The sequence below is a fragment of the Homo sapiens genome (assembly GCF_000001405.40).
Source record: "Homo sapiens chromosome 15 unlocalized genomic scaffold, GRCh38.p14 Primary Assembly HSCHR15_RANDOM_CTG1".
NCBI classification, from domain to species: domain Eukaryota; kingdom Metazoa; phylum Chordata; class Mammalia; order Primates; family Hominidae; genus Homo; species Homo sapiens.
Genome location: NT_187382.1, coordinates 325,205 through 448,248, shown reverse-complemented (window position 1 = coordinate 448,248; position 123,044 = coordinate 325,205). Strand labels below are relative to the sequence as shown.

General features: G+C 38.1%; 2 protein-coding genes, 1 long non-coding RNA gene, 1 other non-coding gene and 3 pseudogenes across 4 annotated transcripts; 2 read left to right on the top strand and 5 right to left on the bottom strand.

Moving 5' to 3' along the window:
• Positions 1–3,731: 3,731 nt before the first annotated feature.
• On the top strand, positions 3,732–4,409 carry LOC102723573 (40S ribosomal protein S8-like). The gene has a single exon (XM_047442800.1). The coding sequence runs from the start codon at positions 3,732–3,734 to the stop codon at positions 4,281–4,283; it is 552 nt and encodes a 183-aa protein (XP_047298756.1). The 3' UTR covers positions 4,284–4,409.
• A 2,884-nt stretch (positions 4,410–7,293) lies between these two features.
• LOC107987381 (uncharacterized) lies at positions 7,294–11,037 on the bottom strand. The gene is made up of 3 exons (XR_001756137.2): positions 10,850–11,037; positions 10,479–10,764; positions 7,294–7,903 (listed from the first exon to the last, which is right to left on the bottom strand). It is a non-coding gene; the product is annotated as an uncharacterized LOC107987381 (long non-coding RNA).
• A 17,979-nt stretch (positions 11,038–29,016) lies between these two features.
• On the bottom strand, positions 29,017–96,695 carry LOC105379529 (olfactory receptor 4N2-like; annotated as a pseudogene).
• On the bottom strand, positions 60,921–61,980 carry LOC102723532 (olfactory receptor 4N4-like). The gene has a single exon (NM_001395471.1). It carries the CDS (start codon positions 61,969–61,971, stop codon positions 61,021–61,023), a length of 951 nt encoding a protein of 316 aa, NP_001382400.1. The 5' UTR covers positions 61,972–61,980; the 3' UTR covers positions 60,921–61,020.
• On the top strand, positions 95,623–95,723 carry LOC124905328 (small nucleolar RNA U13). Its single transcript, XR_007068543.1, has one exon. It is a non-coding gene; the product is annotated as a small nucleolar RNA U13 (small nucleolar RNA).
• Positions 96,696–98,870: 2,175 nt separating the features above from the next.
• On the bottom strand, positions 98,871–99,808 carry LOC102723632 (olfactory receptor 4S2-like; annotated as a pseudogene).
• Positions 99,809–110,766: 10,958 nt separating this feature from the next.
• On the bottom strand, positions 110,767–112,036 carry LOC107987379 (olfactory receptor 4Q3-like; annotated as a pseudogene).
• Positions 112,037–123,044: the final 11,008 nt, after the last annotated feature.

Here is a 123,044-nt window from a genome sequence, read left to right as displayed (position 1 = left end):
GAATTCCAACTGAGAGTTAAAGTGGTGACGCATGTGACCAAGCAGAAGGCAAACTGGATGCCGGTAGAGCTGCCAACCCATGGGGAGTCCCACAGCTGGAGCAACACCACCCGCCCTGGGGAGGGGAAGATGATCCAATCATGAAGATTGTTAAGGAGTTAGCCCAGGTAGGCATTAGGAGGCCACTGCACAGTTCCTACAACAGACCTGCATGGCCCATGCAGAGGCCAGTTGGGACATGGAGAATGACAGTAGATTACTGGGAGTTAAATAAGGTGGTCTCCCGAGTGAATGCAGCTGTTCCTAATATCTCCTCCAGTCTGACGAGAATAGGAGAGGTGTTAGCCACATAGCATTTCGTTATCAGTTTAGTCAATACCTTCTTCAGCATTTCTGCTGCCCCACATTCAAGATCAATTTGCATTAACCTAAAAAGAACAATGGACTTTTACTGTCTTGTTCCAGGGATATTTACACAGCCCAACTCTCACAGCCTAGTGACCTCCAACCTCAGTTGATGGGCTGACCCAAAGGGGATACATGTTTTCCACTACATTGGTGTTATCATGGTAACTTCTGAGTCTTTTTTCAGCTTATAAATTGCAGCCCCTGTCTTGCTGTCTCACTTGCTGAACAGAGGATGGGAGGTTAATACAGACAAAATCCAGGGTCCAGGCTTATCAGTCAAATAGTTGGTGTCATCTGGTTTGGTAAAACTAAAGTCATTCCATCTGCCATCATAGATAAGGTGCGGGCTTACCCATGTCCCACCACAACAAAGCAGCTGCAAGCTTTCAAGGCCCTCTGGAGCATCAGTGTCCTTTTATTCCTTTTATTTGACATCCCTGGAGGAGGCTGCTAGGGGAGACTGTGTCCCTCCTAAATTCATGTGCTGAAGTCCCAACCCTTGGTCCTTCAGAATGAAATCATACTTGGATTAGTGTCTTTTAAAGAGCTAAATAAGTTAAAGTGAGATTCCTGGAGTGGGGCCCTAATGCAATCTGACTGTTGTTATAAGAAGGGGAAGCAGGAGGGGGGGTGCACACGCCCCGAGGGACGGCCATGTTACCACAGAACAGCGAGAAGGCGCCATCTGCACGCCAGGGAGCGAGACCTCAGAGGAAACCCACCCAGCTGGCAGCTTGATCTTAGGCTTTCATCCTCCATAAGTGTGAGGAAATTGGTTTTGTATTGTAAGCCATCCGATCTGTGGTATTTTGTCATAAAAGCCCTATAAAATGAATACAGTAGGTAATAGGAGAGCTTCTATACATTGAAAAAGTCGGATGGCCAGACAAACCTGGACACTCCTGTTCAGACCTGAGCAGGGTGATGGACCTGCTTTGGGACAGGAGAGGGGAAGAGATGAACCCAGCACCCAGACCCAGCTGAGCCCATTCCTCAGCAGGCTGTCCCTGGGCCAGAGCTTGCACAGGCATGAAAGAGCCTGTCTTGGTCTTCAGGGGCTCGTGGAGTTGGACGGAGAATGGTGTAGACTCAAGAACATGTCATCGTTGTGCCCGTGTTTATGTGAATGGGATGTGTTTCTAGGGTGTGCTCATCCCCAGAGAAGAATTAATCAGGTCTCCTGGGCTAGAAAGAGGTTGTGGCATTTGTGTGTATTAATAACTGTAGTCGGACAGTAAATTATGTTAAAATGCTTATGGGAAGGCACAATGGAAAGAAACACTTTGTTACAGAAGGGAAAAAAAGGTAATTATTCAAATGAGATGCCTTTGAAGGTCACTATGCCAAGAGGAGCCGATCGCATGATAGTGTTAGGTTTCACGTTCAGGAGATCAGGAGGGTCCGTCTGCTGGCTTTTATGATACCCTAGACAGAGCTGAGAGTATAATGTATGAATGGAGGGGAGTGGAGAAAGGGGAGGCCAAATGTTTGATGGGAATGGAGGGTCACTATTGGAGCCATTAGGAAATACACAAGCATGATTTGTGCTGAAGCACAGAACAGTGTTCCTGGGGAATATTGTGTTGCTTTGGGAGCTGCTGAACATACAGGAGTTTCACTGTTCTTAGTTCTCGAATTCTCTAGACTCTCTTGACAGCCCAATTTTAAATATTGGGAATATAGGTAAGACACATTCATGGTTAAAAATTCTTAAGTGAAGATGTAGGAAGAAATTTAAAGTAATCAATTTAGGTTATGAAAATTTAGTTATGGTGAACTGTGATGTCTGTTTCTCACATGGAATAATGGAATATAAGTAATTACTCATCTCAGTGGTTCATTTTCCCATAGCCATCAATTACAAAACTGCTGGATAATTTCCTGAATTGTCCACCCTAGAAGTTGACCTCACATTACCTCAGTGAGAAACCGCTAGTCTGGTTGATCCAGCCTCATTCTTCCCATCAGGAATTTTGTGTCTCTGTGCACATATGGCATAGTCCTGGTCAGGGTGGCAGAGGGAAGGAACTGAAGAGGGCATTGTCAGACCATTCTTCAGAGGAGGAGTGGAGAAGAATTGTGTCCCATTTCCCAGTTGGCTGTGTATCTGCATATGGCCTCGGGATTGCTGCCAGCCTATCCATGCATGATGAAGCTTATTTAGGGGACGAAGCCAGCATGCTGAGTGTTCAGTGCCGACAGCCAAGAGAATCAACTGCCTGGTGCATGCTGCTTTTATGAAAACAAGCCCAGGGCCACTTGCATTCTTCTGTATTAGATTCTCTAGTGAAGTTGTTTCTTCATTTCTGCTGAAACTGCCACATATAATTACCTAGAGGCATTACAATAAACTGATTGAGAGTTAACTGACTTCCTGGTGAGGTTAAAATGAGTGTCAGGTGCACAGTAAGACAGACAGGAGACATGGGAGCATAGCAAGCTTGTGTTCACCATGGTTTGTACCTTAACTTCTGTTTTGTACCTTCTGTACCTTCCTTAGATGTTCAGGCACTCCATTGAGGAGCCTGACAGAACATTATTTATTGATGGACCATAGCTCAAAATATAGAAATGGATATTACCGAGGAGAATATACTGTTACTACTTTATCTTTATCTTAAAATATACTCTTCCATCTGAGGTGAAAATTAATCCAGATGGTAGAACTTATTGCAGTTACTACAGCATTTTAGGAAATCAAAAGCTGCAGAACAAACATATGGACAGATGGCAGGTATGTTTTTGGAATCGTAAACAACTTTGCGATGATTGTAAAACCAAGGGGTGTCTCACAAGGGCTGGAAACCTCTCAAAATGAAACAACACACTGAGGATCTTTGAGAAGTACTCTGACCTCCAAGCGAGCTGGCTGATATGGAGGCTGAGCTACATGTAGAAAGCCAAAGGAATTTCTGCAGGACATCATCATGCCAAGCACAGCAGTAAACTGAGTCCCAGCCCTTTTCACACGCTCAATGGTTAGATCTTGGGAAGGAATCAAAGAAGCCATTGTAAAATATCAAAATTTAAACCCTGATTTTGAATTTAAAATGTGTTAACATATGGTTGTGGCCTACACTCAGAAAATCTGTCTCCTTCAGATGGTGTCTCAGTAGCACCACATGGTTTCAAGTGGCTATTCATTAAATTTCTCCATGAAACTACCAGATACAGAATAGATAAATTGTCACTGTCTTAAATCAACCCTTGGGAAAGGAAAACTGTGTAAAGACAGCAGAGAGGAAACATTGTTCAAGGGAAAAACAATCTCCAGAAACTGTTGTTAAAGAAACAGAGGCCCTCTTTCCAGCCAGTGCCGAGCGATGGACATCTCTTGGGACAACTGGCACAAGTGCCACAAAACCAGGGACAAGAGAAAGCCCTACCACAAGAAGCGGAAGTATGAGTTGGGGCACCCAGCTGCCAACACCAAGACTGGCCCCCGCCGCATCCACACAGTCCGTGTGTGGGGAGGTAACAAGAAATACTGTGCCCTGAGGCTGGACGTGAGGAATTTCTCCTGGGGCTCAGAATGTTGTGCTCATAAAACAACGATCATCGATGTTGTCTACAATGCATCTAATAACGAGCTGGTTCGTCCCAAGACCCTGGTGAAGAATTGCATTGTGCTCATTGACAGCACACTGTACCGACAGTGGTACGAGTCCCACTATGCGCCGCCCCTGGGCTGCAAGAAGGGAGCCAAGCTGACTCCTGAGGAAGAAGAGATTTTGAACAAAAAGCGATCTAAAAAAATTCAGAAGAAATATCATGAAAGGAAAAAGAATGCCAAAATCAGCAGTCTCCTGGGGGAGCAGTTCCAGCAGGGCAAGCTTCTTGCATGCATTGCTTCAAGGCCAGGACAGTGTGGCTGAGCAGATGGGTATGTGCTAGAGGGCAAAGAGTTGGAGTTCTATCTTAGGAAAATCAAGGCCCGGAAGGGCAAATAAATCCTTGTTTTGTCTTCACCCATGTAATAAAGGTGTTTATTGTTTTGTTCCAAAAAAAAAAGAGAAACAGAGGCATCACACTTACTAGAAAAACATATTCTATTTCATATATTATGGTGGTATGACGTGATGTTTTGACATATGCAGGCATTGTGAAATTATTAAATCAAGTAAATAAACATGCCCATCACCTCACATACTTATTTTTTATGGTGTAAACGTGTAAAATCTACTCTATTATCAGTTTTCAAGTATATAGTACATTAGTACCATGGAAGTCACCCTGCTGTGCAATAGATCTTCAAACTAATTCCTTCTGTCAAACCAAAACTCTGTACCCTTTCACCAATGCCTCAGCTTTCACATGCCCCTGACACCAGCCCCTGGTTGGCACCATTCTTCTCTCTACTTCTCTGAGTTCAACATTTTTAGATTGCATGTGTAAGTGAGATTATGGAGTAATTTTTTATACCTGGCTTATTTCACTTAACATAAAGAGTCAAATGCTCAACATCACTAATCATCAGGGAAATGCAAATTAAAACCACGATGAGATATCACCTCACACATGTTACAATGGCTTAGTCTCAGTCTGTCTTTGTGTTACTATAACCGAATACCAGAGACTGGGCAATTTCTAAAGAAAAGGAATTTATACTTTATGGTGCTTGAGTCAGAGAAGTCTAATATCAAGGCACTGACATCTCACAAGGGCCTTCTCACTGTGTCGTCTCACAGCAGAGGTGGGTGAGCAAGAGATCATTTGTCCACGAGAGAAAGGAGACTATCTTTTATTAGAAATTCACTCCTGTAATAACTAACCCACTCCAATGACAGTGACATTAATCCATTCATGAGGACAGAGCCTTCATGACCTAATCACATAATAAAGGTCCCACCTCTCAACACTGTTGCATTAAAGATTTTTTCCAAATCCTAAACTTTGGGAGACACATTTAAGTCATAGCATTCCATTCCTAATATCAAAATTTATGTCCTTATCACAATGCAAACTACATTCATTCCATCCCAATTGTCTCCAAAGTCTTATCCAGCATCAGTGCAAAAGTCTGAAGTCTAAAGTCTCATCTAAATCAGATGTGAGTGTGACTCAAGGCACAATTTAGCCTGATATAAATTTTTTCCATCTGTGAGCCTATAAAGTCAAAACAAGTTATCTACTTTCAAATACAGTGAACAATGGGGCAGGTATGGGATAGAAATTCCCATTCCAAAGCTCAGAGACAGGGAAGGAGAAAGCAGTGCCTAGTTCAAAACCCAACAGAGGAAAAAAACATTAAGTCTTATAGCTGAGACTTAATGTTTTTTTCCCTTGTTGGGTTTTGAACTAGTTCAACCATTGTAGAAGTCCTTGTGGTGATTCCTCAGGGATCTAGAACTAGAAATACCATTTGACCCAGCCATCCCATTACTGGGTATATACCCAAAGGACTATAAATCATGCTGCTATAAAGACACATGCACACATATGTTTATCGCAGCACTATTCACAATAGCAAAGACTTGGAACCAATCCAAATGTCCAACAACGATAGACTGGATTAAGAAAATGTGGCACATATACACCATGGAATACTATGCAGCCATAAAAAATGATGAGTTCATGTCCTTTGTAGGGACATGGATGAAATTGGAAATCATCATTCTCAGTAAACTATCGCAAGAACAAAAAACCAAACACCGCATATTCTCACTCATAGGTGGGAACTGAACAATGAGAACACATGGACACAGGAAAGGGAACATCACACTCGGGGGACTGTTGTGGGGTGGGGTGAGGGGGGAGGGATAGCTTTAGGAGATATACCTAATGCTAAATGACGAGTTAATGGGTGCACACACCAGCATGGCACATGTATACATATGTAACTAACCTGCACATTGTGCACATGCACCCTAAAACTTAAAGTATAATAAAAAAAAGTCTTATAGCTGGAAAATCATCCTCTTTGACGGCATCTTGTGCACACTGGGGAGGGGGAAGGGCCCCCAAGGCCTCCAGCAGTCTTGCCTCTATGGATTTTCTGGGTTCAGTCCACTCAGCCCCTCTCACAGGTGGGACTCTCAGGCCTCTAGCTCTCCTAGGCTGACTGGAAACTCTTTGTGGTGCCTCCAAACCCATATTTCTGCTTGGCATTGTGCTAAGGGTCCACTGTGGTGACTCTGTCTCTGCAACAACTCACTGCCCGAGACCTTAGGCTGTCCACAGCATTCTTTGAAATCTAGGTGGAGAAAGCCATGCCCTCGTGGTATTCTGCACACCTGCAGAATTAGCAATACATGGATGCCATGGAAGTTGATGACTTGTACCATTAAAGTGATGGCTTGAGCCACACCTAGGTCCTCCTGAGCCACATCATGGGCAGCCAAGGAGTGCTGTGCCTGGACACAGGGAACAGAGTCCTAAAGTGCCTGCTAGAAGTGAGGCCATAGATTTGCTTCAAATTTCTCCCACCATATATCCTCACTCATGGCTCTGAACTTCCACTTTACAGAAAGACCTAGGGATGAGCACAATTCAGCCACATTCCTTGCCACTTTAAGGGAAGGATGGCCTTTGCTCCATTTTCCGATGAGCTATTCTTCTTTTTCTCCTGAGACCTCATCAGAACGGCCTTTATTGTCCACGGTTCTACCAACATTCTAATGATCATCACCTAAATAATCTCTAAGAAGTTTCAGAATTTCCTCACAGCTGTCTTCTTCTGAGTCCTCAAAAGAATACCCCTAGTGTTCTAGTCATGGCAATCTAGACTTTTTATAACCTGATCCTCCAAATTATTCCAGTCTCTGTGCATTACTACTTCCACTTCTACATTTTGGGATATTTGTTATCACAACAGCCCCACCTCTTGATACTGATTTTTTGTCTTAGTCCACTTTGTGGTGCAATGAGTGAATACCACACACTGGCTAATGTGTAAGGAAAAGAAATTTATTTTCTCCCAGCTCTAGAGGCTGGGAAGTCAATGTCAAGGTGCTAGCATCTGGCAAGAGCCTTCTTGCTGTGATGCCCATGTGGAAGGCAGGAGAGCATGTGCAAAGGATGGAAAGGGGGCTAAACTCATTTTTTAATGAGGAACCCAGGCCTGTAGTAACTAATCTGCTACCACAATAAGTAACCTACTCTGATGATAATGGCATTAATTGCTTCATGAGGGCAGAGCCCTCTCGGCCTAATCATTTCTTAACATTCTCACCTCTGGACACTATGGAATTTGGGATTAAGTTTCCAATACACACCCTTTCTAAACAGCAGGGGCTTTTTAATAGGTTTACCACCCAAGGCTGCAGGAGGCTCTGAAGTAGTGGGTGGCTGTCCTTTGTGAGAATGGAGAGAAGTGAACTGACTGATGGAGACACAAGTAGATGAAGTAAAGGCATTCATTGCTTCATTACATGGATGGTGAGGGCGATTGAAGGCATTAACGGATTAAAGATGGTGGCAAAACCATCTGAGGTGGAGACCACGGGGAGCCCATCAGAAATGGAGGACACGTCCCAATAAATGGTGCTTCATTTCCCTGCAAAGCAGATGAAAGCAAAGAAGAAAACACAATGCCATAGTGTACACTGAGCAGTGGATTGAGAGAAGAGTTTCCTAAGGCGTAACTGACAGAGTGGAGAAGACACACGAATCTTTGCATGGTGCTAACATTTGGACTGTGGCTTCATTATTTCTTATTAATATTTTACTGAAATATCACTAGAAGGAGACTGAAAATGAAGTGTGAAAAGTTAAATGGGATTTCTGCTCTAAGTCCTTTTCAGATGAGAGGAACTGGGGAATTCCAGGGAAGAAACAATAATAGCTGCTGAGCAAGGCTTTTGCAGGGCAGGACAAGGAATCCCCAAAGAGAAAACGGAAACCTCAGCTTCACTTTGCATCTGCTCCTGAGCCAGGTCTTGAGCGACCCCTGTAGGTCCTGAGCGCCCCCGGTAGGTTCTGAGCATTCCGTGGTTGCTGGGCGCCCTCTGGTGGTGTCTGAGCCCTTCTGGTGGTTTCTGAGCCCCCCTCTTAGAGTCTGAGCCACCCTATTAGTGTCTGAGCCACCCTATTAGTGTCTGAGGACCCTGGTGGTGTCTGAGCACAGGTGAGCTCCTCTGAAGGAAGGGTCTACATGGGGACAGGCGTGCTTGTCTCAGGGAAGGGTCCACATGGGGACAGGTGAGCTCATCTGAGGGAAGGGTCCATGTGGGGACAGGTGTGCTTGTCTGAAGGAAGATTCCACATGGAGACAGCTGTGCTTGTCTCAGGGAAGGGTCCACATGGGGACAGGTGAGCTCGTCTGAGGGAAGGGTCCATGTGGGGACAGGAGTGCTTGTCTCAAGGAAGGGTCCTCACGTGGACAGGTGTGCTCTTTTGAGGGAAGGATTGACCTGGGGACAGGCATGCTTGTCTGAGGTAAGGGTCCACCTGGGGACAGGTGTGATTCCCTCAGGGAAGGGTCCACGTGGGGACAGAGGTGCTTGTCTAAGGCAAGAATCCACGTAGCGACAGGTGAGTTCGTCTCAGGGAGGGGTCCAGGTGGGGCGAGTTGTGCTTATCTGAGAGAAGCATCGAAGTGGGGACAGGTGTGCTTGTCTCAAGGAAGGGTCCACGTGGGGACAGGTGTGGTAGTCTCAGGGAAGGGCCCACATGGGGACAGGTGTGCTCATCCGAGAGAAGGGTCCATGTAGGGACAGGTGTGCTTGTCTCAGGGAAGGGTTCATGGGGACAGGTGAGCTTGTCTGAAGGATGGGTCCACATGGGGACTGGTGTGCTCCTCTGAGGGAAGGGTCCACGTGGTGACAGGTGAGTTTATCTGAAGGAAGGGTCCACATGGGGACAGTTATGCTCCTCTGAGGGAAGGGTCCATGTGGGGACAGGTGTGCTTGTCTCAGGGAAAGGTCCACGTGGGGACAGGTGTGCTCGCCTTGGGGAAGAGGACAGATGAGCTCATCTCAGGGAAGGGGCCACGTGGGGACAGGTGTGTTTGTCTCAGGGAAGGGTCCACATGGGTACACCTGTGCTCCTCTGAGCAAAGAGTCCACATGGAGACAGGTGTGCTTGTCTGAAGGAAGGGTCCACGTGGGGACAGGTGTGCTCCTCCAAGGGAAGGGTCCATGTGGGGACAGGTGTTCTTGTCTCAGGGAAGGGTCCACGTGGGGACAGGTGTGCCCCTCTGAGGGAAATGTCCACGTGGGGACAGGTGTGCTTGTCTCAGGGAAGGGTCCACGTGGGGACAGGTGTGCTCGTGTGGAGGAAGGTTCCACCTGGGGACAAGTGTGCTTGACTCAGGGAAGGGTCCACTTGGGGACATGTGTGCTTCTCTCAGAGAAGGGTCTACGTGGGGACAGGTGTACTCATTTGAGGGAAGGGTCCACGTGGGGACAGGGGGGCTCATCTGAAGGAAGGATCCACGTGGGGACAGGTGTCCTTGTCTCAGGGAAGGGTGCACGTGGGGACAGATGTGCTCATCTGAAGGAAGGATCCACGTGGGGACAGGTGTGCTCCTCTCAGAGAAGGGTCCACGTGGGGACAGGTGTGCTTGTTTGAGGGAAGGGTCCACCTGGGGACAGGTGTGCTCGTCTGAGGGAAGGGTCCACCTGGGGACAGGTGGGGTCATCTCATGGAAGGGTCCACGTGGGGACAGATGTGGGAGAGGGTGTGCCTGGTCTGAACTGGAGTTTGAGGGAAGAATTTCTCGAGCAAGTGTGAATCCTGAACATGACCTGTTTTTCAGGAAGGAAAGCAGACCACATGGAAGCAGATGAAGGAAAAAGCAGACCACGTGGGAGCCGGATGAAGGGAAGGTTTCTATGAAATTGAAACAGCCTATCTGCCAGTGGAGAAAGTTATTTCATCCTTTTTTGCCTGCAGTGAGAAAGGGGGAAATCAGAGCCACAGAGAAGAGAATGAAATGTCCCTGAGGACATCTGAGAATTAGAGAAAAGAAAGCCTCAGATTCTAAGGAGAAGTCCTCGCCACTTCCCATCTGAGCCTGCTCTTCAGTGGACCCAAGTGTCGAGTGCATCCTGCACATCTCAGGCCCCCAGGAGGGAGGGTCCTGTCTGGGTTCACACGGCATCCCCTCACTGTGTCTCCCACAGGAATACCTGGCTGTCCTGTGGGTTCCTGGAGCTCCGCCGCAGGGAGCGCTGCTTGTTGGATGAGTCTCTGGATGGAGATGAGGCTCTTGAGAGGCGGCGGTTGTTCGTGTTTCTCTTATAATCGATGCTCCTCAGCCAGTGCAACCCCTTGTCTAGGGGCCGGTGGACCGGGCCTCCGCAGTAACCACTGGCTGTGATGGAGAATCCGGAGTCGTGCCAGGTGAGGAAGGGGGCAGCCACGGCTTCTCCAGTCTTGAGCCTCACTCCTGCTGCTGCACCTGGGACAGGACAGCTGGGAACAAGAACAGTCAGTCCCTGTCAGTCATGGGACATCACAGTTATTGCCACAGCCCGTGTCTGGCCTCTGAGATGCTCACCTTCGGGAGGTGTCAGCAGGCACAGGAGAAGGCCCAGCAATCTCATCTTCTTCTGAACCCACCTTTGTCTTCCCCAGAGACACCGTCCCAGTCTGAGAAGTGACTGGATGCTTCCACAGCCCAGGGGTGGATTTTACCCCAGAGCTAAAACAAAAAATTACACGGGGTGGATGACTATTTATTTATTTATTTATTTAGAGACAGAGTCTCGCTCTGTCGCCCAGGCTGGAGTGCGGTGGTGCAATCTCGGCTCACTACAACCTCTTTCTCCCGGGTTGAAGCGATTCTCCTGCCTCAGCCTCCCTAGTAGCTGGGATTACAGGTGCCCAGCAGCATGCCTGACTAATTTTTGTAATTTTAGTAGAGACAGGGTTTTGTCACTTAGCCAGGCTGGTCTCAAACTCCTGACCTCATGTGATCTGTCTGCCTCGGCCTCCCAAAGTGCTGGGATTATAGGCATGAGCCACCGTGCCCAGCCTAGCTGACTCTTTTTATAAGTAGAAAAGTTAAGATATGGCCCCTACCTCCTGGTAGTTGAGCGTTGTGTAGAGTGCCTTTCCTCCTAAACTCATGTGGCACGCATGTCACTTGACATTTGGTGGTTGGAGGACACTTGGTCTGCGAGACAAATGGGAATAGGCAAAGGACAGCCCTGCCATTCTGATCCCAGGGCTACTTTCCTTCCAACCCCTCTTCCCTCCTGCCCTTCCTTGTTTCTAGCGCAGCTCCCCCTATCCACAGGCCCAGGTCTTGCTTCCTCAGTGCTGAGCCCAGCACAGCTCCTGGGCTCTTTCCTTGGGTCCCACCTGTGGTGTGGCTCTCCTCACCCATGGAGCTTTGGACAACATCACATTACTGTCTCAGGAGCTCTACGCCAGCCCTGCACTCTAACCCATTCTGTGATGCCAGAGACAAGGACCTCAGGACCTACCGGGGCTGGATAAAATAATGTTCTTTGATTTACTCAGGAACTAATTCTCAATAGTTGGGGGAAGAGACAGACACATCCCTTTTTAAGTACTCCATTATCCAGACATTTAAAATGCATCTAAAGTGTGAGGATTTCTACTCTAAATGCATCTCTTCCTCTTGTTCTCTTGAGGCTATTCCTGTATATGAATTACTCATTACCTCAACTCATTACTGATAACACTTTTTTTGGAAATTCATTCATAATAAATAATATGAAAGCAGTACCAATGTCCTCATATACAACTTTTAAAGTTTGTATTGTGATAAGAATACCTACCATGAGATACACTCTCTCAGCAAATTTTTAAGTGTACTGTGCAGTCAAGTTATCTAGACTCAGGATTCTGTGCATCCAGTCTCCAGAACTTATTCATCTTGCAGAACACCAATTTTATACACACAAATTAGCAACTTACAGCTGTTTTGTTTTGGTTTTGTTTTGATTTTGGGGGGCAATTTTTAGGATTTTCTACATACAAGACATGTCATCTGTAAACAGTGACACCTTTACTCCTCTCTTTCTGATTTAGTAACTTTTTCTTGCCTAAGTTCTCTGACTAGGACTTACAATACTATGTAGAACAGAATTGGTGAGATAGGGCATCCTTGTCTTCTCCATCATCTAAGTGGAAGCTTGTTCAGTGTTTCAGCATTGGCTATGATGCTAACTGTGGGCTTTTAAATATGGCTTTCAATATGTCCAGATAATTTCCCTTTATTTGTAGTTTGTTAAGAGGTTTTATCATGGAAAGATGTTGAAATTTGTCAAATGATTTTTATGCATCTGATGAGATAATATTTTAGTCTTTCATTATGTTAATGTGGTCCATCAGATTCAGTGATGTTTAGATGTTGCACCATCCCAATATTCCAGAGAGACATTCCACTGGATCATGGCAAATGATCCTTGTAATGTGCTGTTCAGTTTGATTTGCCAATATTTTGTTGAGTACTTTTTGCATCTTTGTGTTTCAGTAAGAGTGGTCTGTAATTTATGTTAATTTGGTGTTTGCCTGGTTTTGATTTCAGGGCAATGCTGACTTTATAAAATAAGTTTAGAAGTATTTCTTCATCTTAAAACTTTTGGGAGGTCGAGATGGGTGGATCACAAGGTCTGGAGATCGAGACCATCCTGGCTAACAAGGTGAAACCCCATCTCTACTAAAAATACAAAAAATTAGCCGGGCATGGTGGTGGGCACCTGTCATCCCAGCTACTCAGGAGGCTGAGGCAGGAGAATGGCGTGAACCTGAGAGGTGGAGCTTGCAGTGAGCAGAGATCATGCCATGCACTCCAGCCTGGGCAACAGAGCGAGACTCCATCTCAAAAAACAAACAAACAAACAAACAAAAAAACTTTTGGAAGTGGTTCCAAGCTCGCTTTCGATTACTGATTCAGTCTTTTACTAGTAATAGTTCTGTTTCTACTTTTTCAAGATTCAATCTTGGAAGATTGTACATATCTAGGAATTTATCCATTTCTTCTATGTTATCCATTGCTGAGTATACAATTTATTTTTAGTAAGCTCATGAGATAAATGGCCAAACATTAAAAAACGGAGTGAGGGAGTCAGGGACAGACAGGAGACAGTTGAAAGAAAGAAAAATACATTTCAGTCTCCTAGAGTTAGAAGGAATTCTAGAAGGTTTTGTTTAAGATAACAAAAGTGTAGGAATTCCTTATGCTGTGGCTGGGGGCATCCTGGAGAGATGCTGCTGCCTGGAGGCCCAGGCCCCTTCCTGTCCTGGCTCATCATCAGGCTCAGAGGAACTCGAGACCTTAGGGAAAGAGGAGCAATAGAGGGGAAATATTAGCATAGGTTCCAAAAATGAAAAGGAACTAAATAATCATGAAACTACATATAGATATTTTATATAAATGTAATTATTATAAAATTATAATAGTATATTTCTAATATAATTATGACAGTATTATAATTATTTATATAATTATAACAGTATTATAATTATTTATATAATTATATATCACTTTGGTATATATAATGTATATATATAACTAAATTTAAATAAATGTCCATCATTTGACCAATTAGAAATCCAAAGTTTATATACAAAATTCTGTACTGAAATAACTTCTAAGACAAAAATTGAAAATGAAGCTGGTTGGCTTCGTGCCCCTCTACACTACAGGTTCTAGAGAGGGGAATCTAGATCCTGCAGCAGGCAGAAGAATGCCCCCCAAAGATGCCCATGCCATAGTCCTGGGGCTCTACAAAGACATCACCTGCAGGGCCAAAGGGACTGGGCTGACGTGATAGAGGCCCTTGGATGTTACAGTCACCCTGGCCTGTGCATGCCATATGCCCTGGGGTCCTGATGAGGAGAAAGAGGAGCAGCAGAGTCCAAGACTGGGGAGGTGTGGGATGGAAGCGGAGGTCAGTCACACAGCCACCAGCCGGGGAACGCAGGCGCCCCTAGGAGCTGGCAAAGGCAAGAGATAGATTCTCCCAGATAACTCTAGAAGGAAGCAGCATGGCTGGTGCTCAAGTCTTTAGTTCTGTGAAACGCCTTCCAGACTCTGACCTTGGAACTGTATACTGGTCCATTGTAATTTCACTTTAGCATTTTTGGGATTGCACCAATTGGCAAACTTTGTGATCAATACCAGGGCTCCAATAATAGCTATACCTAGGAAATTCATTAGATTTCAAGATTTAAACATGTATCCCATGTGAACTTAAGATAATTAAATAGAAATCAATATATTTGGAAGAAGAAATAGACACACCGCACTTTAGCGGTTGCCTTGCCTAGATTTCACATGATCATAATGTCCTTTGTCCTAAAATATCTCATATTGGGCATACACTCTGACACAATGAATTAAATTAAAATGGAATGAGGTGTTTGGCACTTGTGCATTGGCTTGATAAAATGGAACTCAAAGAGTTCCAGTTTATGTAGTTAATATATTCCAACAGAAGTGAAAATGGACCTTCGAAGATTAAAAACTATTATACAAATCTAATCAATAAAGAGGTGATTTTTCCCATTGCTTCTCTATTTCACAGCCAAATCTTGCCTGTTCTTAAACCGGTGAAGAAGAAAAGACAATAGCATGAAGGTTGCCCTATGTTGGATTGTCACAACTTTCATGCCGTGGCCCCACCCATTAGGGCCCCATACTCCCAATGTTCTCAAAACGACTGGCTTTAACCAACAGCCAGTGCAGACTTTGCTCTTCCAGATGTGTCTAATTGGTTGTACTCAGCGCCCATCTCAGCAGCCCCTTAGCTGCAGATTGTCTTTGCCTGGGAAGGACACCCTTCTCAGGATACGCGGGCACCTCAGCGGCGTGGCCACCACATGAGAGCTTCGCAGGCTGGCTCCTCACTGCATCTGCCTTCCTCCGCAGCACTGCTGACACCTCCTCTGAGGAGATGCTCCCCATACTTTCATTAAGGACATACAAATGCCACATCCTGCTGTTCCTTGTGGGTTCTGGTGCAACATATTCCTCACCCATAAATTTCAACTAGCCTCGCTGTTGTTGCTACTTATAAATCACCTCCCCTAAATGAAATTTCCTTCAACAAAAGGCTCAACAGTGTGCCTAATTTAAAATCAACAGGCTCTTCTGTTAGTATCCTCAGAAACTCCTTCACTAAAGAAACTTGGCAAACCCTTCTCATGCCTCCTGGTGTCTCTGGGCGATCAATGTGGCCTTAAGATGCTCGACAGTTTCCAAGGCAAGTAACTGCTCCCTTTGGCCTTGGACTATAAATCATTCAACTGAACATTGCTGTCTACAACCTGGACTATTTGGACACATCCAGCTAACTATTGTGTTTGGGGTCACGGGAACAGCACCCCACACACTTAGCATGGCTCCAGAGGCCTTCTTAAGACAGGATAAAGCAACACCCAGGCCCTCTGTCATTTCTGCTTGCAGCAGGACTGGCTTCCTATATCCACAGTCACCTGGCAGGTGCCCAAGTGCTGGAGGAGGCCACCTCTCGGCCACATGGGAAGAACGCTGGGACTCACTGAGTGGACAGTGACTGGCATTTGCGGGCTGCAAGGATGACAAGTGATGGGGCTTGGGGCATGCTTCTGCTCTCCCTCTCTTGGCCATATGTCCCAACAAAGGATGGGGCTGGGGATCCCCAAAATTAGGCAGACATCAGGCAGTCACACCAGCATTGGGTGCCCTATCGAACCAATGGCTCCATTTCCACATTTATTATAAACAGCTCAGACGTTGTTTAAGAGCTGTCTTCAGGGTAAGGAAATCTGAAAGTCTCTTGCCTCCCAGACACTGAAAATATAAATCAAGTGGCTCATATCTCTGCACATAATAAGTTCACAATACGAGGCTTTGGTGGGACACTAATGTCCTTCAAAATTGCATACTTTGCTGACAGTAACCAAGTCACACATTTTACTTTTCAAAACACACAATGCTGGATACAGAAAAAGCCACTTGATAGAACTTCATGCCTCTTAGGCCCCATTCAATAGAACTTAATTATGGGCTGGTTTAACTCAGAGACATACTGATCTCCTCAAACAATTCCTTCAAATTCCACTCCAGTAAATGGACACCCAATGGATCTCCAACTTCTGTAGAACTAACTCTCCCTAAATTCAAGGCTCTTAGCTGAGTCGCCCTCATCCCAGCTTTCAGGACTTCTCCATCACCCTTTGAGATACTTATAGGCTTATATTCATTGCATTATTGAGGCTATTTAAAATATTATTTCCATATCTTTACAAATGTTTGATGTTGCTCTTATCTCATAAGGGCTGGAGAACCTATTGAGGGTAAAAACTCTCCTCGGATGATTAGCCATAGAGGGTCCCGTGGGTCAGTCGGCTGCTCATCTGATATGAGCCCATTTGAACGTAAAGTTCCACAAAAACAAACTCAAAAAACAAATGAAAACAACATCAACACCTGCCAACTGCAGCCAAGCACCCCTCTGTTGACTGCTGGTCTCACCATTGTCCATGTGGCTGCTTGTATTGTGGACTTATTTGTTATAATCCAAAGGGCAGAAACCTCCAAATAGGCCATCACTTCAACCAAACACGGCAAGTGCTGATAGCCAGTCAGTCCGCTTGAGCACATGCCCACCTGGAAAGGACACCCTAGTACCCCATCCTAGAGCACATCGGCCTGGCCCAGGGCTCAAAGCTGGAGGTGGCTTTGGCTTTTCCCCGGCGAGCTGGAGACAGTTGTGCCCTAAACCTTAACACCAGTCATGGCCTGGGAAGTCTCTCAATGAAACAATAAGGCATTGGACATGCCTTGCTTTTGTCCCTTGGATACTAGGGATCCTATTGTGCTCCCTGAGCTTGCTGTCCATTTGGTCCAGGATCCCAGTGCACTCCTTGCTGTTTGCCACAACATGCTACACTACATTTCTGTTCATACAGAGAAATCTGATAGTGGTTACTACCATCTCTGTCAGTCTGAAAATCAGCAGAGGTCATTGCTGCACACAAAGGAACCTGCCTCATATCCATCAACCCTTTGACACCATGAGGAGAGAACCACCCACTCCCCAGTAACTTTTCCCACTCCCAACCCGCATCTCTGAACTACGACCACCACCAACACTTCCACCTTTTGATTACCACTAATCTTGAGAAATAATTTACTAACCCATCCATCCATGCACTCCAACAATGTGACTAGAGGACCTGCCACCTTGACCCAAGAAAGACACCAAAATATTATTGTTAGAAAAATACATGCATAAAGAAATTTATAACTGCACCAAGACATTGTTTGCGACCCCAGCTGTCTCAGACCAGGTTTCTTGGCTGTCATACAAATGGGAAACCTATTTATGGGCTGGCTGGCAGCGACTCTTGATACTTCTACTTGTGTTCCTCCTCTCTACTCTCACAGTAAAATGTTTTCTATATCCTTTAGGGCAACTGATGTAGCCACACTCTGTAAACTCTTCAGCATCAACACTCCAAAAATTCCTTCACATGACATGAAACCATCAGAGGTTGGGTTGGGTTAATCCTGTGTCCTTATTCTCCGTGTTTATGATACTCTGACATCTTGGAGTCTTGTGGAACTGGGGAGGAAAAGCCTGTCCCAGGATTACTTAATTTCTAGAAGAAACACTTGCTGGTGAGCACACCTTTCCTGTGCAAACCAGGGCATACGGGCCCATTCTCCCCACCTGTTTATCTGACTCACACAACAAGCCAACATTTCCTCTGCCCTAAACCCCCAAGGGGCAGGTACAGGACAAGGAGAGATGGCTCCAATAGGCCAGAGCCCATCGCGTTTTTCAGCATCCCATGCCATGCCGGTTGGAAGCTCGTCCACCCGCCTCCCTCATCCCTTCCCCTGGAAGCTGAAGAAGGCTGTGCTGCTGCCGCCTCCCTGCTCCCCTTCAGGGCTTTCTGGGCAAGGCTTACAGTTCCAGGAGGATCCAGCCCCCCGTGTGGAGGTGCTCTCCAGGTCCTGAGACTTCAGTGCAAGATGAAGGTGTGCTTTGCACGTGGGAGGCCTCAGTCATAAGCAGGGAAGGTCCAGGGGAGGCCTCAGTTTCTGATTCAGGAGCTGGAGAAGGAGGAGGCCTTATCTGCTCCCAGGAATGACCCTCCCTCTTCTGAGTGCCCCGCCATCTGGGGCTCCAGGTCAGAGAAGTGCCAGCCACAAGAGGGAACTTGGAAGGTGTGGAAATGAATTCTGCTCTCAGGAGAAAACCCCACTGATGAAGACATGCTTGCCTTTTCCTTCTCTCCTCCTGGGCACCCTTGCCCTAGGGCCCGCCTCTCCCTTCATCCCCCTGAGGGAACTTTGAGCAGAGTGTGGGCCCAGAGGCCACAGGTCAGGGACATGAGCTCAGCGCTATGGGGATGCACAGCCTTGGGCAGTCAGTGGATGCTTCCTGGTGGGGCCTCGCCTCTGAATGGCCACATGAGTCATTCCTGCCCTGGACAGTAGAGAACCCGAGCAGAGGATGGCCCTCCCAGCAGGATTTGACTGTGAGCATTCCGTGAGCATAGCTCATTTCTCAGAGCTGAGAGGGTGGTCCTGACTGGCTTGCGCCCTCCCAGTGCACCTCTGTGTCCTCTCCACGCTGCCTGCCTCCCCAGGGCCTGGGCAGCCCCTACCTCCTGCTGATTTCCCTCAGCCCAGCTCCTGCTCGGGGGGAGCCCTGCAGAGCCCTCACTGGGCACCTCTCTCAGAGGCACTGGGCCCCACAGGTAACTGAGCAGGTGCAGCCATCGCTCAGTACAGCTCCTGGGGACAGGTCAGGTGGGTTAGGCTGGGGCTCTGGTGAGGTCAGGCCACACCACCCAGGGGAGACAAGAGCTGAGACACCTCACTTCCCATGTCTCTCTTTTCACGTCTCTTAGGGCAGTCTTCCCCCAGCTGTGTAGCTCAGGAAGAACTCTCAGGGTTCATGTGGAGAAAGAGGCTGTGACCACCCCAGAGGCCTCTTCTCCAGTGAGAAGCAGGGGGACACCCCGGAGGAGCAGACATTCTAAGGCTGCCCGTGAGCCCTGCAACTGGCTCTGTTCCCAGCAGGGAGGTGGAGAGGATGCCACTCAGGAATCACCTCGGAGCCCCGAGAAGAGGGAGGTCTAGATGTTGATTTCTTGGGAAAGGGCTGTGAGCTCAAAGATGGGCTTAGGAATATGGATCACAGAAAAAAATTTGATGTGCAAAAATGAAAAAAAATATGACTTTTATTAAATCATAAAACTGTGATGAAACAGCTGACATCAGTGGAGCAGCCTGCACATTTTCCATCCAGGCATCGTTGAGTCTAGATACGTGTCCCAATTATAGACCATCCAGTCATCCAGGGCTGCCACTTGCAGATGGAAAATTGTACTATTTTCAATCATGCACTGAGGTTTGAATTACTTCACAGACTGAACCAAACAAACATGGGCTCCATTGAAGAGTGTCTGGCATTTGTTTCAACCACAAGAGAACTTTCCCCAGCTCTCCCTCATTCTCGGTTCTCTCCTGCAAGCCAGCAGCCCTGCAGTGTAGCCTGCATCTCCCATGCATCCACCCATCTCCTTCCAAGGGCTTTCCACCACACCATCCACTGTTTTTGAGAGCACTGGCAGGCTTTCAATTTGTCCACATTCTGTTGTTACTGAAGTTAGGATTTTTAGGACTAATTAAGGATCATATTTTATGACTGAATTCCATTGCTCCCTCTCTCCTGGGACAGAGCTCCTAAACAAGGTTCTGCAGGTGTAGACAAAGTTGAGCTGTTTTATTCCTCAGCCTAGGAGCTGAGCTCTCAGTGGAGGGTCGGGCAGGAGCTTCCCACCTTCTCAGCACTTCGGTTATTGTGGGGTGGAACCTCTGCCATAGGACAGAGCTAGAAACCAGAGACCCAGTGTTCCCAGTGGCACTGGACCCGGGGCAGAGCCTCCATCCATGAGTGGGGCTCCATGGAAGAAGTGAGTCTCTGGCTCTCGGTAGCTCTTGTTCAGCACTGAACCTCAGCATCATGTGCTGTGTGCAGGGTCAGAGGGCCAACGTACTGGGCCCTGGGGAAGAGTTTCCTCTGGTGGGAGTTGGTAGAAGGTGTCCTGTCTTCTTGGCTGCATCTGTCGGCAGTGGAGTTTACATCATGCTGAGCTGGGATGTGGAAGGAAGGAAGATCATCTTAGATCAAGCATGATGACTGGCCTTACCGAGTTTTCTAGATTTTCTTGAATAAATATTTCTTCACTTGCTTTATGCTGTTAGAGCCTTTCCAAACCCTGTAATTTTTCAAAATAATTTTCACTGGTCTCATGAGGGCCTGGATTCACTGAAACCCTCATGCTGTCGAAGAGAAATAGAATTTTTTTTCACTTTTTAGAGAACACCCATGCGTTATAAAATAATGGGTTGACTTTTCATCCAACACTTTACAGATACCATCAACTTTCCTCTTGCTTGTAAGGTTTTAACCAGAAGAATGCTGTCATCATCTTTTCTGTTCTTTTGGAAGGAATGCCCCCTCTGCTCACCTCCACTTGCCTGCATATATTTCTATTTGTCTTTCCTTTTCAGCAGTTTTAATAAGATTTACCTAAATGTGTGTGGGGGGATCAGTGGGTGTAATTCTGCTGTTCTGTGTTCTCTGAGATGCATGGATTCACGGTTTACTCTGTCTCCATTTTGGGGAACACAATTAGAAAAAATGTCAGTATGAGCCCAGAAACAAGCCTCCCTGAAGAGGGAACAGGACCACCTGGGGACGCTCAGGACCCACTGAGCACAAGAGCCAGCCTCAGGGCAGGTGCAGAGGGAGGTTAAGGTCTGGTTTCCTGTCAGCCCTGTGGCTTCCTCTCCATGAAACAGTTTCCTCCATGAAACAGTTTCAGAATATGTGCCATGGGGTGATGAGAAGAATGTATATTCTGTTGCTTTTTGGTGGAGAGTTCTGTAAACATCTATCAGGTCCATTTGATCCAGTGCTGAGTTAAGGTCCTGAATATCTTTGCTAATTTTCTGCCTAAGTGATGTGTCTAATACTGTCAGTAGGGTGTTGAAGTCTCTCATTATTATTGTGTGTGAGTCTAAGTCTCTTTGTAGGTTTCTAAGAATTTGTTTGAACAGGGTGCTCCTGTGTTAAGTGCGCGTATATTTAGGATAGTTAGCACTACTTGTTGAATTGAACCCTTTGCCATTATGTCATTACCCTTTTTTGTCTTTTTTTATCTTTGTTGGTTTAAAGTCTGTTTTGTCTGAAATTAGGATTACAATCTCTGTATTTTTTATGTTTTCTATTTACTTAGTAGATTTTCCTCCATCCCTTTATTTTGAGGCTATGGGTGTCATTGCATATGAGCCTATGGGTGTCATTGCATGTGAGCCTATGTGTGTCATTGCATGTGAGCCTATGCGTGTCATTGCATGTGAGCCTATGCGTGTCACTGCATGTCTCTTGAGACAGCATACCATTGGGTCTTGCTTTTTTATCCAGCTTATCACTCTGTGCCTTTTAATTGGGGCATTTACCCCTTTTACATTCAAAGTTAGTATTGATATGTGTAGATTTGATCCTGTCATCATGCTGTTAGTTGGTTACCATACATACTTGTTTGTGTGGCTGCTTTCTAGTGTCATTGGTCTATGTACTTCAGTGTATTTTTGAAGTGGTTGGTAATGATATTTCCTTTTCTTATTTAGTGCTTCCTTCAGGAGCTCTTGTAAGGCAGGTCAGTCTGGTAGTAACAAATTCCCTCAGCATTTGCTTGTCTGAAAAGGATCTTATTTCTCCTTCACTTATGAAGCATAGTTTGGCTAGATGTAAGATTCTAGTTTGGAATTTCTTTTCTTTAAGAATCTTGAATATTGGCCCCCAACCTCTTCTGGTTTGTAGAGTTTTTGTTGAGAGGTCTGCTTAGTCTTATGGGCTTCCCTTTGTAGGTGACCTGACCTTTCTCTCTGGCTGCCTTTTGCATTTTTTTCTTTCATTTCAACCTTGGAAAATCTGATAATTATGTGTCCTGGAGGTGATCTTCCTGTGAAGTACCTTAAATGGGTTTTTGTATTTTCTGAATTTGAATGTTAGCCTCTCTAGCTAGGTTGAGGAAGTTCTCATGAATGATATCCTGGAATATGTTTTCCAAGTTGCTGCCATTCTCCCCATCTCCTTCAGGGACACCAGTGAATCATAGATTTGTTCTCTTTACATAAACATATTTATCAGAGGTTTTGTTTCTTCCTTTTCATTCTTTTTTCTCTATTCTTGTCTGCCTGTCTTGTTTCAGAATGCCAGTCTTAAAGCACTAATATCATTTCTTCTGCTTGGTCTATTCTGCTGTTAATAGTTGTGATTGCATCATGAAATTTTTGCAGTGTGTTTTTCAGTTCTATCAGGTCAGTTATGTTCTTTTCTATACTGTCTATTTTGTCTGTCAGCTCCTGCATTGTTTTATTGTGATTCTTAGCTTCCTTGGATTGGGTTTCAACATACTCCTGTACCTTGTTGCTCTTCATTTCTATCCATACTCCAAATTCTATTTGTGTCACTTCAGCCAACCCAGTTCAGTTAAAAACTTTTGGTGGAGAGCTGGTGGAGGCATTCGGAGGAAAGACAGCATGCTGGCTTTTTGACTTGTCAGAGTTCTTGCACTGTTTTTTTCTCATTTTTGTGGGCTAGTGTTTTTTCAATCTTTGAAGCTCTTGTCCTTTGGATTTTTTTTTATCTTATTAGATGACTTTGAGAGTTTGATTGTGTTATAAAGTGGGTTCAGTCAACTGGCTTTATTTCTGGAAGATTTTGGGGACCAAGGTTCAGCTGTCATCTCCCCAGCTGCATGTTTTAATTCTGGGGGACTTATATCCTACCCTACTTTGTTCTCTGACTTCTCAAGATTATGAACAGACTGTGATGGGGGTGCTAAGGTGCTCCTGGACTGCTGGTCACTACACGTTGATGGAATGGTGCTAGTCAAAGGGTTTTGTAGTGTGGTGGCAGTAGGGGGGGGGGGTCTGTCCTCATTCACAGGTGCCCTCAGCAGCACCAGAACCAGCAGTATTAAATCAGGATGCATGCTTGTCAGCTGCAGCAGACTGCTAGCAGGTGCTGAGATGCCTGCCTCCATGAAGGCATTGACAGCAGGGGTAGAGTCAGCATAACTTGGGGGGTCAGCAGGCCCCCATTGGTGACTGTGTGCATTGGTGCACTGATGGTGGTGTTAGTATGGGGGCAGGACACTGGTGGGTTCAGGTGTGTGTGCACCCTCTGTGGCTACTCAGGGCAGGGGAGGGTTCATTGTTTTCAGTGCCTAGTTTCATTCTGGTGGCAGTGTTGGCACAGGGGCAGGTCACTGACAGAGGCAGGACTGGTGGGCTCTGTGCCCACTACAGCTCTGACTGCAATGGTAGTATGGCCGAGGAAGGGGAGCAGAGTGCACTCCTGCTGGCAGCAGAGGCAGGGCAGCGTACACGTGCTCACACAAGCTGGTGGTGAAGGGAAGGGAAAATCCACCTGCACACATACAAGCCAGCCAAATGATGTCAGGGGGCAGGGGTGGTTGGCCATGGGCTTGGAAGAAGCTGCAGCAGAGGGAGGGAGCAGGCAGGTTGGTGCATGGCCCTAGGGGCCACCCCGCTGGAGCTCTCCACCAATTAGATATGGTCTGCCATTGCAGAAGCTAAGATGCGGGTCCCCAGGGAACCTGAGTCTGTACTGCAAGCAGAAAAAAACCAGGCTGGAGCACTGGGAGAGGTCAGCAGACCAGGGGGTACTAAGGTTGGATCTGCCCCATCTGATGGGAAGACTGCCCTGCAGAATTCATATCTGACAGTTCCCCTAGGGCTAAAGTCTCCTATGGAGGCAAGTCAAGTCTGGAGAGATGGGTATCCCTGGCCGTGCTCTGCTATAGATGTTCCTGCAACAAACCCTCTGGGCTCCATATCGGCTACCATGCTGCTCCTACCACTCCTCTAAGCACTTCCCCTGCCAACTCTGTGTCTGTAGTGGTTGAGGGGTCTCCTCCCGGTGGGATTCCAGAGGCTTGTGGCAAGAGTAGGTTGCTTCTTGCCAGTTCAACTCACCCATTCCCCCAAAGTTCTTGGGGGTGAGGAACGAGTCCCATTGCACGGTAGCCCCACCCAGCTTCTGCCCAGCTTTTGTGTCTTGAGGACCTGTTAGGACTGTGCCAGTCATCCCAGTCCCACAGTGACAGCTGTTCTATCTGTCTGCAACTAGTCAGACATCTTGACCAAATTGGAAGTTTCTTACAAAGCTGAGCATAGCCTTACCATATGATCACACTCCCAGGCACTTACCCAACTGATTTGAAACATGTGTACACAAAAACCCAGTCATGAATGTTTACAGCAACTTCATTCCCTAACAGCCAAAAATTGGAGACAATCACAATGTTCTTCAACGAGTGTATGAATAAACAAACTGTGCTATATTTACAATAGAATGTTATTCAGCAATAAAAAGGTCATTAACTACCAAGCCATAAAAAAGCATGAATGAATCTTAAATGCATAATGCTAGCTGAAAGAAGCCAGTTTTGAAAGGTTATATACTGTATGACTCCAATTGTATGACATTCTAGAAAAATTAAAACTATAGAGACAGTAAAAGACTGGTGGTTACCAAGAGTACAAGGAGAAGAAAGAAGAGTGGAATAATTTAAGTTGAAGAACAATTTAGGGTGAAGAAATTATTCTTTCTAATGCTGTAGAAATGAATACATGATATTATAAATATGTCAAAAATTATAGAAAAAACTTAATTTGTGTAAGTTTTAACAACTATACTACAACAAATTGAATAACCTTGAAGAAATAGATAAATTTCTGGACACAATTTGTCAAAATTAAATTAAGAGGAAATAAAAAATCTTAACCGATCAATAAGGAATAAAATTGAATCAATAGTTTCAAAAATCTCACAGCAAAGAAAAGCCCAGGACCTAATGGATTCTGTTTTAAATTTTACCAAACATTTGAAAAAGAACTAATACCAATTTATTGAAATTGAATAGGCATACTCATTTTAGAAGGCCTGCATTACTCTGATACCTAAGCCACAGGTGGATACTAAAAGAAAAGTTCAATCCAGTGTCTCTGATGAACATAAATGCCAGAATACTAACACATTAAATCTGGCAGCACATTAAAAGGATAATTCATGGTTAGCAAGCACAGTGATATTTGAACATATGCAAATCAATAAATGTGATATACCACATTGGCAGAATGAAAGGCAAAAACCATATGGTTACCTCAATAGATGCAGAAAAGGCATTGACAAAATTCAACATCCTTCATCATAAAAACTATGCTTAGAAGGAACCTACCACAGTGATAAATGCCACATATTACAATCGCACAGCTAACATCATATTCAATGGTGAAAAATTGAAAGCTTTCCTTCTAAGATCAGAAAGAAAATAAGGATGCCCACTCTCACCGAGTCTACTCAATATATTACTGAAAGTACTAGCTAGAGTAAGTAGGTAAGAAATAAAAGGCAACCAAATTGCAAAAGAAGAAGTAAAATTGTCTGTTTGCAGATGACGTGATCTTATATCGAGAAAATCCTAAAGATGTCCTCAAAAAAACCTTCTAGAATAAGTGAGTTCATAAAGCTGCAGATTAAAAAATGAACATACAAAAACTAGTGGTATCTCTGAACAGTAACAATGAATTATCTGAAAAGGAAGTCAAGAAAACAATCCCATTTATAACTATAAAAAATTAAAACAAAATACTTAGGAATAAATTCAACCAGGAGGTTTAATCTCTGTACACTGAAAACTATAATACATTGATGAAATAAATGGAAAAAGAGAATTAAAAGTAAATATACCTATGTACATTAATTTTAAAAAATTAATATTGTTAAAATATCTAAAATAATTAAATTACCTACAGATTCTATCAAGTCCCTATTAAAATTCCGATGGCATTCATCATAGAAATGGAAAAAACAAAACCAAATTTGTATGTACTTGTACAAGACTCTAAATAGCCAAAGTAATTTTGAGAAAAAGGAACAAAGCTGGAAGCATCACACTCACTGCTTCAAACTCTACTACAAAGCCATATTAATTAAAACAGTATGGTACTATAAAAACATGACACATAACAATGGAACACAGTAGGGAGCCCAAAAATAAATTCACACATATATGGCCAACTAAGATTTGACAAGGGTGCCAATAATACACAATGGGAAAAGAAAAGTCTATTTAATAAATGCTGTTGTAAAAGCTAAATATCCACATGCAAAAGAAAGAAACTGAAGTCTTGTCTTATGACATATACTAAAACTAACTGGAAATGAATTAAAGATTTAAATGTAAAACCTGAAACTGTAAAACTACCAGAAGAAAACATAAGGAAAAAACACCTTGACAACAGTCTTGGCAATCATTTTTTGGATATGACCACAAAAGCACAGGCAACAAAAAATAAACAAGTGGGACTATATCAACTAAAAATTCCACTGCGCCACAAAAGAAACAATTGACCAAATTAAAAGGTAACCTATCGAATGGGAGAAAATATTAGTAAACCATATGTATGATAAGGGGTTAATACTCATAATATATTAGGAAGTACGCAAGTCAACAGTAAAACAACAAACAACCTGATTTTTACAATTGGCAAAGATTTTAACAGACATATTCCCAAAACAGACATAGAAATAGCCAACATGTATATGAAAAGGTGCTCAACATCATCAACCATTGGGAAAATGAAATTAAAACCGCAATGAAACATCACCTCATACCTACTGTAATGGCCATTATGAGAAGACACATGATAACAAGTGTTGGTAAGGATGTGGAGAAAAGGGAACCCTTTCACAGTATTGATGGGAATGTAAATTGGCACAGGCATTATGGAAAACAATATAGATGTTCTTCAAAAAATAAAAAATAAAACTTCCATATGTTCCAGCAATCTCACTTCTAGATATATACCCAAAGGAAATGAAATAAGTATCTCTAAAAGATAACTATACTGCTATGTTCACTGCAGCATCATTCACTATAGCCAAAATATGGAAACAACCCAAGTGTACATCAATTGATGAATGAGTATAAAAATTGTGGTACATATATGTGATAGATTATCATCCAGCCAAAGAAAGAAGGAAGTTTTGCCCTTTGCAGCAACATAGATAAACCTAATAGACATTACGGTAGGTGAAATAAGCCAGACACAGAAAGACAGACACTATATGATCTCACTTACATGTAGAATCTGAAAAAAAAAAAAAAAAGCTCATTGAAGGAGAGAGTAGAACAGTGGTTGTCAGAGGGTTTTGAAGTCAGAGAAAAGGGGAATATGTTGGTCAAATGGTACAAACTTTCAGCCCTAAGATAAACACATTCTTGGTAACTAATGTACAACATGGATGGTGATTAATGTGTTAATTTGATTGTGGTAATCATTATACAATGTATATGTATATCAAATTATCATTTCATATACCTTGAATATATTTGATCTTTATGTGTCAATTAAATATTTATAAATTTAAAAATCTACAAAAGAAACAAATCATTTCAATTCTATACAATAAAAAAGAACTATCTAAAAGGGAAATTAAGAAATTAATCTCATTTCCATTAGAACCAAAAAATAAAATATTTAGGAGTAAACTTAAACAAAGAGGTGAAAGACTTGTACACTTAAACTGTAAAACATTGATGAAAGAAATTAAAGCAGATGGAAATAAACGGAAAGACTTTCTGTGTTAATGGAATAGAACAATTAATATTGTTAAAATATCCACACTACCTGAAGCAATCTATAGATTCAATACAATCTCTGTGAAAATCCCAACATCATTTTTTAAAGAAATTTTTAAAAATCCTAAAATTCATGTGGAGACACAAAGACTCATGAAGTGACATGGACAGGGGAAAAGGTGGCAAGAAGGTTTTATTTAGGAGGGAATAAATGCGGTTACACGCTAAAGGTTACACCCAATAGGGAGGACAAAGTTCATGTTATAGGTGAGAGAAAGGAGAGTTACCAGAGTAATTGCCTTTAGTAGAGAGGACGGGATGGAATCTGGTGCACAGGTGGAAGGGTTTACTTCTGTAGGAGCAGGATCAGGTCACCCAGTTTCAGGAGAAGTTAAAGGAAACTTAATCACAGATGCAGGTTGTATAGTGGTAGTGATGGGAGATTAAGGAATTCTCACCTGTTACCTTTCTCAGTAAAACAGGAAGCAACACAATAAACAGAGTGATAATAGAGAAGGATTATTTGAAGATTCAGACCACTTTTTCTATAGTCTGAATATTTTTACCATGTACAAAATTTATATTCCTAAGTATAAACTTTGGTTTTTATCAAAAATAAAATATTTTAAAACTCAATTTTTGACCCCCTTGCATTTGGGGTTCCAGATGTTTTGGATGCTGCCCATTTAATGCACTCATTTGAGATTTGAATATGTAGTAAGCTAGTTAAAGGGAGGCAGTAGGATAGGCTTCTGTTATACTAGGGGCGATTTGTTAGGTCCAAAGTGATTCCGGATCATCAACTTGATCCCAGGCACATGGCTAAAATTGTAGTGTTTTTCAGACAACAGATGGCTAAGATTGTAGCAAGAACAACTTCCCTGACAACATAGGTCACCTGTGTTAGTCTGTAAGTCATCTCTGGGTGTCCAGCCTATAGTCTGCTCTTCTAGACTTGGCAGTGATTTTGTGAACACCTCTCTTGATATTAAATGATGTTTTGTTTAAAATAGCTGGAATGGTTTCTTCTCTCTGACACAAAATCCTGATTGGTCTATGAAAAGACTGTCATTATTAAACTTACAGTGAAATCAATTGGCAATAAGGTCAAACATACAGCTAAAAGTCATAAAAATTTGCTAGGATTAATAATGAAGCTCCAGAAAAAAAAAGTAAAATTTTTTTTGATCTTTTTCAGTAAAAGTAACCAGCTTTCTTTTGCCACTCTCTGCTTATGTATGTAAGAAAAATTGGTAGTTTAATATCTTTCAAAGTGCACTTACAAATATAATATTTTCCTCTTAATGATATTTTTCAACTCTTTGATATCTGCATAGAATCTTGAGTTTACAGCCCTAAGTCATTTATGACCCTTCAGTAGAGGAATCACTCTTTTGCTTAAAGCCACAGAATGGCTTCTTATTGTAATTGTAATAAAATGAAAACTCACATTTACTATGTAGACCATATGTTTTTGACACTACCAGTATCTCTAACTTTAAGTTTAATCATTTTCACATTAAATTACTATATTCTTGGTAACATGGACTTTATTGTATTCTTCAAATATACCAAGTTCATCATCATCTTTGAGTTTTTGCACTGCCTGTGCCCTCTGTCTACCATACTATAGCCACAAATGTTTGCATGTTTGGCTTCTTCAGTTTATCCAGATATGATCCAAAATGTCAGCTCTTCAAGGCCTTTTTTTATTATTAAACACAAATTGGTTACTCCCAATCCAGAGTCACAGTTTATCATTTCACTTTTCGTTTTAGTTTTTACAGAGCAGTATCTCTTCCTGAAACTATGCTGTTTATTTTCTACCTTAACGGCGGTCTATTTTTACTAGGTTGTATCTCTTGGAGAGCAGATAGACCTTATCTGCCTCAATACTTTCTTTCTTCAGTTCCTAGAATAGTCCTGACAAATGGGAGGTATTCAATGATTGCAGTACTTGGAAATAAACAAATCAATTTCAGATAAAATTCTACAGTCTATTTTTATTCTTTTTTTTTTTTTTGCCCTTTTTCAGGCTATGTGTTTATTAAACACCTTTTTCATGGAAGCTTTCACTTCCTGGTTATGAAGGGTATAAATGACAGGATTCAACAAAGGAAGAATCACTGTGTGGAAGAGAGAAACCACCTTGTCGGCTGGGAAAGCCCTGAAGGGGCACGTGTAGATGAAGATGCCAGGTCCAAACATGAAGAATATAACAATGATATGGGTGGTGCATGTGGACATGGCCTTGTTTTTTGCCTCAGAAGAAGACGCTCGTATGCGACAAAGAATGACTGCATAGGAGGCCAGAAGTCCCAGAAAGCACATGAGTGTCATCAGGCCACTATTGAAGACCATCAGAAGCTCCACCACAAACATGTCGGTGCAAGCCAGCTTGATGACCTGTCGGACATCACAGAAGAAGTTGTCCAGCTGGTTTGGGCCACAAAAAGGCAAGCGGATGATGAGGACCACCTGGATAATGGAGTGGACAAAACCCCCAAGCCACAGAGCCAACATCATTGCATAGCAGGCTCTAGAGTTCATGACAGTTGAATACTGCAGAGGCAGGCAGATGGTGATGTAGCAGTCAAAGGCCATCACAACAAGGAGTAATCCCTCCCCTCCTCCAAGGAAGTGCAAGAAAAAGAGCTGAGTGATGCAGCCTCTGTAGGAGATTACCTTCTTCTCAGAGAGGAAGTCCACCAACATCCTGGGAGCCACAATGAAGGAGTAGGATGCATCCAGGAAGGCCAAGTTGCCCAGAAATAAATAGAGGGGGGCTGTGAGCCCAGGGTCTGACCTTATGGTGAAAATAATGAGAAAATTTCCAGGGAGGATGAAGAAGTAGAATATTAAAACTAGCACAAAGACCAGGAGCTAAATATCTCGAAACTGGGTCAAACGAAGGAGGATGAATTCTCTTATCACTGTTCTGTTCTCGCTTTCCATTTCCCTGGCCTGCAGTACATTAAGAAGCAGAATTAATTGTTATTGCTATGTCTTCCAACTAGATACTAGTTCTACAGCTAAAAAATATTTGGCACATATAGTACTTCAGCTAAAAACAACACTTCCCATCCCTCTCCTATTCTGGGGAAACTCTGTTACCTTAATTTCTCCAAATTTAAAATGAAAAATGAAAACAAAATATGGTTCTCAAAGCTACAGTTTTATTCCCATTCAACCATGTGCTTCTACAGAATCATTTTCCATGTTAGGAGTCTGGTATCCTCCACGTTGGGATTCCTACATTCCTAAATCATGTAAGTTTCCTAATGGAGACACAACCTAACTTCAAATCTGAAGGTCTTTGAGTTTTTTGGATATACTATGCTTGAGGGTTAGTTCTTTTCTTGGGATTAGACCCTTTTTCTCCTTGTCCACACCACCCCCAAATTTTCCTAGACAGTTTCTTCCCTCAATTCCTGTGTAATTCCCAGTTCCTAGCTGGTAACTCTCTTCCTTGCCCTCTGTCTTATCATCTAATTTACTTCTTACTATACTCCTTTTGGTCTGATATCCTTGAATACTCTTTTCCCAGACTGTTCACGAGAATCCCAAGCTATAGCTCCACTTTTGACCTAACACAGGCACAGTGCTCCAGCTGTAACTCTGTTTGAACACCACTCCTGTGGCCACTCCACACCTGCATGCAGCTTATTTAGCACTTTTTGAGTTTCAAATACTAATAAACTCACAACACATTTCTTTCTCTGTTCCAAGTATGACACCCAAGATACAGCCCTTTAACAAAAAATATGCTACAATATAAAATTTGCAAGTATAAAACTTTAAAATATCATTATCTCAACTCATAAGATCATAGCATAGATACACTGTAAGTAGCCATAAAGATACTGTAGTGTTATTCTTCCATTTCAAAGATGAGAAATAACCTGTAGTTATATTACTTAAGTTTAGAGTGAGTTTTATTTTTTGCTCTGCTTGATAAGTAGTAGGATAATGCAAGTGTATACTATTCAGTTTAAATAGATAAAGAATTTTTTAATCACAGCTTCAATGAATGAATGTTCTTTTTGTGCATCTGAATAACTAAAGATAATATTGCTAGTCTAAAATCACTCCCGTATTGCTTTGATTTGTAAGTTCAACCTTGTTTAAATAAAAAGAAAAACAATGTCCATTGTGAAGAAAATTCATATTTAAAATTCAGATTGTTTTCATGGGGTATACTCATTCCAGAAGGTGCACATGATAATCCACTGAAGTATAGAAAGAACATAGTAATTTATCTATATTTAGTCAGTGTATAACATTTTATATGTATCACTACATTTCATTCTTTTCTAAATTCACTTTTTAATATTTATAATGGATAACATAGTACAATGGTTTATATATACTTTATAAATAAATATGCATACATTTAAGGTTATATATTCAAAAAATGTCTTAGGGGAGTAAATTTTTTAAGTTTGAAAATTGTTGGCCTACAACAAAATACAAACTGTAATATAAAAGGATATTCTTAATATGATTTAACTAAACAGTGTATTTGTTTTAAATAAGTGCTCTAGCGGCCGGGCGTGGTGGCTTATGCCTGTAATCCCAGCACTTTGGGAGGCCAAGGCGGGTGGATCACGAGGTCAGGAGATCGAGACCATCTTGGCTAACATGGTGAAACCCCGTCTCTACTAAAAAAATACAAACAAATTAGCCGTAGTGGTGGTGGTTGCCTGTAGTCCCAGCTACTCAGGAGGCTGAGGCAGGAGAATGGTGTGAACCCGGGAGGCAGAGCTTTCAGTGAGCCGAGATCATGCCACTGCACTCCAGCCTGGGTGACAGAGCGAGACTCTGTCTCAAAATAAATAAATAAATAAATAAATAAATAAATAAATAAGTGCTCTAGCACATGGGGTACGGAAGGAAGGGAAAATCTTTGACAGAAAATGCTACTGCAACAGTACCTAGAAAAGAAAGACAAGAAGATAGAGGATGAGGGAAGAAAGAAGAGAGAAATAGAAAATCAGGCAAACAAACACCAAACAAGCAAACAAACAAGCAAACAAACACCAAAAGACAGACAGCACATCTATATAGTGTCATCTTAGGGTACATATTTTAAGAAGCATTAAAACTATCTGCTTTATGTATCCCTAGAGTGGAATAGAGTGGTTAATACAGAAATTTCTGGGTGTTACTGGCAGCCACATGTGGAATTTATGAAAGTCATATTTTAACACATCATCATATATACATATGCAAATACCACATGAACACACACGTATGCACACACATACAAACACATGCAAAATTGTAATAGGAAAAAATATTTTGTAGATCCTTCAAATGAGCTTTTCTGCTCATGTCTTAACCTTTTCCCCCTTTGCCAGCCATTTGTCTCAACATTTATTCTACTATCTGCCTATATAAATATTTCCTTAAATCAAGAGCCCCTTCTACAGTTGACAATTGAACAATGCAGGAGTTAAGGGGGCAGATCCCCTGTGCAATAAAAAATTAGCACATACCCTGACTCCCTAAAAACTTAGCTTCTAACGATTACTGTTGATCAGAAGCTTTGCTGGTAACATAAACAGTTGAATAACAAATATTTTTGTTTTATGTATTATATACTATATTCCTACAATAAATTAAGCTACAGAAAATAAAATATAACAAAATCATAAGGAAAGGAAGATATAAATACTGTTCATTAAGTGGAAGCAAATCATCATAAAGTTCTTATCGTTGTCGTCTTCCCACTGAGTAGGCTGAGGAGAAGGAAAAGGAAGGGTTCGTTTTGCTGTCTCAGGGGTGGCAGAGGTGGAAGAAAATCCACATATAAGTGGACACGTGTGGTTCAAACCCATGTTTTTCTGGAGTCAACTGTACTTACTTATATGTTTTATGCATCCCACATGCTAACATAGAGTGAGGTATTTCTTGATGTGTTAGCATTTAACAATATCCCTGAGACATTTGAGGATTTCTGAAGGACTTTGAAATTGAAGGTTATAAGCTCTTCCATTCTGCCTGTGTCCCAGCCTCACTGTTATTTTTCCACTGTTTCTTAACAGATGGGATTCTGTACTACTTGACATCTTGATCAACTTTCTTCCCTGTCCCACTTCCATCTTTGAATTATCTCTACCTTCTCTAAATTGTGGTTGGAATAGACGCGGAGACTAATCAGATGAGCATTCCTCTAAGCAAAATAAAATAAGTTTCTACCAAAAAAAAAAAATCCATAAATGATGACGTCATCAGAGTAAAGTGTTCTATTTTAGCCAAATTAGTAGAGAAAGTTCTGTCAAAACTCTGTACCATACCTTCCTCACTGTATCTCTAATCGTTCTTGCCACTTCAGCTAATTCGTGGATTGATCAGTTTCTGGCCATGATGACACACTGCAGAAATAGGGAAGATGAAGGAGAAGGGTTCACCACATTTGCAAGGTGGAGACACAGAAACATCTCCAGGCAACTCTGTGTGTGCATGCCTGGAGTCTGAGTGTGGTCAGATGGGCTGCTGGAGCCAAGTGTTTAGAGATCTTATGTGCTTACTCCGCCTCCTTCCTTATTTTTCTTTTTCTCTCTTTCTTTATTCATCAATAAGCAGTTCATTTTCTTTTTTTTTCTGGTTGTGATTTCTTTTCCCTGTTAATTTGTTGCCTGTTCTTTTCCCCTTCTCTGTTTCTTTCTGGCTCTATTTATTTTGTTCTCTTTAAATATTGTTCTTTATTTTTTTTTCTTTCTTCTCCCTTACATTTATCTATGTTTTTTCACTCTGATATGTTTTCACTCTCTCCACTTTTTGTCTATGTTCATGGCTACTCCATTCTACCCACACCTGTCTTGCTAATGCATCTAAAAACAAAACGAAACAAGAAACAGAAAATCTCGTTGTCATTTGCTTTTCCAACAAGACTGAGAAATGTGTGTGCTTCCCACCATCTTCCATTTTAAATGTTAAGTCTACAAAATGAAAATATATAATTCACTCTTCAGTAATAACCATTTACTTTTAAGTGGTATTCTTGCAATTGGCCAACGCTGAGTCATTTATCAACTACTTCATATATATGTAGTGAACCTGATAAAAATGAGATGATTCACCTTTTTTTTAAAAAAAAGTTAATTTCATTAGTAGCATCCTAATGAAATAAATATATTGAATGTAAATTTCAAAAATAGAGATGTAATATTAGTAGTAATAATTTACTAACTACACAAGGTTAGTAAATTATTTGAGTATGAAATAAGTTTTATATTTTCTAAAAAGTGTGAATCAGGCTGAGAACATAATAGAAAATTTAATTTATACTGATGCTGATGCTGAGTATATAAAGCACTAAACAAATGTGTAGATTCTTAGCCAGAAAATTTATTCATCAATCAAATGAGATGGCCAGATTAAATGCCCTCTAAATTCCATTTGAATGCCAGTTTTTTAGGCAATGTAATAACATAAAAGGATCCCTGGTTTGGGAATCATTTATCTGACTCTCATGCCTTGACTGAGCAATTAACTTACTGTGTGATTCTGGCAAAGTCACTTAGCTTTCAGAAGCCTGAGTTTTCATCTACCAAATAGTTTAATGTATTGACTCTTTGGGTCTGATGGGGGTAACATGAGGATCAAATGAGGTGATGATGGTATTAATATGTAATTCATTCAAGTATGCTTCAACCAAAGTTAATCCTGAAAATATTTAGATGTTAAAAGTAGTTATATTGAATGGACAGAATGCTGCTAGATCTTTTGTCAATGTCTTTGAGTAACCCCTGGGATAATGGTAGTTGCATAAATCTGAATGGTTAATAGAAAGAAGCTGTGGAGGGTCAGTAATGCCTTCATGTAAAATTGCCAATACAGCTAGTAGTTTGTATATCAAGCTTTTTTTCAGTTCTACAGCTTTCTGTCAAAATTCTATGAATGAATGATAGAACCATATGTAACAGAAGAAACTTTCATACCTGCTGAATGTGAAAATGAAGAGGTCAAGGACTTACCTTCCGCAAAATCATAAAATCTGTTAAGTTTTTCTCTGGAGCTTTTAGCCAACCATTTCTGCATCCTCCTCCCCTTTCTTCCATATTTAATAAGGAAAATGATACATATCAGTCATTTGTATGATTTTTTGTTTTTTAACACCAGATGTCAATTCTCTTGAGTCTATGGAAAATTATAATAGAATTAAAGGTTTAGTTCACCAGTAAAGTAATCCCAAGCATTAAATGCAGATGGAGATCTATTAGGAGAGAGAATACACAGTGCCCCACTGCTGAATTTAGACCTTAGCCTGTGGCTATTCCTGCTAATACTCTGACCTGTCTATTCAACTGCAATCTAAGATATCAGGTGAACAAGTAAAATAGTTGCAATATTTTTTCTATTGTCTCTTTCTTCTTGTTTCTTGTATATATATGAAGAGCTCCAGAAATTTAAGCCTTCAGGGATCTTATGTTACTCTCACAAAGTAGCCATCCTCCCTCTCCTAGTAAGACTAACCAATTTTGCCATTGTTCATAAATGTTCATTGCCACATGAGGAACCTTAGATTTTAAAATCTCTCTATTGTAATGGAGAAAGTGCTTTTGAGATTTGAGACTACCGTGACCCACTGAATGCTTCCAAAGGGAGTTATTAGGCAAACTATATTAGTTATCAACTAAATAAGGCAAAGAAAAATACCAGAGCTTTGCAAGAACTAATTTTTTTTAAATGTGCTACATAATGCCAAGCTGACTTCCTTTCTAGTTCTAAAACAAAAATTCTACTGTGAAAAAGACAGAACCCTATTCAGAAGCATACTTTTTAGTCCAGAAGTAAATAGAAGTTTGAGAGAAGTAAATTTACATGTTATAATAAAATTCAAAAGGAGAAAAATATTAAATAAATGATGAGAGATTATTGCTTTGTACCACAAAAGCAAGCAGGGGTAGGATGAGGCAAAAATTACATATATACATATATATATATATATATATATATATATATATATATATATATATATGACTAGACTCAAATTTTTCAATTAAAGGCTTCACCAAACTTTAGAGGGTGGCTGGCAAGATGGCCAGATAAGAGCAACTCCAGTCTGCAGCTCCCAGCAAGACCAACGCAGAAGGTGGGTGATTTCTGCATTTCCAACTGAGGTACCCGGCTCATCTCATTGGGACTGGTTAGACAGTGGGTTCAGCCTACGGAGGATGAGCCAAAGCAGGGTGGGGCATCACCTCACCCGGGAAGTGGAAGGGTTCAGGGAACTCCCTCCCCGGCCAAGGGAAGCCATGAGAGACTGTGCCAAGAGGAATGGTGGATTCTGATCCACATACTAGGCTTTTCCCATGGTTTTTGCAACCTGCAGACCAGGAGATTCCCTTGGGTGCCTACACCACCAGGGCCCTGGGTTTCAAGCACAAAACTAGGCAGCCATTTGGGCAGACACTGAGGTAGAAGCAGGAGTTTTTTTCATACCCCAGTGGCACCCGGAATGCCAGCAAGATAGAACGATTCACTCCCCTGGAAATGGGGCTGAAGCCAGGGAGTCAAGTGGTCTATCTCAGTGGATCCCACCCCCATGGAGCCCAGCAAGCTAAGATCCACTGGCTTGAAATTCTTGCTGCCAGCACAGCACTCTGAAGTTGACCTGGGACACTCGAGCTTGGTTGGGGTAGGGGCATCCGCCATTACTGAGGCTTGAGTAGGCACTTTTCTCTTCACAGTGTAAATAAAACCACCAGGAAGTTTGAACTGGGCAGAGCCCACTGCAACCCAGCAAAGCAGCTATAGCCAGACTGCTTCTCTAGATTTCTCCTCTCTGGGCAGGGTATCTCTGAAAGAAAGGCAGCGTCCCCAGTCAGGGGCTTATAGATAAAAATCCCATCTCCCTGGGACAGAGCACCTGGGGGGAAGGGCGGCTGTGGGCACAGCTTCAGCAGACTTAAATGTTCCTGCCTGCCATCTCTGAAGGGAGCAGCAGATCTCCCAGCAAAGCGCTTGAACTCTGCTAAGGGACAGACTGCCTCCTCAAGTGGCTCCCTGATGCCTGTGCCTCCTGACTGGGAGACACCTCCTAGCAGGGGTTGACAGACACCTCATACGGGAGATCTCCAGCTGGCATCTGGCTGGTGCCCCTCTGGGACAAAGCTTCCAGAAGAAGGAACAGGCAGTAGTCTTTGCTGTTCTGCAGCATCTGCGATGACACCCAGGTAAACAGGGTCTGGAGTGGACCCGCAGCAAACTCCAGCAGACCTGCAGCAGAAGGGCCTGACTGTTAGAAGGAAAACTAACAAACAGAAAGAAATAGCATCAACATCAACAAAAAGGATGTCCACCCAAAAACACCAACTGAAGGTCACCAACATCAAAGAACAAAGTTAGATAGGTCCAAGAAGATGAGGAAAAACCAGAGCAAAAAGGCTGAAAATTCCAAAAACCAGAACACCTCTTCTCCTCCAAAGTATCACAACTCCTTGCCAGCAAGGGAGCAAAACTGGATGGAGAATGAGTTTGACAAGTTGACAGAAGTAGGCTTCCAAAGATGGGTAGTAACAAACTCCTCTGAGCTAAAGGAGCATGTTCTAACCCAAAACAAGGAAGCTAAGAACCTTGAAAAAGGTTAGAGGAATTGATAACTAAAATAACCACCTTAGAAAAGAACATAAATAACCTGATGGAGCTGAGAAACACAGCACGAGAACTTCATGAAGCATACACAAGTATCAATAGCCAAATCAATTGAGTGGATGAAAGGATACCAGGGATTGAAGATCAACTTAATGAAATAAAGCGTGAAGACAAGATTGGAGAAAAAAGATTGAAAAGGAATGAACAAATCCTCCAAGAAATATGGGACTATGTGAAAAGACCAAACCTACGTTTGATTGGTGTACCTGAAAGTGACGGGGAGAATGGAACCAAGTTGGAAAACACTCTTCAGGATATTATCCAGGAGAACTTTCCCAACCTAGCAAGACAGGCCAGCATTCAAATTCAGGAAATACAGAGAACACCACAAAGATACTCCTCGAGAAGAGCAACCCCAAGAAACATAATTGTCAGATTCACCAAGGTTGAAATGAAGGAAAAAATGTTAAGGTCAGCCAGGAAGAAAGGTCAAGTAGTTACCCACAAAGGGAAGTCCATCAGACTAACAGTGGATCTCTCTGCAGAAACCCTACAAGCCAGAAAGAAGTGGGGGCCAATATTCAACGTTCTTAAAGAAAAGAATTTTCAAACCAGAATTTAATATCCAGCCAAACAAAGTTTCATAGATGAAGGAGAAATAAAATCCTTTACAGATAAGAAAATACTAACAGATTTTTGTCACCACCAGGCCTGCCTTACAAGACCTCCAGAAGGAAGCACCAAATATGGAAAGAAAAACTGGTACCAGCCACTGCAAAAACATACCAAATTGTAAAGACTATTGAAGCTATGAAAAAACTGCATCAACTAACAGGCAAAATAACCAGATAACATCATAATGACAGGATCAAATTCACACATAACAATGTTAACCTTAAATGTAAATGGGTTAAGTCCCCAGTTAGAATACACAGACTGGTAAATTGGATAGAGACTCAAGACCCATTGGTGTGCTGTATTCAGGAGACCCATCTCACGTGCAAAGACACACATAGGCTCAAAATGAAGGGATGGAGGAAGATTTACCAAGCATATTGAAAGCCAAAAAAAAGCAGGGGTTGCAATCCTAGTCTCTGATAAAACAGACTTTAAACCAACAAAGATCAAAAAAGACAAAAAAGGGCATTACATAATGGTAAACGGATCAATGCAACAAGAAAAGCTAACTATCCCAAATATGTATGCACCTAATACAGGAGCACCCATATTCATAAAGCAAGTCCTTAGAGATATACAAAGAGACTTACATTCCCACACAATAATAGTGGGAGACTTTAACACCCCACTGTCAATATTAGACAGATCAAGAGACAGAAAATTAACAAGGACATTCAGGACTTGAACTCAGCTCTGGACCAAGCAGAACTAATAGACATCTACAAAACTCTCCACCCCAAATCAACAGAATATACATTCTTTTCAGCACCACATCACACTTATTATAAAATTGACCACATAATTGGAAGTAAAACACTCCTCAGCAAATGCAAAAGAACAGAAATCATAACAAATAGTCTCTCAGATCACAGTGCAATCAAATTAGAACTCAGGATTAAGAAACTCACTCAAAACTGCACAACTGCATGGAAACTGAACAACCTGCTCCTGAATGACTACTGGGTAAATAACGAAATTTAGGCAGAAATAAATAAGTTCTTTGAAACCAATGAGAACAAAGACACAATGTACGAGAATCTCTGGGACACAGCTAATGCAGTGTTTACAGGAAAATTTATAGCACTAAATGCCAACAGCTTAAAGCAGCAAAGATCTAAAATCAACACCCTAACATTACAATTAAAAGAACTAGAGAAGTAAGAGCAGACAAATTCAAAAGCTAGCAGAAGACAAGAAATAACTAAGATCAGAGCAGAACTGAAGGAGATAGAGACACAAAAAACCCTTCAAAAAATCAATGCATCCAGGAGCTGGTTTTTTGAAAACATTAACAAAATAAATAGACCACTAACCAGACTAATGAAGAAAAGAAAGAAGAATCAAATAGACACAATAGAAAATGATAAAGGGGTATCACCACTGATCCCATAGAAATACAAACTACCATCAGAGAATACTACAAACACCTCTACACAAATAAACTAGAAAATCTACAAGAAATGGATAAATTCCTGGGCACATACACCCTCCCAAGACTGAACCAGGAAGAAGTCAAATCCCTGAATAGACAAATAACAAGTTCTGAAATCGAGGCAGTAATTAATAGCCTACCAACCAAAAAAAAGTCCAGGACCAGACAGATTCACAGCCAAATTCTACCAGAGGTACAAAGAGGAGCTGGTACCATTCCTTCAGAAACTATTACAAACAATAGAAAAAGAGGGACTCCTCCCTAACTCATTTTATGAGGCCAGCATCATCCTGATACCAAAACCTGGCAGAGACACACATAAAAAAGAAAATTTCAGGCCAATATCCCTGATGAACATCAATGCAAAAATCCTCAATAAAATACTGGCAAACCGAATCCAGCAGCACATCAAAAAGCTTATCCACCATGATCAAGTTGGCTTCATCCCTGGAATGCAAGGCTGGTTCAACATACCCAATCAGTAAACATAATCCATCACATAAACAGAACCAATGACAAACATCACATGATTATCTCAATAGATGCAGAAAAGGCCTTCAGTAAAATTCACCCCTTCATGCTAAAAACTCTAAATAAACTAGGTATTGATGGAACGTATCTGAAAATAATAAGAGCTATTTATGACACACCCACAGCCAATATCATACCGAATGGGCAAAAGCTGGAAGCATTCTCTTTGAAAACCAGCACAAGACAAGGATGCCTTTTCTCACCATTCTTATTCAACACAGCATTGGAAGTTCTGGCCAGGGCAATCAGGGAAGAGAAAGAAATAAAGCGTATTCAAATAGGAAGAGAGGGAGGTAAATTGTCAAAGTTTGCAGATGACATGATTGTATATTTAGAAAACCCCATCATCTTAGCCCAAAATCTCCTTAAGCTCATAAGCAACTTCAGCAAAGTCTCAGGATACAAAATCAATGTGCAAAAATTACAAACATTCCTATATACCATTAATAGATAAACAGCCAAATCATGAGTGAACTCCCATTCACAACTGCTACAAAGAGAATGAAATACCTACGAATACAACTAACAAGGGATATGAAGGACCTCTTCAAGGAGAATTACAAACCACTGCTCAAGGAAAAAGAGAGGACACAAATGGAAAAACGTTCTGTGCTCATGGATAGGAAGAATCAATATCATGAAAATGGCCATACTGCCCAAAGTAATTTACAGATTCAATGCTATCCCCATCAAGCTACCATTGATTTTCTTCACAGAATTAGAAAAAACAACTTTAAATTTCATACAGAACCAAAAAAGAGCCTGTATAGCCAAGACAATCCTAAGCAAAAAGAAAGAGGCATCACACTACCTGACTTCGAACTATACTACAAGGCCGCAGTAACCAAAACAGCATGGTACTGGTACCAAAACAGATATATAGACCAATGGAACAGAAAAGAGGCCTTAGAAATAATGCCACACATCTACAACCATCTGGTCTTTAACAAGCCTGACAAAAGCAAGCAATGGGAAAAGGATTCCCTATTTAATAAATGGTGTTGTGAAAACTGGCTAGACATATGCAGAAAACTGAAACTGAACCCCTTCCTTACACCTTATACAAAATTAACTCAAGATGGATTAAAGGAGTAAATGGAAAACCTAAAACCATAAAAACCCTAGAAGAAAACCTAGGCAATACCATTCAGGACATAGGCATGGGCAAAGACTTCATGACTAAAACACCAAAACCAATGGCAACAAAAGCCAAAATTGACAAATGAGATCTAATTAAACTAAAGAGCTTCTGCACAGCAAAAAAACAAACAAACAAACAAACAAACAAAAAAAAACCTCTCATCAGAGTGGACAGTCAACCTACAGAATGAGAGGAAATTTTTGCAATCTATCCAGCTGACAAAGGGCTAATATCTAGCATCTACAGGGAACTTAAACAAATTTACAAGAAAAAAAACAACCCTATCAAAAAGTGAACAAAGGATATGAACAGACACTTCTCAAAAGAAGACATTTATGCAGCCAACAAACATATGAAAAAAAAGCTCATCATCACTGGTCATTAGAGAAATGCAAATCAAAACCACAATGAGATACCATCTCATGCCAGTTAGAATGGTGATCATTAAAAGGTCAGGAAACAGCAGATGCTGGAGAGGATGTGGAGAAATAGGAACCCTTTTACACTGTTGGTGGGAGGGTAAATTAGTTCAACCATTGTAGAAGACAGTGTAGCGATTCCTCAAGGATGTAGAACCAGAAATACCATTTGACCCAGCAATCCCATTACTGGGTATATACCCAAAGAATTATATATCATTCTACTATAAAGACACATGCACATGTATGTTTACTGTGGCACTGTTCACAATAGCAAAGACTTTGAACCAACCCAAATGCCCATCAATCATAGACTGGATAAAGAAAATGGGTCACATATACTTTATGGAATACTATGCAGCCATAAAAAAGGATGAGTTCATGTCATTTGCAGGGATATGGATGAAGCTAGAAACCATCATTCTCAGCAAACTAACACAGGAACAGAAAACCAAACACCACATGTTCTTACTCTTAAGTGGGAGTTGAACAGTGAGAACACAGGGACACAGGGAGGGGAATATCCCACACGGGGGCCTGTCACAGGGTGGGGGGCTAGGGGAAGGATAGCATTAGGAGAAATACCTAATGTAGGTGACAGGTTGATGGGTGCAGCAAACCACCATGGCACATATTTACCTATGTAACAAACCTGCATATTCTACGCATGTATCCCAGAACTTAAAGTATAATTTTTAAAAAAGACTTCACCAATATTATTTATTTTTCCTGTTGCCTCAGGTTCCAACATGGCTCAACATGGCAGTTGCTGATCCTGCCTTTGCTTAAAATTTGGTACTTTATCACAAATTTTAAAATTAATTTTGATTTCTCAAAATATTGATTTAAATGTTTATCTCTACTATTGAGTTTTTGGGCACGCCTTTAAATTTTGCATGCAAGATAAGCACCTTACTCAGTTGTAGGATGTTGACGGTGATAAGGACATTAGCAAAGGAAATATTGAAAAGCTCATGAATACTGCTGCATAATTCTTCTTAGAGAAAATAGTTTCTTAGTATAGGATAGAACAATTGCTAAAGGGAAGGTGATCTCCTACATAGCATGAAAAGATGTGTCATGCTCTTGGTATTTGTAATTTGTTCCCTTTCACTCTGCTCAACTAAAACAAGGATGAAAAACATTTTTCCATTAAAGATTATTAATTTTAAAAATTATTTGAGTCAGAAAAAATAAATGCAAATTAATTTTATTAATTTTATTTAAAAATTAGTTTAATCTTTTGCTTTAAAGAAAACACTGAGTTTATGGGTCACTTTACAAGTGAAATAAGAACACAGATTTGGGGGTAATAAACATAATTTATCACCAAATACATTTGTTTTAATTTATTTCACAGTTCAAAAACAAAGTGTAAGAGTAGAAAAAGGAAAGAAAGAAGAAAGGAGAGAGAGAGAAGTACAGAAAAAGTTACAATAATCAAAATAAAAATCAAGAGAAAAGGGAAAAGAAAGACTAGCAGAGACATAAATGGAAAGATAGTCGTATGACTTAAAAACAAATGGTGAAGAGACAGAGAGATACTAGTCCATGAGGAGAGCAAGACCATCCAGAGGCAAAACTCCTTATCCAAGGAATTCAGAAGTAATTAGACATCCCTATTATGTAAAGCTGGCATCTGGTATGAGATTTCTTTTCCAAAAATTTGTGAGTAACCAGAATTTCTATGCATCTCTGGAATGCATGTATTCTAAACTCATTGTGCAATCCCTGCTGACATCAAGGCACCAAAATGTCTATAAATGTAATTGTTTACCATGACCTATGTGGCTAATATGGTAAAAATTACCCTTAAGCTCCCACTTTAAGGTCCATAAATACCCTAAGGAAAAATCTACTGCAGTGGCGTCCTCAGTCCTCTCTTGCTGAGGAGCCCTGCTGCACTCCTCTGCAGCGTTCTTTCCATCTAATACAACTTTCCTTTTCAAATCTATACAGTTGTTGGTAAATTCTTCTTACTACCCACAAGCCAACCACACTCCACTGTCTGGGCTGTGACAGCTCGCATGGCAGTCCATATAAATGCACAGTCTACAAATCCATATAACCATAAAAAGAAAACAATGATAAAGAGAGCTGCACAGAGGAAAATAGAGAAAGGAAGCAAAATGAATGAGGTTAGATACGTTCTTAAGTGGAATAACAACCCCATCTTGGAGTAGGTTAGTCTTGCCACCAAAACTTTTAAAAACATGATTTTTTTTCATAATTGTGCATATAATCCAGGATCTTACTCACCTCTTAATGTTCACTCTAATAGATAAGATAAAATTAATCTGAAGATCTAAAATAGTCCTCAAAATGGAGACTTTTTAATCCTTCTAGGAAAGTTTTATCACCTTGGATAGATTTTCTCTTCTAGATAATCTTGAATTAATTTTACAATGAAAAGTATTACTGGTATTTTATTAAATTGTATTCTATTTATGCATTGACATGTATATATTCAATATTATTTTTAACCAACAAGAGTTTGTCTCTGAATTTATTCATTTTTTTCTCAAAAAAATGACCACTTTTTATATGAAAAGATACTTCCCAAAAGAAAACATGTATACGGCCAATAAGCATATGAAAAAAAAAATGCTCAGCTTGACTATTCATTAGAGAAATGCAAATCAAAACCACAATGAGATACCATCTCACACCAGTCAGAAGGACTATTATTAAAAAGTCAAAGAATGGCTGGGCACGGTGGCTCACGCCTATAATCCCAGCACTTTGGGAGGCCGAGGTGGGCAGATCACGAGGTCAGGAGATCGAGACCATTCTGGCTAACACGGTGAAACCCCGTCTGTAATAAAAAATACAAAAAAAAAAATTACCTGGGCGTGGTGGCGGGCGCCTGTAGTCCCAGCTACTCAGGAGGCTGAGGCAGGAGAATGGCGTGAACCTGGGAGGCGCAGCTTGCAGTGAGCCGAGATCGCGCCACTGCACTCCAGCCTGGGCGACAGAGCGAGACTCCGTCTCAAAAAAAAAAAAAAAAAAGAAAAGAAAAAAAAAGAAAAGTCAAAAAATAAAAATTCAAAGAGAATTTTTTTTTCTTTTTTTACTTTTATGGCATGACTTCTAGTATTTTTATATCCTTAACACTTTATACAAAAAAATCAAAGGAAGAAGAATAATAACATTTAAGTTTACTTTGTTTCGTTTTTCAGAGTTAATAGTTGTTTCACATTCTCACCAAGATTTAGTTTTTAAATGTTGATCTTGTATCCTGCAACCCTTGATAAATTTCCTTGTAAATTCTAGTTCTTTAAAGACACCATAGTATGCTCTACACATACATTTCTTCTATGAATAAATAGATTTTTATTTTTTTCTTCCTAATATTAATACCTTTAAAAAAAACTTTATTTCAGTGGTTAGCACATGTTGAATAGAAGTGGTGAGAGCATGGATACTTGCATTCTTCCTAATCTTAAGGGGGCATGCATTCAAGATTTTATCATATGTTATAATGGTTGCTATAGGTTTTTCATAATTGCCCTTTATTGGACTGGAGAGGTTCCCTTTCATTTCCAATGTACTTAGAATTTTTTACAGACATGAATGGATGTTAAAACAGATGATTTTCTGCCTCTATTGGCAAGATCATATCATTTTTCCACCTTCATTCAGTGAATATAGCAATTAACTTGATTGATTTTCAAATGTTAAGCCAACTATGCGTTTTTGGGATACATCCCATCTGGTCACAACTTTTTATGTATTGTCATGTTCGGATTGCTAATGCTTTGTTTTAAAATTTTATGTGTAGCCGGGCAGGGTGGCTCACGCTTGTAATCCCACCACTTTGGGAGGCCGAGGAGGGCGAATCATGAGGTCAGGAGATCGAGACCATCCTGGCTAAGACGGTGAAACCCCGTCTCTACTGAAAATACAAAAAATTAGCCGGGCTTGGTGGTGGGCGCCTGTAGTCTCAGCTATTTGGGAGACTGAGGCAGGAGAATGGCATGAACCCGGGAGGTGGAGCTTGCAGTGAGCCGAGATCGCACGACTGCACTCCAGCCTGGGTGACAGAGTCAGAGTCCGTCTCAAAAAAATAAAAATAAAATTGTATGTGTATGTTTTTGAGAAATCATCTTTTCTTGTAATGCAAAATCCTTGCAATGCAAAATCCTGTGTCAGATTTTGGTATCAGGGTTATACTGACCTCATAAAGAAAGTTGGGCAATGGTATCCTTTCTTCTATTTTATGAACGAGTTTAGATACAATTGGCATTACCCGTTTCTTACATATTTTAGAAAACTCCCTGGTTGAGCCATATGAACCTGGAATTTTCTTAGTAGAAAGTTTTCAGCTCTACATTCATTTCCTTTTAAAATATATTCCTATTTAGATTTTGTATATCTTGATGTGCCAGTTTTGGCAAATGTGTTTTGTCATATTGCTATTCTTCATATTCCCTTATTATCCCTTCAGTTTCTTTAGGACTAATAGTGCTTCTCTTGTTATTCTTAATGTTGGTAGTTTGTGTGTTTCTCTTTTAAAATTCATCATTCTACTAGGGGTTTATCAATTTTGGTAATCATTTCAAAATACCAATTTTTGGCTTTTAAATTTTTTTCTAATGTTTGTCTACTTTATGTTTCATTAATTTTGACTCTTTTCCTTTTATCTCTTTCTTGCAAAGGACATGATCTCATTCTTTTTATGACTACATAGTATTCCATTGTGTCTGTGTACCACATTTTCTTTATACAGTTTACCATTGATGGCAACTTTGCTATTGAGAATAGTACTGTGTTGAACATATGTGTGCATATGTCTTTATGGTAAAATGATTTATATTCCTTTGGATATGTGCCCAATAATGAGATTGCTAGGTTAAATGATAATTCTCTTTTAATTTCTTTGAGAAATTGCCACGCTGCTTTCCACAATGGCTGAACTAATTTACATTCCCACCAGCAGCGTATAAGTGTTCCCTCTTCTCTGAAACCTCACTAGCATGTTATTTTTTGACTTTTTAATAATAACCATTCTGACTGCTGTGAGTTGGTATCTCGTTGTGGTTTTGATGTGCTTAGCGATGTCGAGCATTTTTTCATATGCTTCTTGGCTGCATGTAGGTCTTTGAAAAGCCTTTGTTCATGTCCTTTGCCCAATTTTTAAAGAGATTGTTTTTTGCTCGATCATTTAAGTTCCTTGTAGATTCTGGATATTAGACCTTTGTTGGGTGCATAGTTTGCAAATATTTTATCCCATTTTGTGGGTTGTCTGTTGACTCTGTTGACAGTTCATTCTGCTCTGCAGAAGCTCTTTAGTTTACTTAGGTCTCATTTGTCAATTTCTGGTTTTTGTGGTCAATGTTTTTGGTGTCTTCACCATGAAATACTAGCCAGGGCCTATTTGAGAATGGAATTTCCTAAGTTATCTCCTGGGGTTTTTATAGTTTGCGGTTTTACATTTAATTCTCCAATCCATGTTGAACTGATTTTTGTAGGGTGCAGCACACCAACATGGCACATGTATACATGTGTAACAAAACCTGCACGTTGTGCACGTGTACCCTAAAACTTAAAGTATAATAGTAACAAAATAAAATAAAATAAAACAAATGGAAAAGAAAGAAGGGGTTACATTTCAGTCTTTTGCATGTGGCTTGCCCATTATCCCAGCACCATTTATTGAATAGAAAGTCCTTTCCCTACTGCTTGTTTGTATCCTCTTTGTGAAAGTTCAGATGGTTATAGGTGTGCAGCACTATTTCTGGCCTCTCATTATGTTCCATTGGTTTATGTGTCTGTTTTTGTACCAGTATCATGCTGTTTTGGTTACTGTAGCCTTGTAGTATAGTTTGAGGTTGGGTAATATGATGCCTCCAGCTTTGTTCTTTTTTGCTTAGGATTGCCTTATTTGCCCATTTTTAAGTGGATTTTTTTTGTTTTGTTTTTTTGCTTGTTGCTTTGTTTAAGTTCTTTATACTTTCTGGATATTAGACCTTTGTTTGGAAGCATAGCTTGTGAGTATTTTCTCCCATTCTGTAGGTTTTCTGCTTACTCTATTGATAGTTCCTTTTGCTGTGCAGAAGCTCTTTTGTTTAATGAGGTCCCACTTGTCAACTCTAGTTTTTGTTGCAATTACCTTTGAGGACTCAGCCAAAAATTCTCTGCCAAGGCTGTGGCTGAGAAGAGTATTTCCTAGGTTTTCTTCTAGGATTTCTATAGGCTGAGGTCTTAAATTTAAATCTGTAATCGATTTTGAGTTGATTTTTGTATATGGTGAAAAATAAGGGTCAAGTTTCACTTTTTTTTGTATCTGACTAGCCAGTTATCCCAGCACCATTTATTGAATAGAGAGACCTGAGAGTTAGCTTGGTTGAATGTTCTTAGGCTCCAGACTCAAGCCCACAACTTTCCTCAGTAGGGGCTTCTAAACAGAGAGTCTTTTCTCCATTGCTTATTTTTGTCTGCCTTGTTGAAGAGCTGATGGTTGTAAGTGCATGGATTTATTTCTGGGTTTTCTATTCTGTTCTATGGGTCTATGTGTCTGTTTCTGTACCAGTAGCATACTGTTTTGGTTACAATGGCCTTATAGTTTGAGTAGTGTGATGCCTCTAGTTTCATTCTTTTTACATTTTTTTCAATTTTTCTGGGTACAGAGTAGGTGCATATGTTCATGTGGTACATTTTGCATGGGATTGTTTTGACTATTCAGGCTTTTTTGGCTCTGTATGAATTTTCTATCTTTTTTTCTAATTCTGAGAAGAATGGTGTTGGTGGTGAGATAGGAATACCATTAAACTGTTGATTGCTTTGGGCAGTGTGGCCATTTTAACTATATTGATTCTTGTAATCTATTAGTATGGAATGTTTTTCCATTTATTTCTGTCATCTCTGATTTCTGTCAGCAGTGTTTTTGCCATTAATTTTGTAGAGGGTTTTCTGGTTAACTGTATTCCAAGGTATTTAATTTTCTTTGTGCCTATTGTAAATGGGATTGTGTCCTTGATTTCACTCTCAGCCTGGACATTATTGATGTATGGAAATGCTATTGATTTTTATACAATGATTTCATGTCCTGAAACCTTCCTAAAATTGTATGTCAGTTCTAGTTGCCTTTTTGTGAAAGCTAGTTTTCTAAGTATAGAATTATATCATCAGTGAATAGAAATAGTTTGACTTCTTATTTTCCTATTTGGATATCTTTTATTTCTTTCTTTTGCATAATTGCTGTGGCTAGGACTTCAAGTACTCTGTTGAAGAAGTGTGGTGAGAATGTACATCCTTGTCCTTTACCAGTTCTTAAGGGGAATACTTCCAGCTTTTGCCCATTCAGTATCATGTTGGCTGTGGGTCTGTCATAGATGGCTCTTATTGTTTTGAGGTATATTCCTTCAAAATCTAGTCTGTTAAGGGTTTTTATCATGAAGGGATGTTGGATATTATTGAATGCTTTTTCTGCATCTATTGAGATGATCATGTGGTTTTTGTCTCTTATTATGTTTATGTGATGAATCACATTTATTGATTTGCATACATTGAATCAGCCTTACCTCTCGGGAATAGTACCTACTTGATCACAGTGTGTTAACTTTTTGATGTGCTGATGGATTCAATTAGCTAATATTTTGTCGATGATATTTGCATCTGTATTCATAAGGGATATTGCCCTGATGATTTGTTTTTTGTTCTGTCCCTGCCAGGTTTTGGTATCAGGATGATACTGGCTTCATAGAATGAGTTAGGGAGGAGCTCCTACTCCTCAATTTTTTGGAATAGTTTCAATAAAATTGGTAGAGTTCTTTTTTTAACTCTGGTAGAATTCAGCTGTGAATCTATCTGGCCCAGGACTTACTTTGGTTGGTAGGTTTTTTTATTATTGATTCTGTTTCACAGCTTGATGTTGGTCTAATCAGGGTTTCAATCTCTTCCAGGGATTCAATCTTGGGAGATTGTGTGTTTCCATGAATTTATCCATTTCTTCTAGATTTTCTAATTTGTATGCATAAAGTTGCTTATAGTATTCTTTGAGTATCTTTTGTATTTCTGTGGGATCAGTTGCAACATCATTTTTGTTATTTCTGATTGTACTCATTTGGGTCTTCAGCTTTTTTTCTATGTTAATCTAGCTAGCAATCTACCAATTTTGTTTATTTTTATTTTGAAGGACCAATTATTGGTTTCGCTGACCTTTTGTACATATTTTTGCATCTCACTTTCATTAAGTTTTTCTCTATTTGTAGTTATATCTGTTCTTCTGCTAGCTTTGAGCTTTTTTTTTTCTAGTTCCTTTAGGTACAAAGTTGGATTATTAAATTCAGATTTTTCTAACTTCTTGATGAAGGTATTTAGTGCTATAATCTTTCCTCTTATTATCTTATTTACTTATTTATATAAAAAGTTTTATTTCCTGCTTTAGCTTCATTTCAGAGATTTTGGTTAGTTGTGTCCCTGTTTTAATTTCAAAGAATTTTTTTGATTTTTGCCTAATTTCAGTGTGGACCCATGAGTTACTCAGGAGCAAGTTGTTTACTTTCCATGAATTTGTGTACTTTTGAGAGACCTTCTTGACGTTTATTTCTAATTTTATTGCACTGTGGTTCAAGAATGTGCCTGGGATGATTTCAGTGTTTTTGAATGTATTCAGACTTGCTTTCTGACGAAGCGTGTGGTTGATCTTACAATATGTTCCATGTGTAGATGAGAATGAATATTCTATGGTTGTTGGATGGAGTGTTCTGTAGATGTTTATTAAGTCCAATTAGTCAAGTGTCAAATTTAAGTCCAGAATTTCTTTGTTCGTCTTCTGCCTTAACGATCTAAAACCATCAGTGGAGCAGTGAAGTCTCCCAGTATTATTGTATGATTGTCTAAGTCTTTTTGTAGGCCAAGAAAAACTTGTTTTATGAGTCGGGTGCTCCAATGTTCAGTGTGTATACATTTAGGATAAAGTCTTCTTGTTGAACTGAACCCTTTATCATTATGTAATGCCCTTCTTTGTCCTTGGTAATTGTTGTTGGTTTGTTTTATACGCTATAAGAAATAGTGACCCCTACTATTTTTTGTTTGTTTTTTGTTTACATGACAAATCTTTCTGCATCCCTTTACTTTGACCCTGTGGGTTTCATTACATATGAGATTGGTCTCTTCAAGACAGCAGACAGTGGTGTCTTGCCTTTTTATCCAACTTACCACTCTATGCCTTTTAAGTAGGGCATTTAGATAACTTACATTTAAGATTAATATTGATATGTCAGATTTTGATCCTGTCATCATGTTGTTAGCTGGCTGTTTTATAGACTTGACTGTGTAGTGCTTCATAGTGTCTATGGGCTATGTGCTTAAGCGTGTTTTTGTGGCAGCAGATGCTGTTCTTTTGTTCACGTGTTTAGCACTCCCTTAAGGACCTGTTATAAGGCTAGCTAAGTTGAAATGTATTACCTTAGCATTTTATTTTCTGAGAAGGATTTTATTTTTCCTTCACTTATGAAGCTAAGTTTGGTGGGATATGAAATTCTTGGTTGGAGTTTATTTTCTTTAAGAATACTAAAAATAGGCCCCTAATTTTTTCTGGCTGATAAAGTTTCTGCTGAAAGGTCTGCTGCTAGCCTGATGGAGTTCCCTTCATACATAACCCGACCTTTCTTTCTAGATCCCTTTTCTTTTGCATTAACTATGGTGAATCTGAAGATTATGTGCCTTGTAAATCTTGTACAATATCTAGCCAGGATTCTCTGTATTTCTTGGATTTGCATATCATCCTCTCTAGCAAGATTAGGAAGATTTTCATGGACTATATAGTCGAATTTATTTTCCAAGTTGTTTATTCTCTGTCCTTCTCTCTCAGTAATGGCAATGAGTTGTAGATTTGGTCTCTTTATATAATCTTTCTCAGAAGTTTTGTTCACTTTTAAAATTGTTTTTTCTTTATTTTTGTCTCACAGTGTTAATTCAAAGAACCAGTCTTTGAGCTCAGAGATATTTTCCTTAGCTTGGTCTATTTTGCTGTTAATACTTCTAACTGTATTATGAACTTCTTCTAGTGAATTTTTAACTCGAGAGTTTCAGTTTGGTTCTTTCTTAAAGTGGCTATTTTGTCTTTCAGCTCTTCTGTCATTTTACTGGATTCCATGGATTGGATTTCAAATTTGTCCTGAATCTCAATGAGCTTCCATGACATCCAGATCCTGAATTCTATGTCTCTCATTTCAGTAATTTCTTATGGTTTAGGAATCATTGCTGGGAAAGACACAATCTAACCTTGAGTGACCTTGAATGTAAATGGGTTAAATGCTTCAAGGCATTTAAAAGGCATAGAGTGGCAAGTCAGATAAAGAAGCAAGACCCAACTGTATTCTCTCTGCAAGAGACCCATCTCACATGCAGTGATATCCAGGGGCTCAAAATAAAGGGATGGAGAAAAAATAGACCAAGCCAAAGAAAACAGAAAAGAGCAAATGGTCTGATTCTAATTTCAGACAAAATAGACTATAAACCAATAACAATCAAAAAAGACAAGGGTATTTCATGATGGTAAAGGGTTAAACTCAACAAGAAAACCTAACAATCCTAAGAATATATACATCTAACACAGAAGTACCCAGACTTATAAAGGAAGTTCTTAGAGACCTTTGAAGAGACTTTGATAACCACACAATACTACTGGGAGACTTCAACAACCCACTGACAATATTAGAGCATTGAGACAGAAAATGAACAAAGAGATTCGGGACTGAGCTCAACATTTGACAAAATGGTCCTAACAGACATCTACAGTACTCTCCACCCAAAAACATTAGAATATTATACATTCTTCTCATCTGCACATGGCACATACTCTAAAATCAACGACACAATCAATCATAAAACAATTTTCAGGAAATTCAAAAAATCCAAAATCATACAAACCACACTTTCTCAGATTACAATGCAATAAACATTGAAATCAATACAATAAAATACATCAAAAGCATACGTGAAAATTAACCAACCTTCTCCTCAATGACTTTTGGGTAAACAACGAAATTCGGGCAGAAGTCAAGAAATTCTTTGAAACTAATGAGAACAAACATACTACGTATCAAAATCTCTGGGACACAGATAAAGCAGTATTAAGAGGAAAGTTTATATCACTAAAAAAAAAAACTACATCAAAATATTGGAAAGATTTCAAATTAACATCCTAACATCACACCAAGAGGAACTAGAGAAACAAAAGCAAATCAGTCCCAAAGCTAGCAAGAGAAGGGAAATAACTGAAATCAGAGCTGAACTGAAAGAAATTGAGATGCAAAAAACCATACAAAAGATAAACAAATCCAGGTTTTGTTGCTTCAGAATAACACATCAGATTGATAGAGCACTAGCTAGACTAATAAAGCAAAAAAGAGAAGAGATAAAAATAAACACAGTCAGAAATGACAAAGGAAACATTACCACCAACCCCAAAGAAATATTTTTTAAAAACCCTCAGAGACTACTATGAACAACTTTATGCACACAAACTAGAAGAAATTAATAAATTATTGGAAACATACAACCTCCTAAGATTGAACTAGGAAGAAACTGAAACTCTGAACAGACTAATAACAAGTTCCAAGACTGTGTTAATAATAAAAAGCCTACCAACCAGAAAAAGCCCAGGATCAGAGGAATTCACAGCTGAGTTCTACCAGATGCATAAAGAAGAGCTGGTACCTTTCCTCTGAAACTATTCTGAAAATTTGAGGAGGAAGGACTCCTCCCTAATTTATTCTATGAAGCCAACATCATTCTGATACCAAAACCTGGCAGAGATACAACAAAAAAAGAAAACTAGCAAAAAAAAAAAAAAAAAAAAAAAAAGAAAAGAAAAAAAGAAAATACTAGCAAACTGAATCCAGCAGCACATTAAAACTCTACTCCAACACAATCAAGTAGGGTTTATCCCTGGAACACAAGGTTGGTTCAGCATATGCAAATTAGTAAATGTGATTCACCACATAAACAGAACTAAAAACAAAAACCATCTAATCTTCAACAAGGCTGACAAAAACAAGCAATGGGAAAAGCACTCCCTATTCAATAAATGGTGCTGAGATAACTAGGTAGCCATATGCAAAAAATGGAAACTGAACCCCTCCCTTATACCATATATGAAAATCAATCCAACTGGATTAAAGACTTAAATGTGAAACCCCAAACTATAAAAACCCTGGAAGACAACCTAGGAAATTCCATTCTCAGCATAGCCCCTGACAAAGATTTCATGACAAAGATGACAAAAGCAAAAATTAATAAATGTGACCTAATTAACCTAAAAAGCTTCTGCACAGCAAAATAAATTATCAACAGAGTAAACAGACAACCTATAGAATAGGTTAAAGTATTTGCAAATGCACGCCTGTAGTCCCAGCTACTCGGGACGCTGAGGCAGGAAAATTGCTTGAACCCAGGAGGCAAAGGTTGCAGTGAGCCGAGCCCGCACCACTGCCCTCCAGCCTGGTGACAGAGTGAGACTCCATCAAAAAAAAAAAAAAAAAAAAAAAGAGTAGTCAAGGCTGGGCGCAGTAGCTCACGCCGGTAATCCCAGCACTTTGGGAAGCCAAGGCGGGTGGATCACCTGAGGTCAGGAGTTCGAGACCAGCTTGGCCAACATGGTGAAACCCCATCTCTACTAAAAATAACAAAAATTAGCCAGGCATGGTGGCAGGTGCCTGTAATCCCAGCTATTGGGGAAGCTGAGGCAGGAGAATCTCTTGAACCCAGGAGGTAGAGGTTGCAGTGGGCCGAGATTGCACCATTGCACTCCAGCCTGGGTGACAAGAGTGAAACTGCATCTCAAAAAAAATAAATAAGACATACACTTGGCCAAGAAGCATATGAAAAAAAATGCTCAACATCACTAATCATTAGAGAAATGCACATCAAAAGCACAATGAGATACCATCTCACACCAGTCAGATGGGCTATTATTAAAAAGTCAAAAAATCATAGATCATGCTGGCAAGTTTGCAGAGAAAACGGAATGTTTATGCATTGCTGGTGGGAATATAAATTAGTTCAGCCATTATGGGTAGCAGTGTGGTGATTTCACAAAGTACTTAAAACCAAAGTAGCATTCAACCCAGCAATCCCATTATTGGGCATATACCCAAAGAAATATAAATCATTCTACCATAAAGACACATGCACAAGTACCTTCATCGTAGCAATATTCACAATAGCAATGTCATGGAATCAACCTAGATGCCCATCAATGGTGAACTTGATAAAGAAAATATGGTACAAATATACTATGGAATACTATGCAGTCATAAAAAGAATGAGATCATATCCTTTGCAGCAACATGCATGGAGCTGGAGGCCATTTTCCTGAGTGAACCAACATAGGAACAAAAAACTAAACACTACATGTTCTTACTTACAAATTTGAGATAAACCTTGAATACACATGAACACAAAGAAGGGAACAATACATACTTGGGCATAGTTGAGATTGGACTGTGGGAAAAGGGTGAGGATCAGAAAACTGCCTATCAGGTACTATGCCTATTACCTGGGTGATAAATCTGTTCACCAAACCCCAATGACAAGCAATTTACCTATATAACAAATCTGCACATGTATAACTGAACCTAAAAATTAAAAAATTAAAATTAAAAAAGTAAAAGGTATCTCCAAACAAGCAAACAAATAAGGAAAGCAAATAAAAAAAATCATTGCTTGGGGTCTGGTGGACTCATCTGGAGGTATGGGGAAACTGGCTTTTTGAATTGTCAGAGTTCTTGCACTGATTCTTTCTCATCTGGAAGCATTGGCGTTCCTTTACCTGTGGTGTAATTTGAGTATAGTCACTTGGCTTTGTTTCTGAATGTTTTCAGATAGCCAAGGCTTTGTGCAGGGTCTTTATTTGTGGCTGGATTCTTGCCTTTGATTTCACTGGGGGATATTAGCAAAATATTTTTGGTGTTGTAGCAGTTTTGGCTGCAATCCAGTAGATGTCGCTTAAGAGTAATGGACGGTAAATACACTCTTGCTCAGGCCTGTGGTTCCTTTGTACTTCCTCACATCTACAGCCTGGTCTCCCGTACAGCGGGGAAAGAAGTGACCCCCTCACCAGGTCAGCTCCTGAGCCTTGGGGGAACCCCCTCCGATCACTAGCACTGCACCATCATTTCTTTTGCTAGGTGTTCCAGGCTGCGGGGCTCCCTCAGGCAGAGGCCACCGCAGGGAGATAGGCCACACCTTTTCCAGGCTCCTCCTGCAGAGGGAGGCGCGCCCCGCTCCCACAGCAGCCCAGGAACTCATGCGGTTACCCCTCTCGGTGCTCTGGGAGTGTGGGTTTCTCTTCCCGCTCTAGTGTTGGACCTGGGGCGAGTTCGGGCTTTTTATTCCCTCCCCTGCTTGGGGGAGCAGGGAAGGGGACCTTGGCGGTGTCGGTGGCAGAGGGCTTGTCAGTTGTCTCTGGGAACTCCACCCCAGAGAAATTCAGAGCCGCTGCCAACCAGAATGATCAGCCCGGGATGGGACGTTTGTGCTGTGGGCGCAAGCCCAGGGCCCTCCCTGGTGGAGAGCAGAGGGATCGGGGGCTTGTTGGGGGGACTGTCTGACCTCCTCTCCGTAGTGCAGCTGTGGCATGCTGGATGTGCAAGCACAGCAAGCAGGCTCTTTGTTCCCTCCCTAGCCCTGGGGGTGGCAGCAGTGGCAGAGGGCCTGTCAGCTGCCTCTGGCAACTCCACCCAGAGCTACTGCTACTGCTAAGGTGAAGGATCCAGGGGTGGGGCGGCTGTGTTGTGGGCCAAAGCCGGCCGTGTCTGGTGAAGAGTAGCCGGGGTCAGGGGCTCGCAAGGAAGACAATCTGGCCTTCTCTCCCTAGGACAGCTGCAGTCAGGCTCTTTGTTCCCTACCTAGCCTGCGGGGAGCAAGGAAGGACCTTACACTCAGCTAGGGGTGGCACAGAGCCTGCCGGTTGTCTCTGGGAGCTCTACCCCAGAGAAACTTAGGGCCACCGCCAAATGAAAGAACGGGTGGGGGTGGGGCAGCTGTGCTGGGACCCCAGGCTCGGAGGCCCTGCCCAGTGAGGAGTAGCTGGGACAGGGACCCACGTGGAAAATAATCTGGCCACTTTTCCGTATGACAGCTGTTCGTATGCCTTGCTGAAGGTCTAGGATAGTTCCTGCGCTCTTCGATCCCTCCCCAGCCTGAGGGCGGCATGTGGGAGACCACAGTACCAGAAATCTCAGGCCTATTGGTTACCTCTGGGAGTTCCTTTCCAAAGAAATGGAGAGCCTGACTGGCCTGAGTGCTCAGGTGGGAGTGGGGTGGCTGCGTGGGCGACCCAGGCCAGTGGGCTTTGCCTGGCTTGATGAAGCAAGCGGGGCCTGCGGTCAGTCTGCTCCTCAGCACCGTGGATGCAGCCCCTATTCTAGGGGCATGCGAGAGAGCTGGCCTCCCTTGTTGGTGTGGCTATGGCAGCTGGCACCAAGGTGCTCAGGGCCCCACGGCTCATGGGGCTCCAGGTGACCCTAGCTGCAGCTCTGCCCAGACTCCAGTAACCTCTCTGTGTTGGTCTGGAAGCCCCTCGGGGTCACGGGAGATCTCCTGTGCCAGGATTGCAAAGGCCCATGGCAGAAGTGTGGGTCCCAGGAGGTTCTTATTCACCCTTTCCCTATGGTAGGGAGCCTCACCTGGCTCTATGCCAATCCTGGGTGGACTGCTTTCCTGCCTGGCCCCTTTCTGCTGTCCATCGATTGCAGTTGCTTCCTTGGTGAATCCTAACATGGCCTCATGGACGATCCATGTGAAGAGCTAGTGTTTACTCACCACCCTGTCTCCCTCTCCATGAGTGGCACATGATAGCTGCTTCTGGCACCTCACCCTATTCTGTACTTTTTTATTGATAATACATGAGCAACATTATCCTACATGCTAATCAAAATCAGTGGTTTTCATTTCTGTGGTTGATTTTTAAGGGTAAGCTTACTTTCATGCTTATAAGCCTTTTCGTTTTTTTCCTTTGTTCATTGCCCACATTTCCTTCTATGTACCTATTTCATATTCATTTAAGCAAATTATTTATGTATTAGATAAATTTTTATCGTTTATATCGATTTTTAGTAATTTTTATTTTAATTTTTATTCATGGATGCCCTCTCATACAATCTTGGAGTAGGGAAAAAATATTCAATTTACATGCAAACCTTATAATCATGCAGAAAATAATCTCCACATCTATATGCCATAGAAATATTTTCAGCGTTTTTCTGCCTTTTGCCCATATAAACTTTTTTCATTTTTACATATCAAAATATGTAGCAGATATCAAGATTTAATACATCTTTTTATTTTCATTTTCTTTGTCAAACTTCAATGGCCTTTCTCACCTCCAAGATTGCAAACTTTTTATCCTATATTTTACCACCATTTTTGTTTGCTTTCTGAAGAAGCTGTCAACACACAGACAGGTTTGTCAAAGACTTTTGCCACTACCATTACAGATTCTATCAAATATACTCATACAAAATTTAATTTAGAAAAAATAATTAGAGAGACAATAACATGAGAGGTGCTCTCTACAATTCTCTTCATGCCAGACCATGGCTGATTGATGTGTTCCCTGAGCCAAGAGCTGGGAAAGTGGCTTCTTGTCCTCTCAGTCTCCTGGTTATGGCAGGGATAGGTCACTTAGCAGGTTAGTTCTACAGTGTTTTTCTGGTAACAATTTCTATAATAGATGCCCAGCATAAATAATGGTCTTCTATACTTGAAAAATTTTATAAGTACCTAATTTCTCACATTAGACCCCACTATTAATACAGGAGTTATTAAGAAATTATTTTTAGGCAGCTAGAAAGGGTAAAAGAGTCCTCAGAAAGGCTTTTCCTTTTAATAAAAAAGCAGCCCCCAAACCATTTCTTTTCTAACAGAAAGCAGCCTGAAAAGCCATGCTGGAAGCATAGGTATGTAAATTACAGGCTTGGAGAAGTAAATGCAGGTGGCTAAGAGCCAGGTCCACTCAATATGACTGTTCCCGCTCACTTTCCTTTGTTGCCACATGTGCAGTTGTCATGGCACCAGCCAAGTAAAGCCACATGTGCAGGCATCATGGCGACAGCCAGGTAGAAGCCGCATTTGCAGAATAAAAGATTAGGGTGGGAGGGCCAGTCTTTTCATGGGTTGTGTGAATGACACACCTGGTCAAAGGAATCCCCTGGGCCCTATGCAAATCAGACACTACCTCCCTGAGCCTCCCAATATAACTGACTGCTTTCCCCACAAGTGGGGTTACTCCATTCAGAGTCCTTCTCCCTCTGTATGGGGAAGCTCTTCTCTTCCTTCTTGCCTAATAAACTTTCTGTTCCTTAACCCACTCCGTGTGTGAGTCTGTGTCATTAATCGGCACAGCACAAGACAACGAACTGCAGGTATTTCCCCAGACAACGAAGCTGCTTCACTATGTTGAAAATAACTGGAGTGATTTATGTAATCTATAATACAATCTGAAGTACTAAATATCTAATAATGTCTAATAATCATCGTGAAGCTCTGAAGAAAAAATAAGTGGAATAATTTCATGACATTTTACCATGAAACAAATTGGCTTCCTTTCTTATCTCACCACCAAATTTTGGGGGGGAAATATATATTTATTTATATATTGATTAAATATATAAAAATATATATTTATAAATATATAAAAATATATATTTATAAATATATAAAAATATATTACTTATTTTATATATATGTAAATATACATATATATAAAATATATATAAAAACATTAAAATATATATAATTTTAATATATTTATATATATAAAATACTATAGTCTTTTTCATAACATACTTGCAACATACATTTGGTTTTTGATATTTTACAGTTTATTAATCTCTGCCTAAAATCTTGCTGATGTTGCTCTAACCAGTAGAGGAAAGCATTGTAGATGAACTGCTCCTTTGCTTAAAACATTAAAATGGGTTCTTACCACAATTAAAATATGAAAAAATTCTTACCTCAGACTGAAAGACCCTTGCAGTCACATAAAACTTAACCCTTAAATTTCTCACACTTACTCATTATACTTCAACCACTCTGGGGTTTCCTTTATATTCTTTAAATATAATAAGTTTATTCTCTCATTATGCATAACTCTCCTCCATTGCCTACAATGGTACCTGGCAAATGGGAGGTACTCAGTGAAAAACAGGACTTGTTAAATGAATGATATGAATTCCAGCCAGAATTCCTCCTTCTCAGTTTCTTATTATAAAATCCACTTGACAGACTACATGTCGACTCAATAACCTCTTCATGGAAGTTTTCACTTCCTGGTTGCGAAGGGTATAAATCATAGGATTCATCAATGGAAAGATCACTGTGTGAAAGAGAGAAACCATCTTGTCAGCTGGTAAGGCCCTGAAAGGGCACATGTAGATGAAGATAGCAGGTCCAAACATAAGAAGTATAATAATGACACGAGTGGTGCACATGGACATGGCCTTGTTCTTCCCTTCAGAAGCTGCCCTACGAACATGGCAGAGGATGACTGCATAGGAAGCCAGAAGCCCCAGAAAGCACAGGAGTGTCATCAGGCCACTGTTGAAGACCATCAGAAGCTCCACCACAAACATGTCGGTGCAAGCCAGCTTGATGACCTGTCGGACATCACAGAAGAAGTTGTCCAGCTGGTTTGGGCCACAAAAAGGCAAGCGGAGGATGAGGACCACCTGGATAATGGAGTGGACAAAACCCCCAAGCCACAGAGCCAACATCATTGCATAGCAGGCTCTAGGGTTCATGACAGTTGAACAGTGCAGAGGCCGGCAGATGGCGATGTAGCGGTCAAAGGCCATCACAACAAGGAGTAATCCCTCCCCTCCTCCAAGGAAGTGCAAGAAAAAGAGCTGAGTGATGCAGCCTCTGTAGGAGATTACCTTCTTCTCAGAGAAGAAGTCCACCAACATCCTGGGAGCCACAATGAAGGAGTAGGATGCATCCAGGAAGGCCAAGTTGCCCAGAAAGAAATAGAGGGGGGCTGTGAGCCCAGGGTCTGACCTTATGGTGAAAATAATGAGAAAATTTCCAGGGAGGATGATAAGGTAGAAAATTAAGATCAGCACAAAGACCAAGAGCTGAATATCTTGAGACTGAGTCAGACCAAGGAGGATAAATTCTGTCACTACTGTGTTGTTTGCTATCTTCATTTCTTCTGCCTGTAGAATATCAATAAAAGAGTTTATTTTCAGGTGTTACATCTAGATTATAGTTCTTGAACTAAACACAAGGTATGCCACATTTATATTATTCTATCTATCTCAACAACCTAAGAAATCACTTCTACTGTTTATGCTTCCTCATTTCATGATAGCCAACACCCTGGTCCTGAAGCCACACTCTTTCTTCTGTTTCAGTCCTGTGCTTCTGTTTAAGTGTTCACTCATGTGAGACTTGGATGTTACTGCTCTGAATTTGTTCCTGATTTGTATGAGGCATATGAAAATTTTTCTGACTGAGAAAAAACTTAACCCCAGTTATTGAGGTCTTCATGTTTTGCTTTGAATGGAAGATGAGCTGGGATTGACAGCAAAGAAGAATGACAGAACTTTTCAAGGGGACAGAAATGTTCCGTTTTTAATTATAATGGTTATATGTATCTATTTTTGTCAAAATTTATTGAGTATTGAACTATACAGCAATTAGTACAATTTATTTTATATAAATGCTACCTTAGGAATGTTTATCTAAAAACTTTTATAAAGGCAACTGTACTTACCAGAAATAATTCCCTTTTCTCTATAGAACATCAACCAAATGAACTGGTCTAAATAAAAAGCTCTCAGTCACTCTGGAGAAAACAAGATCTGAGGCTTCTCTGTACAGTGGCTTCCAAATTGAGACTGTGCTCATGCTTGGGGATGTGCATGATAATTTATTGGTATGAAAGCAATAATAGGAGAATTTCTACACTTACATTATTGTATCCTATTGTTTGAAGTTTTATTTTTGAACATTTTACATTTATATAGAATCATGATGTAATTGGATATGAAATGCATAAAGAAGATACGTATGTTTTTGGTGCATGTTCAAAAAATGGTTTGTGGTTGAAATAAAAAAATTTAAAAGCTAAAGATCTTGAGCTAGAACAAAATACTACAATGTGATACAGAAAAATATTTCATATGCTTCTGTTACACAGCACATTTGTTTTAAAATAATGTGGACTATGAAGCGTAGAGGGAAAGAGGTTCATTAACTAACTGAATGAGGAGTCGGTGTGTAAGAAGAGAGGGAAACAAAAACAATAAAGTCCCGAATTAAGAAATCAAAGAAAATATTTATAATGGCACATCTATTTAAAACATCAAAAGATATGCTTTTCAAAATATATCTAATCCTAATATATTAATTAATAGCAGAGGTTTTCAGGTATGGTCAGAATTGGGAATTATGAAAGAAGTACCTAGGCCAGGCACTGTGGCCCACACCTGTAATCCCACCCTTTTTGGAGGCCAAAGCAGGTGGATCACTTGAGGCCAAGAGTTCGAGACCAGCCTGGCAAAACCCTGACTCTACTAAAAATATAAAAATTAGCTGGGCGTGGTGGCAGGAGCCTGTAGTCCCAGCTACTTCAGAGGCTGAAGCATGAGAGTCGCTTGAACCTGGGAGGTGGAGGTTGCAGTGAGTCCATATTGTACCACTGCACTCCAGCCTGGGTGACAGAGCAAGACTCTGTCTCAAACAAAAAAAAGTATCTTACATCACATGTATGTACATCACACAGACACAAATAAATACACGCAAACACACGTATCCTAACCAAAACAGAAGCATAAAATTTTACATATCATACCCTTCTTTTCTTTTTTTTTTTTTTTGGCACTTGGCCATTTATTGACCTTAATATTTATCAGTCTTTCTGTGCATATAAAACCTGCTAATAGAAAAGTCGGGAATCCCTCTCTGCTTACTCTTAAGTTGTGTACATCTTGCATGTTATTATGCAGTTGGTTATTTCATACTCTTTCAAAAATTGAGGATGTATTTGGGTCATAGGAGAAACTTTCAAGTATCTCTGAGATTGGGAGTTTCAGGTTCTTGCACTGTACCTTGCATTTTATTCCCTGTTATCCACTTCTGTTCTCCTACTGACTCTGTAACATCTGGAACCCTCTACCATCAAATATCTTTGATTCACTGTGTTCCCTTTGTGTGCTTCCCTCTAAGCTCTTTTGTTATATGGATAGTGCTCACATCATGCTCATTATGGATCCAGAAACCAAATATATATATTCATAAGGTGGACATTCCTCTAGGTAAAATGAAGTAAGTCCTAGCAAAATAAAAGCACAGAAATTCCTGCAAAGACAAGCTTGGTCTTGTCTAACTATATTAGAAGAACATAACAATGTTAGAAGGATCACTGTCAGTGGAAGCTGAAATAGAAATCTGAATGACTGCCACTCCCTCTATCCTATATTTCAATTTCAACAGAAACAAAATTTCATCTGTTCCTGACAATGCTGGAGCAGCACAGAAGAGGAAAGAGTGATGGGTGGGGGCACACACACATTCCAGATAAAGGCTGCGCTATGCACTGTTCACGTTTAGAGTCCAGGCTCTTGTTAGAAAGTTCATGGAGCAGGTATTTGGAGATTTGATTCCCATCCACAGGCACTAATTCACTCATTTTTCTTTATATTTCCTCATGCCTCCTTTTAAAATATTTATTTTATTATCTTCCCCTCCCATCTCGCTAAATATTTCTACACTTCATTTTTTAAGTTATACTTTTACTTAAGTTGGTTTCTCTTTCTCTATTTTATCTTCTCTTTCTCTCTCGTATTTGTTCTCTAATGATTCCCCTTGCTTTTCTCTTATCTCTTCTATTTTTTCTCCTTTGTTGTTTTTACTTCTCAATGTTCTTGCAGTTTCCAATATTTTTCCACTCTCTTCTTCTCTATTCATTTCTCCTTTATTAGATCTCATGTTTGCCTTCCCATTAATTCTGAGAAGCATCACTATTGTTTTCTTTTGAAACAGTAGTAAGGACAGCACATGAAGTTTCTTCACTCCAATTTTTGTAAGGGTTAAAAATACCTAACCCATCTTTCAGTACTAAATTACTTTCCTTGAATAGTATCCTACTTAAAATATACTGTGTAAATACTTTTAAATTATTTCCCATTACCTCAAATATTTTGTCTGTTTATAACTGATCTTAATAAAAGTGGCACTATTCACCTTTCTGCTTGAAAGAAATTTCTCATTAATCCACCCTACCAGCAAAAACACATTTTAGAAATGTTCCCAAAATAAGAATAAGAATGTGATGTCTATTAATATGTGCTATCTAGTTTGTAACCCATAACCTATATAATCACTAATTTTTTGTGTGTTCTGAGAAATGTGGATAAAGTTAGAGTATCATCAAATCATTAACTGATACCAATGTTTATAATGCCATGATTTCTAGGCAAAGTAATGGATGTCATTTAAAAAGCCCTCGTTTGGGCATCTATCTGGGTTTAAGTTCTTCATTGTGCAATTTTTTTAACCGTGAGATCTTGGGAAGGTCATCTTCTTTAGCCTGAGTTATTTTATCTCACTGTGTTGATTTATGAATATAATATGAGAATGATAGCAATAAGTAGCATATTGAAGTCTGACTAAACCAAAACTAAACAAGGAAAAAATGTAGATATTAAGAGGGGCTTTAGTTTCTAAGAAGTAAATATATAATATAGATCCTCTGTCCCTGCCTTTGAAATGAGTTGCTGGGGTAAAGGTAGCTATGTTAATGTAAGAAATTACTAGAAAAGAATTTATGAAGGCTTCATTTCAGCCAGCTGTCAAAGCCCCAGATTGGTATATGGTAAGACTCTTTGTAAAAGAACCTCTCATCCCAGCAGGTGTGGGAACTAGACAGAGCTAGTCTCCTGCAAAATCGTGAAGTTGGTGAAGATTTCTTCTGCAGCCTAGCATTTCTGCATTGGATATGACTTCTGTTCCCTCACGTCTTTCAGTTAATAGCTATAGGTTTAGGACCAAGTATAAACATTCCCAAGGCAATGTTAATAAAGGCTTTATATATTCCCAATAAATTAATTCTAAATATTAGGAGAAACTGGGGCTATATTATTAAGACCAGGTAAAAGGTGCTACTGTATTACTGAATTCAGATTAAACATATTAATCTATTTCTAGTTTGAAACCCATAACCTATATAATCACTATAATTCTGATCTTTGCATTTCAAGGCAGCAGATGTCCCACCTGAGGTGTTACAATATGTTTCCATTTCTTCCTTATGTTCCTTATAAATATGGAGAATGGAAAAACATTTACCTCTCTAGTAATCTAATGCTCCTGTCAAACAGCAGATATCACCTCCTTCTAATAGAAGGAACAATAACTAATTTTTCCTGACTTCATTGTTAAATATCTCTTCTCACAGAGGAATCTCTTATGCAACCAATTTGTGATGCAATGGAGAATGTACTTTGGGAATTTGAAGGCTAACAAAGCTGCAAACACTTTCAAAGGGAATTGTTAAAATGCCAACAAAATATAGTCAAAGAATGAGACTAGAAACATGTTATATATAAATAGTGAAGTATATATGATTTAAAAGTCACTATGTCACTTCTAAGTTTTAAAATCAACATTCTATCAGTGACACATATTACAGAATAGTCAGCATGTTTACTAGGTCCATGTGGGCAGAAAGCCAAAAGAGGTTATTTTATTTCTTACGTTACTTTTTTTTTTTAAAAAAGTGTATAATAGGAAATCATTGATAGATCAAGAAAAGAAGTAATGTGGTCAGGTAGGTAGTATGGTAAATTCAACATATTTCTGATGACAAAGAAATAGGCAAAGAAAAATAAATGATGTTCACAAAGACTCTTTGGCATAATCCTTCTTGGAGACGAGAACTGCATATTGAAGGACTAATTCCTCACAAAGAGATGTATTCTTAAATACACCCTATTGTGGTCTTGGCCTTTGTTGTTTTCATTTTAGGAATAAGTGTCTCCTATGTTCCACTAAAGCAAAGACAACTATTTTTTTAAGTAAATATTACTAGACAGAAGAAAAGTAATTAAGAATCACATAGTAGAACACAATATAATTAAATTTCAGTAGATTTATTTTTATTTTAAAAAGATTTTTTATTTTAAAAATTAATATACTAAACAGTTTTTCAACAAATATAATGCATAATCAATAATATTTTGTTCTAATTTATGTCCAATTCAGAAAATAATAAGTGGGAAAAATGGAACATGGGGAAAAGAGAAAAAGGGAGAAAGAGATACACAAAATCATAAAGGTAAAAAAACCGGGGGGGAGAAATGCAAGAACAGGAACAAATGCAAAGACAGTAATGGAATAATAGGAAATAAAAAGCCAGGCACAAAAATTCATATTTTGTAAAACTATATACACCAAATAAACTAAAAAGTGTAGTGTTTACTTTCTTAAAAGAAACAGAAAAGAAGTGATATAAGTAAAGAAACACATGGAAAAACATTCCCATTTTTGAGTATATTATAGTCTTTCTTGCTACCAAAGATTTTTTAAAATATGATTTTTTCATAATTGTAGACATAATTAGGGACTTTGCTTCCTAATGTTTTCCACAATACTTAAAGTGAAGATAGTCTAATGATCTAAATTAATCCTTAGAATGAAGGCTTGTTATTCCTGCTAGGAAAGATTTGTCTCCCTAGACTATCTTAGAAACTAAAACCATGTACCAGGCTGTATTGTAGTGTCTGCAATGCAGCACCGAACAAGACAGAAAATATCCCTGTTCCTGGGGATTTTACATCCTAAAGCATGGAAACAGACAACAAACAAACATACCAGAGAGAAAACAACTGATTGTAATGAGCACTATGATAAAAATATAAGAGAAAGCGGAAGAGACTACTATTCCAAGTGAGCTGGCCAGGGAGGGCCTTTCTGACAAGGTGGCAACATTTCAACTAAGATCTGAATGACAGAACTACACCGTCTCTGGGAAGATCTGAAGATAGACTTGTTGAAAGCTCATTAAGGGAGAGACTGGTGCATTGAGAAGCAGAAAGGAGGCTAGTGTGGCAAGACAGTAGTGAGCAAATGGAAAAAATTGTAAGGGAAGATAGAGAGGTAGAGCCGATATGGGCCAAATGGCAATCGGTCAACATACTATGTGTGAGATGTAACAGGCAGAGGAGTGTTCCTACCTGATTTACATGTTTAAAATGTTGTGCCAGGTACTAAGTGAAAAACGGGCTATAAAATGCAAGAAGTGGAGGCAAGGGGAACAGTAGGGAGCATTTGAAGAACTATTAATATAAATAAGAGATGTTGGTAGGTTAGGATAAGAGGTAAAAAAGAAGACAGAAGAATTTATACCAAAGATAAACTTTGGAGAGATAATCAATGGGACTTATTGAAGGACTGCATATGAGAGGTATGGAAGCAAGAATAACTCAGAATTTTTAATGGCATTACCATAAGGTTGGAAATTAGGCAGTGTACTTTAAATATACTTGACTTAAAAAATGTATTTAATTTTTGAATAGGTAATATATTTACATTTTTAAATAAAAAAATAATTCATACAGTGAGAAATTTCCTTCTTATATCTGTCCCCTATATGTCCATTTCACCCCATACCTCAAAACTGGAAGCTAATATTAATTTTTGTATCCTTCAAGAAATTTATCTGTATTTACAAGCAAGCATGAAAATAAATTCTTGGTTGTATTTCTTAGAATACAATGTATATACATTAAAATACACACATTTAAGTGTTCAACGTAGTAACTTGTGTTAAATATATGCACTTTAGAAACTAGTATTCTAAACAAGATAAAGAATATTTCCGTCACTCCAGAAAGGTTTCTTGTGATCTTTGCCATCCACCCCCACCATCTAACATCATAATGAGCTTTCATCTTTTAATTCCTAATAGCATAGATTAGTTTTACCTTTTCTTGGATTTTATAAAAACAGAAGCATATGACATGTGTTATTTTGTATCTGGCTTTTAAACTCAGCATTACGATTTAGAGATTCATGCGTATTGTTGCATTTTCTGTAGTTGTTTCTTTTTACTGCGGACTAATGTTTCATTATATACTTAACCCTAAGTTTGTTTATTATCATTTTATCCTTTTATGGACATTTGGGTTGTTTCAAATCTTAGGCCACCAATAAGGTTTTCATTAGCATGCGAATTTAAATCATTTCATAGACATGTCTTAGCTAAACACGAATGGGATTATCAGGTCATAAGGTAGCTGTTTGTTTACATCTACCTGAAATTACCTGAAGTTTCTATTAAGTTTTTCAGAGTGGTTAGCCATTGTAAATTCCCAACATCAATGTATGAGAGTTCAAGTTACTCCAACAATTAATTCACCAACATTTGGTGTTGTGTTTTACTTATGCCATTATATTTTCTGCATTTCTAATGCTTTGATGTCTTGTGCCTTCCTAACACTGGAGGAACTATCCCTCTTATGGCTAGCCAATTCCTAGAGATGGTAAAAGCCTCACTTGCAACCAATCTAGAAACCACACTCCAGCCACTTCTTTTATCAGGCACCTATAGCGCTATTACACTCCAGGCCACTATTTGCCTTCCCTAATCACCCCAGGGCCAAGTGCCAGACACTTAGAGACAGCCCCTATCCTCCAGAGCCCACTGGAATTATTCAATCTAGCCAATCCTAAACCTGCTTATCCTGCCCCATCCATTTATTTCCAGAGAAACCATGATAAAGGCTCTTACCCACATTTTTCTCATTTCCCCACTCACCTAACCAACCTCTTATTTCTAGGGATTTGTGAGTCTAAAAACTTCTTCCTTCATGACAGTCATTTCCATGACAGTGTGTCTTACCATTCCAGATTAAAATAAATACCGGGCACCTTTAAAACAGTGCAGCAGACAAGAACTACATCTTGATGGCAGCTACATTGTTTTTGTCAGTAGTTGCCACAGGCTCCCAACATAAAATTGTGGAGCTCGGAAAGCTGAGTCCTCCCAGCGCTGCTGCATAGTCTAGAGTGTCAAGTGCCTGGGACTGAGCACCTGGAGGCACTCAATATATTTCTTCATGTTGGTAGAGCATCCGGAGTCCAGGAGAGAGCACGTGAGGGTGAGGATGTATTGGTAATTGGCTATATCAGTTTCTAGAAAGATTCGTCCGAAGGGGATGAGAACTGACTGCCTTCCTAGTGCCATGGATGAATCTGGCCCACTGACCAGGCAGCACTAACAAGCAATGGGGAAACTGAGTCATTTTTATGGACGTGTCTAGTCTCCAGTATGTTATATGTTCCTGGGGCACTTGATAAACCCCTTCCTCTTTTCCTTCTCTGCTATTTTGTTCTGTTCCTCAGAGTAGTGGGAGAGCGCTCTGCCTGAACACTTGATCGTGTGTTGTGGACCATTCCCTGCTGAGTAATGACGTGCATCTTTTCGTGAACTTGCTGATCACTTCTGTATCTTCTTTTCTGGAGTGTCTGTTCAAATTTTTTGCTGATTTTTCTTTACTTGAAGACAGAGAGAAACAGGGAGATTAAGAGAGACCAAATTTTCCTCCCAGTGTATGATTTCCTTAATAATTTGATGATAGTGTATCTTGACGAGCAGTAATTTTTAATTTTTTGAGGTTCATTTGATCACTTTTTATTATTACACCTGCTTTTGTGCTGCTTAAGATATCATTGCTTATTCCAATTGTGTAAGCAAATATATTATTCTGTGTTTTCTTCTAGATACTTTATATTTCTAGTTACTACATTTAGGAGTATAATCCAGCTCTGAAGATGCTCTTATTTGATTATATTTTCACTGAGATAAAAACTCTTTTCTCTTGTCATAATATAACTCTTCACTGGTTTACTTTTTTGTTGTTAAAGAAAAGAGATCAGCCGGGTCCCGTGGCTCATGCCTGTCCCAGCACTTTGGGAGGCCGAGGCAGGTGGATCATTTGAGGCCGGGAGTTCAAAACCATCCTGGCCAACATAGCAAAACCCCTTCTGTACTAAATATACAAAAATTACTCGAGCATGGTGGCATGGACCTGTAATCCCAGCTACTCAAGAAGCTGAAGCAGGAGAACTGCTTGAACCCGGGAGGCGAAGACTTTAGTGAACCGAGATCGAGCCACTGCCCTGGAGCCTGGGACACAGAGTGAGACTCTGCTTAAAAAAAAAAAAAAAAGGAAAAAAAAAGGAAAGAAGGAAGGAAGGAAACCAGTGAGATATTATCCTGACTGCCTTTCCCTTGAAGACGATCTCCGTTTTCAACGTCTGCTTAGTTGTCTTTATAGTTTAATAAGCCTAATACTAGATTAAATACAGTAGCCCCCTCTTACCCAGTGTTGCTTTCTGTAGTTTCTGTTGTCCATGGTCAACTTCAGTCCAAAAAATGTTAAATGGAACATTCCAGCAGCAAACAATTCATAAGCTTTAAATTATGCCCCATTCTAAGTAGCAGGATGAAATCTCAAGCTGTCCTTCTCCATCCTTCCAGGGACATGAGTCATCCCTTTGTCCAGTGTATCCATGTTATACATGCCACCTGCACGTTATCACTTAGTAGCCAACTTGGTTATCAGTTAGACACAGCATCACAGTGCTTGTGTTCAAGTAATCCTTATTCTATTTAATAATGGCCCCAAAGTGCAAGAGTAGTAATGTTGGCATATTGTTGTAATTGTTCTATTCTATTATTGGTTGTTATAAATCTGTTACTGTGTCTAATTTATGAATTAAACTTTATCATAGGCATATATGTATAAGAAAAACATGGTATATATAGGATTTGGTACTATCCATGGTTTCAGGCATCCACAGGTGTCTTGGAACATATCTCCTATGGATAAAAGAGGACTACTGTGTGTATATATATATATATATATATATATATATATATATATATATGTGTGTGTGTGTGTGTGTGTGTATATATATGTATATATATGTGTGTGTGTGTGTGTGTGTCAGAAACCCAGCCTTTTGTCCTAGTCACATGTTTGACTGTAATTTGTTCTCTGATAATTTCATCAAAGAGGTCTTAAAAACAACATTCACAGATTTTTGTTGCATATTTAAAACTTTGTGGCCTGCTTATTTAAATGCCAGTTTTGTGGGATATAAAATCTGAGGGTTATACTTATTTATGTAAGCATGTTGTAGCTTGTCTTCACCTGGACCTCTATTTAATGGTAATTATATTTTGGAACAATGCATGATAGGCCAACTGGTCTGCTTCCAATGGAGTTGGAGGGGTGAGACTTTATAAACTTTGTTAAAGAAAATCCCTGAGAAAAGAGATTGCCAGTGATACTTGTCTTGTTCTTTATATATTCATATGTTTTTAACTTTTAATGAATATATATTATTTTAGTAATTAAAAAAACAGAAGAACTTTAATTTTGTTTGAGCAATAAAGCTCTCTTTTAACCAGATATAATAATAAAGTTCTGGTTAATATTGAGATTAGCAAAAAGCCAGAAGATGAATGGGACTTGGGTTCTAAAGTCTCACACAAGTCAGTGTATAATTGAAAGTATAATCACAATACTGAGCTAAAGATAATATACTCAACCGAGATATTGCTGATTTTAAACATAGTAGCTCAGCAGCAGTTTTGAAAGAAAGAGGAGTAGGAGAGACTGAAAGAAAAAAAAAGAGATTAAAAGACATTTAAAAGTAACTGAAAGAAAATATAGGAGTTATATAGGGAAAAGGAGTCCTGAATCATATTTTGTATTTGACTGCTGAGGATCCTGAGCTATTTGGAAACAATATTCAATGAGACAAGATTGCATATGAGGTTAACACCTATTTCTTCTACACTAACCTGCCTTATCCCTGCCCATTATTTAAGTCAGAGTTTCTCAACCTGATGGAGTTCTTTATTCTTGGCACTATTGACATTTTGGGCCAGATAATCCATGTGGGAGTCAGGGGCTGGGGGCTGTCCTGTGCATTGTAAGATGTCTAAACAGTACAAGATGCCAATATATGTCCTCAGTTGTGACCACCAAAAATGTCTCTGGGCACTTCCAAATGTCCTCCAAGGGGTGAAATTGCTCTCAGTCCTTATTCCAATTATGGCCTCCATGAATCAGGCTCAGTTATTACTTACTAGAGTTTGCCAAAAGTTCCCCTTTTCTTCATTGATATTAGTTTCTAATTTCAGATAATATTCTTAAGTAAGCAATTAGTTATCACACTATTTTTATGCCTTTTTCCTTTGTATTACTAGCTTCAGTATTTTCAGTGAATATCTTTCTATATAGTACAGTGTGCTGGTGTTTGAAGAGCATATCAAATCAGTGGTCCCTTTCCCAAGAGCATCAGCCCTAGTTTGATGAAAGATAAGTGACAAAATGAATAGAAGTCTGGCTAGACCAAATATAGAGAAATGACAGTAAGATGATAAAAGATTTAGAAACGTAACTCATCATTTTATCATATTATATATATATATCTTTTGTACTCTATATTTTTTCATGCTGTGTTACAAAATGTTAGAGAAGTCTACTGCTTTATTCACTTCCAGGTGATGAGAAGTCAAGTCAAAAATCAGGACTTATAACGTCAATCTGTGCCTTTGGGTTCCTAGAAGAGAAGCAACATAGCATTGAAGATCGAAGAAGGTCACCATAAGGAAAAATTCCCAAAGCAAAAAACAAGCTTTGTGTACCACCATTCCATCCTGTGCATCTGAGATACACTGGGTCTGGCACAAATTACCTCCTCAATTAATAAATAATATCTCTGTAAATAAATAGTAACTCTAGGAATAGTTATACCATTTGTTTCTATATATTCATTCCCAATGTTGACAAGGATCTAATTCACTTAAAATTTAGTCCATATTACATTATCAAATTTAAAAAAGAAGACTAAAGATTAATATACCCAATGCATTCTTGCCCTTCAATGAAAAGATTCCCTAGTTTTGAAATTAAAAACTAATAAATTTAAGTAAAAAACATAACCTATAAAATCAAATGTTCTAATCTACCTCTTACATTCTGAAGCTTGGAGAGTGAGTTTTTAGTGCTTGAGAATAGGAAATCAGTCCCTAATAATTCTCTAAGGGATCATGGGAACCAATACGTCTAGGTCTGTCAATGGGAAAGAACTCTGAATTAAGCACTAACGAAAACAGCACTCTACCAATTTAAGTTTAACATGAGAGGCAGAATTAGCAATTATGGAAAACATACAAAAGTGGCAAAGGAGATGATAGTTTAGAAAAAAATTACACGGCTAGATGTCTACCAATCCCAGTCAACCTAGAAGCTTTCTCCCCAAGGCTGCTTTCACTCTGAAGGATGTAAGTAGGGACTGGCTACAAAAATTGCTAGTTGCCTGGAGGCTTCATCTGGAATGACATGAATCTCATGTATCAGCCAAATTATACTCTGCTTTGAATTCATAAAAATTGTTTTCATAATGTGATAAAATTTTGAGTTCTGTCTCCAAACTGTTGAATAGACACCACCTGAAATATAAACTGAAATACCTTTATAAGGTATTTCAGTTTATAAGTTGATGGAAAATCCTCATTTTCCATCAACTCTGGAAATAAGAGGAGATAAAGGACAAATAATCTGTTTTTCCAGACCCAGCAAGATGTTGACCAGATACCATTCCACTGAGCCAACACTGAAACATGACAAAAATATTTATTTGCTAACTTGAAGCTAGCTGCATCCATATGCTTGCCATTTACTTCATATTTGTAATGGACACGTCTCCATGTCTTATTTATTTTTCTCAACATGTTCCCGTCAAAGCCAGAGCCTCTGCAGAGTACTCAATAAACAATTAGTTAAAATGTACTTTAGCAGATTATTATATCTCAAATTCTAATAATGATCTGTTGGGAATTTCAGGGTAGGTGTGAGTAAATTTATTTTCATCTTAATGCCTCTATTTTTTCAATATAAAGAGGAATGAATAGAGAAAAATTATAGTAAAATTTTAATAACACAAATGAAAGGAGGAAGTCAATGCAGCATTATTACTGCAAATACTTCCTGCTTTAGGACAATGATCCTCAGGGGAACTATAAAATGTATAATTTATCTTTCACTTCTCTTTACACAAAATATATTTGGTGACCAACTTCCTCATGGCTGCCTTTACTTCCTTGTTTCTCAATGTGTAAATAATGGGATTACGTAAAGGGAATATTAAAGTATTGAACACAGACACCACTTTATCTAGGGAAAACGAGTCAAATGGGCGAGCATAAATGTAGATGGATGGCCCAAACATTAGCACCACAATGGTAATGTGGGAATAGCAGGTGGACATGGCCCTGTTGGTATTCTCACCTGAGCCTGAAAGTTTCTTGAGCAAGGCCAGAAGGAAGGCATAGGACATTAACAGAGCAATCAAACACACCACAGAGATCAGACCACTACTACAGATCATCACTAACTCCTCTGGGAAGGTGTTGGCACAGGCAATCCGGACAACCTGTGTGATGTCACAGAAGTAACTGTCTAACTCATTGGGCCCACAGAAAGGAAGTCGAACAATGAGAGCCACCTGTATGATAGAATGAATGAAGCCCCCCCTCCAGGAGAGAGCCACCAGGATACAGCAGAGACGTTGATTCATGATGGTAGCATAGTGGAGGGGTCGGCAGATAGCAGTGTAGAGGTCAAAGGCCATCACTGTGAGCAAGAACATCTCCGAAGCCCCAGCAAAGTGTAAGAAGAAGAGCTGTGCAATGCATCCATCAAAAGAAATTATCTTCCTCTCCACAAAGAAGTCTATGAGCATTTCAGGGGCTGTAATGGAAGAGTACCAAATATCAAGGAAGGCCAGATTAGCCAACAGGAAATACATAGGAGAGGTCAGATGAGGGTCTAGACTGATGGTGCAAATGATAAGGATATTTCCTGGTAGGATGAACAAATAGAAGGATAGAAATATAACAAATAGGACTAGTTGGACCTCTGGAGTCTGGGATAGGCCAGTGAGAACAAATTCTGTCACCTTGGTGTAATTTGCAGTTTCCATTTCTTCAATTTACTCTTTTCATAATATAGCTATGAAAATTAAGAAACTATAATTAGTAGACATAGCATTTACCTAGAGTTATATCACTGCTTTCAAAATTGTCATACGTTCCCTGTCACTAACAGATTACACGAGGATACATTTGGTTGCCCATTTTATATCTGATAAACCAAGAGGGAGAGAGTATGTGATGAAGTTATAAATTGGAAACATTAAAACTATATGAAGTGTGGCATATATTTGAAACTCAAATCTCAGCTTGTTAATGTTAAAAACTTACTTTTTCTGAAATTTGGCAATGCACTACTTCTTCCCCCAAACATCTACATTAGTAAGCAATATGTGAAGCTACTTCTGAGTGTAGCCAAATTTTAGACTGGCAATCAGAGATGTGGCCTCTTTTTTCTATATCTTTTTTTTTGTTGGGAAATCTTGCCAACCTGGAAACTTAGGCTTGCATTCTAATAGCACACACACAGATCTAGCAGTACTTTAGTTGTGATACAGAAAAGAGATCCCAAGGCTTCATAAGTAGTGAAGGGACATATTTTTCCATAACTGTAACCAAAACCTGTACAGCTTAATCCTTGGTAACAGGTAACCAGCCACAACATACAGCTATGCAAGGCCCTATATAAAAAATTCTTCTAGCTGTGACCAGATTCATCAATACCTGATACTACATTGAGTATAAAATTTGCTCACCACAGCAGGAACGTAAGTAGGTGTACTGATCTGAGAAATGAGTATGCTTGCTACCCAATTTGATTCTGAGCTGATCTGCTCTGCTGTTTCAAGGTGACAATGGGAATAATATTATTTTTAAAATTTTGCTTACTGCCCTGTATTGAATCTGACACCACTAAGTAGCACAAAACTTGTCAAATAAAAATGAAATAACAGTTCACATTACCAAATATGCTTTTCTTTAAGTAAGGTTAAAAACTGCCACACCAAAGTAAGTTTTGTTGTAACCAACAGCAAATACAAGAGAGTTGTTTCTTTTCTGTTGATGTGATATTTTATGATATTGCCTCTCCTATTACTTAAAAAAATTAAATATGAAAAGGAATTTTTAAAAAGTTAAGGTTCTGTAAAACCAAATAGATGTGGCTGTGTCCAAACACTTATGGGCACTACGTATACTACTGAGAAAAGAAATTAAATGCGCCATTTTTGGAACCTACTGACTCAATTTATACATAATTTTAACAAACATAGATAAATGACTTTCAATATCTTATAGAAGCATTGTATTTTGAAAAAGGGATGGCTTACTACAAGCAGACACACACACATAAAACCAGTGTTTTCCAGGAATCTGGTAGCAAGCGGAAGAAAGGTAAAAATACTCAGAAATTGAATAGTGTGGGACTATTTAGAAAAGGGATCAATTTCCCCTTGTCCATAAATTGCCCAGTGTGGACCTCAGTGAGTTAATGAAGCATATTTAATAAGATTGAAAAATTTAAAATTTGGTTTAGGAAGATTTTAATCAAAAGAAAGATAATAAGGTTATCCAGAATGAAATATTTCCTAACATTCCAAGAAACAATGATCTTATTGTACTTACCTGGAGGAGGCAGCTCATAGCCCTCATAACTAATAACACAACATTGTGTTATTAGTTATGAGGGCTATGAGCTAGTTATATACTAACTCATTTACATTCACTGATAAGTCAACTATGAGGTTCCAACAATCAAATAAATTTCTAACAAAAGCATCTGAAATATTATGATTACTCAGCTCATTTACATATTTTGCTATTATGCTATGTAGTTTTTGACCAGATGGAGGCGATTATTTGTTCCTAAGTAAATAATTGTCCCTTTATTATTGAAAGGAGATGAATATTTTAAAGCAGTAAATACCATTACAAGATCATATGCTTTTTTATTATTATGGGGACATGATGCAATGATTCTGAGTGTCGTCACACAAATCACCCCTTCTTCCTCTGCTTTACTCCATACCCATTCCACCAAAACAGAAGTAGAAAATGGCACTAATCTAGAAAGAATTTGGGTGAATGAGTGTTGATGTCTTGAAAAGACAGACATACATCAGGTATTATGGAATAGAAAGGGTGATTTTACCAGAAAAAAGTGTCAAAGAGATTTTCTTTTGTACCTCAGTGTTCAACATATGACATAAAATTAGAAACTAATGATGTATATACTTTGCATTAAGAACCAAAATCAACCACATTTATTCCTTAGGACAAAAATACAAAGGATTCATCCCTCCACACTCCTTGATGAGTGTCTCTGTCCTCCACCCTTCACAAGTGTCAAGTGGAAAAGAAATATTTTGCTGGAGCATCTCAATCCAATAGTCAGGCAGCCAATCAAACCCCCTACTCCCAAAGCTAGTAATGCTCAGCCACTACTCATCACACACACAAACACACACACACACACACACACACACACACACACACACACACACCACTACACCATGTCACTTCAAGGAAGAACAAGCACCTAGTTTCCCTACATTAACATAACCATTACCTAAAATACCATAAATGACGCAACAATTCTTATTCTGTCCAGCACTTGTCATTTAACACATGTCAAAACAAAGCTATCTACATGTGATATTAAAAAGTCTATTCCTAAATATATAGCTTCTGTGTCACTTCTGTAAACTATTCATTTGTTTATCCCGCAAACATTTAGAGAGTATCTACCATATGCTACCTGCTGAGACACAACAATGAACAAGGAACACTCAATATCTGCCTCATCAAACTTCCATTCTGAAAATATAGACAGACAATAAACAAGTAAACAAATAAAAATAAAATAAAATATAAATAAGTAAAATAAAATAATTGCTACTAGTGCTAAAAGACAAGCAGGAAATAAAAAGGCAATGGTAGAGTAAATAATGATGGGAGTGGTATGTGTGTGATGGAGTATTTTAGAAAAGGTTCTGAGTTGGTGACGTTTTTCTAACTTTGAAAGTTTGAAGAAAAGCATTTTAGGAATAGAGAATAGTAAATGAAAAGGCCTTGTGTCACGAAAGACTTTCTAAGAACTGTAGAAGACCCACAACTGGTAGAAGCATAAGAACAAAATAAAGAGTTAGTCAAAGACCAAGTAATGTAGCCCACAATAATAAAATTGGATTTCCAATTTTCTTTCAATATGTTTTACAATAAAACTCGGTAGAATAGCTTAATACAATTTGCAATTTAGAAATATCACCCTGGCTGCTATGTGAATAAATCAGAGTAAGACAACATTACAAGAATATATATATATATATATATATATATATATATATATATATATATATATGGCTTAAACTAACAATACAGCAATAACTATTTGAAGAGAATAATAATTTGTTTAGAAAATATTTAGGAGATGCAACTCCAGGGTTTATCAATGGATCATATGTTGCTATTGTCATAGTACCAAAGGCAGCTGGAATTTGAACTCCACAATGGCAATTTAAAAATATTGTTTTCCTATCTTCTGTGTCTAAAATGAGGTTCATCCAGCCCATACCACGTCCTTAATAAAATTGGGCTAAATAAACTATACATACTTGGGTATGCACTGTAACACCCCAAGAAAAGCTGGGAATTGTACCAAAAAAACCCAAAGCAAGCAATTATGTTTATGGGAAATTCTTGGGGGAGATAAGCCACTCATGAAGATTGACTTAGGGCATTTTTTTCTAAGGTTGCCATTGAGGAGGGGATGACTATTCCAAATCAGTCCTTACTCTTAGAGCAGTGGTTGGATAAGTTCCTTAAGAAGATTTACTTCATCTTACATCCACCCACCTACTCCTCCTAAGCTTCTGCTCCTCTTTTAACAACATCTAGAAAATTCCCATTCTTAATCTACAGGGATGTAGTACCTAGAGGATGACTATGGAAATACCTAGGAGTACAGGTGCATTCCCTGTCGGTGAGTGAACTGTGAAATCTTCTCAAGAGAAGCAATGCTTTGGGAGAAAACAAGAATCTGCGTGATGTTGAGGTCGTGAGATCTTCCTCTATGACAGTTTCTTCATAGCAAAAGGAGGGATTTTAACTAGAATTTTAAGAAATGTTCTACCTCTAAAATCCTATGATTCCGTTAAAGTAAAAGTAGGTTGAGAGTAAAATTCTCAGAAAGGTAAATTAAGAATGATTTGGGTAGCAATAGGGAGAAACAGTGATATCATCACCATTGTGGATATATACAACACTTAGAAAGAATGAAAATTAATTTTCCTATTTTTAGGATATGGAGCTCACTTATTCTGTGGGATGGTGAGGAAGGAGTATACAGAAGCATCTTCACCATATAGATGGGTATAGGTAGCCAAGGGACCTCGAGTGTCATAAATAAACCAGTAGCAGAAAATATCAAGATGTAGTTATTACATTGATTTTCTGTATGCATTGTTGCCCACAGTAAACTAGGCAAGAAGAAACCATTAGGATAAGAGAAGGGCTGATCTCAATGAGACTATTTTGAAGATCATTTGCTGCTTATTTCTCTTTTAATATACTTTAATATATTATTATATTTAATAATACACTTTAATGTTATTAAATTATATTAAAATATATAGTATATACATTAACATTAAAGTATATTAAAATACTTATTTTATATACAACTATTAATATATTCTTTTAATTTACTTGAATATATTAAAGTATATTAAAATATATTTTATATATAATATAAATTATATATAAATATGTATATATCATATATTTACATATATTACATATTTATATATTATATATATTTGCAGCTTATTTCTCTTTTAATATACTTAGATATGGGGTGTCAGTGCTATCAACTGAAGAATGATGGGGTTCATAAATTTGGAAAGGAGGACCTTTATTTCTCATAGAGTTGTAGCCTGAAGGGTGGCTATTATGACAGGCTGGGAAATATAGCCTCTGGCCAGGAGCCAGAAACAAATATTTCGAGACAGTGACAAAAGGAATATGTACTGAGTGAGGTGGCCAAATACATATGCTCAATAAGCTATAGGAGGAATCTTGAATATTTATGAAAGGACAACCATGCACATGCACAATTGTGCTTCATGCCCCTTCATGAGTAGCATATAGTTGGTCTCTTATCAGGAAGGAATGCTGGTTAATTGCCATGTTAAAACCACAAAAAAAGAGGAACTGCTTCAGTGATTTGTTGATATCAGCAGTGGAGTCTTTCAAAAGAGCTGGTTTCTATTTAGCACTTAGGTAGGAAAGTCTAATGGTAGTTAAGTGAGGGCGGGGATGTAAGAAGGCACCTCTGACCGCCCATCTTGTCATGGATGAAAACTCAGCTTTTAAGGTTACTCTGGGGTGCCCTTGGCCAAGAGAGGGTCCATTCAGTAGCTTGGGGAGCTAAGGGTTTCATTTTTATTTTATTTCTCAGTGCCTTCATTCTAACCACAGCTAAGCACTTACTAGCTGTGTAATCCTGGGCAACTCACTTACCTCTGCCTCAGTGTGCCTCATTAGTGCAATGGAAATAATAACAGTACCTACTTCACAGGTATTGTAGTGATTAATGCATATAATGCTCCCCACATTTTTCCCAGACCCACAGTCCTGTTACATTGTTGATGTATCACTATTTTTAAATCCTTCAGCTATTCTCAGAAGCTTGTTTTCTAAAATGCCTGAAATTTTGTATGAATTTTGTATATATAAGTTCCATAAAAATGTCATATTTTTATGGCTCCCATAATAGTACTGTTTACACCCCCAGTACAAATTTTAACTCATTACATTGTAATTTTTCAGTTTGTATTTTGCAAAATATAACAGGAACTCTGAGCTCCTTGAGGTCATGGAGTATGTCTCATTTATATATCTACTGCCTAAAGTAGTTCCTAGCATGTTATGGTCTTCAATATGTGTTTGTTAAATGGATGGATGGATGGGATGATTACATGGATTTTTTATTGAATAAATAGATCAGTAGACTTTGACAAAAATTAAACACCACAACATCTAATTGTTTTTATTAATTCATTTCTTCTTTCCCTACTCTGCTACATAATTCCTAATTTTGCTTTTTGGAATCCTTTTTGTTAAAATACATATTTCACCCACATTTATTTCAAGTAAGAGTCTCTTTGCTTTTAAGTTTCTTTTTTGCTTTTCTATTTATTTTCAAAGTTTTTGCTACTACTAACACTAATCCCTTTGAAATGAAATATTTCAAGCCTCACCTTTCCCTTCCTCTTCACAGAGATCATCCTGAAGAACTATAAGAAGTAACTACCATGCCTATTCCAAAATTGACCACATAGTTGGAAGTAAAGCTCTCCTCAGCAAATGTAAAAGAACAGAAATTATAACAAACTATCTCTCAGACCACAGTGCAATCAAACTAGAACTCAGGATTAAGAATCTCACTCAAAGCCACTCAACTACATGGAAACTGAACAACCTGCTCCTGAATGACTACTGGGTACATAACGAAATGAAGGCAGAAATAAAGATGTTCTTTGAAACCAACGAGAACAAAGACACAACATACCAGAATCTCTGGGACGCATTCAAAGCAGTGTGTAGAGGGAAATTTATAGCACTAAATGCCCACAAGAGAAAGCAGGAAAGATCCAAAATTGACACCCTAACATCACAATTAAAAGAACTAGAAAAGCAAGAGCAAACACATTCAAAAGCTAGCAGAAGGCAAGAAATAACTAAAATCAGAGCAGAACTGAAGGAAATAGAGACACAAAAAACCCTTCAAAAAATCAACGAATCCAGGAGCTGGTTTTTTGAAAGGATCAACAAAATTGATAGACCGCTAGCAAGACTAATAAAGAAAAAAAGAGAGAAGAATCAAATAGACACAATAAAAAATGATAAAGGGGATATCACCACCGATCCCACAGACATACAAACTACCATCAGAGAATACTACAAACACCTCTACGCAAATAAACTAGAAAATCTAGAAGAAATGGATAAATTCCTCGACACATACACTCTCCCAAGACTAAACCAGGAAGAAGTTGAATCTCTGAATAGACCAACAACAGGAGCTGAAATTGTGGCAATAATCAATAGCTTACCAACCAAAAAGAGTCCAGGACCAGATGGATTCACAGCCGAATTCTACCAGAGGTACAAGGAAGAACTGGTACCATTCCTTCTGAAACTATTCCAATCAATAGAAAAAGAGGGAATCCTTCCTAACTCATTTTATGAGGCCAGCATCATTCTGATACCAAAGCCGGGCAGAGACACAACCAAAAAAGAGAATTTTAGACCAATATCCTTGATGAACATTGAGGCAAAAATCCTCAATAAAATACTGGCAAACCGAATCCAGCAGCACATCAAAAAGCTTATCCACCATGATCAAGGGGGCTTCATCCCTGGGATGCAAGGCTGGTTCAGTATACGCAAATCAATAAATGTAATCCAGCATATAAACAGAACCAAAGACAAAAACCACATGATTATCTCAATAGATGCAGAAAAAGCCTTTGACAAAATTCAACAACCCTTCATGCTAAAAACTCTCAAGAAATTAGGTATTGATGGGACGTATTTCAAAATAATAAGAGCTATCTATGACAAACCCACAGCCAATATCATACTGAATGGGCAAAAACTGGAAGCATTCCCTTTGAAAACTGGCACAAGACAGGGATGCCCTCTCTCACCACTCCTATTCAACATAGTGTTGGAAGTTCTGGCCAGGGCAATTAGGCAAGAGAAGGAAATAAAGGGTATCCAATTAGGAAAAGAGGAAGTCAAATTGTCCCTGTTTGCAGACGACATGATTGTATATCTAGAAAACCCCATTGTCTCAGCCCAAAATCTCCTTAAGCTGATAAGCAACTTCAGCAAAGTCTCAGGATACAAAATCAATGTACAAAAATCACAAGCATTCTTATACACCAACAACAGACAAACAGAGAGCCAAATCATGAGTGAACTCCCATTCACAATTGCTTCAAAGAGAATAAAATACCTAGGAATCCAACTTACAAGGGATGTGAAGGACCTCTTCAAGGAGAACTACAAACCACTGCTCAAGGAAATAAAAGAGGATACAAACAAATGGAAGAACATTTCATGCTCATGGGTAGGAAGAATCAATATCGTGAAAATGGCCATACTGCCCAAGGTAATTTACAGATTCAATGCCATCCCCATCAAGCTACCAATGACTTTCTTCACAGAATTGGAAAAAACTATAAAGTTCATATGGAACCAAAAAAGAGCCCGCATTGCCAAGTCAATCCTAAGCCAAAAGAACAAAGCTGGAGGCATCACACTACCTGACTTCAAACTATGCTACAAGGCTACAGTAACCAAAACAGCATGGTATTGGTACCAAAACAGAGATATAGATCAATGGAACAGAACAGAGCCCTCAGAAATAATGCCGCGTACCTACAACTATCTGATCTTTGACAAACCTGAGAAAAACAAGCAATGGGGAAAGGATTCCCTATTTAATAAATGGTGCTGGGAAAACTGGCTAGCCATATGTAGGAAGCTGAAACTGGATCCCTTCCTTACACCTTATACAAAAATCAATTCAAGATGGATTAAAGATTTAAACGTTAGACCTAAAACCATAAAAACCCTAGAAGAAAACCTAGGCATTACCATTCAGGACATAGGCATGGGCAAGGACTTCATGTCCAAAACACCAAAAGCAATGGCAACAAAAGCCAAAATTGACAAATGGGATCTAATTAAACTAAAGAGCTTCTGCACAGCAAAAGAAACTACCATCAGAATGAACAGGCAACCTACAAAATGGGAGAAAATTTTTGCAACCTACTCATCTGACAAAGGGCTAATATCCAGAATCTACAATGAACTCAAACAAATTTACAAGAAAAAAACAAACAACCCCATCAAAAAGTGGGCGAAGGACATGAACAGACACTTCTCAAAAGAAGACATTTATGCAGCCAAAAAACACATGAAAAAATGCTCATCATCACTGGCCATCAGAGAAATGCAAATCAAAACCACAATGAGATACCATCTCACACCAGTTAGAATGGCAATCATTAAAAAGTCAGGAAACAACAGGTGCTGGAGAGGATGTGGAGAAATAGGAACACTTTTACACTGTTGGTGGGACTGTAAACTAGTTCATCCATTGTGGAAGTCAGTGTGGCGATTCCTCAGGGATCTAGAACTAGAAATACCATTTGACCCAGCCATCCCATTACTGGGTATATACCCAAATGACTATAAATTATGCTGCTATAAAGACACATGCACACGTATGTTTATTGCGGCATTATTCACAATAGCAAAGACTTGGAACCAACCCAAATGTCCAACAATGATAGACTGGATTAAGAAAATGTGGTACATATACACCATAGAATACTATGCAGCCACAAAAAATGATGAGTTCATATCCTTTGTAGGGACATGGATGAAACTGGAAATCATCATTCTCAGTAAACTATCGCAAGAACAAAAAAGCAAACACCGCATATTCTCACTCATAGGTGGGAATTGAACAATGAGATCACATGGACACAGGAAGGGGAATATCACACTCTGGGGACTGTGGTGGGGTGGGGGGAGGGGGGAGGGATAGCACTGGGAGATATACCTAATGCTAGATGACGAGTTAGTGGGTGCAGGGCACCAGCATGGCACATGTATACATATGTAACTAACCTGCACAATGTGCACATGTACCCTAAAACTTAAAGTATAAAAAAATAAAATAAAATAAAAATAAAAAGAAGTAACTAAAGATCTTGGGGTTTTCCTGTCTTTCTTCCAGGAGTAAAAGGATTCAAAATTTTGGACGTTTATTTTAATAATCTGTCACGCTCTGAAGACCCATAAATCAAAACAGCCTTCTCTGAGCTTGCTTAGAAATGATTCATCCTATGAGTATAAAATGATGAAGCTGTCTCTTCAATGCCCTGCTCAACCCTGACTTTAAAATGCTTTAATTATTGAGACCAAGGCTGAAAAGAAACAATTTGTCCACCCACTCCACAGCTAAAACCTACTCTATACTATCATCACAGTTCCCTAAGACATTTCCTTACATGCTGCTTTCTGTTTCTTACCACTGATCTCTGAGCATTTTACATAGTTATTCCCATCATTATTATCTGTCCTACTGTCTCAAAAATAGGATGGTTTATGTAAATGTTATAACAACATTCCACCTACCAATTACTGTGACAGTCTTGGTGCCTTCAGGAACTATGGGGAGGAGGTAGAAGAAGCCTCTTCCACCACCCGCAGTGGAGGACTTTATCCTGGGTACATGTTGGTATGCATCAGTTTCTGCCCTGATGTAACAGTAAACTAACTAGCAGCATGAGCTGTAACTACAAAAATCAATCCTCTGGAGGCCAGGAGAAGCCAGGTAGGAACATAAGCCCTGAGGGAATAATTTAAAAGTTGATTTGCACTTCATCCAAAGAGCACAGAAACACAACTTTTGAGTTTCACAGAAGAAGTAAGAAAAATGGCGAATTTCCCAGGATTAGGGGTGGAAAATGCTACGATGTACAATATGTGCTCTCTAGAGTATGACGTGCATTTTCAATTCTATTGTCCCAGAGGACACAATAAGTTGTGCTGGAACAACTGGTTAACCAGATTTTTTAAAAGAATTATATTTTATAACTTATACTTAACATAAATTGCAAAGGAGTAATTTTTTTAATTACTAGAAACATAGAGAGACTATTTAAATTATTTTGGAATAAATAAAAACTTTTAAGTATATCCTGCCCCTATGAAGGAAAAACAATAAGAAAAGAGTTATAGCATATTTGATAATGAAATTTAAAATTTATCAATGGCAAACACAAATATAGGGGAAAATGTTAGAAATTAAAACAATTTAAAATTACTAGAAAATAAAGACAAATTTAACAGGCAAATAATGAACAGAAAAAAATAAATTGAAATAACTCCATTATATAAGAAGCACTTAAAAATCAGTCATACTATGGCAAAAATAATAATGATAATAATGCAATTTCAAAGTGGGTGAAAAACTTGAAGACATTTCTCAGAGGAAATACACAAATGGCCAACAGGTATAAGCAAATATGTTCAGCATCACTAGTTGTTAAGGAAATGCATATCCAAACACCAATGAGATATTGCCTCATGCCTATTAGCATGGCTATTATCAAAAAACAAAAGAAGTGTTGGCTAGAATTTAGGGAATTGAAACTCCTATACACTTTTGGTGGAAATAGAAAATGGTGCAGTCACTATGAAAAATAATGTGTCAGTTCCTCAAAACATTAAAAACAAAATTATTATATGATTCAGCAATCCCACTTTTAGGAATATGTCCAAAAGAATTGAAATCAGAACCTCAAAGAGATACCTTCACACCCATGTTTACTACAGCATTATTCACAAAAGCCAAGATATGGAAACAGCCTAAAAGTCCATAGACAGATGAACAAAGAAAATGTGTTAGACATCAGCTAGAATGGCAGAGTAGGTGATCTCAGTCTTTATTCCTCCTAAAGGAACAACAACTGGGTAAATATCCACAAATGAAAATATCTAGCAGAGATCAGGAATCTACTTCAGAAGTTAAAACAACAGAGCAGACAGAAAAACTTCAAGAAAAAACACAAAAAAATGGTAGAAAAAACAGTTTCATTTTGCCTGCGTCATCTTCCTCAGGCTGGCAGTGCTCAGTATGGAGAGGTCACTGCTCAGCTTGCAAGTTCCCCTTGCAGAGAAAAGGAGAGTGGAGTGAACCATCTTACCCAGCCTACTGGAGCATTGCCCAAACAACCAGCTTAAGTTTCACCCATCCCAGATTGCTAGGGAGACCAACATAGGAGAGAAATCTGTAAACTGCTGGTAAGAAAGAGAAATGATGAGGTCTATCAGTATCAGTCCTGTGGTAGGAATCAATGCAGTCCCCAGTAGCCTGATCTGAGCGGAATTCTGGTAGCCTTCTATACCAAGGACCTCAACAGCCCTCATGGATGTGACACAGGATTCTTTGAGGGCCACTTTGCCAAGTGGAAATCTCGATGGCCAGCAGAGCCTCTGCTGAGGCTTCACTCAGGCCCTCTGAGCTCGTCCTGCTCATTTGGCCTGGCAGGCTGTGCTCCACTCATGCTCACTCACCCAGATGCCATGACACCCACCGTAGCTCAGTGCTCAGCCCACGGTTGGTTTGGGCATGCTATGACTGACTTCTGCCTTGAGCGCTGGCATCTGGATAAGGGGGATGCAGCAGTGCCCAAAAACTCAGAGATGCCAGCAACTGTGGAGCCCGAAGAGGTGTTACAGCTTTTGCTCTGGGAGTCAAGGTCTGAGCCCCCAGGAAGTGTTACAGCTCTTGTTCGTTCTCACTGCTGGCAGTTTCAGCAAATGGGGATGTGTCACAGCTCATTCAGTCCTGCTGCCCACAGCTCAGCAATTGGGGACTTGTGGCACCCAGCATTTTTTTTTCACTTCTGTAGCTTGGTGAACAGGAGGTGTATCTTACAGCTCTTTTCGCACCCACTGTTCAGTGGATCCTGGATTCTTGTCCTGCAACCAACAGGAATGAAGCATGCAGACACCGCAGAGTGAGCAAGGCTGATGAGATTTTTATTGAGCAGCAGAAAAGCTCTTGACAACAAGAGAGTAGCCAAAGTGGGCAGCCCTCTGTGTAAGAGTGGGGCTGAAAGCAGAGAGCCATCTGTGAGGCTGAGTCTGGGGTTTTTATGGGCTCAGAATGGAGGAATCTGTGCTGATTGGTTCATGGGCAGGCCTGGAAAAAGCACCATTTAATTGACTAAAAGGCACTGAGGAAGTTCTCAGTTGGGTCGTGGACTCCACCTGGAACTGGCGGCTTGGTTTTCAGGCCTCAGGTTGTCTTTGGCTTGAAGGTTGGGATTCACCAGGGACTTATCCCTGTCTGCCTAGGAATCTGTCTGTCTCCTGTCATTATCAGCTGCACATACCACACTGCTTTTACTACCAAGGAACCCACAATTATCATTGCACAAACTATAGTATTTAACTCCACAGAGGACTCCAGCAGGTTTAGTCACTGACAAAATCAACACCCAAAGATCACAAAGAAGCAGGAAAACATGACACCACCAAAGGAACAAAATTAATTTCTAGTAACCAACCCCAAAGAATTGGAGATCTATAAATTGCCTGGAAAAAATCAAAATAATTGCCTAAGGAATCTTGGGGAACTACAAGAGAACACAAATAAATAGTTTAATGAAATCAGGAAGACAATCCAAGAACAAAATGAGAAGCTCAATAAAGAGACAGAAAATATTTTAAAAAGAACCAAACAGAAATGTTGGAGCTGAAAAATACAACAGCTAAACTAAAAAAATGTAATAGAGGCTTGAACATCAGACTAAGTGAAGCAGAATAAAAAAATAAGTGAACTCAAAGACCGAGCATTTTAAATCATCCAGTAAGTGGAGATAAAAGAAAAAAAAGAATAAAACCTACAGAAGCCATGGAATACTATCAAGAGAGCTAACATTAGAATTATAGTAGGTTCAGAAGAAAAATAGAGAGAGCATTAGATAGAAAGCTTATTTAAGGAAATAATCATAGGAAACTTAGCAAATGTCAGGAAAGAAATGAGCATCCAGATGCATGAAGCCTAAAGTTCTCCAGTCAATTCAACCAAAAAAAGAATCCACAAACATACATTATCATCAACCTGGCAAAAATCAAAAACAAAGAGAGAAGCTTGTAAGCAGCAAGAGAAAAGAATCATGTCATATAAAAAAGGACCCAAATAAAGCTATCAGTGGATTTCTCAGCAGGAACCTTGAGGATCAGGAGAGAATGAAATAATATATTCAAAGCAATGGAAGAAAAATAAAACTGCCAACCAGCAATATTTTGCCAGCAAAGCTGTCCTTCAGAAATGAAGAAGATAAAGACTTTTTTAGAAAAAAAAAAAGAAAAGTTGAGTGAGTCTTCACTATTGCTTGCCTTACAAGAAATGCTAAAGGGGGATTTTTAAGATTAAATAAAAGGCAGCTAATTAGTAACATTAAAACATATAAAAATATAAAACTAACTGGTAAAGTATATATATGGTTAAATTTAGAATATTCAAGCACCATAATGGTGGTGGTGTAAATCACAACATCATTATAAAGTTATAAGATGAATGTATGAAAAATGACTATAGCTATAATAAATTCTTAAGACATATAAAAAATGTAAACTGTAACATCAAAAGCACAATGTAAGAGAAGGGAAGTAAAAGTACAGAGCTTCTTTAGCAATCAAAGTGAAGATGTTATCGTCTTTAAGTGAATTGGTAAAACAATAAGAATATTTATGTAAGCCTCATGGCAACCACAAATTAAAAACCTATAGTAAATACACAAAAGATAAACAGAAAAGAATCAAAGCATACCACCGAGGAAAATGATCAAATCACAAAGGAAAACAACAAAGGAGTAATAAAGGAATAAAGGACCTACAAAGCAACCAGAAAACAATAAATTGACAATAATAAATCTTTACTTACCAACTATAAATAAGCAAATTTTGTCAATCAAAAGACAAAAAGTGGCTGAATTGATTTATAAAAATAAGATCCAACTAAATGCTGCCTACAAGAAACTCACTTCACCTTTAATAACACACATAGACTAAAAGTAAAGGGATAAAAAACAAAAATATTCCATGAAAATGAAAACCAAAAAAGAGCAGTAGCAGTTACATGTGTATCACACAAAATAGACTTTAAATACTGTCACAAGAGACAAAGAAGGTCATTAGATATTGGTAAGAAAGTCAATTCATCAAGATAATAGAACAGTTATAAATATGAATACACCCAACATCAGAGCACCTAAATATATAAAGCAAATATTAACAAATCTAAAGCAAGAGATAGACTGCAATGCAATATTAATAGAGAACTTTAATATCTGATTTTCAACAATGGATAAATCATCCAGAAAGAATATTATTAAGAAAACATTGTCTTGAACTACTTCAGACTAAATGAATCTAATAGACATACACGGAATATTTGATCCAACAGCAGAACACACATTCTTCTCAAGCTTACACAGAATATTCTCCTGGACAGATTGTATGTTAAGCCACAAACAAGTCTTAACAAATTTCAGAAGACTGAAATCATATCAAATATATTTTCTGACCATAGTGGTATGAAACTAAAATCAATAATAACAGGAAAACTGGAAAATTCATGTACATATGGAAATTAAACAACCACCAATGGGCCAAAAAAAGAAGTCAAAAGGTAAATGTAAAAATATCTTGAGACACATGAAAATGGACATGACATACAAAAAGGTATGGGATGCAGCAAAAGTAGTTTTAAGGGAGAAATGTATAGTAATAAATGTTTACAAAAAAAAGACGAAAGGTCTCAAATTAACAACCTAACATTACAGCTCAATGAACTAAAAAAAGAACAAACTAAGCCTAAAGTTAGAAAAAAAGGACATAACAAAGATTAGAAAAGAAATCAATGAAAGTGAGACTAGAGAAACAGTAGAAAAGATCATGAAACTAAGATTGATTTTTGGAAATATAAGTAAAATCAACAATACTTGATCTACACTGAGAAAAAATAGACTTAAATAAATAAAAGCCAAAATGAAAAAGGAAACATTACAACTGATGCTACAAAAAATATAAAGAATCATAAGATAATACTATGAACCATTACAAGTCAAAAGATTGGATAGCCTAGAAGAAATGGATAAATTCCTAGACACATACAGCCTACAAGACTGAATCATGAAGAGCTAGAAAATCTTAACAGTAATGAGTAAGGAGATTGAATCAATAATAAAATCTCCTATCAAAGAAAATCCTAGGACCTGATGGCTTCATAGTTGAATTCTACCAAATATTTTGAAAAGAACTAATACCTATCCTTCTAAAATCCTTCCAAAAAGTTGAAGAGGAGGGGATATTTTAAAACTCATTTTACAATGCCAACGCTGCCTTCATACCAAACCCAGATAAGGACACCAACAAGAAATATAGATTATAGGCCAATGTCCCTTGTGAACAAAGGTCCAACAATCCTCAACAAACTACTGGCAAACCAAATATACCAGGACATTAAAAAGATTTTGCATCACGACAAAGTAGGATTTATTCCTGGGATGTAAGAATTATCCAACATACACAATCAACAAATGTGCTACACCACATTAACAGAATAAGAAATAAAAACCATGAGATCATCTAAACAAATGCAGAAAAATCATTTGACAAAATTCAACATTCTTTCACAATACAAAATTTTCAACAAATTATAGGAATGTACCTCAACACAATAAAGCCTGTATATCACAAGCCTATGATAAACATTATACTCGATGAGAAATTGAAATGTTTCCCTCTAAGATCAAGAACAAGACCACTCTCCCCACTTCCATTCAACATAGTACTGGACGTCATAACCAAAGTAATTAGGAAAAAGAAATAAAGTGCATCCAAATAAAAAAGTTAGTGTCTCTGTTAGAAGATGGCATGATCCTATGTAGAAAGAATCCTGAAGACTCCACTAAAAAACTGTTAGAACTAATAAGCAAATTCAGTAATTTTGCAGACTACAAAATCAACAGAAAAATTCAGTTGCATTTCTTTACACCAATAATGATCTATAGAAAGAAAAAGTCAAGAAAAAGTTATCATTATGAGCACATCAAAAAGAATAAAATACTTACAAATAAATTTAACTAAAGAGGTAGAATATCTGTACACTGAAAAGTATAAAAGATTAATGAAATAAATTGTGGAAGACAAAAATAAGTGAAACATATCCCATATTCATGAACTGGAAGAATTAATATTGTTAAAAAGTCCATACTACTGAAAATGATCTGTACATTCAACGCAATCCCGATCAAAATGGCAATGAACATTTTTCACAGCAATGGAAAAAATAATTCTGAAATTCATATGCAACCATAAAAGAGCATGAAAAGCTTAAGCAATCTTGAGTATAAGTTCAAAGCTAGAGGTATTAAACTTCCTGATTTCAACTCCATTACAAAACTGTAATAATCAAAACAGATGTTGCTGGCATAAAAACATGTATACCAATAAAACAGAATAGAAAGCTCAGAACTAAACTCACATACCTACAGTCAGCTAATTTTTTCAACTAAGGTACCAAGAATATACAATGTAAAGGACAGACTCGTCTATAAATGATGTTGGGAAATTGGATATCCACATGCAAAGAATCCGTGCTTCTCTTATTCCAATCACAAAAGTTAATTCAAAGTGGATTATAGACTTAACATAAGACCCGGCCCCATAAACTCCTAGGAGGAAACATGGGGAAAAGTTCCTGGACATTGGTCTCATCTTTATTTGTTTGATGAAAGAGAAATCTACAGAAAGGGAGAAAATATTTGTATACCACACATCCAATAAGGAGTTAATATCCAAAATATATACAGAACTTATACTACCAAATAGCAAACAAACAAGCTTCTAAATGGGCAAAAGATATTTTTAAAATGATTTCATAAAATGGGCAAAGGATCTGAATAGATATTTTTCCAAAGAAGATACACAAATGGCCAACAGGTATATGGAAAAAATGCTCAAAATCAGAAATCATCAAGGCAAATCAAAACCTCACTGAGATATCACCAACCACCTGTTAGATTGCCTTTTATCAAAAAGTCCAGTGATAGCATGTGTTGGCAAGGATGTAAAGGAAACCTGATATGGTTTGGCTGTGTCCCCACCCAAATCCCATCTTGAATTATAGTTCCCGTAGTCCTCACATGTCATGGGAGAGACCCAGTGAAAGGTAATTGAATCATGGGGGCAGTTTTCTCATGCTATTCTTGTGATAGTGAGTAAGTTCTTACAAGATCTGATGACTTTACCTGGGGCTTTATCCTTTACTCAGTTCTCAGTCTTCTCTCTCTTGCCACCATGTGAAGAAAGACATGTTTGCTTCCTCTTCCACCATGACTGTGACTATAAGTTTCCTGAGGCCTTCCCAGCCATGCTGAAATGTGGGTCAGTTAAACCTCTTTCCTATATAAATTACCTAGTCTCAGATATGTCTTTATTAGCAGTGTGAGAACGGACTAATACAAAACCCTTGTAAACTTTTGGTAGAGATATAAATTAGTGCAACCATTATTGAAGACAGTATGTAGGCTCCTCAAAAAAAAAATAAACTTCTCATATAATAACAGCAATCCCACTTCTAGGTATGTATGCAAAAGAAATAAAACCACTATCTTAAAGAGATATCTGCACTCTCAAATTCACTGCAGCATTGTAACACTAGCCAAGATATAGAAACAAACTAAGTGTTCATCTACAGATGCATAGATTTTTTTAATGTGGTACAAACACACACAATGGATTATTCAGCCTTAAAAAGAAGGAAATCCTGCCATTTGCCACATGGATAAACCTGGAGGACATTATGCTAAGTGCAATAAGCCAGATACATAACGACAAATACTACATGATATCCCATACAGGTGCAATATTTTAAAAAATCAAACTCATAGCAATGGACAGTAGAGTGGTGGTTAGCAGGGGCTGGGAAATGCCAGGAAAAAGATGTTGGTCAAAGGGTACAAACTTTCAGCTACAAGATGAGTAAGTACTGGAGACCAAATGTACAGTAGCTTCAAATTTGCTAAGAAAGTAGATCTCAAGTGTTAACACACACACATACACACATTATACACAAATGGTAATGATGTAACATGATGAATATATTAATTAGCTTGGTTGTGGTAATCATTTCGTAAGTATGCATATACCCTAAATATATGCAAATTTTATTTGTAAATCATACCTCAATAAAGCCTGAGAAAATTGTAGTATATATATGCAATGGAGTATTATTCAGCCTTTAAAAAGCAACTTACAGAAGGACAAATACTGCATGATCTCACTTATGTGTGGAATCTAAAATACTCAAACTGAAGGTAGGATGGCGGTTGCCAAGAGTGGAAAGGAAAGGGAGAAATGAGGAGATAATGGACTAAAGGTTACAAAGTTTCAGTTATGCAAAAATGAGTGAGTTCTGGAGAGTTAATGCACAACATGGTGTCTGTATTACAATGCAATACTGTATTGGACAACTGAAATGTACTAAGGGAGTAGATCTTAAGGGTTCACACCACACACAGAAAAACATAACCCTGTGAGGTAATGGATATGTTAATTATCTTAAGTGTGATGATCATTTCACAGTGTACACGTAGTTCAAAACATCAAGTTGCACATTTAAATATGTATGATTCTTATTTGTCAAATATACTTCAATAAAACTGGAAAAGGGGAATGAAGGAGAATAAGCTAGACCATGTGGCCACATGCTGGTTGACCTCCCACTGAAGGTCATTCCTCCTTTCAAATGGCTATCATAAATATCTCTTTTTGGGGTTTCTGTATTTCCTCCCTCTCTCAGTCCCTTCAGGCACAATGGTGTAAACAGCTCCACCCCATCTTACCCCTGGCCTGTGTGGTACTCTATACCTATAAATTCATAGACAGCATCTCGTTAAATAAATGTTTATCAAATTATCCTATATTAAGTGTGTCATTAACTTCCTGTTGGAACTCTAAATGATATAATTTTCTATAAATGTATCCTTCCTTGAGTGTATCAACTTGTTTCATCTTATTGACTGTACCTTTACAACTAAGATGCTTCAATATATTAGATAATATAAATTTTCACCCTCTCCTTTCTGTTTTATGAACCTGGAGGGCTTCCATCTTCTGCTTTCATCCATTTCTGTTGTCTCCTATGCCTACTGTACATCTGTCATCTTAAAAGTGCCTTTTGATCCCTTCGTAGTTCATAAGCGTGATGACTGAGTTTTTGCACTCCTGTGTGAAATGTACCTCCCTCAAACCTTATGACATATATACATTACCTGACTCACATGAAGAAAGAAAAAAGAGATTGGGATTTTTTTTAAAGTGGCTTTAGCCACCCTGCATTGCATATATTAGTTTATTGATCTCATTTCTTCCTCTTGTTTTGCTGGGATATATTATCCCACACTTTCAAAAAAAGAGAGTACTTATGAAGTAAACTTTATAAATTTTTGTATGATTAAATATGCTTTATTCTATCTTCCTGATAGATTTGTTCTGTATAGAATTCTAGCCTGAAAATCAGTGTGAGAAACTTTTCCACTGTATTCTAAGGATGAGCTTGCTACAGAGCATACTCATGCCATTTGAATTTCTGTTCATTCGTGAGCTATATGGTTTTTTCTTAATAATTTTACAATATTTTCAATCGTTAAGGTGATAAAATTTCATAATAACGTGCCTTGGGATTTTTTTTAAATCTTGTGGTGGGCATTCAGTAAATCTTTCATATCGAGAAAATTAAGCTTTTCTGTTCTAAGAAATTTATTTTCATTGTTTCTTTTAAATCCATCCTTCTGTTTAATTTGTCCTCCTGGAATATGTGTGAGTTGAATGGTTTGCCCCTAACTTGATTCCTTGTGTTTCTTGTTTTTATCTTTCATGTTTTCTATTTCTTTGACATTTTCATTCTACTTTCATAGAGACTGTACTTTTATGACTTCTTTGACTACTTGTTTTATTTCTTTTAATGCCATATTAATTTTGTTTATTGTTCTTTTTGATTTTACCTTCCAAAAATAATTTTTCTATATTTTTTCAGTACATCATATTCTTATTTCAAGATTACAAATATTTTCTTTCATTGATGAGAAGATACAGTTTTTTACAGTCCCCCCCCCCCCCCCCACGAATTACCTCTAATTCCACCAGTTTCCTTTTGGCTTTTTTAAAGACTTACTTTTTTCTTTTTTTCAAAAGCCTTATGTAAATTTTAGATTGATCTCTTAAGCCAGCTTACTAACTGGCAGACTTCTGGTCAGGGTTCCAGTAGAAAGGTAGCCATTTCATTTGTAATCTCCAAAGGCAGATGTGACATTAACATTCAGTTTCTTAAACAAAGGTGCCAATGTTCTGTCTGTGACTCAGATGCTACCGTTAGCATCTGGGAGCAGAAAGAGAGGATAGAAGATTGAACTGTTCCTTTCTCTTAATCTTCATTAGCAGCCCTGAACCTCACCTCCCGCTGACCTGGCATCCTGCATCCCAATCATCGTAGGGATTCCAGGAAATGAATCTCTCCCCTTTTCCTCACTATTCCTCTTGTTGGGAGTTTAGACTTAGCCTTCCCGACCCTGCCAAATCAGTTACTACTTTTTTGTCTTACCTCTTCCAAACTTTTGTTGAAATCTCTTCTCTGCATCTAACTCCTGTCCTGTTTCTTTGTTCCTGTGGGTCTCAGCCATTTTTTTCTTACTGCAAGTGTTGTTATTTTTATTATTAATACTTTGCTCTTAGGAGGGAAAAGGAAACCTAATGTATTCTATCATTTTTAATATAATTTGTGGGTTTGTTGTCTATCTTAAAAAATCAGGAGTTTAAAAAAAGGATAGAATGACCCTTTTGCAAAGGGAAAGTAATATGAAAATAACTATAAGGACATGCAATAACTATAAAGAAATTTTAATAATCAAAATGTTAATGGTGATCATGTATGAGAGGGCTGGAGTAGACAAACCATTTTAAAGACTTTTCAAAAGTCCCACCAACCAACTACTATTAACATCAGATTGTCCACTGGGCTTCAAAAGGAATATCTTTTTCTTATAAGGTCATTCTAAATTATTGAATTGAATTTTAAAAGAGCCTGAGGCAAGTCAATGCAATATTTTAGTTGGGCCACCATGAATAATGTCAGGTCCCCATTACTAAGGAAAAAAATAGAAATTGGAGTTACAATCAACAGATTTTGACAAGTACCTACTGTGCAAGCCCCTCTAGTCCATACATGAAGAGTAGAAAAGAATATACATCATTTGTATTCTTCATAAGTTGTAGATCTCAGATAAAAATCCACTAAAAAAGAGAAAAAGGTAAGTGATATTTTATAAATTGCATACAGGATTGCTTAAGGCATATAGAAAATAAATGTTGAACAAAAATAATCAGGGCAGAATTCTTGAACAACATCAGTCATGAGACAAGATCTAAGAAAATTTCTTAGAAGAAAAATGCCTTTTCCAGAATACTGAGAATACTTAACTATTTTTCAACTTTACTAAGAATACCACAAGAAGAAAATGTGCTTATTCCATTTTGTTGTTTTAAGGAACTGAAGACAAGTTCAACTAAAAATTTATAATAGAATTACATCTCCTTAGTCATTTCAATGGTACAAATACCAACTCATTTTAGTTGCTTTAATCTAGTCTGTTTTTATTGGCAAAAAAGTAAGATTTCTTTCAGTAAAGATAGTATTATAGTAATGGGTAGAAGAGTATTCAAATTCTCCAAGAGGGTCTTTGAAGAAATTGCTGTCCACCTCAAAATATGTAAAGTTCTATTTTTTTTTTTCCTGCACAGAAACCATCCTTTGGGCAATTTGTTGATTTATACTAACCCTCTTCATTATAGGAAGTATGTATTTCTATGTCTGCATTTGTTGTATTGTATTGTAATTATCTCCTTGCAAATCTGTTTCCCTGACTAGATTTTGCAATATGTATAAGAAAAGACTAGAGAAGGACGAAAAAGAAAACAAAAGAAGGAGGGAAAAGGTGCAGCTTCTGGTAAATTAGACCTCTTTTTTGAAGAGACATGATATGGTGAGAAGATATGATCAGGGATATCTTTCTCTTATAACCCCACTCTAAATTACTGAATGGTAGCTTAAGAGAGTTTGATGTGAATAGAAGGGATTTAACGAGGTTAAATGAGATATTGAGTAGGAGTGTTAACTCTTGTACTCTAGAAGAGAGAATAAACCTTGCCAAGTATGGAAAGGTTTAAGTTTAGCCCGTCTAAAATAGCCTCAAATTATTTCCTGTTAGACAAAATATAAAAGCTGCATTTTAGGAACTGTTTTTTTAATTATTAGTAAATTAGGGATCATTGAAGGTATCCACTAATTCAGTGATTTTGCAATTCTGACAAACTATCCTCTCTGCTTTTCCTTCAAGGAGATCTTGCTACTCCATAGCCACCTCATGGCATTCTTTACTCCTCATTCCTCAGAGTATAGATGAGTGGGTTCAGCATTGGGGTGATGGTGGTATAGAACACAGACACAGCTTTATCCAATGGGAAAGTAGTGGATGGAGATAAATAAAGATACACGGAACAAAGAAGAAAGTTACTATAGTCAGATGAGATCCACAGGTAGAGAGAACTTTGTGTCAGCTCTCTGCAGACTGTTTTTGAAGACTAAACAGAATGACTGTGTAGGAGGCCAAAAGAATGAGGAAACACCCCAGGGAGATGAGACCACTGTTGGCAACCACCAACATATTTACCAGAGTTGTATCAGCACAGGCAAGTTTTAGGACTGGGTGGACATCACAAAAGTAATGGTCTATAACCTGAGCATTACAGAAGGGCAGCTGGAAGGTCAGGAGGGTCTGAACAAAGGAATGACCCAGGGCCCCCAACCAGGACAGTGATGCCAGCACAGTATAAGCATTAGCACTCATGATGACAGTGTAACGGAGGGATTGGCAGATAGCAGCATAGCGATCAAAAGCCATGACAGTCAAAACAAAAATCTCAGCACAACCAAAAAAGTGGAAGGTAAACATCTGAGTTATACAGCCCCAGTAGGAAATAGTCTTTTTCTCAGAAACAAAGTCTTCAATCATCTTGGGTGCTGTGGCTGAGGAATAGGCAATGTCCACAAAAGACAGGTTACTGAGGAAGAAATACATGGGTGTGTGTAGTCGGGAGTCAGAAAAGACCATAAGCAAAATGAGCAAATTTCCCACCATGATCACGACGTAGAAGAGGAGAAATAAGACAAAGAACATCAATTGCATTCCAGAATCTTGGGAAAGTCCCAGGAATATAAACTCAGTGACATTGTTGGCCACTTTCATGGGGCCCCAGGCAGGACTCGTGGAGTGACTCTGGTTCTCTGCAAAAATAAACACGTTATAAACCATGGTAAGCATAGTAAAGCCTATCAGTAAGAGTCTTGTGAAAACACCTATATGATGTTAAATATGGTAGAGGAAGTTCTTCATATTTCTTGAACATAGTTCATGAATATTTTTCTTGTCTTTAGCTTGATTTCCACACTATTGACTCACATTTGAATTTCTTTCATAATTAGTCTTATAGTTCCTCTTTTCCATACAAGAACCTAGAGAATCTGAGTCTTTTTTATTGAATTTAATGTTTTTCCCTAATCAGTGCTCTCTCTCCCCCCACCTCCAACTTCTCTTGTCAGAAATTTACTTTGGAGTGAGAACTTTGTTTAAATAAATTAATTAATTTTTTGAGGCTGTAAATAAAAGCATGAAGTCAGAGTATAAGATCTGATGTATAAAATTTCAGAATCCTTCAAATATAATGTATGCTACTCACCTATAGAAAAGTAACATTTTATTTAATCAAGAGAGGAAGACTCAGTTTCCAATTTCTCAATTAGATTAAAAGTCTCAATTCAATTAAAAATTAAGTCATTTTTAGCGCTTATAAATCAACATTGAGGAAATTTGAATCATAAGCCTGGACCTGCAGTTTGAAAATTCCATTTTGCTTGCCAGTAAGGAATACATGAGAAGTGATCAACTTATACAGAGAAATACTTTTTTCTATGTTGCTCTGAAGAGTTGAAACATTTTAAAGTTACTGAGTTCCCTATCATCCTCAATCCCTTTGCAGGTCCCTGTCATCCTCAATCCCTTTGCCTTGAAAAAGACCCAGATAACTCTCTGTCCTTGTGATCACAGGAAAAATTAGGAATGAAATTTATCATACAGATAATGTTATAAATGATAGTTTAAAAATAAGTGTCTGAAGCCATTTTATAAACTGTAATAGGAATCCTTGCATCATACAGAGAAAAATAATGGATAAAAATAATCAGGAAAAAATTCTTAAAGGAGATTAATATTAGACAAGATCTGAAGTTTCTTGAAATAAAAATGGCTTTTCTGAAATATGAAAATTACTAGCTATTTTCCGTCTTTACTCAGAATACCTCTTTTCTGCATGGAGAGCAGAAAGAGCACTGCCCAGAAGCTGAGTGGTGTAAGTTTGAGTGCCCTCATCAGCTTTATAACTTTGGGTAAATCTATTTATCTTCCCTGGATCTCAGTTTTCTCACCTATAGAAGACGAATGATAAAATTTTTTACCTCACAAAGCTGTTTCAGAATTCAAATGAGATCTATAGAACATGTTTTGAATTTATGAGGTGTTTCCTTTTAATTAGAATCTATCAAGTGGAATCTCTCTAGTAAGCATAATTTGTAATTTGGTGTATTTAGTTATTATATAAAAGCTATATAATGTAACTACTAGAAAATATTAAAAACATATACAATTTTATTTCTGAGATAATAGCTATAATATCTGCCAATCTCCATTAAAGAAATATCATTAATAGAAGCTAACATTTACTGAGCATTTTACCATGTGCAGAATCGTGTGCTAAACTCTGCATATGTTATTTAATTCCATCCTCACAAAAATATAATAATTTTTATTATCTCCTTTTTACAGAGTAGCACTAAAGATTAAAGAGGCAAATTGCCCAATATAATTTTCCGTGAAAGGACTGGTATAATTGTGGTATTCTTTCTCCAGAACACACATAACTGACATATCCTTAAATAAATCATAGGTAGATAGAAAGATTAGATAGATAAATTTCTCATAAACAGAACTGAACTTATTCTTTATTTTATTTTTTAATTACTATTATTTTTTGGAGAGGAAGTGTCACTGTGTCACCCAGGCTGGAGTGCAACAGCGTGATCTCGGCCCACTGCAATCTCCGCCTCCTGGGTTCAAGTGATTCTCCTGCCTCAGCCTCCCAAGTAGCTGGGATTACTGTCACCTGCCACCACAAAAAGAATTGAATTTAAACAATTGCTTCCTTATCGTGCAAAGTCCTTCAATTGGAGAATATGTTTCACATTCCTAAAATCTTTAAATAATCGGCGTCCTATACCAGCAAAGTCAAATTGCGCTCAGTCATCACCAGTTGGCAAAATCATAAGGGCTGAAAAAATGTTTAGGTAAACAGAAAACACATTGTACTTACTATATGCCAAGTTTGATTCTAGATGTTTTACATATAGCTCATTTAACTCCCACAATGATCTTATAAAGTAGTCCATCACTACTATTCCCACTTCAGAAATGAGGAAACTGAAGCACAGAAAGAGTAAGTAACTTCCCCAAGGTTATAGATCTAGTGATTGGCAGAGTTGGTATTTGAACCCACGCAATGAGTCTTCAGGATCTATTTTCCTAACTACTATGCATATCCTGGGTCTGATGGCATCAAAGCCACCAAATATGTTTCTCATTTGAAAGCCTTAAACCTTCTACAATAATCAAAAGACTCCTTTTCTTCTAATCATGAAAAGTTTTTTTTAATTATATACACTATTTAGAGACAAAGACTATAGCTGCAACTAGCAAGATCATCACAGCATAGAGTCTGTGCCAACTTTTCTCAAATTAAATTTACAGTGGGGATGTAATAACAAGTGATGTGATACTGATCATTCATTCAGTCATTATTTGATTTGGCAAGTATTCTCAATCAAGTGGAGGAGGTCCACATGTAAACTGTGACAGTTCTCTGTGAAGGGGCTCAGGAAGGAAGCCCAGGAGAGACAGGACTGCCTTTTCAAACGTTGTCACTGAGTGGAATTCTGATAGATGAGTTAGAGTTAAACTGATGATGATGAGGATTGCAGGGTGTGGGCACAAAAGAATAGACAGGGCAGGAAGAACTTTCCAGGCCTAGCAAATAGAATATGTGAAGGTAAAAATCATTACACCATCCTCTTTGGGGAGTGCCAGCAAGTTGAGTATGATTCAGCACACAATCCACATAGGAAAGTGTCAGGAGATGAGGCTGACAAGAAGGCAAGTCTAGATTACAGAGTCTTGTGTGTTAAGCTTAAAAGTTAGCAATTGAATTAATTGGGGTGCCATAAAGAAAGATCCAGCCACAGGAGTAGAGTAGCTGCGATGGAAGGTGGGGGAGAGAAGTTGTGAAAAAGATGCCTGGAACCCTAACTGGTCTACTTTCAAATTTCAGCTTCAGCATTTACTAACTTTATGACTTTAGGCAAGTTACTTCACTTCCCTTTGCCTCAGTTTTCTCAAGTGTAAAATGTGGATAAGAATAGTACATTTATATAGAGTGTTATACATATTAAATATATTACATATAAAGCACTTATGTGCATAACATACTTTAAGCAAATATATAATTATCATTATCCATCTTTGCTATCAGAGAAAATGTTGATTGGAAGGAGAGCCAGAAGCCTGGATAGGAGTCATCTTAGAACACTAACCTCCTTACTATGTTAATCTCCTGATTCTCACCTATATGCATGCTTATGCTTGTCCAAATCTTAGACTGTATCTACTGCTCACACCTACCCTCCCAAGTATACTCCTTTGACTGGAGCAGCAACAGAGTACATTCTATATTCTTGCATAGATGTATTTAAGAGTTCAAGCATGGATGCCCAAAGATGTTTGGGAAGCTGATCTATTCACCCTGAGTGGTGACAACTCAACTTTATCTAGACTCCTCCTGAGGAGTTCATCAAATTAATCATAGTCTAGGACCCAAGATCTTTTTGCTATCTTTGCTGGGAGAAACTGCACAAGATTTAAAGATAGAACAACTCACAGCTCTGCCTCTTCAGACTGTGTAACATTAACATAATTTTTCTAGCATCTACTAATCTCCCCTGTGAGATAATGCTACCCATGGTAAGACTCAAATTAGATAATGGACAAAAAAGCAATAAACAATCTGCCAAACTAACTCTTGATCATTTTTGTGGTAGAATTTCAGGAACACCAGTATCAGACGTCTGAACTCTATGAACCAGAGCCTCTATGGGGTGGATTGTTTCTACTGGTCTACCCAGGTTCTTAGGTTAAACTTGATCTCTCTAAGACAATGCTAAAGAATATATATTAGTTGAAATAAGATTTGCGTAGTTAAAAATGTTTCCTCCTTTGTTTAACTCCATGAGCCTACATAAATTATTTCCAATAGAACAATTTCAAAGAATGCAACTCTTGGAATCTTCTGGGAAAGAGACTGTCTTAGTTCCTCTCATGAGGGATTTACAAAGGGCAGCCATATACTATTCTAGATCTCTTTCCTAACAGCAAGTTCTATCTCATGGAAAACTTTTCGTGCAATAGTGTTCTTGACTTCAATATCCCTCATAGAGACATTATAACACATGTGCATGTTTTTATGTCTCTTGTTACCTGACATTATTTTATTACTTATTAATCCTATCCTGTTCCTCTAATTGGCTCCAATTGAGGAAACAATTACTAGTCTTTGTGGAGCTGAAATATAAGGATAAATATTGAAAAAAATCTGCAAATGAGTTAGCATAGCACAATATATAGATTGCTTAAGGTATCATCTATTTGAGTTATATTTCTTAAGTACCAATATTAATTTATCTTTTCACTTAATATTTACTAAACATATTATCTGTGTCTGGTACTGCACTGTGAATATAAAACGAGGAGCACGACCCAATTCCTGACATAAAACCATTTATTTTAGAGCAGCAGTTTTAAATGATCTCCTTAAATCATCTTAGACTGAAGCATAATTTGTTAAGTCCTATACTTATCTATGTATAAGAGATTTTAGAGATTGATTTTTTCACACTCATCTAACCACTGGGAAACAAATAAGGTCAAGAGAGGGAATTAAATTATCTAAGTTTACTGATGGTGGTAAACCTAGTAAACCTAGGACTAAATTCCAACTGAAATTATATTGATACACACTTTAAATTGTAATATACTATTTCTTAAATTAATTACTAGAACAGACGTTGTAAAGCAGGTGAATAATTTACAGAAGTAAAGAATTTACCTTTGAATATAATTTGAATCAATGAAAATTGACCTTGCTTCTTTCACTGGTGGTTAAGGTATCATTCTAGATGGAAAGCTTACCCTGGACTTTTTCTTGAGTGTGGTCCCACCTCATGGATTTGAACAATCTGAGATCTTGGATCAGAAAAGCCTTTGAAATAAAAATGTGATTGATACCAAGATACGCACACTAAAAGACAGATTTATATAATGATGCTTCTCTTATATACATGCCACATTTCCTCTTGTACAGTCTAAAAAGTGGTCTTGAGTTTGTTTTCTCTTTCTCTCTCTCCTCTCTCTCTCTCCCTCACAAAGATAGTATTTTATGAGTTTACAACCATGCCATAGCTTCTAACCTTGGTATGCAAAAGACTTCTACATTCCTGGATGCCAAAGGGAAGAAACTCTCCGCAATCTTTATGCATCATCAAAACCCTGAGAGAAATGCTGCACAAGTGATTGGGTAAGCAGCTGGAGAATATGATTAGGCAGAGGTGCAAGTGTAGTCTCTACTAAATAACTCCTTGTAAAACCATTCTGAAAGCTGGCTGAAAACAACACTTTTAATTAGAGTATTGAAGGTGAAAAGTTGGTCAAGAATTCCAGCAGAAGTAGCAGCATGTTCAGAAACATAGAAATATGAGGAAGCTGCACATAGTTCAGAAGTTCAAACTGTGGAGCAGGACTGGGCAAAAATTGGAATTAGGATTGATAATTGATCTTGGAACAAGTTTTTCTACTAGAACAAGGCCTAAGGTGTAGAGTGGTGTTGTAGTATGAGAAATCTTAGTTATTATCCTAGATTTTCTTATCACCATGCAGACCCTACACCCCTACAGAATCTCATATGTGTATCAGAATCTGAGGCAGGATAGAACATGCAAACAAGAAAGTATAGGTTTGATGAAATAAGAGGGAGAGACTGGTAGGGCTAGGATGTATATGCTAATCAACTCAACTGAGCCATTTTACTATGTAGACATATTTATTTCAAAACATCATGTACATGACAAATATATACAAGTTTTACATGTCAAATAAATAAATAAGAAACCATGCACAGATGTGAACAGAGTGGTGGGGGGAAGTCAAATATTCACTTAAAAAGATAAAAACTAGAACTGCACTGTATTTATGTTATAGATTTCACCATTTCCTGTAAGTAATGGAAGCTCACCAAGTATTTTCAAGTATTTATTTACAGAATAATTACAAAAAGTTTTTTGGGAATATAAAGGACATAACGGCAATAAATTAAATAACTGCCATGATAAATAAAAAATAGACAACTTGAGTAAGCCGTTTCATTAAGAACTAATGAAATCTGAATGAAAAGTGCAATGTAGTTAGTAGTAATGTATCAATATTAGTTTGACAAATGTACCATAGTAATATAACAATAAGGAAAATAGCATGAGGTATAATTATATTATGTGATATTCAACATTTCTGTAAATCTATAACCATTCCAAATTTTAAAAATTATTAAATTTAAAAATGATTTTATAAAATCTTTCAAAGCATGTTATGAGCCAGAAATTTTGGGAGGGCCTATAAACATCAGCTTTATTCATTCCCTTTCATTCTTTTTTTAATTTCAACTTTTATTTTAGATACAGAGGGTACATGTGCAGGTTTGTTACGTGGGTTTATTGCACCAAGGTAGTAAGTATAGTACCCAACAGGTAGTTTCCCAACCCATCCCCCCACCCTTCATCACACCTTTTGTAGTCCACAGTGTCTACCGTTCCCATGTACATGTCCATGTGTGCTTAATGTTTAGCTCCCACTGGTACGTGAGAACATGTAGTATTTGGATTTCTGTTCTTGCATGAATTTGCTTAAGATTATTGCCTGAAGCTCCATTCATGTTGCTGCAAAAGACATGATTTCATTCTTTTGTATGGTTGCGTAGTATCTGATAATGTATGTACCATATTTTCTTTATCTAGTCTACCATTTATGGGCACCTAGGTTGATTCCGTCTTTGCTGAATAGTTCTGAAAAGAACATACAACTGTGTGTGTCTTTTTGGTCTTTTTGGCATAATCTATTTGGCATAATCTATTATATATATATAAAATATTTTATATATATAAAATATTATATATATATAAAATATTATATATTATATATATATAAAATATTATATATATATAAAATATTATATATAAAATATTTTATATATATATACACACACACACACAGAGAGAGAGAGAGAGAGAGAGGAAAAAAAAGGATTGCTGGATCAAATAGTAGCTTTGTTCTAAGTGATTTGAGAAGTCTCCAAAATTTTGCCCACAGAGGCTGAACTAATTTACATTCCCAACAACTCTGTACAAGCACTCCCTTTTTTCTACAGGCTCACCAGCATCTGTTGTTTTTTGACTTTTTCATAACAGCCACTCTGATTGGCATGAGATGGTATCTTATTGTGGTTTTGGTATGAATTTCTCTGATGATTAGTGATAAGCATTTTTTTGTATATTTGTTGGCTCCTTGCATGTCTTTTTATTGAGAAGGATCTATTCGTGTCCTTTTCCCATTATTAATAGGGCTATTTGTTTTTTGTCTGTTGTATTGTTTAAGTTCTATTTACATTTGAGATATTAGACCTTTGTCAGATGCACAGTTTGCAAATATTTTCTCCCATTCGGTAAGTTGTCTGTTTCCCCTCTTGATAGTTTCTTTTTCTGTACAGAAGCACTTTCGTTTACCCAGGTCCCACTTGTCAATTTTTGGTTTTGTTGCAATTTCTTTGGGGGGACTTAGCTAATTTTTTTCCCAAGGCCAATGTCAAGAAAAATATCTCCTAGATTTTGGTCTAGGATTTTCATAGTTTGTGGCCTTACATTTAAATCTTTAATCTATCCTGTTAATTTTCTTACATGCTGAAAAGCAAGGGTCTAGCTTCATCCTCCTGCACTTTGCACCTCAAGGAATTAGAAAATAAAGGACAAACCAACTCCATAGCTAGCAGAAGAAAAGAAATAACAAAAATTAGAGAACAACTTAATGAAAGTGAGGTGCAAAAATCTATACAAAACGTCAATGAAACCAAGAGTTAGTCTTTTGAAAAAATAAGATTGTTAGACTGCTAGTTAGATTAAAAAAATAGTAAAAAAAAAAAAAGAAGATCCAAATGAGTACAGTCAAAAAGTACAAAAATGACATTACAACTGATCCCACAGAAATACAAAAGATCCTCAGAGAATACTATGAACAACTCTATGCACACAAATTAGAAAATCTGGAAGAAACGGATAAATCCCTGGAACAACACAATCTCCTAAGATTGAATTAGGAAGAGACTGTAATCCTTAATAAGTCAATATCAAGCTCTGAAATTGAATCAGTAATAAAAAAAAAAAAAACTCTACTAACCAAAAAAAGCCCAGGACCAGAGGAATTCACAGTTGAATTCTACCAGACATATAAAGAAGAAATGGTACCAATCCTACTGAAAGTATTCCCAAAAAAATCAAAAAGGAAGGGCTCCCCCCTAACTCATTCTATGAAGCTAGCATCAGCCTAATACCAAAATCTGGCAGAAACAAAACAAAGAAAGAAAACATCAGGCCAATATCCTGATGAACATAGATGCAAAAATCCTCAACACAATACTAGCAAACCAAATTCAGCGGCACATCAGTAAGTTAATTCACCACGATCAAGTAGGCTTTGTTCCTGGAAACAAAGAGAGACTTGAAAATGCAAAAGGGAATACAAAACGCTCTTGCTTTTCTTAAAATAACGCTACCAATTCCAGCTATCAACAGGACATTTAAAATGATTTGCCAAGACTATACATTTTGCTATGAAAGAGAGCATCAGAAAAAGGGGATGTTGCAGCCGGCTTATACTAAGAGAAAGCCTGGAGCTCTATGTTCTTGAAACATGCCTGGTAATCCCTAGCACCACTCAAATCTTTCTGGTAACTCACCCACTACTCTCGGGCAGTTTCCTGCACTTCAGGATATTCAAAATATTACCTTCAGGATATCATACTGCTCTTCAGGATATTCAACGTATGCAAAAAACTCTAAAAGTGTAGAGCAGAGTAAAGCAAAAAAGAAGAACATGATGTTCCAGGTATGCCATTCTCACCCTCACCCATACTATTTAGAAATCTCCCAAATGGCAGCCTAGTTCCTAGTCTGTGAGGAGTCCTTCTGTAGCAATATATACATATATACATACGTACATATGGCTTCTTAAATATGAAGTCATTAACTCCCAACACAAAAATAAAAATATATTTTTTGTCCCTATATCAAGAAAGCTCTTACATGACCAGGGTTATTGGCATTTTCCAGTATATCCTAGTATTAGATGGAGTTTCAGACTTTTTTTCACAAGTATATTTTTCAGCTAAGTAATCATAAATACCTCTCTATGGCAATTCATTAGGAGATAAAGTGACAAAATATAAAAAACATTATAAAAATTTGTCATTATCTTATTATATAGTAAATAGAATAAAGACTTTTCATAGCCATAAAATATTGCAAGGATCCTATGTCAGAGATAGATAATCTTAAATATAAATGTTTAAGTTAACCTTTTTAGGGATCTTCCAGCTCTGAAGCTCCTATACAGGTATTATAGAAATTAAGTAATCTAGCCAGGTGTCGTGGCTCACGCCTGTAATCCCAGCACTTTGGGAGGCTGAGGCAGGCACATCACCTGAGGTTAGGAGTTCAAGACCAGCCTGGCCAACACGGAGAGACCCTGTCTCTACTAAAAATACAAAAACTAGCCAGGCATGGTGGCCGGTGCCTGTAATCCCAGCTACTTAGAAGGCTGAGGCAGGAGGATCACTTGAACCTGGGAGGCAGAGGTTGCAGTGAGCCAAAATCATGCCACTGCACTCCAGCCTGGGAGACAAGAGTAAGACTCTGTCTCAAAAAAAAAAAAAAAGAAAGAAAGAGAAAGAAGAAAGGAAGGAAGAAAGAGAGAAAGAGACACAGAAAGAAAGAGAAAGAAAGAAGCAATCTGTATAATTGGGATAAATACACTTTCTGAGGAGAAATAAAATATTAACTTAATTATATAATTATTAGCTTTCTTTTATTTTTTTTCTTTGAGACCGAGTTTTGCTCTTGTTGCCCAAGCTGCAGTGCAGTGGTGCGATCTCAGCTCACTGCAACCTCTGCCTCCCGGGTTCAAGTGATTCTCCTGACTCAGCCTTCCTGAGTAGCTGGGATTACAGGATTACAGGCATGTGCCACCATGCACGGCTAATTTTGTATTTTTAGTAGAGATGGGGTTTCTCCATGTTGGTCAAGCTGGTCTCAAACTCCTGACTTCAGATGATCTGAACTCCTTGGCCTCCCAAAGTGCTGGGATTACAAGCAGCTTTCTTGATTGATTACATTTTTTCTAAGTGGTCATGGGCAAGTCACTTAACTCAGAGTTTATTTTCAAAAATGAAGTTAGGTAAATTTATTCCTCAAACATGTTTGAGACTCAGAGGTAATAACTGTGAGCATCTCAAGAATGAGTGCTTTCAACCACAGTTCATTTCTTCCTCCTTTCGAGGCTAAAACTCTTAAACATTATGGTCAGTTGAAGAGCCAGCTTACCTATTCACCCTCACTGTAATTCCACTCAAAGAAAAACTCAATGTGAAACTGGGTACCTCTTCTTGAGAAGCCTCTACAACAGAATACTAACAGCTTCCATCACCCCTGCACTCCTGGACTTCCTTTCTCTCACACATAAACTTTGTTAAGAGCATATGTTCATTAGAGTGATGCCTGACTACATTTCTAAAACTTGGGACACTGTGGAACACAGTTCTGAGGTAAATACTACTACATAGGTGGTTGTTACTCTTCTCAGGCTTTGTTATAACAGAACAAAGAAATTCACACTACTTCAGAAGAGGATCTGATGAGACATCAGAAGGAACTTCCTAACACTAGGAATCATTAAATGCTGGAGGAAAGGAACACAAAAAGAGACATATCTTGTTTCATTTGAATAGATTAAAAAGTGGAACAAATTGAATAAATGAAGAGTACTTAGAACATGAAGATAGAAAAGTTGATCTTTCAATTAATGCTTGTTATCATTTGTGGCCAGTAAATTCTACTGAGTTCCCGAGTTCTCTTGATTATGGTCAAAAGGCATAGGTGGCTTTCCAGAGTGCCACCTGTGCTTTTAAATTGTAATCAAGAGTGATCTATTATAATCTTTAGGCTATCTTCTTTTTTATACCAAAGTCATCAAAATGGTTTTTAGACATGTACAAGATGAGTTAAGAGTCTTCCAAGAAAGAGTATGTTTTTCAAATCACCTCTTCTGCTCATTCTTTAACAAGGAAATGGAATGTCACATGGTTTTATCCTCAGCTTCTTCATAGCTGTCTTCATATCAGCATTTCTGAGTGTGTAGATGAGGGGGCTCAACATAGGTGTCATCACTGTGTAAAACATGGAGAATATCTTATCCACAGAGAAGCTGCAGAAAGGCCTCAAATAGATGAATATACATGGCATGAAGATCAGGCTGACCACTGTCAGGTGAGAAGCACAGGTAGAGAGGAACTTGTTCTGGCCCTGGCCGAAGTGTGTTCTCAGGGTGATCAGGATGACAGCATAAGAGAATAGTAAGACCAAGAAGCAGACAAGAGAGAGCAGACCACTGTTGGCTATCATCAGCACCTCTACCACATAGGTGTCCATGCAGGCCAGCTTGATGACCTGTGGGACATCACAGTAGAAGTTGTCCAGTTCATTGGGGCCACAGAAAGGCAGCTGGATGACTAGTATGACCTGCATGATAGAGTGGATAAAACCCCCACACCAGCAGGCAAGAACCAACCAAAGGCACAGCTGGGGGTTCATGACTTATAAGGTAGCGCAAAGGGTTACAGATGGCAACATACCTGTCATAGGCCATAACTGTCAGCAAAAACATCTCACTGGCTCCTAGAAAGTGGAGGAAGTAGATCTGGGCCAGGCATCCTGAAAAAGAGATGCTCTTGCCCTGCTGTAGGAAATCCCCTAACATCTTTGGCAGAGTAACACAGCTTAGGCATAGGTCAATGAAAGAGAGATGACCTAAAAAATAATACATAGGAGATTGGAGCAGATGAGCATGGGCTTGCACTGTTACCACTATCAAGAGGTTTCCCAGGACAATAGCAATGTAAAAAAACAAAAATAGTAATAAGAGAAATAGCTGCAGCTCCCAAGAAGATGATAGGCCCAGAAGAACAAGTTCTGTCACGTTAGAATCTTGTTTTTTTTCATCAAGCCAAGAATATCAAGTGACCTAGAGAAAGAAGAATTAAATCAGAACAAGGGAGATTTAAGGTATCAATCTATCTACGTATCTATCTATCTATATAGATAGATATAGATATACACTATATATATAGTATGTAATACATAAATTACATAAAAATTATTTTAGCAAATTCTATGAGGTAGTATAGGCAGTAGTCTTATATTGATAGAACATTGAATTTTGTTCACTTCTTCCAACTCTTTATTCCTGTACTACTTTTAAATTGCATTCACAATAAACTAGAAAGAAACACAATGACCTGGACATGAGGTGGTAAGTGCTAATCTTTCCATTTCTTTTAATAGACAGAATAATGTCCTCTAAGGACAAAAGTTCTGGAATGGAGTATCTAGATCGAATGCCTAGCTCCACCATTACCAATGGAGTACTCTCAGGCAAGGAAATAAACCTCTCTGAATTTTGTTCTTTGGTTATTCAATTTAATGCAGAGTTAATAATATCTCCCAAGATTGTTCTGAGAATCAAATGTAATGCCTATGTGCACCATAAAAAAAAAACTAGATCTCTCAAGATGAGGAAATATCTTACTCATCTTTGTATCCACAACACAATATTTACTGCATAGCAGAAGCTCAATAATTTATCAAATCGAAGGAAGAATGTTTTGTAAACAACAAATTGCTATGTTGTACAAAGTTTAGTAGTTACTGTGAATAAATATATTAGGAAACAAATCATTTAGGAAGGATTGAAAAAGCTCATATTTTTTGTCTTTACTATCCCAGGTTACAGAAATTGGGAAGTTTGTAAAAATGAGGTAAGAAGAAACAGTCTCAATCTTTAAGATTTAGGGAAGCATCAGACTGGGGATGAGTAGGACAATGATTAAAAGACACCAATCACCAAGACAAGAGACCAAGAGCCATGACCCATATCGTGGAGGCATGCACAAAAGCCCACCATGACCCTTTTACAGGACAAAGTAATAAGAGAAACCAGAGTTGTGTTGCTTCTGGACTTTTCAACAACCATAGATACATAAGAAAATAAAAGATTTGCTAAGATATTGTTAGATATATTTTCCCCTGCTCTACACTCATATTCATCCCCAATGTTTGGTGACAGTACCTTGGATTACAAACAGAAAATCAGAGAATGTTGATACATTTCTTCCATTGCAGTAAAAATTAGTAGATGTCTCCCTGTCTAGAATTTTTTTTTATCTAGAACCAGCTATAGACAAAATATGAAATAAGACAAGATTTTATTTTGTGTTCCAAGCTTTGTAATCCATGTTGCACTTGGTTCTATCAAGTCATTCAGAGAATGTTATCCAATAAAATCCTTCATAATAGATATCAGGTATTTACATAGACAATGCAGAAAAGTACTTAAATTCTAAAAATGAAAACCTCTAATGACAAGAAAACTTTCTCTAGGGTATTATTCCAAGATAAGCCAGTGAGAGAGAGATTTGGGGCTCAAGTCACATTTGGACGCCTCTGTCACACCATGATTGTGACCATCCTCTTCATCTACCTATATAGCCAAGTGCACAGGTGCATCTAAATCTATAATCTCATAACTGATAGAAGGAATCACCTCACTTTCTAGAGTCAATTGGAAAATAAACCAAAGCAAGAAATACAAGTTAGGGAACGATTTGCTGTTATGTGTACAGCCCTACTTGAGCTCTGCTATATTGGAAATTCTCTAATCTTTTTTGGATGCACCAAGGATTGTAAAGTTCCATAAGAAAACATCATTTTGATGTTCTTTTCAGTTATCTAAAATGTATAATTAACAGGGGTCAAGTCTCATTAAAATTATGCATCTAATTTTTAAAATAATCTTGGGAAAACTGGAAAAGTCTGAGAAAGAGAAACCAAAGTTATTTTTTTAATTAAAAAAGGTTTCTAGAAGCCAGAAAACAATGGGAACACATAATCCTACACACTGTTATAATTTAGTCTCAGAATATGGCTGAGAAACAATGTGATTATTTCCTAATGTGAAGGGCATAGTATACCAAGGGTGTACGGTACACTTGTTATTTCCACTGAACATATGTTGGGAAAGAAAAGATTACATTAAAACAGACAATATTAAAATTAAATAAATCAGAAGGATAGATTAAATAAGAGAAGAATATGTAAAATATGTTATAAGCCAAATTACTACAAACCATTTATAAGCCTGATTTTATGGCCTACTTGTTTAAAGTAAGATTTAATATTAGGAAATTTCAGCACTATAAATATTCTGGACAGTTCCTAGGTGATTACTGTGATAAGATTTTGATTAATAATGATATAAAAATCTTTACACTTGCATAAGTTAAAAATAGGCAGCCCTGTATGTTAGTTATTTGAGTTTTAATCAAGGTAAGGGCTGGATTCTGGTTATTCTTGGATTTTTTTTTTAATGACAGTAAATTTGCAATCTTCAGACAATATAAAACATAATACTAAACAATATAGAAAGCTCCCTTTTAGGTTTAATAACATTTCCACATTTGGTTGAGTCATCTCCCAGCTTCTGAAGTCTGATCACAGTAGGAAATTAAGCCTGTCACTGTTCTGCAAAGAATAAAAAGAACAATACACCCAACAACATGAACGAATGTCTACATCCCAAAACTAACCCCAGTCACAATATAATTTCCCTTGCCAAAGCCCTGCAGAGCTTGGAAAGCCACATTCAAAAATACCAGCTCCATTATCCCATTAGCAGTAAGATCAGACCCTACCAAGCATTTCATGTTTCATATCCTAAAAATAACCTAAGAATGTGAAAAAGTCAATAAAAATATTTTTAAGTACACAAAATGAGCCAAAAAAATTGAGAATGCTTAATGCAAAATGAAAGTCTTTATGGAAGGGTCCTGCTTAGAGAGAAGAGGACAAACTAAAGCACCTTAAATAATCAAAGGCTACTTGTGTACAGCTGAGCAGCTGGTCTCTTGTCTTTCTAAACAAGGAACCAGAGATGTTTATGAGGAAAATATGAAGAAAAGGAGTAAAATTTTTCTCCTGGTAACTTGTGCATGTGTGTGTTTTAAGCATAACAGTATACCATATTTTGCTATTATGTTTGTCTTGTATTTATTTTGGTCTGTGTGGAGCTAAATGCATTATTAGAGGAGGAAATTTGACTATCTCAACAATAGAAAATAATTGGCTAGCTGGAGTTTCAATTCCATATGAATTCCTTTTAGACGCATTTGATGCATTTTTAAATTTCTCCTGAAAAACAAGAAGTGGACACCATTAGTTGAAGATGGTACCTATAGTGGTATTCTCTATTGAGAAAGAAACAATCTTTCTGTTCTAAACTTCTTTGGCCTTGTTTGAAACATTGCATTCTATATTGTACCTGTGGAACGTAAAGAAGATTTTAGTAAAAAGAAACTTTAATAATTAAAGAAATGGAAAACAGAATCTAGAAGGGACTATAACAGAATTAGGTAGTCTTAAGACAATATTGCCATGAAACCTGTGCCTTCAGTTATGTAAATTTGGTCCTATCGTATCCAAATATTGCAACTGTCTTCTAAGATGCCACTAGCCCTAGAATTCCTTGATGCTATAGGAATTTCACTGTTCTGTGAATGTTTCTAAGTGTAAATTTAAAACAACAAAACTCAAATGATCTCTTAAATTTAAAAATGATCAATGCCAGAGTATATAGAGAAAAAGAGTGAGGACAACAGTAAACATAAAAATAGCATCAGAGTCAGACAGAGGAGCAGGAAGGGGAGGGGAGCTTTGAGTAAATATATCTGAGAAACCTACATCTTTGCTTGTCAGAAGCTATGTGGTTTCAAGGAAGGAAGATGTTATCCTGCCATTCATCCTACCAACCCTCTCTTCAGCCTCAGGCCAGCAAAATGGACAATCCTCAGGTGACCATCACAGCTGCCCAGCACATGTCTTAATTGCTTCCTTATAAGCCAAGCCCTAGTTGACGGCTGGCTGTATGAACTGGAAATATCTCCTATCCCTAGGACTCTAGCTGTATCTGAGGTTGCTATGGTTCTTACAACACTACTTAGCTTAATGAGCCCTGGGATTCCCTAGGCTGCTGCTGTTTGAGTTCTGTTAAATTTAGTTCTTGCTAGGAAGTTGACCTTGGGACCTGCAGGCTCTGAAGCAATTAGACCTGTTGCATAACAGAACCCACTTATTTTACTTACTTTGGATTGATTTATTTGTAATTTGTCATTGATTTGTTTGTATATGCCATCCATTTTCAATGCCTCAGTCTGTATCTGAAGAAGATTCTCACTGGTTTTTATCTCAATCATGCTCCTTGAAGTAGCAGAAGCTGAAGGATAAATACCAACCTAAGGTATTTATCTCTGAGATAATTCCAGGGATAGCTTGGTATTTATCCTTTAAGGTAATATAGAGTGTCTTGATACAACACCTGATTTCTTGAAACCTCAAGCAGCTTACCTACTGGCATTTATTCATAGATCGTATCCAGAAAACACAGCTGTTGTCATTAGTAATTTAATTTTTTATAGACTGTCAGTCTAATTTTTAAATATCATAAAACATAATTCTCAAACAAATACATAATGAACACATCAAAAACTGTATTTAATTAATGAGGGATAGCAGGATAACAAAGTCCGTTCCAAAAAGAATATGAAAAGTGTGATTTTACATAATCACAGCAAAAAAATGAACACTAAAATAAAATTGTTAAATTTGATGTAATCCAGTTAATGTCTCATGACACAGATTTACCTATATAACAAACCTGCACGTGTACCTCTGAACTTAAAAGTTAAAAATATCAACATAACAAAAATATTCATATTTTTTCATACAGCTATAAAAAGGGGCAATACGACCTTAATCTTTGGGATTATCTTTTCTACCACACTAAAAAGATACAATGTAGCAGTTTTCTATAACATCTAGCTATATGTAATTATACAATGTCTGAGATTCCATAATTCATATATAGTAAGTTAAACAAAATCACATTTGCTAGAGAGTCAGATGACCCTTAGCTGGGCTTGCTAAACAATGTTTTTTGTTTTGTTATTTTTTATTTCTGTGGGTACAGAGTAGGTGTATACATTTATAGAGTATGAGATATTTGGGTACAGGCATACAATACATAATAATCGCATCATGGTAAATGGGGTATTCGTCCCCTCAAGCATTTATCCTTTGTGTTACAAACAATCCAATTATATTCTTTTGGTTATTTTTAAATGACAATTGAGTCATTATTGACTATATTCACCCTGTTGTGCTATCAAATACTAAATATTATTTATTCTTTATATCTTTTTGTACCCATAACTATCCCCATTTTTCCACATCCCACACCTCCACCATCCTTCTCAGTTTTTGGTAACCATCATTCTACTCTTTATCTGCATGATTCGATCGTTTTAATTTTCAGTTCCCACAAGTAAGTGAGAATATGGGAAGTTTGTCTATCTGTGCCTAGCTTATTTCACTTAACACAATAATCCCCATTTCCGTCCATGTTGTTGCAAATGATCTGATTTTTTTTATGGCTGAATAGTACTCTATTGTATATGTATGTGCCACATTTTCATTATTCATTCATCTATTGATGGAAACTTAGGTTGTTTCCAAATCTTGGCTATTGTGAACAAAGCTAAAACAAACATGAGAATGCAGATAACTCTTTGTTATACTGCTATTTTTTCTTTCGGGTCTACATCTAGCAATGAGGTTGCAAGATCGTAAAGTAGCTCTACATTTAGTTTTTGGGGGAATCTCCAAACTGTTTTCCATAGTGGTTGTACTAATTCACATTCCCACTGACAGAGTATGAGAGTTCCCTTTTCTCCTCTTCCTCACCAGCATTTGCTATTGCCTGTGTTTGGATAAAAGCCATTTTAAATGGGGTGAGATGATACCTCATTGTAGCTTTGAGGAACATTTCTCTGATGATCAATGGTGTTTGAGCACCTTTTTATGTATCTGTTTGCTATTTGTATTGTCTTTTGAGAAATCTCTATTCAGATCCTTTGCCCATTTTTAAATTAGATTATTAGGGTTTTTTCCTATAGAGTTGTTTCCTGGTTATTAATCCCTTGTCAGATGGGCAGTTTGCAAATATTTTCTCCCATTCTGTGGGTTTGATCTTCACATTGATTGTTTTTCCTTGGATGTGCAGCAGCTTTTTAACTGGATGTGATCCCACTTGTCCGTTTTTGCTTTGGTGACCTGTGTTTGTGGAGTGTTGCTCAAGAAATCTTTACCCAGACCAATATCTAAGAGAGTTTCCCCCAATGTTTCCTTTTAGTAGTTTAATTTTTTGAGGTCTTAGATTTAAGCCTTTAATACATTTTAATTTGATTTTTGTATATGCCAAGAGATAGGGGTCTTGTTTCATTCTTCTGCATATGGATATCCAGTTTTCCCAGCACCATTTATTGAAGAGACTGTTCTTTCCCCAATGTATGTTCTTGGCACTTTTGTAGAAAATGAGCTCACTGTTGATGTACGGATTTGCTTCTGGGTTCTCTATTCTGTTCCATTGACCTATGGGTCTGTTTTTTATGCCAGTACCATGTTGTTTTGGTTACCATAGCTTTATAGTGTAGTTTAAAGTCAGGTAATGTGATTTATCCAGTTTTGGTTTATTTGTTCAGGATAGCTCTGGGTATTCTGGGTCATTTGGTTATATCAATTTTAGGATTGTTTTTTCTATTTCTGTGAAGAATGGCATTGGTATTTTGATAGAGATTGAATCTGTAGATTGCTTTTGGTAGTATAACATTTTAACAATGACTGTTTCAGCTAATGAACATGGAATATCTTTCCGTTTCTTTGTGTCTTCTTTAGTTTCTTTCGTCAATGTTTTATAGTTTTCATTGTAGTGATTTTCACTTTTTTGGTTAATTCCTAGGTATTTAATTTTATTTGTAGCTATTGTAAATGGGATTACTTTCTTGATTTGTTTTTCAGACAGTTCACTGTTGACATATGGAGATGCTACTGACTTTTATATGTTGATTTTGTATCCTGCAACTTTACTAAATTTGTTTATCAGTTCTAATAGTGTTTTGGTGGAGTTTTTAGGTCTTTCCTAATACAAGATCACATCATCTGCAAACAAGGATAATTTGACTTCTTCCTTTCCAATTTGGATGCCTTTTATTTCTTTCTCTTGTCTGACTGCTTTAGCTAGGACTTCTAGTACTATAGTCAATGAAGTGGTAAAAGTTGGCATTCTTGTTGTGCTCCAGATATTAAAGGCTTTCAGTTTCTTTCCATTCAGCAAAATTCTATCTGTGGGTCTGTCATATATGGCTTTTATTATGTTGCAGTTTGTTCCTTCTATACCCAGTTTTTTAGAATTTTTATGATGAATGGATGTTGAACTTTATCAAATTTTTCAGCATCAGTTGAAATGATCATATGGTTATTCTCCTTCATACTGTTTATTGTTTATCATATTGATTGATTTGCACATATTGAACCATTCTTGCATCCCTGGGATAAATCCTACTGTGGGAGCTAAAAATTAAAACAATTGAACTCATGGAGATATAGAGTCGAAGGAAAGTTATCAGAAACTGAGAAAGATAGTGGTTAGGGGGATGGGAGGGCAGGTAGGGATGGTTAATGGGCACAAAAAGTAGTTAGAAAGAATGAATAAAATCTAGTATTTAATAGTACAAGAGGATGACTATTGTGTATTATAATTTAATTGTACATTTTAAAGTAACTAAAAGAGTGTAATTGAATTGTTTGTAACCCAAAGGATAAAAATGCTTGAGGGGAATGGATACCCCATTTACCATTATGTGATTATTATGCATTACATGCCTGTATCTAAGTATCTCATGTACTCAATAAATATATGCACCTACCACATACATACCAAAGTTTAAAGTCAATTAAAAAAAAAGAAAAAGCCAGGCACGGTGGCTCACACCTGTAATCCCAGCACTTTGGGAGGCCAAGGCAGGTGGATCAACTGAGGTCAGGAGTTCAAGATCAGCCTGGCCAACATGATAAAACCCCGTCTCTACTAAAAACACACACACAAAAAAATAGCTGGGCATGGTGGTGGGCACCTGTAATCCCAGCCACTCGGGAGGCTGAGGCAGAAGAATCACTTGAACCCAGGAGGCGGAGGTTGCATTGAGCTGAGATGGCACCATTGCACTCCAGCTTGAGCAACAAGAGCGAAACTCTGTCAGAAAGAAAGAAGAAAGAAAGAGAGAGAGAGAGAAAGAAAGAAAGAAAGAAAGAAAGAAAGAAAGAAAGAAAGAGAAAGAAAGAAAGAAAGAAAGAAAGAAAGAAAGAAAGAAAGAAAGAAAGAAAGAGAAAGAAAGAAAAGAAGGGAAGGGAAGGGAAGGAAAAGAGAGAGAGAAAGAAAGAAAGAAAGAGAAAGAAAGAAAAGAAGGGAAGGGAAGGGAAGGGAAGGAAAAGAGAGAAAGAAAGTAAGTAAAAAGAAAGGAAGGAAGGAAGGAAAGAAAAAAAGAAAAAGAAAAGAAAGAAAGAAAGAAAAGAAAGAAAGAAAAGAAAAAGAAAGAAAGAAAAAAGAAAAGAAAGAAAATAAATTACAAGGCAATAACATGATCTTAGATGCGAAAATTCTCAACAAAATACTAGCAAACTGAATCCAATAACACATTAAAAAGACAGTTCACCACGCCCAAGTGGGTTTTATTCCAGGAATTCAAGGGTTATTCAGTATAAATGAATCAAAAAGTTTGATACATTACACTGATAGAATAAAAGACAAAAAGTGTATGATCATTTCAATAGATACAAAAACAGCATCTGATAAAATTTATCATTGCTTCATGATAAAAATTAAACAAATTTAGGCATAGAAGGAGCATACCTCAACATAATAAAGGCCATATATCAGAAACTCACAGTGAAAATCATACTGACATAGGACAAACAGAAAATCCTTCTTCTAAGAACTGAAAAACGACAAGGATTCTCACTTTCACAACACCTATTTCATATAGTATTGGAAGTTTTGGCCAGAGTATCAGCAAGAGAAAGAAATAAAACGCATTCAAATTGGAAAAGAAGAAGTCAAATTGTTTCTCATGGCAGATGACATGATCTTATATAGAGAAAAACATAAAAACGTTATCAAGACAACTCTTAGAAGTGATAAGTGAATTCAGTAACGTTGCAGAATACAAAATCAGCATACAAAAATCAGCAGCACTTTTATGTGGTAATAATCAACTGTCTGAAAAGAATTCAAGATAACAATCTTATTTACAATAGCTCCAAAATAAAAAAATATAATTCTTAGGAATTAATTTAACCAAGGATATGAAAGATACCTATAATGAAGCCATAAAACACTTATGAAAAAAATTTGAAGACAGAAATAAATGGAAAGATAATCCTGCATTCGTGGATTCAAATAATTAATATTGTTAAAATGTTCACACTACCCAAAACAAGCTATGGATTTATCAAAATAACAATGACATCCTTCAGAGAAATAGAAAAAACAATCCTAAAATACGTATGGAATCTACAAAAGACCTGGAATAGCCAAAGCAGTCTTGACCCAAAAGAACAAAGTTGGAGGCATCATACTACCTGACCTCAAAGTATACTGTAAAGCTATAGTAACCAAAACAGCATGATACTGGCATAAAATCAGATGCATAAACCAATGGAATAGAATACAGAGCCCAGAAATAAATCCACAGGTGATACACAGTCACCTAATATTTTGACGAAGCTGCCAAGCACACACAATGGGGAAAGGACAGTCTTTTCAATAAATGGTATTCGGAAAACTGGGTATCTATATGCAGAAGACCGAACTTATACCCTTACTTCATACCATATACAAAAAATCAACAAAAAATAGTTTAAACACTAAAACATGAGACCTAAAGCTGTAAAACTACACAACATTGATGTAGGCAAAAGCTAAGGCAAGAAAAACAAAAATAGACAAATGAGGTTACATCAAAATAAAAAGCTTCTGCTCAAAAGAAACAACAGAACCAAAAAATGACCTACAGAATAAGAGAAAATTTTTGCAAATTATACATCTGATAAGGGGTTAATATTCAAAATATATAAGGAACTCAAGCAACTCAATAGCAAAAAACAACACTACCACCAAATAATTCAATTTAAAAGTGGGCAAAAAACCTGACTAGATATTTTTTAAAATATGACGTGCAAATGACCAAAAAGCATATGAAAAAATCCTCAGCATCACTGATCATCAGGTAAATGCAGATCAAAACCACAATGAGATAGCACCTCAGCCCAGTCAGAATGTTCATGATCAGACAAAAGATGGTAATAGTCAGTAAGAATGCAGAGAAAAGGGAACGTTTATACACTGTTGGTGGTAATGTAAATTTGTATAGTCATTATGAAAAACAATATGGAGGTTCCTCAAAAAATTAAAAATATATGTAGTATATGTTTGAGTATCCAGTAGGCATTCAGTAAATATCTGTGGAATAACTAAATGTCAATCAAATTTCTTGTGCTCTACATAAAATTCAACTCAAATATCTCTAATAACTCTGCAGGTACAAATATTTGATGACCAGAGAATGATTTTTCTTCAAAATAGATCTAGAGAGTATTATGGTAAAGCTAACCACTGTAGCTAAAATGACAATCCCTTTTACTACTTAATTATTCCTCAGGAAGTTTTGACAATACATGAACACGAAAGAAGAAAGAAAAGATAAGATCTGCTTCTACATTTTCACTATTCTTTAGGGGACAGTAAGAACTGGCTTTTGATTGTGAAAATTCAAAATGTTATCCTCTTTTAAACAAACACTATCAAAATATCCCAAGAGAGACAGAGCTCCAAGTCCCAAAAGGCTATAGTGCAAGTAAATAGATATATATAATACACTCACTTGAGCTTGCATTTTGACCATTAATATATGCTTTGAAGGTGGGGAAAATCTTTTAGGGTTTACTTTTTGCAACCCATGAGAGATAACAAACAGGATCATGCAATTTCTTGGAAGTTCTTCACATGTCTTTGGCTCTGG

Bases quoted from the DNA above. Each gene is read 5' to 3' on its own strand.
- LOC102723532 (NM_001395471.1), bottom strand. From the start codon at position 61,971: ATGAAGATAGCAAACAACACAGTAGTGACAGAATTTATCCTCCTTGGT.
- LOC102723573 (XM_047442800.1), top strand. From the start codon at position 3,732: ATGGACATCTCTTGGGACAACTGGCACAAGTGCCACAAAACCAGGGAC.